Below are 121,896 nucleotides of genomic sequence, written 5' to 3'. Positions count from 1 at the left end.
AACAAATTCCTGACATATTTTGTCAACAATGTGAACTATGTTGTTTCAAGCTAGGAAACACCTCTGGTAGTGATTTTGCTTATTGTTGTGTTGCTGTGTTATTTTTGTTATTATAATAATAGTAATTTTTTAAAATGTTGGCCTTCCATTCATTAAATGGTGGTGCCATTGATGGGAAAATATGCTCCCAAATCAATAAGTCTGAAATACAAGTTAGATGTGATAAAACATTGTAAAGAACTTTAAATAATTACTTCTTTTTCACTATGAACTTAGGAGCCAGAACTCTAGAACCTTTAGCAATAATAATGATAAATAAAAGCGATATTAAAGTAAAAATTTGCCACAAAAGTTATAGACTTATGAACTCTGAGAACACATACTCTGTTCCATTTATTCCCATGGAAAAATTAGTCTTGAACTATGCAGGTTTTAAATCATGCAGTCTTTAGGAGTGCATTCTTTACAAAATCACAGCACTCATGCGTATGTCTACTTCCCAGGGAAGTTTTCATGGTTGGCGTCATCTTCCTCCTCTATCTTCCCCATTCTCAGTGGACTCATTTCCTCTTTGAATCGTCATGCTTTGAACTAATGTCTCCCACACACCAATACTAGTATCACCTATAAGGACTCAAACTCTTTTCTCACCCTCCAGACACCCTGTGTTCAGACTGATCAGGCTTACCTCTTACGTTCTACAGGATCATGTCCCAAATCTAGTCTTTTCAGGTGTGAGAAACAAGCTTCTAGAACTATGGCTCTGTCATAAAATAAAAGAATCTTGGAGATGGGAGAAATCTTCAGAGTAGTGTGGATTAATTTATTTATCCCAGTGGCTCAAAGAATGAGATGCTGTCCCATTTTTAAAATACTTTTCTTGAATGGCTTGGCACATTATGGTATGTTAACTAGAAAATGTTGTATTGTTATTTGACATGAAAATATATCTGAAATTATCTAAAAGTCAAAACAAAATAGAATCCTTTAGAAGTTTATATATATATATAAATTGGGCAACGTGTTAGGCTCTAGAGACACGGCAGGTAAAAAATATAGCTTTCCTGGAGCTTAAATCCAGTAGGAGTTAGACATTCAGTAATCACATATATGGATTTTTAGAAGTGCAAAAGAGTGCTTAGTAACTGTTAATGTTCATTGTGATCTTTGTTCCTGCAAAGTTGCTGCAACTCATAAAACCATTAAAAGGCCTCCCTCAGCCTCGCTCTCTCAATATTTAACCAACCCGCCATGCACATAGCTAATCTCCTTCCAGCTTGTATTTACACAGCTCATTATAAAATAAACTGACAAGCGAAACCTCAAGGGAAGAATTTCTGTGACAGGTTGAAGCAAGTAAGAAATCCAGGTGGTTTTTCCAAATAGAAAAATGTTATTAAGTCCAAATACTTAATTTTTTATTTTGGAAATTTCAAAACATACACATAAGAGATAGTGTGATGAATTCCCATCCACTCACGGTCCAGCTCCAAAATGGACATATCTCATCAACATGCCCTATCTTGGTTCATCTACTACTCACCTACTGTCTCCCCACCCCGGCCCACTTTGAAGCAAATCTCAGACTTCATTTAATCTATAAAACTTCAAAACTGGTTGTTAGACTGTAAGGTTAATAAGACCCAGGTTCAGTTTTTTTGGCCAGAAGACTTCATAGGTGGTATGTATTTCCAATCGCAAGTCAACAGGAGAAACTGAAGGTCTGGTTGTTTTTCTATTAGCAATAATCACTCCTTGGATAAACCTCACTGGCGATGACACTGCAACTACGCAACACTGGTTGTTTTTCTTTGTATGATATCAAGACTGGTCAGTGGTTTCCGCTGTTCTCAGCTGATCCATTCATCTGTTACAAAGTTCCCATCAGTTTTTGATCAAATGGTTTTAGCAGCTGCTATTCATGTTCACTGCCTAGAGCCATTATTTCACTAAAAATTGAAAAGTGGTGATACATCAATTTCAACATTCTTCCTGCATTTATGAGTTAGAGTTCTTCTATAAGGAAATATTGTTTCCTATTTGGTGACCCCAAGGTGAAGTTTATGCCAGAAAGGCAGGCCAAAAGCTTGATTCCTTCCCTTTACTTAAGAGTTTTCTTAATAATAAGCTGCTTTCCTAGCCTCCACAAAAGGTAACCAATGAGTTGGTTTTTTTAAATGTCATTATGAATTCATGAATATTAATATATTTGATGTGTTTCTTTTTTTCCTGATACTTAAATTATCCCATCTATAACCAAACGGGACCCCTTTGAGCTGGCATCTGTCTTCTTTTGACACAACATAGTAACCTTAGTTAGTTTCCTTGCTTCCTGGTATGACAAAATATCCCAAGATATCATTTTCATTTCCTGCCAAACTTGGACTTAGCAGTTTCTCCAAGGAAAGTTTTAGTGGGAAATGGTATAGAGAGACTACAATTTTGGAAAGGAGTGTTCATGGCAACTGGGTTGGTTTCTAGACTTCCTCAATGGATAGAGCTAGGAAAAAAGTTTTTTGATTTTTGTTTTTAATATCTGAGTTTATACTGATTTCACTCAATTTAGGATTACAATGTTTTCATTTAGCTTTTTTATTTTATATTTATACCTCATTTTTCTTATGAAAATCTTAGTTTCTAACAAAATTACTTATTTGCTTTATCCTGTCATATATAGTAGTTTCAGGATAAAAAGATAAATATTATCATAACAATATGATTACATAACCAAACTAAGGTTTATTTGCCATCTTTTTCTCTCCTGAGGCTATATCTCATAAGATATATATAATCAAATTTTTGTGTTTTAAAGTAATTTGACAATACTACCCAAAGTGATCTATAGATTCACTGCAATCATTATCAAAATCCCAACAGCATTTTTTCAGAAATGGAAAAAAAGAATCCAAAAAGTTATATGAAATCTTAAGGGAACCTGAAAAACCAAAACAGCCTTGAACATAAAAGAACATAAAAGTTGGAGGCCTCACGCTTCCCAATTTCAAAACATATTACAAAGTTAGTAAGCAAAACAGGGTAGTACGGGCATAAAGACAGACACACAGGCCAACAGAACAGAATAGAGAACCTTGAAATGAACCTTCGTGTATATGGTCAAATGATCTTCAACAAGGGTGCCAAGACCACTCAACGGGGGAAACACAGTCTCTTCAACGAATGACACTGGGAAAATTGGATGTCCACATGCAAAAGAATGAATTTGGATCCTTACCATACCATATACAAAAATTAACTCAAAATGGATTGAAGAAATAAACAAAAACCTAAAACTATAAAATTCCTGGAAGAAAATAGGCAGAAAACCTCATGACATTGGATTTTGGCCATGATTTCTTAAATATGACACCAAAAGCATCGATAATAAATTTGAAAATAGACAAATAGGACTACATCAAACCTAAAAATTCTGTGCATAAAGGACACAACCAACAGAGTGAAAAGGCAACTTGTGGAATGTGAGAAAATATTTGTAAATTATATACCTGATAAGGGGTTAATATCCAGAATATATAAAGAACCCCTACAACTCAACGGCAAAAAGACAAATAACCCAATTCAAAAATGTGCATAGGACTTTAATAGACATTTCTCCAAAGATGATATACAAATGACCAACAAGCATAAGAAAAGGTGCTCAACATCACTAGTAATTAGAGAAATGCAAACCAAAACCACGAGATACACCTCACACTCATTAGGATGGCTGTTATCAAAAAATAATAATAAGTGTTGGCAAGGATGTGGAAAATCATAATTCTTTTGCACTGTTGGGAATACAAAGTTGTGCACCCACTATGAAAACCAGTATGAAGGTTCCTCAAAAACTTAAAAATAGGGCTTCCCTGGTGGCGCAGTGGTTGAGAGTCCGCCTGCCGATGCAGGGGACACGGGTTCGTGCCCCAGTCCGGGAAGATCCCACATGCCGTGGAGCGGCTAGGCCTGTGGGCCATGGCCGCCGAGCCTGCGCGTCCAGAGCCTGTGCTCCGCAGTGGGAGAGGCCACAACAGTGAGAGGCCCGCGTACCGCAAAAACAAAAACTTAAAAATAGAATTACCCTATGATCCAGCAATCTCACCTCTGGGTATATGTCCAGAAGAACTAAAAGCAGGATCTCAAAGAGATATTTTCATACCCATGTTCATAGCAGCATTATCCACAATAGCCAAGAGGTGGAAGCAACCCAAATGCCCATTGACAGATGAAGGTTAAACCAAATGTCATATATTCAACCTTAAAAAAGGGAGGAAATTCTGTCACATGCTACAACACGGATGAATCTTGAGGATATTATGCTAAGTGAAATAACCCAGTCACGAAAAGACAAATACTGTGTGATTCTACTCATATGAGGCATCTAAAGTAATCAAATTCACAGAAACAGACAGTAGAATGGTAGTTGCCACTGGCTGGGGGAAAGAGGAAATGGGAAGTTGTTTAATGGGTAGAGAGTTTCAGTTTTGAAAGTTCTGGAGATCTGGTGCACAATAGTATGAATGTACTTAATACTACTGAACCTTACACTTAAAGATGGTTCAGATGGTAAATTTTATGTTATGTGTTAAACACAATTTTTTTAAAAAAGTAATTTGAAATAATGTATCTCTGTGAGGAAGCCACCATCTCAATACACCATTAGACTCATTGGTTTCATCTTGCTTTCTGCTCCTGGGCCTTGCTTTTCATTTATTTCATTTTGGTTTATAATTTTGTGAAATATAGTACATGGTTTCAAAGCCAAATTTACAGACAAGATACATTCAAGGAAATCTAACTTCCACCCCTGTCCTCTCCATGCTGTTCCCTCCCTCTTTCTACAGGTAACATAGCTCGATGGTTACCTCTATCTCTATTCATTTTCGCCCCTTAGACAAGAGGTGGCACTCCATGAATAGTTTTGCATTTGGCTTTTACTTCACATATAGCTTGAAGATCTCTCTGCACTAGTATACTACAGAGACATTCCTCATTTCTTTTCATAGAAATGAAAATGACTCCATGGTGTCAACATACCATAGTTTACTTAACCTGTGGACATTTGAATTGTTTATCTATCATAAGTAATGCTTCAGCACATAACTTTGTGTACATGTCCTTGTATATTTGCCACACTGCCTCTGTGGGATTCCTAGAAGTGGCATTTTTATGTCAAAGGTTAAATGCTATGTAATTTTGCTAGATATGACTCCAAGCACTTTTTGAGAATTCATTCAAATTCTCTGTCCCTACTCTACTATAGAAGAAGATCCAGGCTACTCTGATGGGAAAGGGGTATTGGAGGTGAGGCCTGAGAAGCTGTACTGAGAAACCTCTCACCGGAGATGAGAGAGGAACAGAAAAACCAAAGGAGTAAACAGGACCAGGAAACACATGGCAAGTCAAAGTCAAGAAGCCAGGAAGGAAATCTAGGGGAATTCAAATAGGGACCACGAGGAGATATGGAAGCTTCAATGCAGGAACAGAAGTGTGGGAATAATGAATGCCCAAAGGTTGGGAGCAAATTGGGAAGTAGTCAAGGTAATTACCCAGAAGAGCAGCTGCTTTTCTCCATTCTTTTCTTGGCTGGCTGGAGCATAATGCAAAGTCACAGAGTCATTGCATATGTTCATAAAATGCACAAGGGCAATTAGCTGAAGGAAGACATGGTAGCTGAAACCCAGTTTCTACTTTACTCACCAAACCGATAAAGTGCTCCATCTTCAGGTGCAAAGGAATAGTGGTAGGGTGTAGACCACCTTTTTCTAACTTGTACAAAGGTGTCACATGGTCCAGCCACGGCCTTGCTCAAGTTAGCTGGGCTTACGGGCCATGCAGAAAGGGCAACAATCACTCAAAATCTCCTCCCACCTTAGTAGTTATATTCATTTTTCTTCTATAATTTAGCTATAATATTGCACTTTTAAAGTGCAAGGAACTTTAGGAAAGTGAGGGTAAATTTTATAATCTTTTGTACTTGAGCCATAAGTAGAGTTGTTTATTTTAATAAAATGGTTTGTTTTAATAACAATGGTTTCCAGGTTAAACAGCCAACTGGTTAAACCTTAGGGTTGTGTGAGGTGAGGCCTGTTAGTACTTTTGTTTATTTGGAGATGGGAGAAGCAGGAAAAACAGCAAACCATGAGATACCTGGAGATGATATAGATCTTTATGTGTAAGATCTTGAGCTTTGGCGTTGAGAGCGACAAGGAACTTAATCCTAGCTCGACGATACACTAGTTCAGGTAAGTGCTCTTTAAACACTTCTGCTCACATAACCTCTAATGGAATTTTGAAAAACTATGTAACCTTCCCTTTAACATTGTTCTGGAAGTCCTTGCTTACACAATGAGGAAAGAAAGGGAAATAAAAGGTATACGGCGGGGCTTCCCTGGTGGCGCAGTGGTTGGGAGTCCGCCTGCCGATGCAGGGGACAGGGGTTCGCGCCCTGGTCCGGGAAGATCCCACATGCCGCAGAGCGGCTGGGCCCGTGAGCCATGGCTGCTGAGCCTGCGCGTCCGAAGCCTGTGCTCCGCAACGGGAGAGGCCACAACGGTGAGAGGCCCGCGTACCACACACACACACACACACAAAAGGTATACAGGTTTGGAAGGAAGACATAAAACTGTCTTTGTTCACAGATGACATGATCATCTATGTGGAAAATTTGAAAGAACTGGCAAAAAAATTTCCTGAAACTAATAAGTGATTATTTCAAGGCTGCAGATATAAGATTAATGTACAAAAGTTATTGCTTTCTAATATACTAACAATGAACACGTGGAATTTGAAATTAAAACCACAATATCATTTATATTAGCACTCCCGAAAATGAAATACTTAGGTATAAATCTAACAAAATATATATGAGGAAAACTACAAAACTCTGGTGAATGAAATCAAAGAACTAAATAAATGGAGAGAATAGAGAGCCCAGAAATAGAGCCATATAAATACAGTCAACTGGTCTTTGACAAAAGAGCAAAGGGAATAAAGTGGAGTAAAGATAGTGTTTTCAGCAAGTGGTGCTGGAACAATTGGACATCCACATGTAAAAAAATGAATCTAAATACAAACCTTATGCCCTTCACAAAAAATAGCTCAAAATGGATCTTAGACCTAAATGTTAAATGCAAAACTTTTATAAAACTCCTAGAAGATAATACTGGAGAAAACCTAGATGACCTTGGGTATGGTGATGCCTTTTTAGATACACCAAAGACACGATTCATGAAATAAATAATTGATAATCTGGACTTCAATAAAATTAAGGACTTCTTCTTGCAAAAGACAGTGTCAAGAGAATGAGAGGATAAGCCCTAGACTGGGAGAAAAAATTGTTGGCAAAGGATACCTCTGATAAAAGACTATTATCCAAAATATTAATATATAAAGAACTTTTAAAGCTTAACAACAAAAAACTACCCAATTTAAAAATGGATCAAAGACCTCAATAGACACCAAAATATACAAGGAACTATTAAAACTCAACAATAAGAAAATGAACAACCTGATTTTGAAACAGGCAAAAGACTTGAGCAAATACCTCACAGAAGAGGACATGCAGATGGCAAATAAGCGTACGAAAAGATGCACTACATCATGTGTCATCAGGACAAAGCAAATTAAAACAACAATGAAATAACACTACATACCTATTAGAACGGCCAAAATCTGGAACACTAACACCACCAAATGCTGGTGAGGGTGTGGAGCAACAGGAACGCTCATATATTGCTGGTGGGAATGCAAAATGGTAGAGCCTCTTTGGAAGACAGCCGGGAAGTTTCTTACAAAACTAAAGTCTTACCATATGATCCAGCAATTGCACTTCCTGGTATTTGCTCAAAGAGGCTGAAAACTTATGTCTACACAAAAAGCTGCACATAAATGTTTATACAGCAGTATAATATAACTGTACTTATAACTGCCAAAGCTTGGAAGCAAACAAGATGTCCCTCAGTAGGTGAGTGGTTAAATAAACTGTGTTACAACCAGATAATCAGTGCTAGAAAGAAATGAGCTACCAGGGAATTCCCTGGCAATCCAGTGGTTAGGACTCTGCGCTTTCACTGTGGAAGGCGCGGGTTCGATCCCTCGTTGGGGCCTAAGATCCTGCAAGCCACGTGGCATGGCCAAAAAACCCCCCAAAAAACAGAAATGAGCTACCAAGCCATGTTCCCACTGACCTCTTCCTCACCCTCCTCCTTTAGACCTAAAGATGCCTACATCTGTTAGCTCCTCACTGGTTTCCTTTAACTCTTGTAATTAGTTCCTTTATTAAATTCCCTTGATGGAACTTACCATTTGTTTCTCCAAAAAGAAACTGACTGAAACAACTAGAAATTCTATATTCTAGGTATAAAAGACAACCTTCAGCTTCCTAACAGGACAGCTGCCTGTCTTCTTGTCTGTCTTCATTCCTGGACTTGTTGGCCCCTTGAGGCTGGGGACTGCCAAGAGCTGTCATTACATTCTCAGAAGTGAGCTGAGGGCCTGACCACAGTAAACGCTCAGTAAATGTCTGTTGACCGAACTAATGTGATTTCTTCTATTAGTGTCTTTTTTATTTTTTTGGCCACACCACACACGGGGTCTCAGTTCCCCCACCAGGGATCGAACCCGCACCCCCTGCAGTGGAAGCTTGGAGTCTTAACCACTGGACCGCCAGGGAATTCCTCTATTAATGTCTTTTTAACATTAAAACTAGAAACAAATCATCTAAAAGAGGTAAAATCTGTCCGAATCGGTCACTCCAGAAAAATAACCCTTTTTTTGATCTGGCTTGTTTCAGAGACATACATGTAGAGGAAGAACCAATTTTTGCCATTTATTTCTCTTCATTTACCTGGTCCGGTTGGTTCTCCCATGTTGTTATTTACTGAGTCCACAGCAAACATATGATGATTTTCTGTAACTCGGCCCAATCCAACAGCTACTGCCCTGATCACTTTGGCCTCTTCGGTGTTTTGGTCTGTGCTGTCCCGGGAGAGGGCGGCAGGGCAAAGAGGTTAGATGGATGGTGGTATTTGGAGCAGGGTCCCTAGCTCCACAGACTGTCTGAGGAGCGGGATCTTCAGCTCCCCAGAGGACAGCAGGGGTCCAGAGCGCTCTCATCATCATAGCTGTCACCAAGGAGACGGAAGGCGCATTGTTTTAGCTGTCACCAAGGAGACGGAAGGCGCATTGTTTGGTTGGACTCACTGAGAAGTCCTCACGGGCTTCAAGACCAGCCTCTTCCTCACTTAGCCCTCCACCTTCACCCCACTCCCCTCAGCCACAGACGCCTGGCTCTGAGCTGGGAGCTGCTCTTTCTGCCTTACTCTCCCCTGTGGGAGCAGCTTTGGTTTTTTTTTTTTTTAACGTTTTTATTGGAGTATAATTGCTTTACAATGGTGTGTTAGTTTCTGCTTTATAACAAAGTGAATCAGCTATACATACATATATATACCCCCATATCTCTTCCCTCTTGCGTCTCCCTCCCTTGCTTTGGTTATTTTTTATGTGTTTTTTTGTGGGTTTTTTTTTTCCCCAATTGGGATACAATTCACATAACATAAAATTCACCCCGTTAAGCATTTTAAGGTGTACAATTCAGGTGCTTTTTAGTATATTCACAACGTTGTGCAAGATTCACTACCATCTAACCCTGGAACATTTTTGCTTTGATCTTTGAAGCCCAGAAAATGAATGAAACAGGTTGAACCTCATTAAAATAAAAGCTCCCCATGTCCGAGAAGCATTCATGGTTTGGTATGTAAACGCCCTCATTTTGTATTTATATTTATAAGCATTTTTCCTCCTCAAGGACCACGATATTGTAAAAAAAAAAAAGTTCTTGCTTTTTTAGAGTATTAATTCATTAGTTCCATTTCATTATTTCAGCATATTTCCAATTGCTTCTGGATCAGAGGGTGCTGATGAGACAGAGTGAACAGCGAACAATACCCTTGTCCTCTGGGGTGTGCAGTCGGGCAGGGGTGAGATCAGTAATCAAGTTATTACTGTTGGGATGAGTGCTACGGGGTGAATAATAGGAAGGCAACCAAGTCTGGAAGTCAGGTGCCCTTTCCCTGAGAAAGTGGTGTTGACGTGAGACCTCGGGGCTGAGGTGGCTGAGCTAGGGAAGGCTGGTGTGTCCAGGTCTGAGTGTGGCCAGGGTGTGGACGGGGCAGATGAGACAGCTCGCAGTGAAGTCTTGGGTGGGAAGGGGACCTCACGGTTCAGCGTGGCTGAAGCATCAGGAGCTGTGGGCGAGTGGAGCACGACGACATGCCACACAGGCAAGTCACAGGCCACGAGGCCACGCTGCCAATTTGGGACTTAATGTTCAATGGGAACCCATCAAAGGCGTTAATGTGGGGATGACAGGATCCGTCCACCATATGGAGGCCACTTGGGAGACCGTCATCGGGTGAGAAAGGGTGGCTGCTTGGGTGAGGACGGTCATGACGATGGAAGGGAGGGAAGAGATTTAAGAGATATTTGGGAGGTGGAAGAGAGAGGGATGGAGAGGGGGATTTGATGATGACTTAGAAACAAGGTGGATGGTACGACAGGGAACTCCGGTGAGGAACAAGTTCGGACGGAAGAGTCATGGGTTCCCTTTAGGACGGGTTGGGTTTGAGGTACCTGGGAAACATCCGCATGCGTGGAGATGTGAAGCTCGTAGTTGTGGGTGTCTGGCAGCTCAGAGGACAAGCCTGGACCAGAGAGATAAAGTTAGGAGGGGCGGAAAGTAACCATGAAACCGCCCTTCACATATAGATATCACGGCATCTGAAGCACTTCGTCAGACTGCTTATTTACTTGTCTTTCTTTCTACGTCAGTGATTCTCACTTTGTTCTGCCCATTCCTGGATGGGTGTGGCATTTTCTCCAGGAACATCTCTCATCGTGTACGGTGACTCTCCCTCGTCTAAGGTTCCTGGAGGGTAGGAAGGTGTTGTTTATCTTTGCATCCCCAGGACGCATTTTAGAAAGTCACTAGGTTTCCGACTGATGACTGACCAAGAGAACACATGAATCAACAACTGTGTTAGAATCTGCATAAAAGCACCAATTAGAGACATGGTTGACATCAATTTAATTTTGTAGCACCCATTACTACAGTTTCAAATAATTTCTATTTATAAAGAAAACATAAAATCATGCAGGACATCAAAATGAAGGCAGCTTAAAAAGTACAGCACGAAGATATAGAAAGGATCACAAAAATTCAGTCGTTCAAAAGCATAGCTGAAGAAGTGTCCCCCATGGAGCTTCCAAGGGTCTGCCTCAAAGGAAAATGGTCACTGGCGGTCACATCAAACAGGAGAGCATGGCTCAGCTCAGGAAGCCCTGAGAAGCTACCCTCTACGTTTCCAAAAGGGTGGATAAACTCAATCGTTTCATTTCGAGTTGCACCGTTGACTACTTTGATCTCTTCGATTCAGCTGTGGAGTGATTTCCAGGAGGCATCCTCGGCCGAACATCGCCACGGGGAGAGAGAGAACAGCCTCTCCTCCTCTGCTGTGGGGCTTCCTCTGGGTGATCTGGACCCCCAGGTGTGGCCCCCCACTCGCCCGGCACTTGGATCAGCGTCACGGCCGTGACCCTCTAAACATGAGGGAAGCAAGACATACCCTCTCATCCATTTATACCCAAGTGCACATGGTTCAGTAGGTGGAGTCGGAATTCCCAGGAAGGAAATCATAGAACAAAGAGGGAAACTGGTTCTCAGTCAGTTCCTTGGGTGCACGCAGCTCCGTATGTTTCAGTTACAAGGGCAGAAAACGGTTTCAACGTTCTTAGGGCCAAAGTGTCACTAAATATGATAGACAATCCAACAAATTGTTTCTGCATGTCTAAGTGAAAAAAGGAAGCCGATGTCAGCCCGTAGCTGGGAGAGAGAAGGCCACAGGCATACAGAAGAAATCTGATTCAAGGAGTGAGGAAATGGCCCTAAAACAAGCAACAGAGCAGAAACATGGACCTGAAGGAGAGGAAAATTCTAGAACAGAGAGGGCAGATGTGGAAAAATGTTATAAGGAGGATAGTCATGGCTCAAAACTAAATGAAACATATTCATTCATCTGAAAAAGGGAAAGAAAATTTGCTAGACCAGTTATTAGGACTGTATTTAAAATAATGTGTTTTTCTATCATGTATCACAGAGGAAGAGGAAAGTCTAGTACTTCTGGTTGAAGTTCGCTGTAACTGAGGGAGATCGATCCCTTTGTCTTTTTGCATAGAAGCCACTGTTCTCATGATGTTAAAGACGGAGCATCATTAAATTGAAAGCCAAAGAGACTAACTATCCCCAGACAGCTAATCTTAAATCTCCACAGAAGAAAAGTCCTTCTGAGTGTTTAGGAAGAATCCCCAGAGTGAGGAACTGTTATGATGGGGACCTTCAGGGGAATAGAACCCTCATCTCAATCATGCAGGCCCCATTCCACTTCTAATATTTGTCAATTTGTAAAATAACTGCACTGTTCCTATCTTTTAGTGGGGCTACTTCTAAGGGTTCTAACGTAAAACCAATAATCAATGGAAGGTTGGTTCTAGGCTGGTCTTAAACAAGCCTGAAAGGATGTGAACAGATTTCATCCTCCAGCAGAGGGCAGCACCACATTAAAACTACTATTCAGAAAAAAACAGAGGTGCAACATCTTTTGTCTATTACCATGTATTTCCTATACTATTTTTTTTTTTTTCATTTTTGCCTCACCAGGTGGCTTGCAGGATCTTAGTTCCCCAACCAGGGATTGAACCCAGGGCCCCTGAAGTGGAAGCACGGAGTCCTGACAACTGGACCACCAGGGAATTCCTCTATATTATTGACTAATTATTTAGTGTCACAAAAATGGAAGACTTGTTCATACAAGTTATCTGAAATATTGATGGGCAATCCTGGCATACAATTGAAGCCCTAACAATTTTAAATCTTATAATTTTAAATAACCCTGTGCTTTATTTATGTATTTATTTTTGCAGTATGTGGGCCTCTCACTGTTGTGGCCTCTCCCGTTGTGGAGCACAGGCTCCAGAGGCGCAGGCTCAGCGGCCATGGCTCACGGGCCCAGCCGCTCCGCGGCATGTGGGATCTTCCCGGACCGAGGCACGAACCCGTGTCCCCTGCGTCGGCAGGTGGATTCTCAACCACTGCCCCACCAGGGAAGCCCTGTGCTTTATTTTTGTCTACATCTACTTGAGTCTTCCTCTGTGCGTATATGTCCTGGGGGTGTGTGGTGTCTAAAACAGCTTTGCTTTCCATTCCCTTGCAAGTAGAAATTTTCTATTGCAACCAAATAAAATGCTTATTACACAGAGCCTCATCACATAACATCATAACATTGCAGATGGGAGTTTTGTTTAAAAGAGTGTATCTCGGAACTTAGCTAAAGAGATTTCATCCTTCTAATAGCAAAAGGACCTCATCAGAAGCAGTTTAGTTTATAATGTGGTCAATTCAACATGGATCCCTACAGAGAGTATAATAAGCAAAGCTCTTAAGTATTTTTTTAAATATAAATTTATTTATTTAATTTATTTGTTTTTCGCCGCACTGGGTCTTCGTTGCTGTGCGCGGGCTTTCTAGTTGTGGCAAGTGGGGGCTACTCTTTGTTGCAGTATGCAGGCTTCTCATTGCAGTGGCTTCTCTTGTGGAGCACGGGCTCTAGACGTGCAGGCTTCAGTAGTTGTGGCATGTGAGCTCAGTAGTTGTGGCTCGCAGGCTCTAGAGCGCAGGCTCAGTAGTTATAGCGCACGGACTTAGTTGCTCTGCAGCATGTGGGATCTTCCCGGACCAGGGCTCAAACCTGTGTCCCCTGCATTGGCAGGCAGATTCTTAACCACTGCGCCACCAGGGAAGCCCAAAGCTCTTAAGTATTAATGAACTTAAATAATTTCCTTTCTTTCCACTTTTGCCTTTGTAAAGTATTGGGTTGGCCAAAAGGTTCGTTCGGTTTTTTCCGTAAGATGGCTCTAGTAGCACTTAGCTGTCTTTAACTTCATTCGAAACAATTTTGTTAAGATTGTATGTGACAGCTGTCATAGCAGCGTGCATTTAAAAAAGAATTATCAAAATTGGTGAATTTTTGTGTAGCCATTTTAATATTGAAGATGGAAGGAAAAAAGCAACGTTTTCAGCATATACTTTACTATTTCAAGAAAAGTAAAAATGCATGGAAATGCACAAAAAAATTTGTGCAGTGTAGGGAAAAGGTGCTGTGACTGATCGAACATGTCAAAAGTGGTTTGAGAAGTTTCGTGCTGGAGATTTCTCGCTGGACGATGCTCCACAGTCAGGTAGACCAATTGAAGTTGATTGCAATCAAATCGAGACATTAATTGAGAACAATCAACATTATACCACGCGGGAGATAGCCGACATACTCAAAATAAACCAAATCAAGCGCTGAAAATCATTTGCACCAGCTCGGTTATGTCAATCGCTTTGATGTTTGGGTTCCACATAAGTGAAAAAAACCTTCTTGACTGTATTTCCGCATGAGATTCTCTACTTAAAGTAATGAGAACATTCCGTTTTTAAAACAAATTGTGACGGGCAATGAAAAGTGGATACTGTACAACAATGTGGAATGGAAGAGATCGTGGGGCAAGCAAAATGACCACCACCAACCACACCAAAGGCCGGTCTTCATCCAAAGAAGGTGATGTTGTGTATATGGTGGGATTGGAAGGGAGTCCTCTATTATGAGCTCCTTCCGGAAAGCCAAATGATTAATTCCAACAAGTACTGCTCCCAATTAGACCAAATGAAAGCAGCACTCGACGAAAAGCGTCCAGAATTAGTCAACAGAAAATGCATACTCTTCCATCAGGATAACGCAAGACCACGTTTCTTTGATGACCAGGAAAAAACTGTTACAGCTTGGCTGGGAAGTTCTGATTCATCCACTGTATTCACCAGACATTGCACCTTCAGATTTCCATTTATTTAGGTCTTTTTTTTTTTAATTCATATAGTTATTTATTTATTTTTGGCTGCGTTGGGTCTTCATTGCTGCATGTGGGCTTTCTTTAGTTGCGGTGAGCAGGGGCTACTCTTTGTTGTGGTGCATGGGCTTCTCATTGCGGTGCCTTCTCTTGCTGTGGAGCATGGGCCCTAGAACATGTGGGCTTCAGTAGTTGCAGCATGTGGGCTCAGTAGTTGTGGCTCGCGGGCTCTAGAGTGCAGGCTCAGTAGTTGTGGCGCACAGGCTTAGTTGCTCCGCGGCATGTGGGATCTTCCCGGACCAAGGATCAAACCGGTGTCCCCTGCAATGGCAGGCGGATTCTTAACCACTGCGCCACCAGGTAAGCCCCATTTATTTAGGTCTTTACAAAATTCTCTTAATGGAAAAAACTTCAATCCCCTGGAAGACTGTAAAAGGCACCTGGAACAGTTCTTTGCTCAAAAAGATAAAAAGTTTGGGGAAGATGGAATTATGAAGTTGCCTAAAAAGTGGCAGAAGGTAGTAAAACAAAAGGGTGAATACGTTGTTCAATAAAGTTTTTGGTGAAAATGAAAAATGTGTCCTTTATTTTTACTTAAAAACTAAAGGCACTTTTTGGCCAACCCAATATCAGCATATTTATGCTTTTATAATATTTATTTGTTAAAAATTAACTTTAAACAAAGTTATTTTGGGTTATTTCACAATTGAATTATAGTACTACTTTAGTTGAGATTTACTTTTGGTATTTCTGTATGTAACACAAATAAAAGTCATCCTCCATTTGGTCAAGGTCTAGAATCCGAATGAACTTTAATTAAAAACAATGTTTGGTTAAATCTCTCTCTGCTAATATCATACTCTTAATAATTAAAACTTTTCATAAGGTAAATGCCAACAGATACAGATGTCAATATGAGCAAATAATGGTAGAGTGAAATTAAAACAACATATTTTTATCAAATCCCATATTAAAAAAAAATCCCTTCTACCCTGGCACGTCCCCTATGCAATTACAATAGAAATTTAAGCTTTCATAGCCAGTGATGGAAATTATTAGCCATCAGGGCTTTCAAACTAATGCCGCCAAATGGAGAGACGAGTGGGTGGTGTTCTGTGGTCTCAGTTTTCCTGTAATTCCTGATATAAAGGACAGGACTTCCCTGGTGGCGCAGTGGTTAAGAATCCGCCTGCCATTGCAGGCGACATGGGTTCAATCCTTGGTCCGGGAAGATCCCACATGCTGCGGAGCAACTAAGCCCATGCGCCACAACTACTAAGCCTGCACTCTAGAGCCCGCAAGCCACAACTACTGAGCCCACACGCTGCAACTGCTGAAGCCCACATGCCCTAGGGCCCGTGCTCTGCAGCAAGAGAAGCCACCGCAATGAGAAGACCGCGCACCGCAACGAAGACCCAATGTAGCCAAAAAAAAAAAAAAAAGATAAGGAGCATGCTTAGCTCTCCCCATAGCTAATCCACCTGAATTCTGTGTCTTAACGTTTTTGATCCAACTCAAAGATAAGTTCAGCTGACACTTATGAACAAGAGCCATGTTCAAGAAATCTATGAGGATAAATTCTGCCTAAAGTCAGTTTTGAAACTGAAACCTGAAGTTTGGAATTTTGGAAACATGTCCCACAGAAGCAGTGCCAGTAGGGACTAGTGTCCCCGAGTCAGCCCACAAAAAGCTGTTAATCCAGGAATTTGTGAAGCACAGAACTGTCCATTCTACAGAGTCTGATCACCAACAGTGTTTCCATGAGAAAATTTTCATCATTTTCTGGATTTCAAGTCGGGGATGTTAGGAACTGGTTCTTTTTTTTTTTTTTTTTTTTTTGCAGTACGCGGGCCTCTCACCGTTGTGGCCTCTCCCGTTGTGGAGCACAGGCTCCAGACGCGCAGGCTCAGCGGCCATGGCTCACGGGACCAGCCGCTCCGCGGCATGTGGGAGCCTCCCGGACCGCGGCATGAACCTGTGTCCCCTGCATCGGCAGGCGGACTCTCAACCACTGCGCCACCAGGCGAGCCCTTGAGTACATCTTTTGATAAACCTGACATTTATCTGCTAAATCTGACGAGACGAGCTAGGTGTGACTAGCACTGACTGAATCAGAAGTGATGAGTAAGTCTCTATAGTAATTTTGCAAGTTTAGCGTTTACATTTGACGGTCAGGCTGACTATATACCAGCAACCTCATAAAAACTGCTGTAACTGCTAGCGGGGGAAAAAATGTCAGTGGTTTAGGAAACAACTTTCTTTTGAGTTAATCCTAATCTCCCTTGTACTCCAATGTCATTCATCATTTTTGCTTATTTTAGTCAGGGATTTAAACAGAATCCTCCCAAATTGGACAAAGTGCCTTAATTTTCTAAACCTATAGCCAAAACCAAATAGCACTTCTATGAAATCGCCAAGTAAACCAAGGCTTCTCTCTCCCTCCCCCCGCCCACCCCCCAAACCTAGAAAATTCTCTCTAATAGCAAACGCTCCCATCCACACCACCTTCCACAGTAAACCATCAAACGAGAACAGGGGATAGTCTTTGGACCCAATTTTTCACTTGGTTTAAAATCCTTTGAAATTTAGGTTTTAATGCATAGCTTCCTTCCCAGTATCACCAGTAAAGATATCTCTTTCTTCACTAAAGTACTGTGTAGTATTATTGGGCCCTGTTTTAAGGTGGGATAGTAGGTGCTAGACGGGGTTGCATTTCACCCACAGGCCAGGTAGTTTTTATTTCTTAACTGAGCTTTCTCTCAGGGGTGAAACACTCAGCCTGATATACAAGACATAAAAGTAAATATTAAATTAATTTTTAAAAAGCCAAGGGTACCGAAAGGGCCTTTTTTTTTTTTTTTTTTTTTTTGCGGTATGCAGGCCTCTCACTGTTGTGGCCTCTCCCATTGCAGAGCACAGGCTCCAGATGCACAGGCTCAGCGGCCATGGCTCACGGGCCTAGCCGCTCCGCAGCATGTAGGATCCTCCCGGACCGGGGCACGAACCCATGTCCCCTGCATCGGCAGGCGGGCTCTCAACCACTGCGCCACCAGGGAAGCCCCGGGCCTACTCTTTGTCAACACCTTTCCCATGGTCCTTATTACCCTGCTAACTCCTGACTCTGTCCTCCCAATCACCATCGGTTTTTGCATTTCTTTCAAAAACACTCAAGCAAAGTCCTCTTTGATAGTGCCCAGATTATACAAGTATTTGAATAAGAAAGCTGGCATGTGTCCTGAAGAGTATCACCACGCAATGCCAGCAGCCTGTGAATTCACCTAAGTACTTTACAACAAAAAGAGTAACAGACTAAAGGGAAACTTCTCTCTGTGGTTTCCTTCTAAGCTGTGGGAGTGTCATTAATCATAAAGGATCTTGTGGATGATGACTTTTAGTTCTGAGTTCAGTCTTCAGTTTTTAAGGGAGAGGATACTTTTATTTTCATCATGGCATGAATCCACTCTGACTGTAGCTTTGGCCCTGGTCCCTATAGGAGCCTACAACATATTTTTCCCAATTCCAGATTCAAATATTAAATAAAAACAGATGTGCAAAACTAAAGGAAAATCCGCCACCAAAAACATACCCTACCCTCCACAAAACCACCAGCTTTGGGGAAAACTAAGGTCCGCTGTCCCACGTCCTTCGCCTAAACTTAAAAAAGAACAGATTCACATTGCCCCTTAACCTGTGCTCGGCTCAGGGTCCGAAGAGGCCGATGAGAAGGAGCTGAGGACTAGAAGTTCCTGGGGTGCTCTCCACGCCCCCTCCTGGGCCATTCTTCGTCCACCCACCTGCGCAGGACCTTCTCCACATCGGCCCTGTGGTAGAGCCGGCAGAGCTCCATCAGCTGGCCCACCGTCCTCTGACTGTTCCGGAGTAAGAACTCCAGGGTGGGGCTCTGGGGCCGCTGCTCCAGGAAACACAGTTCATCGTAGGGCATGCCCCACTTGCTTGCGAAATTCCTCCAGTTTTTGACTGTTGGGTGACAGGGATCCAGCTTTATCCTGATCACGTCTAGTAAGTCCTGGTCATTGAGCAAGTCGCTGATGGTGGGGGCCAGGAGCAAGCAGGACGAACAGGTACAGTTTTCCGCGCAGGACGTGTCCTCGCTTATATCTGCGGGGACAAACGATACGGTCCACGTGTCAGCAAGAGGCCCAAGAGGCGCGCTCATCTCTTCCGTGCTCTACTTTCCCGCTGAAAGGTTCATAGCGTCAGTGTAAGTATAACAGCGCATCTTACAGAGATATTTCAGGACACTCATTTCTACATACTCACCAATAACGTGTTCTTCTTTATGGCCAAGGATGGCTGCTTTGCGGAAGCGGTGGCAAGATTTTATAAAGCCAGTTTTCCTTTCTTTCTGAGACTCTCTGTCGCCCAGGCTGTGCATCTGTGAGACTGCTGGCCAGACGAGGGCCCCGAGGAGCAGGGCTTTCTCCGTGGGCAAACTGCCAGTCCAGGGCTGTCGGACTCTCCACCCTCCCCCCTTCCAAGTTACAAGTCAGCCCCGACAGCTTCTTAATGCCAAGCACAGCATGTGAGGGTGTAAAGGATTGCACAATTCTTTAAAAGGTCTTTTTTTAAAGAAAAAAAAAATACACACACACCCCAAACTGGAATATCCACTCCATATGCGTATTTGAAAATTGAGTGATAATTGATAATGCCAGAAAACGTACTTTTTAGATTTATGGCCACCTTATCATGTCTTTGCCTTTATCTCTGGTTTTCTTCACCCATGGGGCTGCCTTTAAAGTGGAGCCAACACCCTGAGGTGCGCAGCAGGTGGGACGAGTGGGTGGCTTTGAGCTCAGCCTCAGCAAGAGCAGCCCCAGCACGGAGGAAGGACAACCTTCCCCATCGGTCATCTTTGGCCTCATGCAGTACCCGGCAGCGTGTTAGCAGGAGGGTGAAGTTAGTAGGTAAGTCGTGAGTAGGTCAGAGGTCAGAGGTTAGTAGGTAAGAGGCAAACTAGTTATAGTAAAATTGTAAGCAGGGTCTGTACAGCATGGCAACCCAAGCGACTTAAGACATGCAACAGCACTGGGTCTCCTGACCCCTCTGACCGGGGACATGAACAGCCAAAGGTGACACTAGAGATCACTGGCTTGGAAAATTCTGGGAGGTTATGATGACCTTTTCTACACTGAGCCGTGTGGACTTCCCAATTTAGGAAAGTAAAGAATTCAGAAAAAGGGCTCACTTTGGTGACTGTAAAATTGAGAACCAGCCATTCTGAGGCAAGCACACAGTAAAAGATGACAAGGGCCGTGAAAATTATGTTCGTTCTCTTTGGCCTACGAATGTAACTGCTGAGAATCCAGCCTAGGAGATCATCTAGAATGTGTATATACACGAACATTTTAATTAGTTTATTCATATTATCCACTTTTTTCAAAAACAGTTTAAAAAGTTAGGGGACTAGTGGAATAAATTATTGTGCTACTTGATGGGATATTATTTAAGTGATTATGAAGACTACGTAGCAACCTAGAAAATGTCTGTGCTCTCACGTTAAGTGGAAAACGCAAGATGTGAGGAATTTATGTACTCATTACAACTATGGAAAAAGTCTCTGTTAATATTACTATGGAAGGAAATGTACAAAAATAATAATAGCTGTTGTGGTTAATGTGGTAGGATTCTGTTTCTATTTTCCAAACTTTCTCTAGTGGTGGTGTTATTTCTATGATAACTAAAACAATGTATTACATTAATAAATATATTGTTTAGCACAGAGAAGGCTTAGCAGTGGAGTGACCCTCCTCTTTGCCAAGCTGCACTTACGCCTTTGAGCCCACCCTGACTTTCCCCATGATTTGTTTCATCAAACATCTCCTTTCCTTCCCGTCATCTCCAGCCACCCAACTCTACTGATTCTCTTTCCTTCATCTACAAATATGCACAGGGCTCCTCTATCATAAAAAATAAGAACCTCAAACTGCCCTCCTCTGGCTTCATAACTCACTGAAGTGACTTTCTCTTAACTCTAATTTACTGTTTTTATAAAATGTGTCTATTTATTATTATTCTTTTGGCCACACCACCAGGGCACGTGGGATCTTAGTTCCCTGAGCAGGGATCGAACCCGTGACCCCTGCAGTGGAAGCATGGAGTCTTAACCACCCGCCAGGGAAGCCCCAATTTACTATTAAACTTCTAGAAGGAGAATTCAAAACCTGTTGCTTCCAATGCCTCATCATGTTCTTAATCTTCACCTTCTTTGGCTTTGAGCAGCATCTGACCCAGCCTAGTTCTTGCCAAACCCTGTAGAGACCGGACCCAGTTCCCTACACCGCAACCGTGGGCCAGAATCCAGCTCTGATGGGGTAGAAAAGTCCAGAGAAGCAGATCCCCACCTGCCTTTGAGGATCACCCAGACCTCCTGCTGCTGCTGACGCCCCCATCATACCAGCTCCCCTTGGATTTGGCTGCCTCTGGAACTGGACCCAAGACTCTTTTGCCCCTTTGGACACTGTCTATTGCCCTGCAGGCTGTGTTTGCCCTGAAGGTTCCTTCTGAAAGCCAAGCCCCACATCCCCAGGCATATACCCTACCATGTCCTGGACACATCCCTTCTCTTGTCAGCCTGATATGCTAAGATCCCGGCCTGTCTCACTGCTGAGTCCTTGGGAGTTCCAAAGAAGCGCTCTAGCCCTGTTCTCAGCCCGAAGTTTTCCCCTTCCACATTCTCTCCCTTTGGTCACCTTCTCCACTCCCAACAACCTCTACAAAACTCTCCCACTAGAATAGAAGACCCTTTCTTTTTGCATCTGCAGGACCCAGGATAGCCCTCGGCATATAGTAAATGCTTAACCAACGTGGACTGAATGAGTGAATGAATAAATGAATGGTCAGCCCTGCCCACTCACTTGGGCTCCAGAACTGACTACTGGAAAGCTCCTCTTGATGTTCAGAAGACATCTCCAACTCAAAGGACCCGAACCAGTACTTAGATTTCTCCCGCTATGCACCCAAAGCACCTCAAGTCCCCTATTTACACTCGCAGTTCCCCAGCATCCTTACAGACTTCTCTCTATCCAACCAGTTAACAGGGTCCCAGCCTTTCCTGGAAGCTCTCCACACCTCTCTTACTATTCCCCGTGAATTCCTTGAATATACAATCTGGGCTCCAGAGAAGGGGGACTACTCAGTTCCCTGAACAGACAACCTGTATTCTTCTTTTTTTCAAAGTTTAATTAAATGAAAAGAAAACAACTCATATAAGCTCAAAGTAGAACATTTAAAAATTATATACAATTGTGAATTTTGTATACACTTGAACATTTAGGGTTTTCCCATATTTTCATGACTATGAGGAACAATTTGATGCAGATCCTTCCATATAAAAATTTGGGGGCACATCTTTAACCATCTCACCAGTAATGGGATTATTGGGCCAAAAGTTACGAGCATTTTTAGGCTATCAATGCATATACGCTAAATTGCTTTCCAGAAATAAATGCTGCACCAATTTATACTCCAAACAGAGTATAGTGATGGTGCTTATCTCACTTCACTTTTATCAGCACCAAATATTACTTTAAAAAATCTTTGTCAGTTGCATAGGTGGAAATTAACAAAGATTTCCTCCATGCCTTTTCTGGTATTTTCTCTCTGATCAGTTATCGATCTCTCTTCTTTCTCTCTCCCTTTCACTGGACTTCCTCTAACTGGACTTCCCTTCAGCTACTGAACGTCATCCATTCTATAAAACCCACCTCAGGGCTTCCCTGGTGGCGCAGTTGTTAAAAATCCGCCTGCCAATGCAGGGGACACGGGTTTGAGCCCTGGTCCTGGAAAATCCCACATGCCGCGGAGCAACTAAGCCTGTGAGCCACAACTACTGAGCCTGCTGTCTAGAGTCCACAAGCCACAACTACTGAGCCCGCGAGCCACAACTACTGAAGCCCACGCACCTAGAGCCTGTGCTCCGCAACAAGAGAAGCCACTGTGATGAGAAGCCCGCGTTCCACAACAAAGAGTAGCCCCCGCTCACCGCAACTAGAGAAAGCCCACACGCAGCAACGAAGACCCAATGCAGCCAAAAATAAATAAATAAAACAAATTTATATATATTAAAAAAAACCCACCTCAGATACACCCTTCATGAAATCCCCCAGCTCCTGCCTAGAATGCTGTCTCACCCAGAATCCCATCATTTTGTTTGCCTCTCCTGACTCTGCCTTGCAGTGAGATATTCTGTATGGTTTTTGTTGTTGTTTTTATTCCTCATTTACCTTAAATGCCCTGAGAACAGATCCATATCCTTCTGCAGTATGTCCCACATCTTACAGTTCTAAAATGTTGAATTACATTTACATGTAATATAGTGAGAGTAATTCTTCAGCTTCATTAATAACGGTATACAAAGAAATGAGACTTTAGCTGCATGGTGGGACAGAAGTTTACTTATTTAAAAAAAAAAGAACTATCTAATGGTGAAGGTGGTTTTGCAGTAAAAGGGGGAAACTGTGCAATTTTCTTTGCCCTTATTTAAAGGTAGGGTCAAAATAATATTCTGTCAAGTGGAAAAGAAAGCAGCTTACCAAAAGGTATGTATAATTCAGTTTTTGTAAAAATAAAATAATACAGTCATTTATATCCACATAAAGTATATGTTATGCACACATTCACGGGCATAGAAAAAATCTGGAAGTACATATAACAACAATGTTAACAATGGATATTTCCTAATTTTCTATAGTTACTATGTTTATTTGGCTACTTAAAAATATTTTTTTAAATGTCACAGAAAAATAAAGTAGGATTTACACCTCTAAGTCCAGAATTAAATGTATTAGTGTCTGAAAGTCTGCTCTGTATTACCTCCATAAGACTCAGGGTTGGCAATGTTTTCTCCTTTAGTGTCAAGAAGAAGAATGAAAACACCATTAAGGGTTCTGTGAAGCTCCTCTAAGCCTTCTAGTGCGTAAGAAGCTTCTATTTCTTTGAACAACTACACAGACTACAAAATCATCAGTTTGTTTTAAAATACATGATGTGTCAAAAAGTCTATTGATGTTTTCCTTTTGTATTTTCAATGACACAAACGCTAAGCCATTTAGTGAACTGGAATCTACCGAAACTGCCAACAGTTGTGAATTTCAAGTTGCCTTTTAGAATCATAAACTATAATTAGCTCTCTGAGGACTTCAACAGAGAAACGTGTTTCTTTTCCCATGAAATACATTTTGTCCTGCCCTGCTATAAACACCTATCACGTAACAGTGCACATGAAAGGAAAGATTGGGTAATGCCTTGGGGAAGAAACAACTGTGGAGAGAGACAGACTCAGGACCAACGAAGCTTTCATCAGAAATGGGGAAAAATGGGATTATTATTTGATGCTTCTCAATAGCAAGCACAGGGTGGTTGTATGGCAGAAACTCAAAAACTGTTTAGTAAACGAATGAATGAGAACTGTGCTTTCTCCTCAGGAGACAAAGTAGGTTTCTTACGACTGTCTGATGAATTTTAGGACCTGAAAAGAGACTTACTAGTAAAGGGAACAGAACGTTGCTGATGTCGGCCGGCAGTTAACAGATATGGTGGAAAACAGAACAGAATTGGTCTTCAAATACAAAAAGACGGATTGATTCTAGATTTGGGGGAAGGAAAGGAGAGTGTTACTGAGAAAAGAGAAGTTAATTATGTATAAAAATTCACTTAGATTCTCTAACAAGTAGAGTCCTCACTTGTCATATTTTGACACGGGTATTTTCCACCGATGCAAAACAAGAATGTATTACACCATTAATTTATGATGACTTCTTATTGTAGCGGCCAAAACCCTGGAAGGACTTGCCCTCTGTAAGTTCAGTTTGAGTACTGGCTTAAACTAAGGAAGAATTTATCAGCGGAGAAAGGGCCAAATTTCTCAGCGATTTTCATCACCACAGTAACTGTCATTTATCAAATGCCTAACATATAACTAGCCCTGCACCGAGTCCTTTACACACATAATCCTGAAGCATCCGATTCTGCATGTGTATCAGATGGGGCCCATCAAACGCCGGTGCTCCAGCTTCCCAGAGCTTGACTGCTCATGGCACTTAACATCCATGGACTTTAGATTCCTCATCTATCAAATGGAGATGATAATAATCCCTATAGCTCATGAATTAAATGAGATAAACGGGGCTTCCCTGGTGGCGCAGTGGTTGGGAGTCCGCCTGCCGATGCAGGGGACATGGGTTCGTGCCCCGGTCCGGGAAGATCCCACATGCCACGGAGCGGCTGGGCCCGTGAGCCATGGCCGCTGAGCCTGCGCGTCCGGAGCCTGTGCTCCGCAACAGGAGAGGCCACAGCAGTGAGAGGCCCGCGTACCGCAAAAAAATAAATAAATAAAAATAAACAAATAAAATGAGATAAACGATGTGAAAGCATTTTTGTCAAGTCTTATGTAAATGTTATTTAATGATGTTAGGTTTTACATTTATTTTTTTTTAAGTAGACTGGAAAAAAAAGAATCCCCATGTCATCTGGCCTCCGTTGACACCTCCTAGCTCACCACCTTTTCTACTGCTCCTCACTGCCCACGCTTGTCCCTAGAATACTAAGCTCAATGCTGCCTCAGGACCTTTGCACCAGCTAGTTCTGTCCCCGGGAGTCCTCCTTCCTCAGATCTCCACATGGCTAGCTTCTTTGCATTATTTAGACCTTGGTGCACCTTCTTAGCTAAAGCAGTATCCTTTCCCTGCAGGCAAAACCCATTGTATTCATTTATTTTCCTCAAGGCATCTACCACCATATGAAATTACTTATTTGGGTTTATTGTCTGTCACTCCCAACTAGTATATAAGCTCCAAGAGGAAAGGGATGTAGATGTCTGATGTCACCACTTCATTACAGGCACAGAGTAGGCACTCAATAATGTCTGCTGAGTAAATCAAATGAATGAAGAATGGGACACAGAGAAACAGTCAAATTAGAAACCTCTGGGCAGCCTATGAAGAGCTATCTAGAGATTTTCAGAGGAACTGAAAGTTTTTTAGTGCTGAGTATATACAAGGCAGAAGAAAGATGACTGGTTGCTATGGAGACAGAGTACACTGAGTACCACAGAGGTTATCCCCATGAGCTTTAGAGACGTGCCGACCGTCAATACAATCGACACTGTGCAGGTGTGCAGCTTGGACAGGTTACTGAGCTTGCTAACGCCATGGCCTCCCTCTCCGAACAAGGAGAGCGATACCTATTTCATAAGGTTGTTGAGAGGATTAAATGATATCATCCCTTAAAGCCTCATCCTAGTGCGTGATAAGTACACAACAAAGAATTAGTAGCTGCGGGTAAGGAACCATAACCAACAGCCTTTTTTAAAGCAGTGGTTCTCAACCTTGGCCAAAAAATGGAACTCTCTGATCCCCCTTACCCTGCCCCTCCTGCAGAGATTTACAAAATCCTGATGTCTGGTGCCACCCACGAGATCCTTATTTATTTGGTCTAGGGTGCAGGCAGGACATGGGAATTTTTTTTAAGCTCTCCTGACAATTCTGATGTGTAGTCAGGGTTGAAAACCGTTGCCTTAAAGACATCTACAGAGTAAGTTCTTCGTCAGAAGGGCCTGCCAAGGGTAGATTTTGGAATGACAGCTACTTCTCTTTGAAAGATACCGTGTCTGCTTGGTGATTAGGCGTCTGTGGGTAGATAATACTTCCCTACGCTCACAAGCAGAAGAATGGATTTTCCTATGGGGCTTTTTTTGCCCCTCTCCCCTTATTCTTCATCCTCTCTCTCACACACACTTTACATCAAACCTTAAAGAAGAGTTCAGAAATCAAGCATGTTCATCAACAAGGTATGTCTATGTCATTTAAAGCAAAGTAAGAAACAGTTCGTGTCCAATGATGCAGTGTCTAACTCTCAAGTTTGAGGCTGGCAGGTTATAAAATGCTGGTCAATTAACTGTTAATTGGAACAAGATGCAGAATTCACAAGGGTCATGACTGGCTGAACCTAGAAAATGGCTTCAGTCAGGATGTCAGCAGTGGATCACAGATTGATTTAATGTACCTCCCTGCAGGGGAGGTGCCGTTTTATCTTGTATGTCCTGGCTTTTCAAGAGCTATTACCACACGGGTGTTTTCCTCCAAAGCGCTCAGTGCCACTGCTGGCTCTCAGATCGTTTATAATAATGCTCCTCATGATAACTAGGTCTTGAGTTAGCTCAAACAATTAAACAGTAAACATTTTATATTGGCAGCTTTGCAAACAGCAAGACCTCGTGGTTCTAAAATAAAATAACTCTCTCTTAGGTGTCTATTAATTATGAGATTTGGAAAATACCAACAAGTGTCAAACTACAGTCAAATAATTCTCCAGTTATGTTTGTTAAGGGTGTCAAGGGTGTTAAGGGTGTCATGCTTTTTTCTGTGTGTGGTGTCCGATGTGGTTGGAAATAAATATATTTAAAATGCCAGTTTACGGCTTTGAGAAATCACGGGGGTGCCCACATACCACACGACTCATCAGAGGTAGTTATTTGATATGAGCTGGAAAATGATGGAGAATTATTTTTATCTACTAAGAAACTGACCCAAGGGCTTTTGGTGGGTGTTTGATCTCTTAACCAAAGGGAAAACCAATATGGTTGCATTCTCCCTCTCTGAAATACCATTTTAAGAAGACATCAAGTTGCTAACATCCCTGGGGAGGCTAACTGACAAACTGGATGGAGCCCGGCTAGTAAACCACGCAGGACATTCTGTCATCAAACAAAACTGGAGTGTAGAAGGCACGTTTCAAAAAAAAGAAACACACATAAGAAAGGACCCAGGTTAAAATTCAACATAGAATTTTACATAAATTCCGAAATTATGTGACACAAGCATATTTACTAAGTGTCACTTTATGGACCTAATTTGAAAAAAATGAAAATCCTATTGCACATTCACTTCTATGGGGAAATTGGGTTTAGATTAGGCAAGTGCTGAATTATACAAGGGCGTCAGAAAAGTCAGTCTTGAAAAACAGGTAACTGTGGAGAATAGATGGGGAGGCGGGTCATGGTCCGGGTGATAAATACCGCCACCAAAAGGGAGAACAAGAAGAGGTTTTTAACTTTACTATTTGGGAGTTTTGTGGGGGTTTTTTGTTTGTTTTTATAACTGAGGCTTATTCCTTTCATGCCCAAATGTTTTCATTTTGAAAAATTGCCTGAAAACATTGTAAAACTTTAATGTCTCCTGGGGGCTTGCTTCTGTATTCAACGGTTCCACCCAGGGGGCTTTGCTTTTCTAGTAGTAGCTGATTCTGAATTGTACTCTTATTCTTTCCTTGATTACAAACTGTCATTTCTCACTCTGGTCAATTCCCTCCTTCTATCCTAGAGCCCTCCGTTCTGCCCATATTCCTTATTTTAACCAGATATAAACTGGATTGCAGGTAACTAAGGTTTTCAAATTGCAAGCATTAAATAAAAGCCAGGCTCTGAGTTAAGGCTTGACCAAGGGCCTGATGCAGCAGCAAGCTTCTGGGAAAGGTGTTTCAGCGGCTCAGAGGCTGACTCTGTGGGAGCTGGGGTGGACCTTTGTTCCAGATGGAGACTCTGAGCTGGAAGCCTGACCTTCACCCCCATGTGTGACACTCAGGTATTCAACACGTGTGCTACACAGGCGATGCGTCTGACCAATAGAGAGGCAGCCTGGTCTGGTGGGGACGCGAGTGTTGGGTCTGGCCTGGGGCTTGACTCCCACTTAGGACCTATGTGATGGGCACCAGCCACGGAACCCAGGGCTACTTCTGTTGCATCCACCTGGTGAAGAAAATAACTGGACCCACAGAGTTGTCATGAACGCTTTTTTTTCTGAGTATATCTCTAAAAGTGCTTGAAGGGGGCCTGGTACATGGCAAATGCTATATTAGTGTAAGTAAAACAATAAGATAAATCTTACTTAGGTGGCTACTCTCATTCAAAGAGGAAATATAGGGATCAGCTTTTGCCCTTTCTTCCAAGAGCAAAGCCAGTAAGTCAATGTCTCTCATTTGCTTGTTTATGGGAAAAAAAACCCAAACCCAACCAAACACCTGTACACTCCTCTGGGCAAAGCACCGTGCTGGGTGGTACAGCTGTTGATTTCAGCAGTACAATTTCTGCTCTCAGTAATACTTGCTATCACTGTGAAAAGTTTATTCTCTTTGAAAATCTTCCATGTCATTTTTTTTTTTTTTGCAGGCCTCTCGCTGCTGTGGCCTCTCCCACCGCGGATCACAGGCCCTGGACACGCAGGCCCAGCGGCCATGGCCCACGGGCCCAGCTGCTCCGCGGCACGTGGGATCCTCCTGGACCAGGGCACGAACCCGTGTTCCCTGCATCGGCAGGCGGACTCCCAACCACTGCGCCACCAGGGAAGCCCCTTCCATGTCATTTTGACACAGGTAAAAACTTTTAGAGACAACCCGAAATTTGAGTACTCTATCAATGACCTTAACACATAAGAGTCTTTGAACGGTTTATAGATATTCCTAAGCAACTTACTTGATTCATTCTCATTTTAGCTGACGTTTCACATTAGAGTGCAGGGTGTTAGTCTTTAAAAAGTTTAAATGTAGATTTTTTTTTAATTAGAAAAGAAATATGTGCTTGTCACGGAAAATCTAAACACTCAGGTGAACATATGGGAAAAAAATTTCATGTTCTCATCACCCAGGCCCATCACAGTTAGGCTTTTAGAGATTTCCTTGGTTATTTTACCACGTACTGTACGTATCTGCCTACACTGGATCATTTGTTGTATATACATTTGTATATACAGATTAAAGTTCTGGGGGTAGATTTTTCTGACACCCACTCATGTTAGAAATTTTTAAAATATAGGATAGTGAAAAGATTATTAAAATTGCCTCTGCCTGGATGCAAAGATGCTTTCCCCTCCTCTACCTCACTCAGCTAGGTGCTTCTAATTTGAGCCTGTGTCTGCTGCAGTATTTGTGAAAGAGGGAAAATTAGCCCGTGGTCTTAGCCTCTAGTAGGGGCGGATTCTGGTCCAAAGAAGGTGAGTTCCACTGGGTGCCTGGATGGGACCCCCGACACTGGGCCTGTCCCATGAAACCTGGTGGGTAAGCGCCACCGGAAGTTCTCCTGGCCCAATTTCTCCTGGATTTCTCTAATCACAGAAGGACAGTAGCTGAACTGGAACCAGAATCCCAAATACTGTCTTCCAGAACTATACCTTTGTCATTTGGCCTCCTTAGAGAGCCTGGCACACAGGGGGTTCTTTAAGAAATAAAAATCTGTTGCATGACAAAAAACCACCCGGAATCTCACCAACCAGAGATAAAACTGCTGCTAACATCATGTTTCTAAGGAAAAGAAATTGATTATGCACCACAAGTTCTGATTTTCAGCATTGTTACCTGGGCACAGCCTGGGATTGATGACAGATTATCCTAAGGCTTTTATGAGCCACCAACCTTTCCATAAAAAAGAAACAAACCAACCCCTGATGAATCAGGCCGTTCAATATGTGTTTTGAAAGATATTTTAAAATGTTGGTGAGGGTTTTTTTTTCCTAATTATTATTTTGGTAGCTTATTTTAATACTCACTCCACATTTTCCCCATGATTAATTAATGAGGAATCTAAACATTGCCAAAGTTTCTGTCTTACAATAAAGAATAAAAAAGGCAGCGGGGGATGAGGCAGGGAAGACGAACTTTAAATGTTTCTTGGTTAAACACACTAGAAGCAGAAAACGGTGGGCACCAGCACATGGTCTAACGTCAGGAGGGGTCCCTTTGGCTCCCTAAGTGCCAGAGGAGGGAAGCGGGCAGCAGGCGGCTGAGCAGCCCTTCCCACGCTGACTCGGTGTGCCTACATCCCATTGTTCGCTTCCACCTGGCAAAGTTCTCCGCCAACACTGTGGCTCCCAGAACTCAGAGGGAGGGAGGGTCAGTTCGACCCTCACCTGATCCTAAACCCGTCCACTTGAGAAGCCTGCTGTACCCCACCCAAGCAAAGAAGGGTTAACACTGAGAAAATACTCTCTGAAGGCTTTTGTGAAATTCCGTAAGATTTCTTTGCACTTCACTGCGGTGTGTGGTTAGAAAGTTTCTCTAGTGTGTAATACAGATTTTGAAAGTTAATGATAAACATCTCAAATGATCTTGAATTTAGCCACACTAGCTATCACTGAAGCCCAGATACCTTTAGAGTCAATCATTTACCTGAAAGGGGATCTCCAGTACTGTCTGGAAAGCCATTTTCTTCTCCCTTAAAAAACAAAAAGCAATCTTCGTTAAAACCATACCCATACATGATTGGAGATGCTATCAATTTTCCAATTTAGTTAAATTTCCACCAAAAACTGTGGGTGGGGGAAGGAGAATGGATCTTAAAAATGGTATTTTAATGGGTAGTAAGGCAGACAGAGAAAGACAAATATCATATGGTATCACTTATACGTGGAATCTAAAAAAATGGTACAAATGAAGTTATTTACAAAACAGAAATAGAGTCACAGATGTAGAAAACAAACTTATGTTTACTGGGGGGAAAGCAGTGGGAGGGATAAATTAGGAGATTAGGATTGACATATACACACTACTATATGTAAAATAGATAACTAATAAGTACCTACTGTATAGCACAGGGAACTCTACTCAATACTCTGTAATTACCTGTATGGGAAAAGAATCTTAAAAAGAGTGGATATATGTATAACAGATTCACTTTGCTGTACACTTGAAACTAATACAACATTGTAAATCAACCATACTCCAATAAAAACATTTTTAAAATGAGTAGTGAACGATGTGTCTCTCCCTAGAATATAAGCTCCTGGAGGGCAGGGGCCCTTGCCTATTTGCTCTCCATGCTGGATCCTCAGTGGCCAGAACAATGCCCGGCACACAGGAGACACTCAACACATTTGTTAAATGAATGACTGTCCTTATTTTAAAAAAAAGTATAAGTGCACGTAACAACATGCTACTGTTTTGTTTCTTTTTTAAATTTCACATTATGGACTATTCCCCTTATTTTATTTCCTATTTACTTTTTGTTGGGCTTGTTGTTTGTCAGTCCAGGTTATAATTCTTTCCTGTATCTATTACACTTTTTAAGTACATATTACAAAGCAGCAAAGAGAAACTGTTAAAAAGCAGCGACAATTCCCTTGAGAGGTAATTGCGTTTCTGCCTGCCTGAGGTTCCATGTTTACAACCAAGGCCATGTTACAGGATATACTACCTGGAGGGACTTACCTGATCTTCTTGTAGAGAGAGAGAGAGAGAGAGAGAGAGAGAGAGAAAGAGAGAGAGAGAGAGAGAGAGAGGGAGAGAGGGAGAGAGAGAGGGAGAGAGAGAGTGTGTGTGTGTGTGTGTGTGTGTGTGTGTGTGTGTGTAAGGGTTTTCATATACTGACCCTAGTATATGTCTATGTTAACTCCATCTTTATAAAACTAAAATCTCTCAGCAGCTAACAGTACCCCCTCCATCCCTAGTATTGCAGAAGTAGCACTAAGAGTTGGGTCAAAGCCCTGGGTGTAAGTCCACCTGCACTCATAACCTCAGGCACATCACTCACCAGCACTGGCTTCTGATCCCCTATTTGTATATTGAGGTGGCTGATGGATTCCCTTATCACTAAGATGCTCCACATTCCCAGGTCTCTGAAAGTTTCACCCTTAATGATGTGTTAACTCCCTGGTGTATCAAACATTTTAAACAGTCTCTTCCTCTTAACCTCCTAAGAAGCCCTTCTCCTTGCTCCGAGCTCATAAATGCCCACGTCTCGGCAGTGCATAGACACTGGTCTAATTACAATCCTATTTTTTTTCACACAAGAAGTATTCCTATGTCTTACCAGCTAGATTTTGTCCCCTAACTCATCTCAATACTGTTTTCGTTTGAGTCCTGTTCCTTCCCACTATCCTCACTAGTACAAAAAGCAAACTGCTCACCATATGTATATACAGTTTGTAAGAGTTTGAGCAGTTTCTAAAAGAACAAAAATTCCTCTCTGCAATTTTTTACTTCTGCAAGGCGAAACCCAGAAGCTCCGAGATGTTAAGGCCACTATTCATTATTCACCCGGTCGTGTGGAGACCTGCCTTTTAGCATCTGTGCAGCTCCAGCAGGACCAGGCAGGCTTGCCCTCCCATCAACACAGTCACGGTTCTGCTCACTGAATTGGAAACTTGCGCGGAAGAAGCAAAAACAGGACCTTCAGTGTCGAGACACACAGTGTTAACACTTGACAGATTTTTGTGGTACTAACGAGGTCCTGCTAAAACATTAACTGTCCTTTAAGTAAAGACCACATTACATGGCATATCTGACTTGATTTCTCATCATCTGGAGAAAATGTTACCAAAATCAGTGTCTGGCCAGACTCATCACCCTGATGTAGACGAGGGACATGACTCAGAATTACTTGTGAAGGTTGATGGGGACAGAATTTAGATCTGTGATCTCTATTCTTGCTCTGATTATTATGTTATGCTACTTTTTAGGTTAGTTTTGTAAGAGTGAAATCAGAAAAGACTGATTTTTGTGTTTTTTAGGGTCCTACTGAAACCTCATTCATCACCTCTTTTCTGAGTAGCTAATAGGTACAAGCTCCTTCGGGGGAATCCACCTACAAAGATAAAAGGACCTGAACCCTTGACCTCAAGGCCTGCCCTCAGATATGCTGGGGAAACAGAGTCACACACGAGTAACTAAAATACAAGGCAAAAGATGGTGCATTTCAATAGGGAGGAATAGATCAAGTCAGAGGGCAGAGGTTGCTTCCAACAAAAACACCCAGAGGAGCTTTCTTCGAATCAGAGGCATCTGAGACGAGCCTTGATGAGGGTCTGGAGAGTGGGGACGGGGAGGAAAGGGCATTTAGCCAGAGGTCCATGTGAGCCCAAAAAGAAATGGAAACAGACGGGGCCCCTGTAGGGTGTTTTGTCTGAAGCAAAGGCAGTGAGGGGGTGACAGAGGGAGATGAGGTGAGAAAAATGGGCTGAGGCCTGAAAGCCAGTCTCAGGCGATGGAAGTCACTGAAGGGCTCTCACCAGAAGCAGGGCATCCTCGCAGCTGTAGAGGATCAGAGCGGGAACACGCGCCCAGGGAGAGTGGGGCGGCCAGGCGATTTGATGGAGGGGGGGAAGCATGACTGACTCAAAGGCAAGAATTATGAGGCCCCCAAACCACTCCTTTGGGAGAGGAAGGGATAAAGCTAGAGCCACGGCGGGGATACAGCCAGGACGTGGGCAAGTGAGCGGAGGTGAGACGAAGAGCGAGTTTGGAAGATGAGACGGATGAGACAAGATCACGGCGGGAGCTGAGGATGTCTCTGGTCCTTGGGAGAGGCCGGGGCAGGGGACAGAGACATGGATGCTGACATGGTCACGGGAGGAGAGAGAGGCCGTGGAGGGCATGCAGTGAGGTCACAACCTCGAGGAGCACCCAACGGCCTACATTCCGGTGGTGAGGGAGGGAATGAGAAAGGAAAGCAGAGGAGGGAGGTCAGAGAGGAGGAGAGAAAAGGTCAGGGCTCCAAGGGCCATGTGAAGATACGGTTTGGTGAGGAGAAGAGTGGTTTGTGAAAGCAGCTCTAGCAGAGTGGTGGAAGCCAATGCACAGCTTCTAGCTGCCTCATTTTCTCCTGTCTTTGAAGCCTCGGCTTAGACATCACCAGCTCTAGGAAGCTTCTCCAAAGTCTCTGTCTGGGTGACGGGCCCTGGGTGCTCCCACAGCATCCTGGACCTGCCACTCCCCAGGGCGCTCGTTACACTGGGTGGGGAGGTTTGCAGTATCTCTTCTGCACTAGACCCTACATTATGAGGCCAAGGGTCTTGTCCATGCTGTCCCGTAGTGATTAACACGCGTCTGAGACAGATAACACAGAAGATCTGCGGGAAGGGAAATGAGTGGGAGGGAGGGAGGAAAGAAGGCTTAAATACAGCCCAGGCTCTGAGTTCTCCAGCCCAGAGGATGCTGCTCTTCAAGCTGCCGTCCTTACCCCTCCCCCATTCCCTTCCACCCTGCTCTCTGGCCTCATCTCCTTGGTCACCAGTTGCGCACCTCCACCCCCAATCCATCCTTCTCACCTGGTTCCTGTCACTTAGTCACTGTCAACCATGTCAGTGATATGTTTAAAAACACCCTAGATGTGTCCGTCAGCTGTGGGCCTTGCCAGTCCTTAGCTCTGCATGAGTCTACTCCACCAGTCTTGCTCTAAATGCTGAGTATTGCTGGGGAAAAAGAAATGAAAAGCCTCACACATTCATGAGCTCACAAATCTGATCTCAGCTGGGTCCCAGCTGCTTTTTGGTCATTCTTAGTTTCCTTTCAAATCGTCCTCGTCAAGGTCCTGTTCCAAAGCTTTTCTGTTCAGAGATTTCTGTTCAGAGGACTCGTTTTAATTCTGAGTGAAGTTCAAGGGCAATCTGTTGGGTTTTTGGAAACAACCTAAATGTCCATCAATAGATGAATGGATTAACAAAATGTGGAATACAATTCACCCTTAAAAAGGAAGGAAATTCTGACACATGCTACAATAAGAATGAACCTTTAGGACATTATGCTAAGTGAAATAAACCAGTCACAGACATACAAATACTATCTGATTCCATTCATATGAGTGACCTAGAGGAGTCAAATTCAGAGACAGAACGTAAAATAATGATTACCAGGGAGTGGGGCAAGGGAGAATGGGGAGTTAGAGTTTAATGGGGATAGAATTTCAGTTTGGGAAGATGAAAAAGTTCTGGAGATGGATGGTGGTGAAGGCTGCACAACAATGTGAATGTACCTAATGGCTCTGAACTCTATACCTAAAAATGGTCAAGATGGTAAACACTGCATGTGTATCTTACCACAGGGGTCCCCAACCCCCAGGCCGCGGACCAGTACTGGTCTGCGGACTGTTAGGAACCGGTCCCTGGTGCCAAAAAGGTTGGTGACCACTGTTTTACCACATACAAATTTTTAAAAATCTCCTTAGAAAATATGAAGGTAACCACAAAGTTGAACGCCAATGGTTTATATATCCAAGTAGGCTAAAGAAAACCCCCATTTTGTAAAACCTTTCCATTGTGAATACGAGGGAATTACCTTATATCTGGGCAAATTTGTTAACCTTTGCTGAGAATTCTTTGAGTAGAAAGGTGGCTAGGTGACACTAATTTTGCACTCTGGTGAGTTTATAACCTGGTCGTCGGGTCCCATTTCTGCTTAGGGAGCTGCAAGAACCAGGTGCTGAACAAGAGTCCCCCGTGGAGACTTACACGTGGTGATTTCACACCAGGTTCCGAGCAGTAGCAATACCAGGGCCAAGAAGACACTCGGGGAAAAGCTCTCAACTCAGAGATGAACGTACTCCGTGTGCCGTCCACACGGGGGGATGGACTGATGGGCCGAACATGCTGACAGACTGATGGGGAGGGTACTAACCAGCACCAGATTGATGGGGCCAGGTACTGGGTTTCTGGGAAACATGCTCTTCTGGACTGTTCGGTTCTTCTTTAAATGTCTATGCTTAGGGACTTCCCTGGCAGTGCAGCAGCTAAGAATCCGCCTGCCAATGCAGCGGACACAGGTTTGATCCCTGGTCCGGAAAGATCCCACATGCCGCGGAGCAACTAAGCCCGTGCACCACAACTACTGAGCCTGTGCTCTAGAGCCCGTGAGCCACAACTACTGAGCCAGTGCGCCACAACTACTGAAGCCCATGCGCCTAGAGCCTGTGCTCTGCAACAAGGGAAGCCACCACAATGAGAAGCCCGCGCACCGCAACAAAGAGTAGCCCCCGCTCGCCACATACTAGAGAAAGACCACGCACAGCAACGAAGACCCAACACAGCCAAAAATAAAATAAATAAATTTATTTTAAAACTGTCTATGCTTAGCTAACTAATAAAGAGCCCCATCTTTATAATTTTGCAAACTATAGGGAGGATAACTGAGTGGGAAAGCACTCAACAGGTTGGTTAATCTGACTGTAGCCTAAATCTGGTTGGAAACCACCATGAAGACCAAAGTTATCACTGCCCACCTGGTGGCAGCAACCTACACGACAAACAAAGAGCCTGAGAAGAAAGGCCTCCCTTGCAAATGACATAACACCGAATTACTTAACTAGCTGCTTTGGGAGAACAACCAATGCTAAAGCTTAACGTCTCTGCTTTATGAAAATATTTTAGTAAATGGTTTTCAAAATAAGATTTTAAATGCCTGAGTGTGCCAGAGTAACAGAGCTTATGTAGCATGGATTTAGACTGTTCTAAGTCTTCTCCCATCACTCAGCCAGTGCAACTCAAGCACCTTTCAATGCTATGAATTCCCAAGACAGACCCAACATCCGTGTAACTCTTCTGAATGTGTTTACTGATTATCCACTTCTAAACATCAGGACTAGACTATGTCTCCTGTTGAGTTTTTCTAAGCAATTTATACTCAATATTTTTTTTGTTTTTTGGCTGCTTCATTGCTGCACGTGGGCTTTCTTTTAGTTGCAGCGAGCATGGGCTACTCTTCGTTGCAGTGCGCAGGCTTCTCATTGTGGTGGCTGTTCTTGTTGCGGAGCACAGGCTCTAGGTACGTGGGCTTCAGTAGTTGTGGCTCGCGGGCTCTAGAGTGCAGGCTCAGTAGTTGTGACGCATGGGCTCAGCTGCTCCGCGGCATGTGGGATCTTCCCAGACGAGGGCTCGAACCCATGTCCCCTGCATTGGCAGATGGATTCTTAACCACCGTGCCACCAGGGAAGCCCTATACTCAATTCTTTTCCTGAAAATTAATTACTATTGCAGTAACTGTTTACTTTCATTTTTATTTTTTACTGAAGTATAATATACATATAGAAAACTGGACATATCTATTTATTTGAAAGTATACAGGCATAGCCTGGAGATACTGCAGGTTTATTTCCAGACCACCACAATAAAGCGAATATCTCAATCAGGCAAGTCACACGAATTTTTTGGTTTCCCAGTGCATATAAAAGTTATGCTTACACCATCCTGTAGTATTAAGTGTACAACTGCATTCTGTCTAAAAAAGAATCTACATACCTTAATTTAAAGAAACTTTACTGCTAAAAAATGCTAACCATCATCTACTTCAGCGAGTCATAATCTTTTTGCAGTAGTAATGTCAAAGATCACTGCTCCCAGATCACCATCACACATGATAATAATGAAAAAGTCTGAAATATTGCAAGAATTACAAAATGTGACTCAGAGACACGAAGTGAGCAAATGTGGTTGGAATAATGACGCTAATAGACTTACTGGAGTCAGGGTTGCCCCAATTTGTAAAAGACACAATATCTGCGAAGCGCAATAAAGTCAAGAGCAATAAAACAAGGTCTGCCTGTATTCCAGCAACTGGCTTTTAAGATGTGTTTCAGTCAGGATACATTCATCAAGCACCTATTCAGTGTTGGCAACAATGCAGACCCCTGATACTGCAAGGTTACAATCCAGTAATGGGACAAAAACATGCACATAAACACTGTTACCACAAGGAATAAAGTGTGAAAAAGGCACAGACCGCGTGCCAAGGGAGCACAAAGGTGGGCAGGAACTCGAGTGAGACCTCAGGAACAGGGCAAGTTTCACTGAGGATGAAAGAACTAAATCTGGAAGAACAGGAATTTGAAATGAATGTTATGGTGCTTTGCTAGGATGAGAGCAAACCTGTGGGTTTGTGTACATTTAGTTCTTTCTTCTCTTCAGCAAGATTTCTATCCAATTAAAAGGGAGACCTGCTACTTCTGGAGTTGAAGTGAAGGTCAAAGACTGCAGTGGCTGTTCCTGTGACTTCAAGGCGGGGACGCTGAGGTGTAATTTCATACCTTCTTTCATGAAAGAAGGAGGGGGCTTCCCTGGTGGCGCAGTGGTTGAGAGTCCGCCTGCCAATGCAGGGCACACGGGTTCGTGCCCCGGTCCGGGAAGATCCTACATGCCGCGGAGCGGCTGGGCCCGTGAGCCATGGCCACTGAGCCTGCGCGTCCGGAGCCTGTGCTCCGCAATGGGAGAGGCCACAACAGTGAGAGGCCCACGTACCGCAAAAAAAAAAAAAAAAAGATGAAAGAAGGAGGGGTTTTCCCTTTGGGGGTGAAGTATAGCTGGTTATTGTTCAGAAATATCACAAAGTATTTTACAGGAGATTACGGCCTATGTTTCTGCCTATGTTTCTGTCATTCACAAATCCTGGGCCGGAGGATACAAGCGACGCTGGAGCACAGACCAACCGAAGGTTCGAGATGAGGAAGTGCATTCGTGAACTCTTCAGTCTCTGATTTTCCTGTGCTGCATAATTGTGTGCTAGCTGAAGAAAGCCCACCTGGCTTCAAAGGCCAAAATATGAAAAGTTTACTGAGCCAAAATACCACCTAAATGTCTGGATGATTTAGTCCATCACTTTTCTTTCTTTTTTTTTTTTCTTTTGCGGTACGCGGGCCTCTCACTGTTGTGGCTTCTCCCGTTGCGGAGCACAGGCTCCGGACGCGCAGGCTCAGCGGCCATGGCTCACGGGCCCAGCCACTCCGCGGCATGTGGGATCTTCCCGGACCGGGGCACGAACCCCTGTCCCCTGCATCGGCAGGTGGACTCTGAACCACTGCGCCACCAGGGAAGCCCCATCACTTTTCTTTGAAGAAAACACCAAACACACACACAAAATAACAAGTACTCAAAATCATACTGTTTTTCAAAAAAGCAGCAAGAGAAACAAAACTGTTTTTCTCCTAATCTCTTATCCCAGCTCCCTCCCCAGAGGTTACAACCTGGGGCACATGCTTCCTCTGTCCTTACTGACAGCCACACTCGCAACCTATAGAGAGATGTTGTTTAGCCCCAAACCATACTAGTCTACTGGTTTATTTGTTTAACAATATATTCTGAGTATCTTTTAAGGTCAGTGGTCTCTCCTCTTTTCAATGGCTTAATAGTATTACACGTGTCAAAGTACCAAAATTCATTCAACCACTTCCCACCTATGTGCATGTAAGATACCCACAACTCTCCTCTGTTTCAAACACCCTCTGCTGTGATGTCTGTGAGATCAAGTCCTTAAAGCAGGACCACTGGATCAATGGGTAACAGATGGCTGCCAAATAATTTCCTGAAAGTTGTTATCAATTTATACTCTCAAACGTGTATAAGGGCAGCTACACCCTGAAACCCACACCAACAGGAAATTTAAGTGAAATTCTAGCCCACCTGTGAAATTCAAAGGCATTACAGCCCACAGGGCACTGAACAATAATGAGAACAGAAGCCGTTAGGTCAATTAGAGCAGATAAAGTAAAGGACCCGTGCAATTTAATGATTAATAAACAAACTTCTTTTTATGCTGCTCTCAGGGAAATAACTACTAAGTGCTAGGAAGCAGGCATTTTTGCCCTTTAGCTTGTACCTGTCTTACCACATTTTCTTTTGACTCAGTCCCAAAGTAGAAATAAGTCAAAGACACAGACATGAATAGACGCTATCAAATTAGAGTACTATGATTTTTCTTTTAAAATTTCATTTCAGGAAAGCAATCTACAGATTCAAAACAATCCCTATCAAACTACCAATGGCATTTTTCACAGAACTAGGACAAAAAATTTCACAATTTGTATGGAAACACCAAAGACCCCAAATAGCCAAAGCAATCTTGAGAAAGAAAAATGGGGCTGGAGGAATCAGGCTCCCTGACTTTAGACTATACTACAAAACTACAGTCATCAAGACAGTATGGTACTGGCACAAAAACAGAAATATAGATCGGTGGAACAGGATAGAAAGCCCAGAGATAAACCCATGCACATATGGTCACCTTATCTTTGATAAAGGAGGCAAGAATATACAATGGAGAAAAGACAGCCTCTTCAATAAGTGGTGCTGGGAAAACTGGACAGCTACATGTAAAAGAATGAAATTAGGACACTCCCTAACACCATACACAAAAATAAACTCAAAATGGATTAAAGACCTAAATGTAAGGCCAGACACTATCAAACTCTTAGAGGAAAACATAGGCAGAACACTCTATGACATAAATCACAGCAAGATCCTTTTTGACCCACCTCCTAGAGAAATGGAAATAAAAACAAAAATAAACAAATGGGACCTAATGAAACTTAAAAACTTTTGCACAGCAAAGGAAACCATAAACAAGATGAAAAGACAACCCTCAGAATGGGAGAAAATATTTGCAAATGAAGCAACTGACAAAGGATTAATCTCCAAAATATACAAGCGGCTCATGCAGCTCAATGTCAAAAAATCAAACAGGACTTCCCTGGTGGCACAGTGGTTAAGAATCCACCTGCCGGGCTTCCCAGGTGGCGCGGTGGTTCAGAGTCCGCCTGCCGATGCAGGGTAGTGGGGGTTCGTGCCCCGGTCTGGGAGGATCCCACGTGCCGCGGAGCAGCTGGGCCCGTGAGCCATGGCCGCTGAGCCTGCACGTCCGGAGCCTGTGCTCCGCAGCGGGAGTGGCCGCAGCGGTGGGAGGCCCGCGTACGGCAAAAAAAAAAAAAAAAAAAAAAAAGAATCCACCTGCCAATGCAGGACACACGGGTTCGGGCCCTGGTCCGGGAAGATCCCACATGCCGCAGAGCAACTAAGCCATGCGCCACAACTACTGAAGCCCGCACACCCCAGAGCCCTGCTCCACAACAAGAGAAGCCACAACATTGATAAGCCCATGCACCACAACGAAGAGTAACCCCTGCTCGCCGCAACTAGAGAAAGCCCTGTGCAGCAACGAAGACCCAACACAGACAAAACTAAATTAATTAACTGAAAAAAAACCAAACAAACAACCCAATCTGAAAATGGGCAGAAGACCTAAATAGACATTTCTCCAAAGAAGCTATACAGATTGCCAACAAACACATGAAAGAATGCTCAACATCATGAATCATTAGAGAAATGCAAATTAGAGCTACAGTGAGGTATCACCTCACACTGGTCAGAATGGCCATCATCAAAAAATCTAGAAACAGTAAATGCCGGTGAGAGTGTGGAGAAAAGGGAACCCTCTTGCACTGTTGGTGGGAATGTAAATTGATGCAGCCACTATGGAGAACAGTATGGAGGTTCCTTAAAAAACTAAAAATAGAACTACCATAGGACCCAGCAATCCCACTACTGGGCATATACCCTGAGAAAACCATAATTCAAAAAGACTCATGGGGCTTCCCTAGTGGCACAGTGGTTGAGAGTCCGCCTGCCGATGCAGGGGACACGGGTTCATGCCCTGGTCTGGGAAGATCCCACATGCCGCGGAGCGGCTGGGCCTGTGAGCCATGGCCGCTGAGCCTGCGCGTCCGGAGCCTGTGCTCGGCAGTGGGAGAGGCCACAACAGTGAGAGGCCCGCATACCGCAAAAAAACAAAACAAAACAAAACACAAACTCATGTACCACAATGTTCACTGCAGCACTATTTACAATTGCCAGAACACGGAAGCAACCTAAGTGTCCATCGACAGATGAATGGATAAAGAAGATGTGGCACATATACAATGGAATATTACTCAGCCATAAAAAGAAATAAACTGAGTTATTTGTAGTGAGGTGGATGGACCTAGAGTCTGTCATACAGAGTGAAGTAAGTCAAAGAGAAAAACAAATACCATATGCTAACACACATATGTGGAATCTAAAAAAAGAATTAAAAAAAGATTCTGAAGAACCTAGGGTCAGGACAGGAATAAAGACACAGACGTAGAGAATGGACTTGAGGACACGGGGAGGGGGATGGGTAAGCTGGAACAAAGTGAGACAGTAGTACTGACATATATACACTACCAAACGTAAAAGAGATAGCTAGTGGGAAGTAGTCGCATAGCACAGGGAAATCAGCTTAGTGCTTTGCGACCACCTAGACGGGTGGGATAGGGAGGGTGGGAGGGAGATGCAAGAGGGAGGGGATATGGAGATATACGTATACATATAGCTGATTCACTTTATTATACAGCAGCAACTAACACAACACGGTAAAGCAATTATACTCCAATAAAGATGTTAAAAAGAAAAAATAAATAAAATTTCATTTCTGGGAAGTTCATTATAGAAAAAAAGGACTCAAGGTCCTGAAATGATGACTGTGGTTGGGTGGCATGAATTTGTAGTGGGAAGAGCAGTTTGCGTTTCATCATTTTCTCCAGGAATCAAAAACAGAGAAAGGAGGAGGTCCTAGTCCACCTAACCTAGGGCTGGGCAAGACAGTGTCCACCCAGAATCAGCAAGAGCATCACCAAAATGCCTGATGAGTGGAGGCTGTTAGCAGCGAAACTTATGGGCAGAGGGAGTGAGGGGGAGGAAGAAAGAAAACAGACCCGGTTAGGTCTCCGATGTGGGAGGGACTGTCCCCAGGGATAAGATGTGATGGTTCCATGTATGGCAGAGCACAGTGAGAAGGCAGGCAGGTCACTGGAAGATACAGCCCAGAATAAATAAATGTAGGCTAGAAAAAGTAAGGTGACACAACTTGAGGTAGTTAAATACCAAATGGGAGATAGAATCAGATCATTATCTGTTTTAGGCAAACTTGTCTAAGGTATTAAGGCAGGAAGAAAAGATCCACAGCTCTTAAAGACCCTAGTCAAGCTCACCTGGTATTATTCACGTAATTTTCACTTTCTAATGGTCAGTGCATCTATTCATTGATTCTAACGTAGCACCTTCCATCACCGTGTTAGAGGAGAGATAGTCAACTCTGTAGGCTGATGGGAAGGTAGATAAATGAAGCACAAAGGGAGCAGGGAGACTAAGGAGCACAAGGCAAGAGAGATTAGAGACTGAAATTCATAGAATCGAACAGGTGATTCCCATTCTAGCAAAACCAACCCCTTGAAATTCCTTCTCCCTCCTCTAAATGCCCAGACAGCTCTGTCTCAAGAACCAACCTTCTGACAGCCTGTTTAAAGAAAGTGCAGCCTGTTTGGACTGGGAGATGGTGATTGCAAGGCTAAAGGGAGTCCCTCTCACCAGAGTTAAAAATACCAAGTGTAAGGAAATTCCCTGGCTGTCCTAATGCACTTCCATTGCAGGGGGCCCGGGTTCGATCCCTGGTCGGGGAGCTAAGACCCTGCAAGCTGCATGGCACAGCCAAAAAATAAATAAAATAAAATAAAGGAACTTAATAAAATCCAGATCAATAATGTAAAATTCACAATGTTTGCCATGCAATAAAAAATTAATAAACATACAAAGGAGGAAAATCTGATTAATAACTAGGAGAAAATACGTCAATAAAAAAAAAGAAACCCTTAAAAATACCAAGTGCAGGTTCTGGGCAAAGTTCTCTAGTTTTATCTGGTTCCTCATCTCTAAACTTCACATCAGGGGCGAAGTAAGGAATGACCAAGTATTTCCTAAAAGCAGAACAATCTGACTTTCCCTTAGAGAACAAACGAAAGGACTCGCCAATCTATCAAACAGATCTTGTTGGAGCTTGAAAGGATTGCTGCACATCCAGAAGGGCAGGTAGGGGCCTGCTGGGCTGACTCAGAAGATACCATCTACGGCAAGTGCTGGTGGGGTCCATTCCCTGTCATTAAAACACACGGACCTGCTTCGGGTTTGCAGATGGTCTCTGCCAAGGCAATGAGGCTGCTGGATGGGATTCTGCCACCCACCTCTCAGTCCACTTTAAAGACAGGAGGAACCCCTCCACTTACCAATTTTGTTCCAGGAGTGTTTACCCCAGCGCTAGTCTGCCAGACTGACAGCACTGAGAACTGTGGAAAAGCCTGTCTCCCTAGATTTAGGCCAGGCAAGAGGCTCAGCAGCCACTGGTAACACCAAGTGCTACCGATTCAGAAATGCTAGGCATGAGGGGGTGGATGGGGGTGGAGGGATGATGGACAAGGCCCCAGGTCCCAACTCAGCCTCTCAACCACTGGTTCAGGTCCCCTCTGTGAAACAACATGATTTCTATGGTCCCCTTCAGTTCTAAAGATGCCAAGCTGTCAATTTGAGCATCTGGACCCAAACCCACTTTCTAAATGGTCAGGATTAGCAATGCCAAGCCTCCCCGGTGATTTAGTACCAGGAGGCACCAAGCTCAGGAGATAAGGTAGAATATAGACAGGGCTCCGGCCTCTGTCAGAACAGAGGGTGTGCGGGAGAGCTGGGAGGAAGGTGAGAGCCCAGAGGGTATGTGAAGGGCAAAGGCTACAGGGGAGAGACCCGCCTGAGATACAAAATATGTGTCCTTGGAAATAAAAGACTTCTGTTTCTTTGGTGAATAAATAAGATACAAAATTAATCTCTTGGGCCGCTACTTTAGCATCAGTTGTTAAAGCCACTTTTCTGTCTTGGCTATCCTATTATACTTTGTATAATACTATCAACGGACCAGCATGCTTGGAGTTTCTGTGGTTTAAAACTGGATGTATGTCCCCTGCCCGCCATTTACTCTGGGTAATATAATGTGGAACTTTAAAAGGCTTGTTTAATTTCGAAGACATCAATTAGCTGTTGATAGGCTTTCGATAGATAAGACAACACGTTTTTTAAAATTTGGTCGTATTTATGACTAGGAATTGACTTTGAGTCCTTACAGCTTGCTTAGTGGAAGAACAAACGGTCAGTGTGGCCTATTAGGTCTAGCCTGGAAATGGAGATGTAGTCTAAGGAAATATATAGCCTTATACGGTGGGGACGGACACTTGGACATCCACCATAGCAGTACTGAGGACAGTAAAACAGTTGAAACAATCTCAAAGTCCCATAACTGGGAAACTCAAGTAACTCTATGACATAGAATATAACAGGATAGGGGATGGGATGTTTTCCCACTGTCTTAAGAGTTTTAACTGGGGCCCCAAGCTCAGGACAATGGTATGCATACACCCCACGGAGAGGTCCCAGGTAAACCCCAAAGGACCAGCTGAGAAGGGCCAAGAATAGTGGTATGAGCCCCACCCTCAGCTTATAGAAGAGGAAGAGATTTCTCTGAAGGACTCAGTGGAAGAAGTGAGAGCGGGGGCTGCTTTCCTTCCTCTGCCCATAAGGAGGAAGGGGCAGCTCTCAGCTCCACCCCCCAAGCCAAGTGAAGGGGGCCTCAAGGTCACCACTTGTTGGGGGTGCATGCCAGAAGGGGAGACGGCCTGTCACTCCTTAGCCTGATGCTTGTTGATGTGTAGATACCCACAGTGCCAAACCCTCTGCCACTGGGAGACACTACCCTGTGTGTATGAGGAGAGAGCAGCCAGCTGGAGCTCTCCTGACGGTCGGACAGTGGGGTGAGCTTGCCACTGCCGAGTGGACCAGAGCCATCGCCATCTTGAAAGGACCCTGTCCAAGGTAAGAGGTGCAGGAGGTAGGCCTGGGAGAGAAGGAGCTGGGGCTAGCTGTTGGGGGCAGCTGTGAACATTCAGCTGGGAATGCTTTGCCTGTATCAGGTAATTGCAGTGTTGAATTCCCACCTGCTGGGGAAGGGGAGGAGAACCAAGGTCACCTGCCCCTCTTTCGGGCCTCCACATTTCAGATCAGGCCTGAGTTGGAGGTGAAGAGAAAGGCTTTGAACTTGGATGAGAGATTTAACTACTGTATGGAGTTCATTTAAGAGCTTAAAAAAAGATGAACTCACTTTTTCCCCACTGCCCAGATAAGCTATTTTCTTATTTTTCGACAGTGGCCCCACTATGCACCTGGTCACCAGCTGGAACTCTCTGAAGCAGATCTCCAACCCTCCCTTCTCTTCGTTCCAAGTCCTGTCAGACACTGAATCCCTGACATCTCTCCCTCAAAATGTGTTATGTCTTGGTTCTTCTTTTTCTTTTTTTTCCAAGCATTTTTAGGGGTTGAATGGTGTCCCTCCAAAGACGCACACTGGAGTCCAAACCCCCAGTACCTCAGAGTGAGACTGTATTTGGAGAGAGGCTCTTTACAAAGGTGATCGAGTTAAATGAGGCCACGAGAGTGGGCGCTAAACCAATGTGACTGGTGTCCTTAGAAAAAGGGGAAATTTGCACAGAGACAGGCACACGCAGAGGGATGATGTGAAGAGACACAGGGAGCAGACGGCCATCTACACACCCAGGAGAGTAACATGGCACAGATCTTTTCCTCACGGCCCCCGGGAGGAACCAACCCTGCCCACACCTTGATTTCAGACTCACAGGCTCCACGCTGTGAAACAATGCATTTCTGTTGCTTACGGCACCCTCTGCGTGGTGCTTCGTTACAGCAGAGTGAACACTAACCCCTTGGAATTACAATCCCCGCTCTTCATTCTTTTTTTTTTTTTTAACATCTTTATTGGGGTATAATTGCTTTACAATGGTGTGTTAGTTTCTGCTTTATAACAAAGTGAATCAGTTATACATATACATATGTTCCCACATCTCTTCCCTCTTGCGTCTCCCTCCCTCCCACCCTCCCTATCCCACCCCTCCAGGCGGTCACAGAGCACCGAGCCGATATCCCCATTCTTCCTTCCACAGCTGCACTGGGGCCCCTGGGATGAGCTTCCTATAACAGGCACTTGGGGTCTCCCGGCCTCAGTCTTTCTTCCTACCCATCCCCTTGACGAGCCACTACAAGGATAACCTTTCTAAGACTCTCTTTTTATCCCATCATTTCCCAGGGCCTGGAAGATGAAGCCCGTGCTTCCAACGTGGCCCTCAAGACTCCTCTAGAGCAGCACCTCCCTCGGTGGCAGTTAGAGAAAACGCTGACTGTTGGGGGACAGCTATGCTGGGGTGGGAGAAACAAGCCTTTCTCTGATCAAAGAAGCTTGCTTACCTGTTGAATGACCTCAGTAAATGTCTTCTGTCTTTTCCCTCTGCTTCTGTGCTGAGACTCTCTGAGAACCTAAGGGACAGTCTCTTGGCTTAAACATTCCGACTCAGCTTTCCTGGCCGGAGATTTAAAAACGCCCAATTTCACTGAAAGCTCCAAGTGTGTATCACTGTCCCCCCAGCACCTAGGAGAGTAGTGGTGAGACATTCTTGGACTCAAATGCTGGATGGATGGATGGATGGATGGATGGATGGATGGATGGATGGGTCATCATCTATCCACCTGCAATCTATTTCCAATTTATCAAGCACTGTCATATCACCACCTAGTTCACGAAGGCCTATGGCCTCCCTGCTGTATGAACAGAACAAACTCTTTAGTCCCCTAATATCTTGGCTGGATTTCTTTTTATTTATTTAAAATTTTATTTTATATTGGAGTATAGTTGATGAACAGTTTTGTGTTAGTTTCAGGTGTACAGCAAAGTGATTCAGTTATACATATGTATGTACCTATTCTTTTTCAAACTCTTTTCCCATTTAGGTTATTACAGAATACTGAGCAGAGTTCCCTGCACTGTACAGCAGGTCCTTGTTGATTAGCTATTTTAAATATGGTAGTGTGTATAGTCAATCCCACTTCGATGGATTTCTTCCCTTCCTGCCCCATCCAAATGTCATCATTCAAGGCACAATTCAAATTTGACATCAACTAATTCAACTTCTTGCCTTTACATCTAAAAAAGAAGTTTCCATCTTTCCCCTTCTTCTAGTCTTGCCTCTGAAAAAGAGCTGAGGTTCTTACTTTTAAAATGCTAACTCATCTCTCTGTACCTTTGATAACTTTATTTATCTAACATAGGGGCACATATATCTCACCTTCCAGATTACAAATTCCTTGAGGGAAATCAATGTGCTGTGTCTTCTCCACAAGATATTGCTAAGGATGTTATCAATAAACAGTTGCTAAGAAAATTAATCCTCTCTACCTTCCACAGGGAAAACAAATCCCATTAATTATTCCACTTCTCTTTCTTCTCCCTCTTAATTTTTAATCTCTCCACTCCTGGTGATAACTTATCCTTTAAAATCTGTTGTTTCCCAACCTTAAAAAAAGAAGCTTTTCCTGTATCTTCCAACACCTTCAAATAAAAGTTTATTATTTTTTCCCTGCTACCTTAATGAATTTGACAGAACTACATAAACTTTCTTATCACCCACTCACTCCTTCAGCCTTTTGCAATTATGTTTTTGTCCCTATGATCGAGTTCCTTCCTGAAAGGTCCCAGTAACGTCTGAAAGGACAAATCCTCGCCCTTGACCACAGGATGATGCTGACGGCCTTTTCCTTGGCACGTGAAGCAATGCCCAATCCTGGCCTTTTTCTCTCTTTACTCAACATGTATTTATTGAGACTTTACTATGTGCTAGGGATGGAGGATACACTTACAAGCCAAAAAACACAGCAGTCCCTGCCCTCGTGGGGAGAGACAATGAAGCCATCAGCAAACATGTGACTGTAAACTGGGAAAGTGCTGCAAAGGAAAGTACAGATGCCTCGACACTGACAGTGTTCTTCTCTGGCCACTCCTCTGTCTGCCTCTGAGCTCCTTTTCTTCCTCTGGCCTCCAGATTGTTCTTCAAGGCTCCATCCTGGGCTCTCCTCTCTGCTTTTGCACAAGGACTCTCTCATCGACAGTCCCATCCTCCCCTTGGGCTTCAAGTGTAACCTCCTGATGCAGGAATCCTAAACCAACCCCCAATGCAGCCCTTCCTATCACACATCTCACATACCCCAAACTCTACAGACCATTATCTCCTTTTTCCACAGCCCACAAACAACTCTCAATCCTAAAAACACACAAATCTTATCGTCCTCCTGAATTCTCTATTGATATTGTTAGTAGCATCCCTCTCCCAATCACAGGCCTAAGACCTGGTCTCATCTTCTCTCCAGTCTCCCAGGGTCCCAGATACAGTCATAGGACCATCCCTTAAAACCACCAATACCTTCCATCTGCCTCTCTCTGGCATTCAAGGCTCTGGGACCCCAGATCCAACAGATCTTCCAGCCTCACTGCCTACAATCTCCCAATACTTCAGCTCCAGGCAAAGTATTTGTCCCTGACTCTTCTCAGAGCCTTTGCTTACAGCATTCCTTCTACCAGGAGTGCTCTCACCCTGCCCTCAGACACACATCCTTGAATCTATTTTTGTTATCAATAAATATCAGAGGTGACAGTATCATGCAGCCATTCAGACGGATGGTAAGGCCATGCAGCAAACTGGATGAAATGTTTGTGAGATAGTATTATATAACAAAAGCAAGATATAAAATTGTCTGCAGTTTTATAATTATCCTTATGAAAAAACTGTATAAGTGAATACATCAAAATGACAAAAATAGAGTATTAGAGTGGTGCGATTTTGGATGAATATTTTTTGTTTTTCTAGATTCTAAATTCCATTTAGTGTGGTTTTTAAAATACATATATACTTCAAAATAGTTTTAGATTTACAGAAAATTTGAGAAGATAGTATAGAGCATTCCTGTACACCCTACACCAGTTTCCCTTATTACCAACACCATAAATTAGTATCACACTAATAATACCATATCATACCAATAACTTAATGTGGTTTTTAAACCTTAAAAAAAAAAATTACAGTTTGGTAAAACCAAAAAAACAGTATAAATAGAAGAAAATGTCATTTTTTTCATAACTTCTAACTCCAACTTAGCATCCTAATATTTACTGTTTTTCTTACTACCTCAGTTTCCTCTTGGCATGGATCCTTGGCTACAAACTGGAACAAATTTTGCTTTACTATAATTTGCCATACATGTGTGCCTGTAGTTAAAGTAGTTAAAATTTTATTGTTTGACAAAGGTTCTGGGAAACATTTTCTATAACATAAAGAACCGTGAGGGTGAAAGAGCCTCTTCGCTCCCAATGCAGGGGGCCCGGTTCAATCCCTGGTTAGGGAGCTGGATCCCGCATGCATGCTGCAACTAGGAATTCGCATGCCACAACTAAGGAGCCCATCTGCCACAACTAAGGAGCCCATCTGCCACAACTAAGACCCAGCACAACCAAATACATACATAAATAAATATTTTTTACAAAAAGAACCATGAAAAACTTTTAAACAGCTGAACCATATCCACATTTAGAATCTAATGCTGTGTACACTGCTTCTCCAGGTCTGGAAGCTCTGCCTGGGGTCTGCCTCCCCCCACTCCCCCTGGTATATTTCATGTCCAAGAATACCCGGTCTCAGAACATAGGCTCGACAAGTACCAGCTGTAACAAACTGTAGAAGTAGGATAGCTCTAACAGATGGGGTATTGATTTTAAATTACTAAAAGTAAAGGGTCCTTTATGAAACTATATGACATGTCAGATTTCCATTTTGATGCCAGGACACCACAATGTTTTTCCGTGGCATCATTCAAAAAAGGTGGCTAAAATTAAGTCTTCAGTGAAGTGGATTTTAGTTTTTAAATTATAAAAATCAATGAAACGGCAAATGGTAATATACTAAAGAATGTATTTTCAACTTGCTTTTAATGTCTGAGCTATAGAAAATGAAGCGTGGGGATGTTTTTGTTTTTGTTTTTTTTTAAACGTTTCTCCCCTAGTGAGTTTTCTTTGTTCTAACTGCCAAGTTGGTTTCAAAGACTCTTTCTGGATATCTAGCAGTTAGAACAAATCCTATAGATTATGCAAAGAAATAACCAACTGCAGTAGGTAGGTACAGTGCTACTTTTTATAAGAATGTAAGACACCCTGTTTTAAAACAGAACTTAAATAAAAATCTCAAATAGGTTTTTCCCGCTTTCTTTAGCTGATAAATCTTTTCCCATCTTTAAAGACAGTCTACTTGATAAAGCCAGAACTATAACACTGAAATCAGAAAAAATACTGAACAGTGTCCTAATGCATATTCTGTACCTAATCTTAAATGATTTTGGAAAATCACTAAAACTAAACAAACAACGTAACATTTTTGTATCTTCAAAGGAGTCTGTATTTTGTTGCAAAAAATGTGGGGAGCAAAACTTCATTAAACAAATTAAGGATTTCAAGAAAGGAAAAATTTATACTTTAGGTTCACTAAAATAGCTCAAATTCAGTCAATATCAAAGTCAATCATTAGATTGTAATTCCAAGAAAAATGCTGAGTATCAGGATTAATAAATAAGAAAATAATATTCTCAGTGGGCGACTGAAGACCCCCAAATCAAAGTTAAAAGTAGCACCACCGGCTTCCCTGGTGGCGCAGTGGTTGAGAGTCCGCCTGCCAATGCAGGGGACACGGGTTCGGGCCCCGGTCCAGGAAGATCCCACACACCGCAGAGCAGCTGGGCCCGTGAGCCATGGCCGCTGAGCCTGCGCGTCCGGAGCCTGTGCTCCGCAATGGGAGAGGCCACAACAGTGAGAGGCCCGCGTACCACCAAAAAAAAAAAAAAAAAAAAAAAAAAAGTAGCACCACTGACGATTTTCAAGAGAATCGTGTTTATGATTAAAATTGCTTGTTTTATCAACTATTGTATAACTCTGCTTTACTAAAAAAGTGATTTGATTATCCAAGAATATCACTATTAATGATTACTGACTGATGTTTTAAAAGGAAGACTAAACAAAGCTTCAAATTTGTCTTGCTAAAAATTAACTTGGTATCAATATTATAAAGAGAGCAGGACCCAACCAGTCTATCTTCAGGCAAGACATCCTTTTTGAGACATTTAGTGTTCTAACTATAGTTTAACAGATGTGAGGTATTGTGCAGTTTTGCTAATGAGCTTTGCGTGAGTAAACAGAGATAGGCTGGAAAGTACAAGTAGTAACTGAAGCACACGGTGACCCCAGGAAGCTTCTGGAAGGATGTACCTCAAAAGGTGAACAATGGAATGTGACAAGCGATTCTCAACCTTTTGGTACATTTTTGTTGTATCTGAAGTTAAAAATAACAGTCTTTTATAATCAGAAAACAATAGATGTATTTTGGAAAAGGACAATTAAAATAATATGTTAAAATTTGACATCTGATATCTGAACAAAGTAAAAGTTTTATAAAACATTACAAAAATGTTTTTAAACTACCCAGTTTTGTTGAGGCTTCTTTAAAAAGTTCCTATCCACAGCATACCAACTACACACGAAAGAAAGCAACTCTCTAACTCAGTAACACTGATGGTTTTTGGCATCTGGATAAGTATTTATTTCCAAAAAATGGATTAAAGCTACCTCAGTTACTCAAAGTAACAGAAGTTGTATAGATGTGCTACATTACTGGGATGCTTAAAGATCATTTCCAAACTTATTATCTAAAAATCCTGTTCTTTCTTTATTTTTAAAGCTCTAGAAAACAATTCCTAAATAAATTCTAGTTAGATTAGCATGTACCTAAGGGTAAAAATATAACTGAAATTATTCTTACCTGGTGTTGCACATCAGAATTTGTTGGGCAGTTCAAACTAATTGGATCACACTCCTCTGCTAGGGATTAAAAAAAAAAAAGATGCAAGCTTGATAAAGAAAGCACATACTCCGTGGTTGTAAGGCCTAAAATTAAGACTCAATATTATGTGCTGTTTACATCTGGTAAAACCAGGAGGACGCTGAATGGCCCAGCTGCAAGTTCCCCTCCCCGCTCTGCTCCTGTGGATAAGACCGCCAGCTAAACAACGCTCCTTTTCAAGGGGACCAGGCACAGTCCCTGCTTATCCCTGAGCAGTGGGTTTCAGTTCCCTGCCAGACCACTGAATTATTCAGACAAGTCATCATATCCTTCCCTGGGAACCAGGGGTCACACACCCTCTTGACAGGACAGTGCTTGTCACCCACAGCCCCTGGTTGTTCACTCTGTTCCCAAGTGCAACCCCCATGAGACCCTGCATGGGGTGCAGCGTTCTCCCTCCCCAGGCGGTGAATATCCGTGACTCACAAGCTACTGTCAATCTCATCTGCCCAGTGTCAGGTGTCCTGTGTGTGGCCATCCCCATAACCCCAGGGCAGGATCCCTCCCTCACCAACAGGGTGAACAGGAGGTAGTCCAAACACGTTCCCCTCTGATAACCTTACATCAGATTCCATGGTGTTCACTGTTTGACAGTTTACTAAATCTCTCAGAGAGCAGAGTGGGATTATACTTGTCTTGATAGCTCACCCTCCTAAAAGTCAAACCGAAACCATTTCAGTTCTATGGTTAAAGTGGGGATTGCCAGTGAAAGTCAAAGGAACATGATAGGCATGTGAAATGTCTAACACCTTTCGGAATTAACTGGTAGGAAGGAAATTCCATCCTTAGGTTGTCTTACATATGTGTTAACTTCACAGTTCCCCAACTTGTGGTGAAGACTGTACAAATGCATTAAAAACTGATTTTGTTCCATCAGATTTTAATCTTTAACCACAGAATTCAACATCCCACTCTAACCTTGAAAATCGCCAGTAATATATTATGTTATGAAAGAAATGTTTAGTGGCATGTAAAATTTTAGAGTTAATAAAGCCCTTAATAGAGAATCATTTAATTCAAGGTTCAAAAGTTAGGACTGAGTGACAGATTAATTCATCTATTTATTTTTACATTCCTTAACATTCATTGACCTATATAGGCTGGGCTGATAGATTTATTCATATAAGGGGCTATATTTATTGCTGCCTACACAATTCTGACTAAAGGCCATTTTTTCCTGAACATTATTATCTGCAAAATTTAAACTAAAAGCACGGTCTCTTATTAAGATTCCATATGGTATCTTTTTAAGCTGGAGCAGTAGAGAGCTTACCTAGCCTTCTGTTTCTCAAGATAGTCCCAGCTCTCTTGCACCAGAATCACCTGGGCTGCCTGTTAACAATGCAGATTGCTGGGCTCCACTCCAGACCTTCTGAATTGGAATCTCAGGGACCCCAGAAATCTGACACCTAACAAGCACCCCACAGAATTCGGATGCACACTGATTTTTCACAGCAAAAAGTCACAGACATGTGACTTCAGTCATACTAATTCTCACAATGGCCAGTGTCATAATTGTTAACCCAGCATTATTGGACAAGTGGGACTTTTTATTTCCCAACGCAATGTTAGCCTGAAATTAAAAAGCAACTTTTCTTACATGGTCCCCCAAGCACTCCTGTGGTTGCACCCCTCTCCCTCCCCGCTACCCTCCATAAAAGAAAACACCTTCGGGGCTTCCCTGGTGGCACAGTGGTTGAGAATCCGCCTGCTGATGCAGGGGACACGGGTTCGTGCCCCGGTCCGGGAAGATCCCACATGCTGTGGAGCGGCTGGGCCCGTGAGCCATGGCCGCTGAGCCTGCGCGTCCAGAGCCTGTGCTCCGCAACGGGAGAGGCCACAACAGTGAGAGGCCCGCATACCGCAAAAAAAAAAAAAAGAATGGCCATCTTTGTATGTGTGTCATAACTGGGGGAGGGGTTGGTTTGCTAAAACAGGAGACTGTCAGGACTCTCCGTCATGGCTGGGTGGAAGGCAGTGAACTTGTGGAATGAGCGGGACCAGGTCACGGTAAATCGTGCGGGTAGGAGGGGCTTTTAGTTTCATGTTACAACAAGGAAATCTATCAGCAAGATACTGTCGGTCAACTGGCAAGATGAGAAACCGTCTAAAATACAACACATTGGCCTGCTAGTTTTCGGGCAGACATTTTTACTTAGGAATTATTTTGGTGATCTCCTGAGTACTTGTTTATTTTCTCCTTTTTCAAACGGAACTACTACTTCTACATTTAGTTAACGAATTATTCCACATATCATCCATGCTTAAGTTCAAATTTCTCAAAATAATTAACAATAAAATCAGTCTACCTCTCTTTAACTTTACATCCGCTATTTAAATTTTTTGAACAATGGAAGGGCAGTAATGCCAGAGAAGATGAAGATGGTAAAATCTTGATGGCTTTATGATGTAGTTATGTGCAATTTCCCCTCACTAGGAATAGTGCCTCAAAAATCAGAATTCTTTTTCCAAAGACATTTTTCTCTCAAAATATGAAGAGTCATATTCCCTTCAGAACCCTCAAGCCGGCAGTTTCTACGAGATACAGGAATTCTGTGATATAAGACAAACCCCAATCTTAAATTAGCCCTGAGTTTGGTGCCTACAGATCCTCACAGAGCACCTGTCATAACAGAAGCTGACAGAATGAACCTCCCGAATCTCTAAACTCAGGGGAGGCAGAAGCTACACATTTGTTCCCGACAAGAAAACAGGTATAATAACACGTTTCACCTCGAAAACGTGCTGATCGTTGAAATCACACTGGAGTCCCACAGTTGATTTATGGGTAAAAGCACATTATCGAGAGCCACTCTAGTGTGGACCGTGTTAAGGGACTATGGTGTACTGTCCAGGGGAAAAGCAGGAGTATACTAGAATTATAATGAAGACTTTGTGAAACATGCTCATTTTCTTAAGAAAATACATTTTGAGGACTTTTAAAATCATATGGAAATGGTTCAAGCTAATTACAAATGACTCCTCTATTAAATACAGTAGCCCCCCTAGAATTCACGTAAGTGTCAGAGTCTGAATTGTTCTTAATATAATTAGATTACATTTACTTTTTTAAAAAATAAATTTATTTATCTATTTTTATTTTGGGCTGCGATGGGTCTTCGTTGCTGCGTGCGGGCTTTCTCTAGTTGCGGCGAGCGGGGGCTACTCTCCGTTGCAGTGCACGGGCTTCTCATTGCGGTGGCTTCTCTTGTTGCGGAGCATGGGCTCTAGAGCGCAGGCTCAGTAGTTGTGGTTCGCGGGCTCTAGAGTGCAGGCTCAGTAGTTGTGGCGCACGGGCTTAGTTGCTCCGCAGCATATGGGATCTTCCTGGACTAGGGCTCCAACCCGTGTCCCCTGCACTGGCAGGTGGATTCTTAACCACTGTGCCACCAGGGAAGCCTACATTTACTTTTAAGCTGTAAATTAGTCTCTTCACTAATTATATATGGGCTTTGTTTCCCTAAAAACAACTTCAGTGAGAAAATTACCATAAGCATTTAACGATAATACTGGCTCCATTATGGTATGTTTGAAAAAATTACTGCAGACATTAAATTCTTATTAAATGCAAATGTTGGATATTACATAGAAGACGATGTATTTCTTGGAGATAAGAAATTATGTGCTTAATAACACTTCCCCTCCCCCCCACCATTTTAATTAATTTTAATTAAGGTTTTGTAAAACTCAAATTCTAGGAGAAACCCAACGGTACAGTTACTGTATTATCAGGCTGCTAAGCAACAATCTTCTTCTCTTAAAACAGAAAATCATGTTCAAGAGTGATAGAAAAGGTCTTCAAATAGTTGCTGCGGCCCAGTCTACCTAAAACGGTGGTTCCACTCTTACCTCTCCACTACAAAAGCTTTCAACAGTCCTCTACCCTGATGGCTCACGATTCTTTTGCCAGATTTCCCTCCACACCTGTCAGATGCTTGTTGGGAGTCAGGTGCTGTTCCAGTCTCGTTTCGTTGAATTCTCACAAGCACCCTGGGAGGTCGGTGTAATACTGTCCTCTCTGCACTGCAGACTGGACACTGGGACCCTGAGCCATGAGGTCAACTGCTGAGTCCTCTCAGAGCTGGCGGTCTGGCTGCAGCTCGGTGTCTCTTACATGTCTCCTACATGTGGCACACCACATCCTTTTTTTTATATAAATTTATTTATTTATTTATTTTTTTGGCTTTGTTGGGTCTTATTCTTATCTAGTTGCGGCGAGCGGGAGCCACTCTTCACTGCGGTGCGCGGGCCTCTCACTGTCGCAACCTCTCTTGTTGTGGAGCACAGGCTCCAGACGCGCAGGCTCAGTAGCTGTGGCTCACGGGCCCAGCTGCTCCGCGTCATGTGGGATCTTCCCAGACCAGGGCTCGAACCCGTGTCCCCTGCGTTGGCAGGCAGATTCTCAACCACTGCGCCACCAGGGAAGCCCCCACGCCACATTCTTGAAGCTTCTTAGGAAGGCTCTCAAAGGGAGGTCTGTGTCCCACCCCCTCAGGTTTGCATTAAAAACACAGGTTTCTGGGCCTGACCCCAGATCCACCACATCATGATTTTGGAGTAGCAAAGCCCAGAATCTGCATTTTAAACTAGCTCCCCAGGTAATTCTTCACTGCACCCTAAAAATCCAAGGAACACGGCCCAAGACTGCCTCCGATTCGTCCTGGTGGCCTGGCTTGCACCTTCCACTTTCTTGCTGAACTAGGCAATCACAGCTTGGGGAATTCAGGACACTGAGAAGTCATTCATGGAGAGGGGAAAGGGCAAAGTGTGCTTGGGAGAAGCCTCCCCTAGTACAGCCAGGATCTGGGCTCAAACCTGGCCTTCAGCCTCTTTTCCCTACACCACTGCCATTCCTGGGACGTGCACAGGGGGCAAAAGGAATGAAACTCTAATGATGCCATTTCAGAGAGCAGGAAGAAGAGTGTGGTGAGTAGAGAATGAGGGAGGGGGACTTGGCAGAACTACAGACTTAACCACAGGTGGGCCCTGCCAGGGAGCTCCCAACCCTGCAACCCAGTGACCCTGTGATACCCATCACCACAAGGGCTGCTGGGGAACCCCACAGCAGGCTGTGCTGGGAAGTCCTTCCTCTCCAGGAAGCCGGGGTGTCCCTGCCATCTCTGAAGCTGCTCAGATCTGATGCTCCCCACCCCTCCTCTCTGGCTGGTCAGCAGAGCACAAGGTAAACGCTCTAGTGCGATAAGCGGCAGCTCAGCCTCCCTACTGGATACAGCCTTGGAGGCTGCCCCAGGGGAAATTAGGAAAGGCTCAGGCCTTTATGGTCTGCACCACGCCTGAGACATTCGCCTGTGGATCATAAAAGCAAGCTCTTTTTGCTTTGGGGTCTGACAGCATCCCTTGCCCCTTGTCTGCTAACAGAACCCTCTTTCCTGTGGTTTGAGTACAACTGACTTCGTGCCCTCCGCCCCCCACCCTCCAACCTCAAGGCTCAGACCTGGTCACCCCTCCATCCTCCGACGACAGCAGCTGATACAGGGATGGCCACATGACCAAACTGCTCCTTTCACGATTTGCCCCTAAAATTGTGCCACGTGTGCTGGGGGAAAGGCTCCCTCTTGCCCCGGCATCTTTAGCTGCACCAAGTAAAGCCGGAGGTGTCAGAGACTATCTTTCCCACCAAGTGGGGAAAGCCTGCTCGAGTATGGAGCCAACACAGAAGACAGAGCCATTGTGGGGGGAGTGGGGGGCTGAGCCTGAGACATCGTTTAAATGCTTGGATTTAGCAGCACCCAAAGACTCTAAGCCACCAGGTCCCGCCCCCCATTTTAAACTAATTTGAGCTACATTTCTGACACTTGCAACCCACAGTCTTGGCTTTCTTCATTTTATGCATGTTAAAAAACACCATAGGAATTTGATGTCTAATTTGCTATAAAATAATTTCTACATTTTAATAAGAAAATTCATACCAGAGAAGGTCAAATCATGCCCTAAATTATCAGTAGGTTTCTGTTTTACAATTTTAAAAAATGAAAAATTACTGTGACTAGTGCTTTGTTCAAGATATGAAAGTAATCACAAGTTTAAATTGCTACTTTAACTGTACATACCTTTAGGGAGTCCCGTGTCTTGAATGGGATATTTGTCTGACTGTAGAGACCAACAAAAGAGGAGTGTTATTTTTAAACATCGTAGTCAATTATAAGATCAAAGTAAAGAGAAAGCTTTGTCTTGGGAAAGTCATGATTTTAATTTAAATCCTTGCAAGTTTTTAGCCTTGGATTTATCAATATGCCTGACCCATTGCTTGCTTTCATTCTCAATTTTATACAAATGAAACCAAGGTGGATGAGAAGTTAATGTTGGAACATGAAACAGAAGAAGCCTTCAGCTCTGACCACTAAACCACACTTCCTCTCTTTTCTGCAGTGCTCTTCTATTTCCTGCAGCTCAAAATTGAGGGACATTTCTGTTAGTGAATTATGGGGACAGATCCATCTCTTCTCACCATTTCTGTGACATTCATTTGGGCCAATAAGCATGTGTTCTGGGCAGTACTCACAATTGGAGAGCTCTGTCACGGGCTGACTAGGACAGGAGTCAAAAGGTAACTATCCCATTAATTGCACGAAGATCTACAAATTAGTTACCCATTATGCACAATTATGCACAATTCCCCAATGGTTTAGTTGAGGGCAGTACTGTTACAGGGAATTCAAAATAGCAAATGCTCTTATAATCACATATTTCTTTGTTGGTACCGACAAATATGCAGGTATCTAAGCTTCTGGAAGCTTCTACTGCAGATTATACAATGTAGTCATTTTCTAAAGACTTCCATGAGAGGAGTGGGGATGCACCCAATCTCCCTAGCCTGTCCTCTGACCCCGGCTCAGTTCCCACCATCATCTGCATCTGGGCCTTTGGGTCTATAGTCCTCCAGCCTAAAAAAAAAAAAGCTGTACCTCCCAACTCTCCTGTAAGTCTCATCACTATCTTCCTTGGACAGAGGAGGAAAAGAAACAAATGTGGAACCAGGGATTCTGTTTTAAACGCCTTTCCTTGGAGTTTTTGGAGCTAGGCAGTAAAGTTTCAGAACCTTCTAGAAGCCTCCAACCCCTTTCCACAAAAGAAATCAATCAATCATCTTTACGGTATCAGTTCAACCTGTGAAGGGGCTGGAGTCTAAGGTCAGACACACTGGTGGTCAAGCGTGTCTACATGACTGAGCCCCAATAACACTCTGGACCCCAAGCGTGGGGTGAGCTTCCCTGGTTGTCAATACTCTGTGTGTATCATCACACATCGTTCCTGAGACAAGTAAACACTGTCCACACAACGTCACTGACAGAGGGTAGCTGAAAGCTCCACGTGTGCAACTTTCCTGGGCCCTGTCCTATGCCCCTCTTCCTTTGGCTGACTTTAATCTGAATACTTTTGCTGTAATAAACCACAATCCTGAGTGAAAAAAGAAATCAATCAATCAATCAATCACAGGGAACTTAAAAATCAAATACTTTTCCCCCAGACTAAATCCTTATCCATACTCTGCTCCCCAGAGCATGGAAAACACATCTGTACCATAGTGCTTCTCGGGCTCTTTTCAAAGTATTTGTCTATTTCCTCAGACAGACTGTGAGTGTTTCAAGAGAAGGGACCATGATCTGTGCATCCCCAGATTTTGACTCTGTTCAGACTACATGAACGAACAAGTGCAGGTTTCCTGGAGAGACTGACAGTTGACATGGGCCTAGAGAATGCCCAGGACTCAGAGGACCGCGAGAAAGGAGCATGGTGATTGCAGATGGTGGGCACGGAGGAGCAAGGCCAGGTGGTTGGAAGACGGGCCAGCCTGTAGGACGGATGCATGCTGGAGGTGGAAAAGGAAGACAGGGTTGGACACGAAATAATGGAGCCAGTTTCCATGGAAGACCCTGCAAAGGAGGCAAAGGGATTTAGGAAGGCTGCCATTCTAGGATCTCGGGAAGCTTGGCTCATTTAACACTGCTGCCTGCTTCATGCCCCACTCTGCATATGGGAAGACGGTCAGCACAGCCTCGCAGGAAGTCAGGCAAGCAAATAATTCCCACACAATGCGATAAAAAGTAGGGACCATGGGGCTTCCCTGGTGGTGCAGTGGTTGAGAGTCCGCCTGCCGATGCAGGGGACGTGGGTTCGTGCCCCGATCCGGGAAGATCCCACATGCCGCGGAGCGACTGGGCCCGTGAGCCATGGCTGCTGAGTCTGCGCGTCCGGAGCCTGTGCTCCGCAACGGGAGAGGCCACAGCAGTGAGAGGCCCCGCGTACCGCAAAAAAAAAGAAAGAAAAAAGTAGGGACTATGGATAAGGCAGCACCCGAAGGCCCCAAGGCTGAGAAGCCTTCCCAGATAAGGAACACCTGGGCTGAGTGGCGGGTTGCATAGGAGTTCATTATGTGAGGAAGCAGGGAGGGGCCAGCACTATGGGTATCCCAGGACGGGGGGAGGGCGTGGGGCATTTGTGGAGCAGCAAATAGCTACACACAACTGGCTCATCAGGGGGATGTTGAGACATGGTCATGGAGGACCTCATCTGCCATGTCAAGGACCATGTATTTAATCCTGGAAGGAATGTTATAGTTGAAATGTGTCCCCTCCAAAAATACCTCGAAGTCCTAACCCCTAGTACCTCAGACTGTGACCTCATTGGAAATAGGGTCATTGTAGATAGAATTACTTAAGATGAGGTTATACTGGTGTAGGGTAGGCCCTTAATCCAGTAGGACAGACGTCCTTGTAAGAGGAGAAGAGATAACAAGACACAGACACACGGGGAGAAGACGGCCACGTGCCACCAAAGGAAGAGAATGGAGCGAAGCAGCTACAAGCCAGGGGACACCAACAACGACCATCAGAAGCCAGAAGAGGGACTTCCCTGGCGGCGCAGTGGTTAAGAATCCGCCTGCCAATGCAAGAGACACGGGTTCTAGCCCTGGTCCGGGAAGATCCCACGTGCCGCGAAGAAACTAAGCCCGTGCGCCACAACTACTGAGCCTGCGCTCTAGGGCCCGCGAGCCACAACTACTGAAGCCTGCATGCCTAGAGCCCGTGCTCCGCAACAAGAGAAGCCACCACAGTGAGAAGTCTGTGCGCCGCAACAAAGAGTAGACCCTGCTTACCGCAACTAGAGAAAGCCCACGTGAAACAACAAAGACCCAACACAGCCAAAAATAAATTTTAAAAATTAAAAGAAAAAAAAAGTGGTAACAGAGGTAAATCAACAGTGTATGCCCATCTGACACATGAGCAGGCCGCCTTTAACTTGAAGGTTGTCCTATTTTTTCTTTCGATCTCAAGTTAGATATTTTGATTTCTGAAGAATTGGTAATTAAAAATAGTATTAAAAGTAGACAAGCAGATAAAGACCTCACGTAACCTAAGAAGACCACTTCTGATATGTGCAAAATGAAAACAGAGTCTAACACCATTTTTAACCTGGAGAAACCCCAAGTTTATTATGTCACAGAGAAATATCATGAAAAAGAAATTTATCTTGGAAAACCTTATTTTAGGGTTTCAAATTTCATGTAAGTACTAAGTAATAAAAAATATAAAGAAATAACAAAAGGGGAAAAAGGAAAAACAGGAGTCATCACCATTAATGTAAAAGTTGTAACCTACCATATTAAGGGATATAGTGCTAGGGTCTGTGTCTTCCACTGGCTCCTTTGTCAAATGATCTGTAAAGAGAACAAATAGAGAGCATTTTCTTTAACTTAGAAGCACAGTGTGTCCTTTGATAACTGTCTTCATATAGACACAAGCTACCCCAATCAGTTTGGAGAAAAGCTTACTTTCAGTCATTAGTGGAGACAAAATAAGAAAGAATGAGTTCAGGCTGCATCAAGAAAGTGATGATGACCAATAAACTACATTAAACAAATATTTTGGAACAGTTTACTTATAAATATCTACAAATACTCAGAGGTACAAACAACTACAAATTAGGTGAACGTGATATTAATGACTCTTTTGCAGATTGGATTTTGAGACAGGCTGGGACCTGGGACCCTTTACTGGAGCGCTTGCACCTGGACAAACATCTCCTCAAGCAACAGAGTACAAAGAAACTATAAAAGACTAAAAATAACTGCATGCAAGTGCCGTTGGGCAAATCATGAACAACATACAGAAAAGAATACAAAAAGGGCACAAACCAACTGCCATTTCTGAGGTGCCGGGAGCACAAGCAGGGTACTGCACGTGATCCCTGCACACAGCACCACCAAGGGGGTGGGCAGGCCACCTAAGCCACACCTCAGGCCTGACCCACCAATCCGCTCCCACCCTCACCCCAGCTCACCGCGCCCCCCCTAGGACAGCAAGCAAGGGCACCTGTTTCTTGTTTTTACCTCTCATGCTGCAGCACGAGTCCCAATAAAGCATTGCCTGAGTTTCTCGTCTGGTCTCTTATCAATTTCTATTGATTAAAGAGTCCAAGGACCCAGGTCGGCAACGATCTGATTATAACTTTGAGCAAGAAAATTAGAAAAAAAAGCTCCCCCTTTCCAAGACACTTTACGAAACATCTGCCAGAAAACTATCTTGCTCGACAACCACATCTGTCTGAATGGGATCCTCGGTATTTTGTGCAGTCACCACACGACCTGCAAAGCCTTAAGTGGCCAGCCTTGGGCCAATCAAGATTCAGCTTTCATTTTTCTCCCAAATCTTCATTAAGTACATAGTGTGGCCCAGGCACTAGGTCCTGGGAATGCCTTGGGGGATCCAAACCAACAAAACAGGTCCACTTATGGAGATCATTTGTTTGTTCTCCCCAGATGTTTCCCATCCGAGAATGTGTCCAGACTTCTCACATTTCTCTCCCCGCAGGTGTTGACAATGCCCAAAGGAGAAGCAGTGTGAAGGGAACATCTCTTTGTTTTATGACAGGCTACAAGTCACTGGAGAGATTAAAGGAGGTGGCCTAGAGGAGCGGGGGCAAAAGGAGAGAGTTTTTGCCAGTGTCCCCCCATGGAGCAGGGGACAGACACTGCAGCTCCACGAGTGGGGACTGTGCCGTGGTCCTTAGCAGAGCCCAGAGGTGGCAAGACCACATCAGGGAATGCACAGAGGGTGCTAACCCCTGGGTCCCAGTGTTCCCAGCCCCACAGAGAAACAAACCCGCAATTTGGGTCTGCAAGAGAAACAGAGGGCTCCTGGACCTCAAGAGTCTTCTCAGACTTGGACAACAAGGACATCAAGCCCACCCGGATGCACTAAAAATTCAAGGCCCCTCTTTTTCCAAGCACCACATCATCCTCTTAGGTTCCTATATGACCCTAAGGAAGGGGCCAGGCCCCAGTTTGGACTGAAATGGAATTTCCTGCCAGCCCAGTAGATGACAGACTCAGACCTGGATTTAAGTCAATGTAAAGAAAATAAGAACAAGTTGTGTTGCTAACTCCACCCTGAGTTTACAGAACTCCTGCTGCCCAAGGAAAGGAGAAGGCAATTATCATACAGAGCATTTGGTGTTAAGACAGTAGAAATGCAGAATGATATGGAAACACAGGAAGAACACAAGCCTAGCCTGGGGTGTCTGGCGGGGAGTGAAGAGAGGGTAGAGAGGAGTCTATAGAGGAGATGACACGAGTCCAGAAAAATGAGTTGAAGCTAGCCAGGAGAAGTCAGGGAGGGAAAAGCATTCTAGGCAGAGGGAACAGCATAGGCGAAGGCCTAGAGATGAAAAAGAACGGGACACATGAGCATACTTCAAATAGATCCAGCTGGACACCTGCATTCGGTTTTCCAGTTTTTCCTTAATAGGAATCCTGTGCAGCTATTGCCCACCAAGTCTATGACAAGTTAGGCCTGTTTCGTACAGAGACATTAGTACGCGAGGAAGGAAAAAGATGAAGAGGAAGAAAATGGAGGAGATAGCTGGGAAAGGCAGAATTACCCCCAAAAGCAGCAGTGAGAATGCAAACAGGACAGTTAAAGGGAAGGCACACAGGGCCTGGGAGGAGAAGGCTTGGGCGCTGAGACCTAGTGGCCTGACCTTGAATGAGTCTAGCGGTATGACCTTGGATGACTCATGTTAAGTGTTCCCGGCCTCTGGCTCTTCCTCTGTAACAGGAGGGGGTCCACGTGGCTGGTTCCCACACCCAGCTGATCATCATTATTCTGGTCAGGTCAGGTTTGGGAACGACTCCCCCTGAGAATCTGTGCCTCAGAGGGTGATGGGGTGAACAGGACCACAAGTGTTTGGAGGCCCAAAGTCTCTTGCTTTGGTCTGAAACCTCTGAGAATAGATGGAATTTAAGATGGGAAGGGCACAGAGAATTTAGAGGGTTTTTTTTGTTGTTTTCTGAAGCACAACAGCAAAGTGAGAGGGCAATGAGGAAAGGCTTAGGCGATCAGGAGAGGTTTAGGACCAGTCTTAGAGGCACGTTCAGGTCTTTTATTATTTTCATTCACATGGTTGTGACTGTATCAGCCTCTGACGTAGCCCAGGCTGGGGATGAAGTTCTTCCTCACGTGTTACTGCCAAATCCGCTCACAGACCCAGGCCCACGCTGTCTCTCCACCTGTTCTACCTGATCCCGGGCCTTCCCCCGGCCCTCGCTGTAGTTCACGCAGAAACACCTTTGTTCTCCCAGGCCCGTGTTGTGTAGGTTATTTGGAGGAGGGCTGATCCTGGTTATTGGAGACTAGTCTAGAAGCAGTCGTCCTAAAGTACTTCTGAGAGCTCTTGGAGCCACGTGTTTACAACATTATTAGTATGAAATCAAATAGTTTACTCAGAAGCTTTAAAATGTTTATTTTTACAGGCCCCAGGTAACAGCAGGCTGGGCCTCTAGGCAAGGCTCTGATATCAGATGGGGCACGAAGAAGCCGAAACAGAAAGGGGGATCGTGCGAGCTCAGAGGTGGCAAGGCCGGCAGCTCAGCCAGGGGTGGGTGGGGACCTTCCTCCTGATGCTGGCTGTTGCTCTACTGTCCCAAAGCTGCCTCCATTCTCCTGGATTGGTGACTCTAAAGAAGGCAGAGGTCACCCCAAATTAGCTGGTAATTGATCAAAGGGGGTCTCACGATGGCAATGAGAATGATGTTTAATTCACATGAGCATCTTCTGGGGAGGTCCTCAAAAGGCCTGAGTGAAACCCATGGTGAGCTAATGCCACTCAGCTGCTGGAAGGACACCCGGCCTGGCTCCCGGAGGCCCCAGGGGACAGCAAGCAAGGCCAGCTGCAGTTACTTGTTTCTCTGGGCCTCAGGTGCCTCATCTGTAATATTCAGGGGGAGGGGGGACAGAGAGCCTCCACGTGCCCTTCCAGCTTTAAAAGTCCATGAGTGGTGAGAAGTAGGGGCCCCAAAGGTGAAAAGAGCATCTTCAGGTGAAGGTCACTCCAACACAGGAAGCCCAGTTACAATTAGAGCTCCCACTTACCCAGTACCCCTCCCCGCCCACCCACCCCATCGCCCCACGCTGCCTGGTTTACACACAGCCCCGTTTCATCCTCACGGTAACCCTGAGAGAGGGCCAAGTGTCTCCTTTATCCATACTGAGTGCCCAAGGTCACAGGGCAAAGGAAGCAGCAGAATTTGGATCTGGGACTTTCTGACTTCAAAATCTACCCGTTTTCCACTGCCTTCGGGTTGCTTGAAGTGGTTCATGCGTTGACCACCTGATAACAGACTGTCCTGGGGGGATCTCTGTGTCCAAATTTTCCCTTCCTATGAGGGTACCAGTCACATTGGATGAGAGCTCCCTCTGATGACCTCCTTTTAACTTGACTGCTTCTGTAAAGACTTTATTCCCAAATCAGGTCACGTTCTGAGGTACTGAGGGTTAGGATGCCCACAAAATTTTTTGCGGGTGGGGAGCACAGTTCAACCCATAACAGTCCACTCTCTGGCCCCCAAATTCATGTCCTTCCCATGTGCAAAAGACATTCACCCGACATCCCCTAAAGCTTTCATCATTCCGGCATCAACTCTAAATGCAAAATCTCACCTACCCATCACCCACTCAAAGACCCAGCTCTCGTCAGCTCCTGAATCAGAATCCCCAGGAGCCCTGGAGACTGTGGGCTGCACCCGGCAGCCTCTCCACCAGGAACGATCTCAGATTGTCCAACACAGATGTGGGTACGCTGCCCAAGAGCAGCACGGTCACGTCCGGACCTCTCCCTTTATGAATCACATTAGATAAGGGCCAATAGTTCCTCAAGACAGTTCCTCAAAGGAAGTTCAAAGATCTCCTCTAAAGATGTCCTTTCAGAGAGACAAAGAGGGAAGCGTGTCAGAGCTTCCTGGCTTTCCCGATCATCAGGAAACAAAAGAGTGGGGCTTTTTGTGCATCTTAGTGAAAAAGTAAAGGCAATTCTTTGAACTCGGTGATTTCAGAGTTCATTTATTTTTCCTGTTATTATTTTTTGTACCCGAGCTTTTCTTTTGACCTACAGCTGTTTTCACTACTGATTCTAAGGAAGCCCTAGAGTCCTAACCGTATTCAGGATTACAGAAGCTCTCAGGGCAGCAGCGCTAACAGGCTGCTAAGTTTACCTTCTTCTCTGTCTGGCAGCAGCCCTGCTCTGTCATCCCTGCACCTCAGAGCAGGGGCTGAACAAGCTGAGAAAGGTCCAAGGATCAAGAAGGTGCACCTCTAGAGCGACTTCTCTGGATGATGGCCAAGCTGAGGGAGGGGGAGGGGAGGGAAGAGATGAACCAAGGGATGAAAGAGGAATGCAGACAAGGGGGAAATACTTGGGTGGAGAGGAGAAAACTTAGAGGCATTGTAAGGAACGGAAAGAAATGAAGTGGGCATTGGAAAAACCCACGGGACGGGGAAGGAGAAAGGGAGAAAGGAAAACCGCAGCCTGTCAGCACTCTCTGGTGGATGTGGTGAATGAACTGGCTGGTCCAGCCTTTCAAATAAGGGTGCTGCTCGAAGTAGTTCCTCCTTCAGTCCTGGTTTCTGCTCCCGGTGCTACTGGAGTTTGCAAGAAGGACAGGATGCCACATCAGACCCGTCCAAGCGCGGAGGAGGGTTGCATGAGGGGTGAGATGCCACCTAAGGGGCTGTCCTGGGCCGGTCTCTAGGGCCAGGTCTCCCAGGGAGCAGCCCTGTGTGCAGTGCAAACAATACCCCGAGGATGAACAAAGGCAGAACATACGCTGATGTGCTCCCTGGCCAAGGGCACTTACTTAGCTCACTGCGACAAAGCAATGAACGGTACCATCTCCCCAACTCTCCCGACTTTCAAAGCCTCTTTCTTTGTTTCTGTCCTTAATATATGTATGAACATGAATCAGATTTTATTCACTTTCAACAGGCAATTCTGACTCATTCCACGACGGATGGTTTATTAGTGGTAGAGATGGAATGAGATGGTCACACTGTAACCAGCATGACTATTTTCCTGCCAGTGTAAATTTTCTCAGGGCAAGTTTTTTTAATTAAGTTCATACGGTATAATAATAGATACCCACCTTTGTTATATGCATGTGGATATACAAACATCTTTTTTTTTTTTAACTTTACAAGGTAAACCCAGTTAACATATCTAACTGAATCAGTTCCTAAGATGCCAACATGGGAAGAGCTTTTTCAGCCCACAGTTTGATGAATAGGTGGTTACATTTTATATCTTTCATTCATTTACTGAGATGATAAGTATTTAACCAGGGTTTACTAAGTGCTGGGTACTGGGCCAGGCGTTGGAGAAAAACGGTCAAGCAAAACAGACATGCCCTCTGTCCAAGAACTTATAGCCTAACGGGGGAGAGAGACAATGGTGAAATCTTCACAGCTAGAAAGGGTGACAGGTGCTGGAAGGGTGCACCAAGACTGTGTAACATGGAGCTGAATCTACATCAGTTTTGATCTGAAATCTGAAGGGTGGGCAGGAGGTAAATGGACTGGCGGGGGTTGGGGGGAGGCGAAGGGAGCCTTCCAGGCAGCAGAAACAACTTGTGCAAAGGCCAGGAGGCAGGTGGTCCAGGGCTCTCAAGGAAACAGAGGAGGCAGGGTGGCTGCAGTGCAGACGAAGAGAAAGAGCAGGCTTGCCGACTGAAGGGAGAGCTACAGGCCCACGTACAGAGTATGGACACCACTGAAAGACTGAGGATTTACTGGAAAGTCAGCGCAGGTTTCTGAGTAGAGGAATGGCGAGATCTAATCTTGTTTTTAAAAGGTCACTCTGGCCGCTTTTCGGTGTACAGGTTGGTGGAAGGTGACAGTGTGTGTGGAAATACCAGCTGGGAGGTGAGTGCAGGAAAGCTGGTGAGCCAGCATGGTAACTGGGTCTGGGGCAGAGACGTGAAAATGCCACGTAACGAGTTTCACACATTATCACCACTTGTGGCTTCATTACAGAAATGGAAGGGATGTGTCCTGGAGGTTATAGAAATGATATGAGATGTTAGAAAGAGGAAGTCATTTTTTTGGTCATATTTCTGTCCAACCCTTTGTTTCTATATGCAAGTGTGGAGATATTATATAAGTTTTTTTAAACTGGAAGAACCCTCATCTAATTGATAGAATTCCAGAGTGGGAATGGACGTGAGAGTTATCTTTCAGATGCCTGGAGGTGTTCTTCAACATCGCTGCAAGTGAGAGGGAGATCTCTACTCAGGAGGTCTCTCCCCTCTTTGTAGGAAGCCAACAAAAGTCCACCTACAAGTTTGGGTTCTACCTCTCAAAGTCAAGGAGACCGGTTCTTTCCAAATGACGCCCTCCTATCATCATATCCTCAGGTCTCTCATGCCGCCACATGTGCTGGGATTTCCTAGTCCCTTTGTTCCAGGTTGTGAGCTTCCATTCTGGCTGGGCCAAGCAGGCTAAGTAGCATCACCGGACTTCTAGATCCTGCAGTACTATTACTGTCATCTAAGATCCTATTAGCTGCCCTGGTGGCCTTATCACACTCTTGACTCACTGAGGCTTTTTGTACGTGAAGCTGTGTTTCCCAGCACCCACCTCCTCTGGTGCCATTGATTTTGGGGGTCCCAAGCAGACCTTATATGTATCCCCATTCAGTGGGTCCCGATCAAGATCTTTTTGAATCTCCTTCACCATGATCATCTAATGAGATGCGAAACCACTGTTAGTAAAATCTAGCTTAACACCTCTTGGCATCTTGCCAATTACATTTTCAGACGAGGAAGTGGATGCAGAGGTGAGAGCTGGGGGGCAGGGGTAGGATTTCTCCCTTAATTTCCCCTTCTGTTTTTCCAAACAATGAATGTGGGGGAGGAGAAGGATATCCAAACCATTTACTTATCTTCCATCTCCCATGGATAAAATGTTTACCATTCCTCACTTAAAGAAGAACCACTTGAAGGAGAATTTAGATCTTTCTTAAAATCTCCAGGAAACTCTCCCAGACCCAGCACATCACAAGGCCAAGTCAGCAATCTTCTGACCCACCTCCAGATACTATCTCATTCTCCTAACTGCTCAAGCCCCAAATGCACAATAAAACATTCAAGCTCCGGCCCTGCCCAAGCCCAAAAAATAAAATAGGGAACACGTGTCTCTAAGCAGGTATCTGTGGTTCTGTATATCTGGCTCTCTCCCTAGCCTTTCCAGCCTCAACAAAACTAGAAAAAGCCCCAGTGTGCTCTGGGGGATACATCATTCATTCATTCACATGTTTGACAAACATTCACTTTGGATCAGCCTAGGGTATGGGAGAGCAAGGACAGCAAATTCCTTAAAGGTTAAGTCTGAGGAAAATTTTCAAGTGAAATTAAAGAAAAATCGAGAGCCTGGTCTCAAGAACTGACACAGTATTCTACGGTTTTTCAATTCAAGTGAGATTAAAGAAAAATCTAGATTCTGGCTTCAGGTGCAAACACAATATTTAACGATAAGGACAGAACTAGAGGCCATTCTAACCAAAGGCCTCTACAGGTGGAATCAGCCGCCTGGTTTTGTGGATACTAGTTTATGAAATAGCTCCGAGGGCCAATATTTAGAACAAAACCATTTAATAAAAGTGAAACGAGAAGAGAAGAAGAGAAATGAGAAGGCACGTGAGTAGGGAGAAAGGGAGAGCTCGGGAGGAAAGAAAGAAATCCACCCCTTGCGCTCTTTTCTGCCGGAGAGGTTTGAGGGGCTTGTTTCAACCTGGCATCCCCGGTGCAGAACAAAGACGCTGGGGCGAGAGAGCAAGAGGAGAGAAGAGGCGTCTCAGGCACGCTTGGGGGTGACTGGGGCCAGGGGCCCGCGGGGGGCGCGCGCCACCAGCAGCCGCTCGGGGGGCGAGCCTCGCACCTCGCCCTCCGGGACCGGGCGCCGCCGCCGTCCCCCGTCCGGCCCCGCGCGGACCCGGGTCGGGCGCCAGGGTCCAGGGTGGTCCCAGGTCGCCCTTCGGGGCTCGTGGGGAGCTCGGCCCCGACAGCCCCGCCGCAGACGCGGACGCCTCGCGATCTAGCGACCCGCGGTCCGCGCTTCGGGTGAGGGTGCGGCGCGGTGTCAACTTACCCGCGCGCACAGGGTCGTCCGGAGAAGCCATGGGGACGGAGTGGGGCCGACGGGCGCCAGAGCAGTGCCGGGCGGCTGGCGGGACAGGGGAGGAAAGCTGGGTTGCAGGGCTCGGTTGCCCTGCCTTTCGGACGCGTGGGGAGCGAACCTCGGCAGCTCCGCGCGCCCCTCCTCCGCCCGCTCCTCCCCTCTCTCCGCCGCTCTTCCCGGCGCTCACTTCCTGCTTGGCAATTAGCAAAGCCCCTGCCGTGCGCGTCCGGTTCCACCCCCCGCCCCCAGACGCGTAAGCTGGAGCCCGGGTGCAGCGGACCAGGGCGCGGGGAGAGTCCCCGGGTGCCCTGGAGTCGCCAGCACCCGCCGCGAGCGCCCTTCCAGTCCTGCGCCCAGGTCTCCCAGGGCAGGTCCCGCCGCGGACCTCACGGGAGTGCTGCCCGGGACCTGCTGCGAAGCGATTATTAGCCTTAAAAGCCGGCTGCAGTCGCGGGTCGCTCTCCTGGCTCCCTCCTTTCGGCCTGAGCCCGGCCGCAACTCTCCTCCGCGCACAGGCCTGTGCTGAGATGCCTGGCGGCGGTCTGATGTTTAGACCGTTTCCTGCTCTTTAGGCAGAGTACGCCGCTGCATGATGGCACACGCTAATAATTTCTGTTTTGATTTTTCTTTGGCATTGGTTATTACATGACCTCCAGGGTACTGACAACACAAAGGGAGTGAAAAGAGGAAGCCTGACACACACTCGCACAGCCTCGCTAGAAAAATAGCTTAGGGCTCCCTCGGAAATGCCAAGGTCTAATTTTTTTAATTTTAATTTTATACCAATTACGTGCGCACAGATTGGAATCTTCCACTAAGAATATTTTTAAGAATGTTATATTTTAACTAAACCTATCATCCATCATAAATCTATTACTATACGAGGGTTACAGGCAATTTAAATTTAATAGTAATCTCTTAAGGGTTTAAAATAACCTTTGTCTTCACACATAAGAATTGAAAGAGAGGAACTGATTTGAAAGAGATAACATAGCTTTTAGTCAGTTTATCGTGAAGGAGCAGCCTCTGGCTAAAAACTCAGCTCCGAAAAATGCAGGAAAGCAGCAAGTGTGTACATACCCTCTTGGCCACCAGGGGCGTGCTTTGTGCCTCTCCCCCTCTGTTGAGTAGTCCTGAGGCCCATGGCACTCTCCACATCGGCACTTAAAATGCCATGAAAGAAACGGGAGGCTCAGAGAAGAGGGTCCGGCTGGCTGTCGACCTTCTGGTGGAAAGCTCTCTGGGGAATCTGTGGGCGGGAGGATGAACTTCCTTTTGGTCTGCCTTCTGATAGGAAGGGAAAGTTTTTTAAACGGTGTTTTCTCTTAGCATCCATTTTGAGGTTTGGTTTGTGGTTCTTTCTGTACTTCTCATGATGATGGAATTATTTCTGAGGTTGGTTGTCAGGAACCACATAGCAAGTCGGCAACACAAGCTCAAGCATTGCTCTGAAGCTGGTTGGCTTTTCAAAACCCTGAATTAATTGTCTTATCACTCCCACTTTTATTATATCAGATAGAAGAGGGGTGGCAGAAACACACTTCACCATTAATTTTTTAAAAGAAAATTGACTATATATATTATTCCCTTTCATTCCATTTCCTTGTACCTACTTTTTGTGAATTGCAACCATAAGCCCTCATTACCTTATTTTTCCCATGTGCTTTGTGAACTCTAAAGTGTAATGCAAGTGGAACTTTTTTTTTAATTTACAAAAAGCTAATTTAAAAACAATTATCTTTATTGGAGTATAATTGCTATACAATGGTGTGTTAGTTTCTGCTTTATAACAAAGTGAATCAGTTATACATATACATATATCCCCATATCTCTTCCTTCTTGCATCTCACTCCCTCCCACCCTCCCTATCCCAACCCTCTAGATGGTCACAAAGCACGGAGCTGATCTTCCTGTGCTATGCGGCTGCTTCCCACTAGCTATTTTACATTTGGCAGTGTATATATGTCCATGCCACTGTCTCACTTTGTCCCAGCTTACCCTTCCCCCTCTCCATGTCCTCAAGTCCACTCTCTAGTAGGTCAGCGCCTTTATTCCCATCTTGCCGCTAGGTTCTTCATGACCATTTTTGTTTGTTTGTTTTTTAGATTCCATATATATGTGTTAGCATACAGTATTTGTTTTTCTCTTTCTGACTTACTTCACTCTGTATGACAGACTCTAGGTCCATCCACCTCACTACAAATAACTCAATTTCGTTTCTTTTTATGGCTGAGTAATATTCCATTGTACATATTTCTACATCTTCTTTATCCATTCATCTGTTGATGGACACTTAAAAACAATTATCATCCACTGGAGTTGCCAAAGGGCTACCATACAATCCATTTGCTGTCATACTGTGTCCTTCTGCTTTTCCTTCTATTGCTACCCAGAGAGGGTTTTAAAACACTCTTTAAAATGGACATTTTTGACTTTTCTTAATAGCACCTAAATTAACTCATGAATCTCGGAATCACAATAAATGGGAATTGGTAACCAAAGAGTCAGATGTGCTGGATTTGACTCATAGGCCCGTCACCATGAGTTTGTGTTACTTTAGCACAAAAAGTTACTAGTGTGCTTTGTGTGCACACTTAAGCACACAAAGTTTTGTTACTCAAAACTCTTGAGTCTGTAAGAATTTGTAGGATTGTGAAAGTTAAATGAAATATTGCATATATAAAATTACCTAAAAGTGCCTGGCTTATAGTAGGTACAAATAAACCAACTACTTTCCTGCCTTCATTCTTTCCTTGGAATTTAGTCTATTATGAGAAGCTCCTATTGCCTTTGTTATAAGAAATGAACCAGTATTTATTATAGGGTTCGTGTACAGCACAGATCAATGGATTGATTGATAGCCCCCTCATGCCCCAAACAAAATGCCAAGCCCTGGGAAACCAAAGTGAGAAGTCCCTGACTTTTAGGAGTGTGTGGTCAAGAGAGATCTGCAGATACTCTTTCACTGTAGAACCAAGATAATGAAAGTTTAAAACAGGAAGGGGCATGTGTGGAAGAAAGGGATTAAAGACCTATGGAAGCCAAGCGGCTTGGTGGTGACCACCCTCAGACTGACAGTTTGCCATGGAAGTTTTCATGCAAATTTTGAGACGTTTGTTTATGATACTATGGTTAAAGCCTTAAGTGGGGGGAAAACTGTTGGTCTTGTGTCTTTTCACAGACAATGACGGTGATAAGGAATGTTATCTTCAAATGGGGAAAACAGCACCTCAAAACATAAGTTTATTTGATTCATCATTGAAATATGTTGTTTTTGTTCATTTTACATCATTTTGGGTGTTACTTAAATTTATGCAACCTGAGATAAAAAGTTATATTGTTGAACCACATACTTCCTTATTTCAAAGGGTTGTTGTACATTGTGTGTAAATGAACCCAGCAAACTGGTTAGACCTGCAATGATAGCATATGGATTTAGGATAATAGGAGACTCCTTATGTTCCAGAATGGGACAGTCTCTCGGTTGAATTGGCTTGATATACCCTTGGGGAATTGTGTGTTGTGGAAGAGGCGCAAATGAGAGTTAGTAAGTTCATTTGTCTCCTTTTTGGAACAGATATTTGCGAACGTTTATCTAGAGTATGTTAAGGCAGTGGTAGTGGGTCTCTGCTGTTTTGCCACATAACTTCTCATAGTAATGCCCCCAGTGTACTCCCGGAGAACCATCGTTCCGCTCTCAATCCATGTGATAAGGCTGTGGCACCATCACCCCTGCCTCCTGACTCTGGGGGTTGGCAAGTGACCCAGGAGTAGCCTTTCCAGACACCGCTGAATGAGCCAACAAGCCTAGGAGATGCCTCGTGCCTTTGCTGGGATGGCTGGGAGATGGGCCTGTGCATGGTGAAAGAAATGAGCAGGACTGAAATGTTTGGGAGGGTCCATATCCTGGAGAGCCTTGAATGCCATACAAAAGCACGTGAAACTATTTTTCAGCAACAGGAAGCCAGGAAGCTAGTTTTTGAAAAGTGGCATATGAAAACTGGTGTTTTTGGAGGACTGGTATGGCAGCTGTGTGTAGGATAGGATGCGGCGAGGAGAGAATGCAGGCCAAGAGACCATTTCATCTTTACAATACGCTGTAATTTACTACAGGGTTGAATTTACATCCTTGTCCAAATATGAGGGAAACTCAAATCGGAAATTTTAAAATGTCTTTTTGTGGCCTTTTTAAGCATTCACCGTCTCACACAAATTGATTGCCTTGTAGATTTGCATATATGCACAAAAAATGATGTATTCAAAAACGTTAACAGAGAGACTGAAAAACTTAAGGAAAATATTATCATTTTTGCTGCTTTGAATACTGTTTGACAGGAGCACAACATTCTGGTGCATTTGTTTAAGCAGAAATAGTTCTTTTTTTAATTGAAGTATAGTTGATTTACAATGTGTTAATTTCTGCTGTACAGCAAAGTGACTCAGTTATACACACATATACTTTTTTTTTTTTTTTTTGGCCACGCCATGTGGCATGTGGGATGCGGGATCTATCTTCGTTCCCCAGCCAGGGATCGTACCTGCACCCCCTGCATTGGTAGTATGGAGTCTTAACCACTGGACTGCCAAGGAAGTCCCTATATATTCTTTTTTTTTTTTTTAATTTAATTTATTTTTGGCTGCATTGGGTCTTCGTTGCTGCGTGTGGGCTTTCTCTAGTTGCAGCAAGTGGGGGCTACTCTTCGTTGCGGTGCACATGCTTCTCATTGCAGTGGCTTCTCTTGTTGCAGATCTTGGACTCTAGGCGTGCAGGCTTCAGTAGTTGTGGTGCACAGGCTTATACATTTTTTTTAATATTCTTTTCCATTATGGTTTATCTCAGGATATTGAATATTGTTAACTGTGCTATACAGTAGGACCTTGCTGTTTATCCATTCTATATGTAATCGTTTGCATCTACCAACCCCAAACTCCCAGTCCATCCTCCCCAACCCCCTTCCCCCTTGACAACCACAAGTCTGTTCTCTGTCTGTGTGTTTCTGTTTCATAGATAAGTTCATTTGTATCATATTTTAGATTCCACTTATAAGTGATATCATATGGTATTTATCTTTCTCTTTCTGACTTACTTCACTTAGTGTAATAATCTCTAGTTGCATCCGTATTGCTGCAAATGGCATTATTTCATTCTTTTTTATGGCTGAATAGTATTCCATGGTATATATGTACCACATCTTCTTTATCCATTCATCTGTCGATGGACATTTAGGTTGTTTCCATGTCTTGGCTATTATGAATAGTGCTGCTATGAATGTAGGGGTGCATGTATCTTTTTGAATTATAGCTTTGCCTGAATATATGCCCAGGAGTGGGATTGCTGGATCATATGGTAACTCCATTTTGAGGTTTTTAAGCAACCTCCATGCTGTTCTCCATAGTGGCTGCACCAACTTACAGTGCAGGAGGGTTCCCTTTTCTCCACACCCTCTCCAGCATTTGCTATTTGTAGACTTTTTAATGATGGCCATTCTGACCAGTGTGAGGTGGTACCTCATTGTAGTTCTGATTTAAGCATAAATCGTTTTTCAAGGTCTTCTACCTCTCACTTATGCAATGCCTGCCCTTCTATCTACAGGAGGTTAAATCTCTCTTGTCTTCGCCTATCAGCTTACTTTGAATTATCTATCCATCAAGATACATGAGCTAGAAAACCACAGTTTTTGTGCTGTGTTTGGTTTCCCCAAAAGGGAATGACACAGTGTGGGTGATTCTCAGTATGGTATTTGGCTAAAACGCTTAGAATGCTGTGGGTGGAGCATGGGGGATGGGAAGAGGAAAAGAGAGAGGAAAAGGTGAGGCTGGGCAGCAAGCACTTTTGTTCTAGAAATCCTCCGCCAGCCTCAGGATCCTCACTCACCCCTCACACGTGTGTCCTGGTGCCTTGACTTAGGCCCTATCATACTCAGTATGATTTCCAGCTGCTTTCTTATATATCTTTATATATAACAATTGACGTCTTGCTCCAGATTTTGAGAGAAAATCTGTTCAAAGAGATGAACTTTATATGTTAAAAGCTGAAACCCAACTAATAAGAGTCAGCCAGAGGAGATTTTGTTTTGTTTTGGTTGTGAGGAGAAAAGGGCAAATGAATATTATCAGTGATCAACTAAAAATTGCACAGTCAGCACCCGAGAGCATAGTTTCCTGTGCTTTGTACCCCCAGAATGTAGAACACAGGTTCAAATTGGTGACTTAGGAACCTACAAAATCACCAATCATTTAAAAAGGTAGTTTAACAACTTGTCATTTAGAATTTATTCTAAGCTAAGACACAAAGGTGGATCCAAGTGAGTCAACTGAGAACTTTTAGAACTAATAGGTGACTTTCGCTTGAAAGAGAGAGAAAGTTCAACAGATTGAACACCAGCAGCTTTCTTGTATACCAACGATAACCAACTGGGCAAAAATGATCCCATTTACAGCAGCAAAGAAAGCTATCAAGTAACTAGGAATAAATTCAATAAAACTGAGTAAAAAACATAGCAAAAACTACAAAGATTTACTGAAAAAAACGTGAAAATAAATCTCACAACATAAAGAGCTATACCATGTTAATAGATTAGAGGTCTCAGTACTAAAGATAGTTATGATTCCCTAATGAATCTAAAGATTCACTACAAACTCAATCACATTAACAAGATTTTTGGGGGAACAGGAACCTGATTGCAAACTCTCATGGAAGGGTAAATTCAAGATAAAATTGAAAAAGAGTAACAAAGAGAGGGGATTTGCCTTCCAAAACAGCAAGATCTTACAAACCAATAGTAACAGTGGATTAACTGAACAGAAAAGAAATTTAAGACACAGACTCGTGTATCCTTTTGGAATTTGCTATATGATAGAGACAGTTAAATGGTGAAAAGATGGACAGTTCAAAAAATTGTATTGGGATATTTTGATATTTATAGAAACAATACAATTTGTATCCCTGCCTCACTGTATACACAAAAGTAAGCTTTAAATAGATTAAATATCTAACTGTCAAACATTTTAACTTTAAAATTATTAAGAAATAATGTAAGAGAATCTCTTAATAACTTTGGTAACAGGAAAGGCTTTCTTAAGTCGAAAAATCAAAAGACGTAAAATTCTGATAAACCTGACCAGATAAAATTCAAATTCTGTGCCATAAGAAAATAGAAAATTATAAAAGAGGGTATAAACTTAGAGAAATTAATTATATATGTAATGTTCTATTTTATAATTATGAAATATAAAATAAAATATAATTATAAAATACTTGTATTTATAATTATATTCAATAAAATAGACTATTATATATAATTTATATATATAAAATAAAAGATTAGTCTCTAAAATTTTAAGCATTTATTCAAACAAATTAAAGTACAATAAACATAATTCAATATAAGGTTAGGCAAAGACAAAACAGAATTCCTAGAAGAAACAAAAATGGCAAATAAAAATGTGAACAGGGACTCAACCTTCTAAAAATAAGAGAAATACAGATTAAAACAATAATGAACTGGCAGGTTGGCAGAAACTTAAAAGGTTGCCAATATAATGTATTGGTGAGACTGTGGAGGAACAAGTCTTCGTACATTGTAGGAATGTAAACTCCTATGGTCACATTGGAGAGCAATTTGACTTCTGTACTTTCCCTAAAGGAACTCTTACACATGATGCAAGGAGACATGCATGAGATTGCTGGCTGCAGCATTGTCTGTAATAGCAAAGATCAGAAACAACCTAAATGTCCATCAATAGGAGAATGGATAAATATGATACAATCATGCAATGGAATATTTTACAAAGGTAACCAGAAATAAGCTTAAAATTTTTTTAAATGAAAAAGCAAGTTGCAGAATGATGAGGGATAGACACAAACCAATCTACGCCTTTTCTATAACATGTAAATATTTTTAAATGGATACATGCCAACTTTACCTTGCAGCCAAGACAGAGTAACAGGAAGCAGATTTACCCTCATGTCTGAAGCAATAACAACAGCAACAAAACAGACAAAATATTCAATATATGAAACAACAGTTTTTAAGGCACTGCACACCAGGCAAAGAAGGAGAGTGATCCCCAAGAGCTGGCATATAAACAGGGTGATTCCTATGACTGCCCAGCTTACTGCCTTGAGAGAATTTCCAGGTTGCAGTGCAGAGAAAGGCAACCCAGGCAGAGCCCAGTGGACTCCCTGATTTGAAGAGATGTAGCTAGAAGATCAAGACAGCTGGAAGTCACAGGACAGAGTCCTATAGAGACATCACAGAAAGGGTCCCTGGAGATCATGGAATTTCCCCCTTGACTACTCAGCATAACACTTACTGATAGGTACATTCATGTTGGACATAACTCAAGACTGGGGAAAGGACAACTAGAGGAAATACGTGAGAGGATTAGAGGGAGCAGTACCTGGTGCTCACTCAGGGCCAGTAACAGTGCTTGTTCCTATCAGGGAGACTGGGAAAAAACCTTACATTTCATGGGCATTCAGTAGAGTGTACAGAAGAGTTTTGCCTCAGTAGTGTGAAATAATTATCCCTAGACTAAGCAAGCACTGTCTCAGGTCCATCTAACAGATCTTAAAAGCAAGACCCAAAAGAATAAAACTCTTTTCAAGTAACTTAGCTGCATCCCAAGAAGCTCAAGAAATACAAATATAAGCTATAGAAATATAAAAATATCCAGTACCCATCAAGGTACATGCCCAATGTCTGGAATACAAAGATGGCCAGGCTTCCAAGAAGGAGGAAAATGTAGGCTCATAATCAAGAGAAAAATTAGTCAATTGAAACTGACCCAGAACTGACACAGATGTTAGAATTCACAGAGAAGGACATTGAAACTTTTATCATAACTGTATTCCACAGGTTCAACAAGCTAATCAGAGACATAGGAGATATTAAAAACCCAAAATAGAACTTTCGGAGATTAAAACTGTAATACCTAAAATGAAGTATACACTGGCTGGGATTAACAGCCAATAAGACATTGCAGAAGAAAAGATTAATGACTTGAAGACATAGCAACTGAAAGTGTTGAAAATGAAACTCAGAGAGAAAAAATAATTTTTTTAAAAAGTGAAAATTAACTGTGGGATAACTTCAAGTCACCTAGTAAATATGTAACTGAAATCCCTGAAATGGAAAGAAGGAGGGGGACCAAAAAATGTCTAAAGAAACTGAAAGTTTTCCAGATTTGATGAAAACCTTAAACTAACAGATCCAAAAATCCCAGGGAATACCAAGCACCAGAAATATGAACACAATTTCACCAAGGCACAGCATAATCAACTTGCTCAAAGCCATGGACAAAGACAAAATCTTAAAGCAGTCACAGGAAAAAAGACACATTACAGAGGGACAAAAATAAGGATGACAACAGATTTCTCATCCATGCAACCCAGGAGACGGTGGAGCATCTTTAAAGAACTGAAAGAAAAAACTGTCAACTAGAATTGTGTACCTGGTAGAAATGTCTCTCAAAAACAGACAAAATAGGCTTTTTCAGACATACAAAAGTTGAGAGAGTTCATCTCTGGCAGACCTACATTACAGGAATTGTTAAAGGAAATCCTTCAGGCAGAAAGAATATGACACTAGATGGAAATTTGGATCTATGCAAAGGAATGAAGAGCACCAGAAGTGATGAATATATGGTTAAACAGAAAAGGATATTTTTCCTCTTATTAAGAGTACATAAAAGCTCATAGATTTTTTAAAGCAAAATAGTAACAATGTATGTGGGGTTTACACTATATGTAGGGGTAAAATTAGTGTCAACAAGGGCTCTAAAGCCTAGAGGGGAAAAATGGATGTGTACTCTTCTAAGGTTGTAATGCAGGATTGTTATAATGTCATTTAAAGATATACTGTGATATGTTAAAGATTTATACAATAAATTCTAAAGCAACCACCAAAATAACACAAATAAGAGTTATGGTTCATAAAGCCAATAAAGGAAATAAAATGAAGTCAGAAATAATACAGCTTGGCAGTTTCCTAAAAAATTAAATGTACACCTACTATATGATCCAGTTATTCCACATTTAGTTACTCACCTAAGGGCAATTAAAGCATATTTAAAAGACATGTACATAAATGTAAAACCTAAAACTATAAAACTTCTGGAAGAAAAGAGAAGAAATTTTTGTGACTTTGGGTTAAGCAAAGATTTCTTAAGTATAACACCAAAAATACAATATCAATTTAAAAACTGAAATATTGGAGTTCATCAAATTTCAATACTTTTGCTTTTCTAGAGAAACTTAGAATAATGGAAAGGCCAGCCACTTCTGGGAGAAAATATTTGCAAGCATATATCTGACACAGGACTTTTATCCAAAATGTAAGAAGAACCCTCAACACATAGGAAACAAACAACCCCCCCCCAAAATGGACAAAACATACAAAGAAACACTTCACCAAAGACGATGCAAACAAGCACATGAATCACGTCACTAGTCTTCTGAGAAATTCTAATTAAAACTATAATGAGCTACTACTTAACACCTGTTAGAAAGGCTAAAATTTAAGACTGACCATATCACGTGTTGGCAAGGATGTGGAAGAACTGGAATTCTCATACCCTGGTGGTTGACATGCTAAGAGGTACAATCTCTTTGGAAAACCATTTGGCAGTGTCTTAAAATTTTACATATACACCTACCACATGATCTTGCTATTCCATGTATTTACCCAAGTTTTTAATAAGCATGTGTCCAGACAAAGACTTGAACACTAATGTTTACGACAGCCTTATTTGTAATAGCTGTAAACTGGAAACAACTCAAATATTCAACAGGTGAATAGGTAAAAATATTGGGGTATACCTTTATAATGAAATACTATTCAGCAATAAAGGGAATGGACTCTTGATACACATAACAATATGGATGAATCTCAAAATAGTTATGCTGAGTGAGAAAGGCCAGAAAAAAAAGAGTACATACTGTATGAGTCCACTGATATAAACCTATTGAAGTTCAAACTATCTGTAGTGACAGAAAGCTGATCAATGGGTTCCTGGGCCTGAGGATGGGAAGGAAGAAGACGTTACAAAGGGAAATGAGTCACCTCTCGGTGTGATGAATATGGAGCGTGTGGTGACGCTTTCATAGGTGTATGCCTATGTCAAAACTTGTACACTTTAAATATGTGCAGTTGATTGTATGACAATTCTTCCTCAATAAAGCTGGTTTTTATTTAAAGAATGGATACATGCCAAACTCTTAACAATGGCTGATAATGGCTATCTCTGGGCAATGGGAAAACAACCAGGATTGGGAGAAAGTAATACCTACAGGAGACTTTAGCCTTGTCTGTAATGTTCTAATTTTATAATATAAATATTAATTTATGTATACCTTATTTAATTAAAAAATGATTAGAAATGATTTTCATAAATGTGCCTGCATAACAAAATCAGTCTTGCCCCTCCACAAACATTGTTTCACAGATTGATGTTTGCAAAGCTTCAGTCACCTGAAAAAATTATCTTCACTTTTCTCATTTTCCAGACTATAGAATGTTCAAATAAATATGAAAGTTAATAGTTGATTGTTTGGCCCTTTTTATAGAATAAGTGGTGATTAGCATATTTGACTTGAGACTATTCCTATATGCAATTGCACAATTAGTGTTTCATTCCTTTGTGTCACATTATTTTGATCCCTTTTATTTATTTATTTTTTTAACACCTTTATTGGCATATAATTGCTTTACAATGTTGTGTTAGTTCCTGCTGTATAACAAAGTGAATCAGCTACACATATACATATGTCCCCATATCCCCTCCCTCTTGCGTCTCCATCCCACCCTCCCTATCCTACCCCTCTAGGTGGACACAAAGCACCAAGCTGATATTTTGATCCCTTTTAAAAGGCAAACAGTTTTATGCTATTATCAATTAGCTTTATCCAATCAGGTTTTCTCTGGGGAACATGGGAACATTGTGAAAGGAGGAAATAATGAAGAGGAGCCAGGAGATGGAAATGCACTGAAAGGGACGGTAGGGGGCACCAAAGGCAAACAAGAGTGCAGAAGACCTATGCATGAATTACCTCAAACCAGCACCTATTAATGTAGCTGTTTCAGTGGACGGAACTAGTACTTCTTCATCAGTAATTTACACTGGGCACCATCAGCATGGAGAGAAGTTTAAGTCAGTTGAAACAGAATGGGAAGATTAGGTTGCGCATTATAGAACAGAATTTCTCATAGGTTAATAGTTAATGGACCTTTCTTTTGTGGTCATTAAGAACTTGCATTTCAGAAATGCCCATCAACAGTAATTCAATAAAAGCTCTCTCAGTTTCAGAACTCCTCAATCCTTTTGTAGAGAAACGGGATTGTGCTGTTAGTTGTTTCAACAGGCAACTTTCTGTGGTGCTCAGAGATTTTCCATTTCAATCAGGGCAGCTGTGGAAAGAGGCCAGTCCCCATTTCTCTCCTCCTCGCCCCCTGCCACAAACAATCTGATCAATTATGAGTAATACAGTCTTTTTTTTTTTTTTTTTTGCGGTACGCGGGCCTCTCACTGTTGCGGCCTCTCCCGCTGCGGAGCACAGGCTCCGGACGCGCAGGCTCAGCGGCCATGGCTCACGGGCCCAGCCGCTCCGCGGCACGTAGGATCCTCCCGGACCGGGGCACGAACCCGCGTCCCCTGCATCGGCAGGCGGACTCTCAACCACTGCGCCACCAGGGAAGCCCGATCCATACAATTTTAAGCCCTGAAATAGAGTGTGACCTCTGACTTTTGAAAAATTGTGTTGGAGGGAGAAGAGAGGTAAGAGGAAGATCCAAAACTTGTATAAGAGATAGAAGTAAAGCAGCTGGACAGTGGTGAAACTTGGCCTTGTACAGTAATGAGATATTTTGTTTGAAACTTAATAGAACAGTAAGGAACCATCGTCAGGCATTTCGCCCCAGCATGACCTTGTTATTGTTTTCGCCCATCACAGGCAGTGAATCTTCCTGAGGAATGAGGAGCCATGACATAGATTTTGGTATGACTTGAGCAGCTGGAAGAGTCATCAGCTCACACCCAGCAAGCGCCAGCTTTCTGCACACACATTCAAGGGCTTCTCCATTGACTCCCTGGCTTCTAGCTGCTCTCTGGGATGTTGCTTTTCCCCACGGGCCCTCAGTCCTGTCTGACCGCCTGGAGCACTCCACTGTGGTTTCCCAAATGTAACTCAGCTTATTTCCCATCGACAAAATCTACCAGTGCAGCTTCTTGCTATCAGAACCTTAATTAATGATGAAAGGCCATATGTTATGGTGTCAATGGTTATAATATGTGGCCCTTCTCTGAGAATATAGTATTTTAAATTAGAGCCTTTATGCCTAAAATAATTAATCAGCAAATCTTTTTGTCTATAAAGTAAATGATAGGTAATTTTATAATTTAGTTATCATTTCATTAAAAAGGCATATCTCTTACCTCAAAAAACTTACATATTCTTGGGAAGACATGTACAGATAGTTAAATGAAAATACATATAGCTGGATAATGGATTGTCAAATGCTTGATACAGACAGTAAGCGCTATAGAAAGTTTAGAGGAAATAGAAATACGAAAGAGATCCTTTTGAGTTGTAAAGTTCACAAAAATAGCAAGGGCAAAAAGTATTGTTAAGCCTCTGAATGATTGAATGGGGAGCTGGGGTGAGGAGGGGGGGGGACAAATATTATGCAGACGACACGGTGTGGACTGTTGCATAGTGAGAAATCAAACAATAGTGAGGGAACATGTGATTAAAGTAAAGATTCTTATGGGAGATAAGGTTGGAAAGAGGTGGAAGAGCCCAAGTGAGAAAGACATTAAATGTCAGCCAGAGACTTGTTTGTCCTTTTGAAGGTGGTAAATATTATGGGTTATATGATAAAATTTTACAGTTATAGAAATTAATTTTATTTGGATTATAAATGTTTTATAACAGGTACTGGGATTGGGAGTTAAAGACTACAAAAATCAACATTTCATCTTGTTCCTTCTAGAGAGCACATCTACTTTTCAGCATTATTTCTTCAATCATAATATAATCTGGTTTTACACAATAAACTTCTTTCTTTTTTGCAGAATATATGCTTTAATACAAAAGTAACCTAAACCTGTAGTGAAAGATTATTGATGGGAAGGACAGGATTCTAAAAAGAACATCTTGGTATAGTATTTAATTTTAAAACTAAATGGACCATCAATATTTACAGTAGGGGTCTTAACACTATGTTTTTTTCTATTTAATTTCTATCAAATGTATATCTACAGTAGTGTCTGAACAGTCCTCTTCTTATAAATTAATAAGCCAAAAAAAGCCCTGAATCACTGGTTTTAAAGACCCTCCACATCAAGGAAAGAAGAACAATGATCAAAACATAAAGGGACAGGGCTTCCCTGGTGGCGCAGTGGTTGAGAGTCCGCCTGCCGATGCAGGGGACACAGGTTCATGCCCCAGTCCGGGAAGATCCCACGTGCCGCAGAGCGGCTGGGCCCGTGAGCCATGGCTGCTGAGCCTGCGCGTCCGGAGCCTGTGCTCCGCAGCGGGAGAGGCCACAACAGTGGGAGGCCCGCGTACCGCAAATAAACAGAAAAAAACAAAGGAACAAAAAACAAAGAAGGTGAGCCCTATGATTAGCCCCACTTACTACCTTGAGAAAAATTTTAGGCCGTGGTGCTGAGTGGAGAAACTGAGGTAGAATCTGTCAAACTTCCTGTATTGAAGAAATGGAGTTAAGAGTTTAGGGAAACCAAGGCAGCTACTGTCCATAGATCAGAGTACCAGAGAGGAGAGGGCTACACAGAGAGACAAACCTGGGGATCCTCAGAGGGTCCCCCTCAGTACTCACTTGAGTACTAACCAGCACATGTGTGTGAGGAATCCACACAAGGCCATAGAAAGAACCATCAGAAAGGACTAGAGTGAACACTGACTGGTGTCCACAGAGGGCCAAGCACAGTGCCTGTTCCCACAGCCAGACTGGAAAAGCTCATAATTCACAGGGCATTAGGTTCAGGAAGGTCTTATCTCAGTAGTGAGGAAGAATTAGCCCCTGTCAGAGCACTACTTCCGGCGTGCCTAACAAATTTTAAAAACAAGAACTGAAAGATCCAACTGTTTCCAAGAACAACACACAAGAAGATTTATAGGAATACAAAAATATCCAGCACCCAAGAACGTAAAGTCACAGTATCTGGTAACCAATCAAAAATTGCCAAGCAAGCAAAGAGGGAGGAATGTATGACCCATAATGAGAGAGAAATAAATCATAACTACTATAGAACTAACACAAATGTTAGAATTATATCCATTACATTTAGAATTACATTTTTATGCCATTAAATTTATTCCACATGTTCAAAATTTAGAATAACCTTAGTGTTAGAATAGAAACAGGGGACATATTTTAAAAATACCTAAATCAAAATTCTAGAGAGAAGAAAATAACAATGTCTAAGTAGAAGAGTACACTTAGATGGGATGAAAGGCAGAGTATACATTGCAAAAGAAAACATTAGTGACTTTGAAAGCAATAAACACTAAACAAAGCAACACACTGTGAGAAAAATAATAGTAACAGAGAATGAAGACAGCATCAGTGAGTTGTGACATAACAGCAAGCAGACTAATACATGGATAAATTGAGTCCCCCCAAGGAAGGGACAGATAGAAAAAAATCTGAAGAATATACACACTACTATATATAAAATAGACTAATAAGTACCTACTGTATAGCACAAGGAACTCTACTCAACACTCTGTAATGACCTCTATAGGGACAGAAGCTAAAAAAATGAGTTGATATATGTATATGAATAACTGATTCACTTTGCTGTAGAGCAGAAACTAACATAACATTGTAAATCAACTACACTCCAATAAAAAATTTTTTTAAAAAAGAAAGAATGGGGCTTCCCTGGTGGCGCAGTGGTTGAGAGTCCACCTGCCGATGCAGGGGACACAGGTTCGTGCCCCAGTCCGCAAAGATCCCACATGCCACGGAGCGGCTGGGCCTATGAGCCATGGCCGCTGAGCCTGCGTGTGCGGAGCCTGTGCTCCGCAACGGGAGAGGCCACAACAGTGAGAGGCCCGCATACCGCAAAAAAAAAAAAAAAAGTAGGCAGAATATCAGCAACAATATAGCGGACTGGAACAACACTATTAATTATTTTGACCTAATTGACTTTTATAGAACACTCCGTTCCTTAATTGCAGAATACATATTCTTCTCAAATCCACACAGCACAACAGAATCCAATGGATCATACTAAGTACCATAAAACAAGTCTCAATAAAGTTAAAAGGATTCAAGTCATACGAAGCAGGTTCTCTGACAACAATGAGATTAAATTACAAATCAATAACAAAAACATCACTGGAGGGGCTTCCCTGGTGGCGCAGTGGTTGAGAATCTGCCTGCTAATGCAGGGGACACGGGTTCAAGCCCTGGTCTGGGAGGATCCCACATGCCGCAGAGCAACTAGGCCCGTGAGCCACAACTACTCAGCCTGCGCGTCTGGAGCCTGTGCTCCGCAACAAGAGAGGCCGCGATAGTGAGAGGCCTGCACACCGCGATGAAAAGTGGCCCCGCTTGCCATAACTAGAGAAAGCTCTCGCACAGAAACGAAGACCCAACACAGCAAAAATAAATTAATAAATTCCTACCTCCAACATCTTGTTTTTTAAAAAAAAAATCACTGGAAAATCACCAAATATTTAGACACTAAATAACATACTCCTAAATAACCTAAGGTACAAAGGAGATATCAAAGGAGGAAAATTATAAAGCGTTTTGAACTAAGTTAAATTGAAAACACAACATATTAAAATTTGCGGGATTGGGGCTTCCCTGGTGGCACAGTGGTTGTGAGTCCGCCTGCCGATGCAGGGGACACGGGTTCGTGCCCCGGTCCGGGAAGGTCCCACATGCCGCGGAGCGGCTGGGCCCGTAAGCCATGGCCTCTGAGCCTGCACGTCTGGAGCCTATGCTCCGCAACGGGAGAGGCCATAACAGTGAGAGGCCTGCGTACCGCAAAAAAATAAATAAATAAATAAAATAAAATAAAATTTGCGGGATGCCATTAAACCGGTTTTAGGGAGAAATTTATAGTACTAACACCTATATCAGAAAGAAGAATGTCTCAAATCGAAGACCTTATTTTCCTTAAGAACCAGAAAACAAAGGAGCAAATAAAATGCAAAGTAAGCATAAAAAAGGAAATAATAAAGATTGGAATGGAAATTAATAAAATATAAAATAAAAACAAAAGAGAAAATCAATGAAACTAAAAGCTGGTTCTTTGAAAGATCAATAAAATTGATAAACCTGTAGCCAGAATAACTAGGAAAAATTATTTTCTCTCTGAAGATATAAATTGCCAATATCAGGAATGATAGAGGTGACACCACTACAGATTCTACATATATTAAAAGGAAAATGTGAACAATTTTATGTCAATAAATTTAACAATTTAAACAAAATGGACAAATTCCTTAAAAGATACAAATTACCAAAGCTCACTCCAGAAGAAACAGATAATGGGAAAAGCCCTATATCTGTTAAGGACATTGAATTTGTACTTAAATACCTTTCCACACAGAAAACTCCATGTCCAGATGGCTTCACTGGTGAATTCTACCATAAAGTAAGAAATAATCCAAATCTACACATACTCTTCCAAAAACATGAAAATGGAGGGAATGCTTTCTGACTCATTCCATGAGTCCAGCATTAGCTTAATGCTAAAACCAGAAAAGAGATTACAAAAAGTAAAATTATACAATATATTACTTAAACATAGATGTAAATGTTCTAAACAAAACATTAGCAAACTGAATCCAATAATACATTAAAAGGATAATACATCATGACCAAGTGGAGTTTAGCCCAGGATATGAAGTTGGTTCAGCGTTCAAAAATCAAGGAATGTAATACACTATATTAACAAAGTAAAAAAGAAAAGCCATATGGTCACGTCAATAGATGCAGAAGAACATTTGACAAAATTCAACATCCGTTCCTGATGAAAACTCTCAGTAAACTTGGACTAGAAGGCAATTTCCTCAAACTGATAAAGAAAATCTTCAAGAAAGCTATATCTAACACCATATTCAGTGATGAAAACATGAACGCTTTCTTCCTACAATCAGGAACAATACAAGGATGCCTGCTTTCACCACTTCTATTCAACATTCTACTGAAGGCTTCCACTAGTGCAATCAATCAAGAAAAAGAAATGAAGGTATTCAGATTGGAAAGGAAGTAAAACTATTGTTATTCTTAAATGACATGATCATCTATGTAGAAAGTGTGATAGATTCCTCAAAAGAGCTACTAGAACTATTAAGCGAGTTTAGCAAATTTGCAATACAAAATCAGTATGCTAAAATGAATTATATTTCTGATTACCAGCAACAATCATAAATAAAACTAAAAACTATCATTTATAATAGAATTTAAAAATTTGAAATGCCTAGGGATAAATCTAAGGATATAAAAGGCCTGTATGCTGAAAACTAAAAAACATTGCTGAAAGATGTTAAAGAAGTTATGAAGAAATGGTTACCTTTTTCATGGGTTAGAAGACTCAATTTTATTAAAATGTCAGTTTTCCCCAAGTTGATCTTTATATTCAAAGCAACTCCAGTCAAAATCCCAACTAGTTTTTCTGTGGAAATTGAGAAGCTAATTCTAAAAGTCATACGGCAATGCAAACTTTATTATAAAGTAGTCAAATTGCCAAAGGACAGAGTTGGAGGGCTAATACTACCTGATATCAAGAATCTGCATCCGCTACAGTAATCGAAACAGCATGATATCCACTTATATGTGGAATCTAAACTATGACACAAATGAACTTATCTACAGAACGGAAACAGACTCACAGACAGAGAGAACAGACCTGTGGTTGCCAAGGGGGAGGGGAGTTGGGGGAGGGATGGATTGGGAGTTTGGGACTAGCAGATGCAAACTATTATATATAGAGAGAATGGATAAACAAGGTCCTACTGTAGAGCACAGGGAACTATATTCAATATCTTGTGATAAACCATAATGGAAAAGAATATGAAAAAGATTGTATATATATGTATAACTGAATCACTTTGCTGTACAGCAGAAATTAACACAACACTCTAAATCAACTGTACTTCAATAAAATAAAATTTTTTAAAAAGCATGATATTGGCATTAAGATAGACACATAGATCAATGGAACAGAGTCCAGAAAGAGACTCACACATATATGGATAACTGATGTTTGATAAAGTTACTAAGACAAGGAATGGAGGTAGGATGGACATTTCAACGAATGTTGCTGTAACAACTGGATATTCATCGCTTAGAGAAAAAAAAGAATTTGGATCCATACTTTACACCACGTACAAAAATTAACAAAAAATTGGTCATAGATCTAATAAAGCCTAAAACCATAAAACTTCTAGAGGAAACAAAGGAGAAAGCCTTTGTGAACTTGGGTTAGGCAATTTTTAGGTACAACATCAAAAGTGCAATCCATAAAATAATAATAAGATGATAACTTGGACTTAATTAAAATTAAAAACTTCTGCTCTTAAAAAAAAAAAAACACTTCCGCTCTTCAAAAGCCACTGTTAGAAGAATGAAAGGACAAACCACAGACAGAGGGAAAATTTGCCAAGCAACTATCTGAAAAGGGACTTGTATCCAGGGTATATAAAAATTTCTCAAAACCTGACAATAAAAAAACAACCCAATTAAAACTGAGCAAAAGATTTAAGCAGACATATCACCAAAAAGATATACAGGTGGCAAATAAGCACATAAACAGATGATCAACATCATGAGTTATTACGGAGATGCAAATTAAAACCACAATTATATACCACTACGTAACTTTTAGATGGCTAAGGTTTGAAAAGATGACAATACCAATTATTGGTAAGTACTGGAGCAACAGGGACTTTCATATACTGCTTGTGAGAATATAAAATGACACAACCACTTTGGAAATTCATTGGCAATTTCTTTAAAAAGTTAAACCTATAACTATCATATGATCCAGCCATTCCACCCCTAGGTATTTTCCTAAGAGGAAAGAAAGCATTATCCATACAAAAACCTGTACATAAATGTTCACGGAAGCTTTATTTATAATAGCCTCAAACTGAAAACAACCCACATGTCCATCAATAGGTGAAAGGATAAACAAATTGGGGTACAACTATACAAAAGAACATTACTGAAAAATAAAAAGTAACCACTGATACACAAAACAACATGGATGAATCTGAAAGTAATTATCCTGAGTGAAAGAAGCCAGACAAGAAACAGTACATATGGTATGAATTAATGCATTTGTATAAAACTGCAGAAAACGCAAAGTAATCTATAGTGACATAAAGGAGATCAATGTTGCTTGGGGACAGGTGGTGATGGTGAGAATGGGGAAGCGGGGGAGGGAGGCATTACAGAGGGTTATGAGGAAACTTTCGGAGGTGATAGATATGTTGGTTATCTTGATTGTGGTGATGTTTTCGTGGGTGTATACGTGTCAAAACTTATCAAATTTTACACTTTAAAAATGTGCAGTTTATTGTGTCAATTATATCTCAATAAAGCTGTTCTTTAAAAAAACTTAAAATTTGAGAATGTACTGTGTGTCACTACAGGACCTGCTTCCAGGCTCTGGTAACTGGTAACGCTGCCTCTCTCCTTGTCTCACTAGCATCCACTTCCTTCCTTCTTTCTTCACCTCACTGTCCGGTTTGTCTTCTCAGCTCCTCCATCGTCAGTGTAAAAAAAATCCCTGAATGAAATTTCCTCTGTCCTTAACATGAAGTTGCTTCTGTTTGCCTGGCAGTACTGTCTGATATATTTGATCATCAAGCAATAAGTATATTTAATATATATATAAAGATAAATATGTACCTATGCTGGTGCATATATACCTAAGCTAGTAGATGTAGGTCTGTGTGACCTTACAAGAATGTCAAAAGACCTCATTTTCTCTCTTTCCAGGCTCCTGGGTGTCTGAAATCCCCACTATTAGTGTCACTCCTTGTTGGCCTTCTAGAGAGATGTGCATTTATCCTGGTGGTTTTTTAGTGGTTAAAAAGGAGAGTGTGGGACTTCCCCGACGGTCTAGTGGTTAAGACTCTGCACTTCCACTGCAGGGGGCATGGGTTTGATCCCCGACTGGGGATCTAAGATCACACATGTCTCGCTGTGTGGCAAAAAAGAAACAAAAATAAAACATAGTGTGAAGCCAGTCAGCCAGTAGAGGACTAAGAAGCCAGAGGGGTGAAGGTGTGATGATGTCAGAAAAAAGATGGTAGTAGGATAGAAAGGTTCCAAAGGAGTGGTGGAGAATTTGATGATCAAGTGTACCTTCTTCACAACCGTGCTCAGAGCCATTTATTAATTCATTAAAAAATGAAAAATATATTCCTTGTGTGTTAATACAAATAATATATTTTTTATGAAAACAACTACTTTTTCCAAAACAAAAGAAGTAGTAAGAAGTGTAGCAAAGTTTTATATGTTTGCAAATCTCCTTGTGCCTGGGTTAAGAGAAGACAGTGGGATTCTCATATTTGCCTCTGAATTCAATCTCTCGTGATACGTCGTTTTGATCGAAATATATCAGGAAAATCCAGCCTCACATAGATATATGGTAGGAAAATGAAGGGTTATTTTATTTTATTTCTTTTAAAGTCTTTATTCAATTTGTCACAATATTGCTTCTGTTTTATGTTTTAGCCTTTTGGCCCTGAGGCAGGTGGAGTCCCACCTCCCTGACCAGGAATCAAACCCACACCCTCTGCACTGGAAGGTGAAGTCTTAACTACTGCACCACCAGGGAAGTCCCCCCAATGAAGGGTTATTTTAATAGCATTTTTAAACAGTTTTGAATATTCTTCTTTGATACCAGATCAGAACTTGCAAAAAGAAGCCTACATTCAGGAATAAATGTTCCAGTACTAGTACCTTATTTTAATTGGGAATGACCTAGATATTTAATAAACTTCTACCATTTAGCTTAATTTAGTAAAACTCTTCAAGTTATGAAAATCTGGAGAGATGATTTTTTTTTCTTTGGCCACACTGCATGGCTTGCGGGATCTTAGTTCCCAGACCAGGGATCGAACCCAGGACCCCGGCAATGAGAGCGCTGAGTCTTAACCACTGGACCACCAGGGAATTCCCTGGAAAGACTATCTTTAAGTAGATACTCCTAAAACATAATTATTTGTAAAGAGTTTACCTAAAAGCTTTTATCTCATTTACATTAATTTATTTATAAAAATTTCATGATACCAAGTTATTTTTCTTACTGACAAATTTTGCAACAGATATAAGATCTTATTTGACTTCTAGTAAACCTAGGTACAATAAAAGTATTATACTTAATGTTGATGACTCTAAAGACATGCCTGCATTAATTAAAGCAACAAACTAACTTAAATATCAATTATTAATTTAATGTCGAATATTTCCCAGTCAATATTGAACCTGAAATTTATTTGGATTAGTTTCTTTTATATTTCTGAGAATTTATATATTCCTTTAAGTAAATTAATAGTGCTCGTTTATGAATTAATTTTTGTAATACCATCTATAGGTAAAGATATATCATATCTATAATATATACACAGACACAGAGATCTCATAGCTTCATTTTTAAAACTTAGTCATGAATCAGGTATTACAATATAAAACTCACTAGTTTATAAATAACTTTTAGAATAAGTTAAGTTTATTCACTTGAGTTCCAAAAGGACTCTTTTTCCTTTTTTTCCCTCAGTCTCAGGAATTGGAGATGATAAGATAAGAATTCCTGAGAGCACTGGTAGAACATTTATGTCTCAAGGCACAGGGAGAGAAATGCAAGCTCCTCTAGAAGGATTTGTTCTCTTAGGGTCAGTGTTCTGAAAAAAAATGTTTCATAAAGCTGGCTTTCTCTAATTCTAACTGCATATGCAATAAACTGGTGTTGGAATGTCAAAAGAGCCCCATGTTGGCCATTTTCAGGGTGAGATTTTCTTTAATTCCTAAGTAAGTAAGTACTTGTAAGTATAAGTTTCATTTGTACATAAACCTGGCTGGGGTGTTAGTTGGAGGTTGGTTTTCTGATGTCCCTTGTTTATGAAAGACATTAGGCCAGACACCCACCTAATCACCCACTCCACACCTCTCAGTGTCTTTCAATTGAGCAAATCCAAATCTTTCAACCAGGCTCCCCCAGTATTTTTTAACTGGGGGCCACTTTTCCCCAGTGTTTTTCAACTGGGTGCCCCCAGTATCTTTCAACTGGGGGGCCAGGTACTTGTAATACACCACCAAATAAAACTCAAGATCATGAACCAATAATTGGGAGACCAGAGAACCAGGAGAGACTCACCCAAATTCATGTGGACTCGCCAAAGAGGCAGACGGACACAAGGGTCCCTGCTGGTACCAAGGCTCCAGATCCCTGTAGAGTTCAGGCAAAGAGAGAAGTCTGCTCCAGGTCCCTTCATGGTTGCCAAAACTGTCAACTGAAATAAAAATGCACAACATGAGAGCTGTGAGTTTCAGTTTTATTTGGGGACTTACTGAGGACTATAGGCCAGGAGACAGCCTCTCAGACAGCTCTGAGGAACTGCTCCAAAGAGGTAAGGGGGTAGGTCAGTATATGTGTGATTCTGGAAAAGGGGTATGTGCAATTAAACACACATCTTGGTAGAAGGTTACTTCTAGTCATTAAGCACAAATATCTTAATCATTTTAGTACTTTCTAAGTATAGGAAGATGCAAGAAATTGGGTTTGTAACATTTTCTCTTGAAAATATCTAACTAACTGAAGCTCTTTACTGCCAGTTTTCCCAGAGCACAGTGCCTCATTCCTTATCTCCCTGAAGTTCTTTCAAGGTGTGTTAAAGGTCAGTGACTGCACTGGCTAACGACCTAATCCCTGTAAAGCTGAATTGTGAGAGACATTCTCTAATTGGCAATATTTTATACTAAACATATATCATAGTGTTTTTCACTTGGTCCTTAAAAAAATTCTATGATTTATTATTATAATTTTATGGATGAAGGAACTAAGCCTTAGAGGGGTTAATTAATTTGTCCAAGGTCACACAGACCAACAAGTGAAGATGCTGGGTTCTGACCCTAAGTATGGCCTCCAACATTCTAGCCTTTTCTCTTACTCTGACATTTTCACCCAAAAATCCCTGGGTTTCTCATGGCACTTTAATGTGTGTAAGTCACCTGTGCACAATCCAGGATTTGTTTCCTGGGTAGGCGCTGCAAAACCTACTTGGCATTTGAGGTCAGTACATTAGAGGAATAAACTGTGCTGTATCTAGGCTTTTAAGTATCTAAATGATTAAGAGTTCATCTTCAAAGGAGAAAAATAACAGCCTTGTACAACGGGATTACCAACGCAGTGCTTAGTATCTTAGAATCTTTAAGCCTCAGAACACAGAGCAGAAGAGAAAAAAAATACATTTCTAGCTACAAGAGAACTAATGAGCTCCAAAGGAAAGAGCCTGTCTTTTTGCTAAGCAACACCAAAAGCTGAATATCTGGTGCCTGCTCTCTGGGCAAAAGGCAGAAAAATCAAGGGATGAAAAGATACCATCTCGTTTAACAGACACTTACAGCATTATTACACGTTTCCGCAACTTCACCAAAAAGAGTCTCCATTTTAAACACTAACCTTAGTCTAACATCTCGTTGTGTCAGCAAGTGTCTTGTGCGTGGTGGGTGCTCAGCAGCCCCACAGTCTCAGAGTGAAAGTAATTTTTCCCACCACCTAACATAGCTGTGTGCAGATACACATGAGGAAGGCAGGCCAAGAGATGAACAGCTGGCCCAAGGTCACACGGTTCTTTTCGGCAGAGCTCAAACAGAGCCCAGGTCTGTGGTAGGTGGAAGGTAACCACCCTGGCCTCTGCTGCCTCAATTGAGGGCTCAACTCTAACTTTCAGTGATAGAGTTACCCGGGCCAGAGAAATTGATCATGCCCAACTCACAGAGTTATAGTGAAGGGTCCTGTGATACTCTAAAGGAAAGACCGGCCTTGTGGTACATGAGCGCTCTGTAAATTCACTACCCTTAGTGCCATTATTACTGACCAGCTTCTCTGAGCACCTTCTACCACACAGCCTGCCAGCTCTTTCAATAATGTCTTGAAGGTGACCGGACTAGCCACTCCAAAGTATGACTATTTGGCCCACGGATTATTTTGAGCTACAGGGAATTGAGAGCCAACAGATGCAGGAAAAGTTCTTTACTTCCCCTTAACTGACTAGAATAGAGTACAAATTTCCTCTTTTGCAAAGGAAATGTACATTTATAAAGGAAATTTCTGGGACTTCCCTGGCAGTCCAGTGGTTAAGACTCCACACTTCCAATGCAGGGGGTGTGGGTTCCATCCCTGGTCAGGGAACTAAGATTCCACATGCCATGCGGCGTGGCCAAAAAATAAAAAAACAAAAACAAAAAAAAGGAAATTTCCATTTGTAAAGTTGCCTCAGTGTCAGGAAGATGGCTACACCCAGAGACAACTCTTACAATCTGAGACTATTAGCTGCACAAGACAACCTTTCCATATTTCCTCCTCTCAACTTCTTCTAACCTGCCTCAACTCTCCCAGAAGTCCCAGACTTCTTTTCCTTTGTTTAGCCTAAGATGATATTTAAGCCTCAATCACTTGGCCACCATCTTGAGTATATTTTCCTTGTGAAAGTCCCACACGTCTTTTAGCAGTTTAATTTCCAAGGCCCTCAGCTGGAGAACCTAGTTGGGTAGAAGGAAAACGTTTTTTCCTCCCATACACTCTGATTAAAATAAATTATTTATTGGGCTGACACAGGAGAAAGTTCTGGTCTCTTTTTAAATACACCAGCCAAACTTGTAACCAAGCAGGACCCTACGGGGTCTTCCTGGAAGAAGACCCCTGCCCCCCATGTCCTCTGCCTGCCTCTTGTCTGTAGAGAAACTTTAGCCTCTGAGGCCTTCCCCAAGTTCCAAAGAGTACATTTAACCAGAGAAGTGAGAAAATGCAGAAAGAAAGGAAAACAGTCAAACAAGGCAAAATAATAATAGTTCAGCCATTAAACAAAATCAAGGACCTTTCCTTCCTTCTCAAGGGATACAGATAATATTCTGAGCCACGTCCTTTGAGGTCTTTGGCAGATACTGAAACTCTCACCAGGTGGAAGAAGTTAACTGTGTGCTGCTGACAAGCACCTAGACCCCAGACCTGTTAGAATCAGAAGGTTGATGATGCTGACTTCCAATAACCTCACCACCAACCAATCAGAAGAATGTCCACGAGCTGATCACACACCTCACAAGCCCTCTCCTTCCCCCTGTCTTTAAAAACCTTCCCCTGAAAGCCTCAGGGAGTTCAGGCCTTTTAAACACGAGCCTGCCTCGACTCCTTGCTTGGCGCCTGCAATAAACGCTGCACTTCCCGTCACCACCACCAGGTGTCAGTAGACTGGCTTTACTGCCTTAGCGCCAGCTAGGGACCCCAAGTTTGGTTCAGTTAACAAAATCTGTAGAAAGTTGTCAGCATTCAGCACTTGGGATTGGAATACTTTACCACAACCTAAACTTGAACTGGGTTCATTCAGGGATTTTTATCAAGAGAAGGACCGGAGAAAAGGCAGGCACCTTCTGTACAGGAGGTTCACGTGTTGCAGCTTCACCTTGCAGTTCTGTGAGCAACGGAACTTCTAAGGTCTTGGTCCTTGTTTGCAAATGTGGGCCGTGCAGGTGCCGGGTTTCTGAAAGCAGCCTCTTTTTACAGTGAGACGAAGCAGAGGAGGACAGCCCTATCTTCGGAAACTTCAGGCCAAATTCTGGGCCCTCAGGGCCGTGCAAATTCAGGGCAGAAGAAGTGCAGTCTTTAGATGCACTAACGAAGGATGTGGGAGCGCGACCAAGGCGAGAGGGATGGAAAGGCGCACCGCTCCGTGCGCCCGCACCTCCTTGTTTTGGAGGCCCGCGCGGTGCCGCCTCATTCGCTGAGGTGGCCCAGGAGGCCGGGGAGGCGGAGCGGCCCCCTCAGCTGTACATAGCTCCCAGGTTTGCTCCGCCATCGCTCCCGCCTTCTGGCTCGAGGCGGTCTCGCGGCTGCGCGGAACCACAACTCCCACAAGACCCCGCGATCGGGGGCGCGGCCACGGTGAATGGGCGGGGCCTGAAACGGCTGGGCGAGCTGTGATTCAAAGGGGGTCTTGGTGCTCAGCTTCTCTGCTTCCCCGCCGGGCTTCCTAGGGCTCGGGAGCTTTCTCATCCATGGATTGAGATCTGATCCTCTGACGCCTGGAGTCACTCACCGTCCGGGAGCGTCGCTTCGGACTGGCACTTGACTGGCAGCGTGTGCCTAAGTGTAGGTTGGGGAGGCGCAGGGTGGGACTGGGTTGCACTGAAGCTGCTGGTGGTCCTGGACTTCCTGGGGGAGCCTGTCTGAAGCCCAGGAAGTTACACGTGCTGGTAGGGGAATCCCGGGGGAAAAACCGGGGCCCAAACCAGCACTACGGGCCGGAAGCCAGCAATAACTCTGGGGAAAAGCCCAACCTCTAAGATGCTTGAATTTTGGCTATGAAGAAGAGCAGGAAAGATGACAGCCAAATCAATGGGATATCTGTGGACCTGTGCTGAAAATTTTAGATCTGTCTTCCAGATTTTTCTACCTGTCATTCATAGCTTTTATCTTTTTATCCCTTGTGTTGCGTTCTGAAACAATTCTTTGCCTTGGTATTCCAGCTCTCTGGTTTGGTTTTCAGCAGTGACTATTCTGCTATTCAGCCCATCTCTTGAAAGGTTTTATTTCAGTAGCTGTTTGTATTTCCAAGATATCTGGTTAACTCTTTTCGTAACTGCCTGCTCTCATTTCATGATGTGATATTCTTGTTTATCCCTATGATTATTTTAATTATGCTGGCTTTAATGGCCTGATAACTTTAAAAGAAGTTTCCTCAGGTGCAAATTCTCTCTTAAAAAAAAAAAAGTAGAAAGCATATGTTAAAGCTGTTCTTCTTTTATGTTTTGATTTTCCTGAAATGTTTGTGATTGTTGGTCACTCATTTTTTTTTGTACCTGAGATTCCCTGATTTTTACCCTCTTTGCAGAGGGAAGAGAGATAAGAAGAGGGCACTGTAGGGTTTAATTTTTTATTTTTATTTTTTTTAATGGAAGTGGGAAGAGGCAAGGTTTGTAGCCTAGTGGCTATCTGGGGGACCCCACCCTTCCAGAACCTGGTAATTATCGGGATTTTGCGTGTTTCTCTTGCTGAAGCTCCCATACTCTCTGCTCCCAGCTGGAAGCAGAGATCCCATCTTCTGCTCCCTGAAAGCTTATATTTTGGTGAAACTTCTTGTTCTCGCATCTCAGCCAGTTACCTTTCCATTTCCCTTGGCTCCCTCTCTCCAGGTTTTCAACCCCCTTTCCTTATGTACCAATAGGGATGGTAGGAAAGAGTGACCCAAGGAGCCCTCCCCAAATTTTTTTAGTCTCTTTTTTTCAGTACTTAGAAGGGAACCAAGCATCCTCAGTAGGACTCTCAAAGATGAATGAAAAACAATGCCAGTAATAATTCTGCTAAAGAAATGACGACATCAATTCTTTGTATTGCATATAAATGTTTTTTAAATTAATGTTATGTTAAGCATAAGAATTTCCTGGAGGTAATCATTTGAAAATTGATGTCTGTACGCTTATATCTTATTAGAGCAAGATGCTCTACTAAGCATCAGAGTCATGCTGATCATCCATATTCTATATAAGAACTCTTGGGGACTTCCCTGGTGGCTCAGTGGATGAGACTGCGTTCCCAGTGCAAGGGGCCTGGGTTCGATCCCTGGCCAGGGAACTAGATCCCACATGCATGCCGCAACTGAGAGTTAGCATGCCACAATTAAGGAGCCGGCGAGCTGCAACTAAGGAGTCTGCCTGCCGCAACTAAGACCTGGCGCAACCAAATAATAAATAAATGAATAAATAAATATTAAAAAAAAAGAACTCTTGGAGTTCTGTTAAGATAACACCATCCATTTAAAAAAAAAAAAAAAGGTAAAACTAGAACACTGATCAAATGTTAACTCCTATCTGTGCCCTGAAGCTCAGTTGTTAGTGGGCATAATTTAAAATTTGATTATTTACCCTTTAAATTAAGAAATTTGAGTGTCTGTTGTTTTCAGCACATAAGCACTTCATTGATAGAGGTGTGATTTTCAGCATTCTTTAAGCGGATAGCAGAAGACACACAAAAAAATACAGATATTGTTTAATCTTGGTTAAAAAAAAAATTAAATGACTGTGGCATGTAAAACCTTTAGAGTACCTGGGATGGCATAGTACATCCCCTTTTTTTTTTTTTTTTTTGCACGATACACGGGCCTCTCACTGTTGTGGCCTCTCCCGTTGCGGAGCACAGGCTCCGGATGCGCAGGCCCAGCGGCCGTGGCTCACGGGGCCCAGCCGCTCCACGGCATGTGGGATCTTCCCAGACCGGAGCACGAACCCGTGTCCCCTACATCGGCAGGCGGACTCTCAACCACTGCACCACCAGGGAAGCCCGCATCCCCATTTTGAATTATGGCAAATTCAGGTTGAACAAATGTTTTCGCTTCCATAAATAACATCTTCATCATCCTCACTCTGGACGCCTCTGCATCTGCTGTCACAACAATAGGCAGGTACCTAAGTTACCAAGCTCCACTAGACTCTGCCCAATAGAGTATAGAATCAGACTTTATGCATTTCAAAATTTAATCCTTTTGTGCTTTACATTTTCCCCTTCTCTTTCAACAGGTAAAAAAAACCTTGCTCAGCAAAACTTTTATTTTTGACCAGTTCATGAGACAGACAATAAAAATACTGAAACCAATTAATTAGCTATTATTAGTTATTAATTAATAATTATAATTAGCTAATACTAATAGCTAGTTGTACATAATTTCAAATGTTGGTGGAGACATTGACCATGAAACTTTTTTTTTCACAGCCTGGTAGTAGAGTGAGAGTACAAACAGCTCAGCTATGACAAATTCACACACACACACACACACACACACACACACTACAAATGAGATTAACGGCTGAATTATGTTGGTGGTTTCTTCATACCCAACCCCACCCTTGCTTGGGTACAAGAACTTCAAGCACCTCCATAAATATCAAGTAATTTTAAACCCTGTGTCCCTTAGGGCCCCTCTCATCTTGTAACCTATGATGTTAGACTTTTCCGAATACTGTTTTAGGAAAGCCTGAGTTTAGGGTTTCATCCTAGCAATTTGTTAGCACACTTCCTAGATTGGGGAAGAAAGAAAGCACAAATGGTGACAAGAATGCCTCGTCCACGGACAGATCGCATTCTGCTGTACAGAGGCTGGTAATATAACCCACCACGCACTCCCCCACCCCCAAGCTTCCTCGTCTCTCTAGCTCACAGATTTCAAGCAGAAACCCTGATTTTAAATTTTGTTGCATTTTTATTTTCCAGATAATATATCCACATTAACATAAGTCTCAAAAAAGGTAAGATTCCCCTAACATTTGTGCAAACAAATCAAACTCTTGTTTGGTGTAATTGGTGTTTCCTTTCTATATTCCACATGCATATTATATGATTTATGTAGTTTTAATTATGGTTGAATTTGAAAACTGCCCACTAACTTATGCTCTCTTTATTTTTTCAAAAGCTTTGTTGTCAATCTAAGAGTACAGAATCAAAGTACATTGCTTTGCATGTGAATGTTCTCTTGAAATTATATTACTATTTAATTACAAGGAATTTGTTCATTAATAGAAAATTAATGAACAATGGGAGAAGAGAAAATGCCTTCAAATTTCCCATGCAGATGGAATTTCTTTGAGGTTAGATTATTCTCATGTGAAAGAAAGTAGGACATGAAATAAATTCACTGGAGAGAGGGGAGAGAATAAATGACCAACTTAGGATAAGTTCAAACTTAAATTGGAAAATCAAAAGCCCTTTCTAAATGCCTCTCTTATAAATAATTCTATTAAAATAACAAAGCCAACAGAGTACAAAATTATTTGTTTCCAAATATATACCCTTGAACTTTTGTTATCATGTAGAAAATTACCCATTTGCCTCTATTGGTTGGTTGGAATTTTGAGAGGAAGCTAGTGTATAGAATAGGAGGGTTTTTAGCATTGAGTGAAGGCAAGGAAATGGGTCCCTTAACACTGCCTGCACAGTGTAGCAGCAACTTTGTGAGGTCACAGTCTGATTTTGGATGGCCATCCTTTGCCTCAGGGAGGGAGTGACTGTTTAGCATGAATGTGTATCTTTGAAGGGAGGGCCGTCCAAGCCTCTGGGGGTGCGCCTGTCTCATTCACTGGTCTGGTGACTTACTGCTTCAGAGAGTTGCATGATAAACTCTAGTCAAAATCCACCTCCAGCTACTTACAAATTATTACAGGTACTGGACCTTCAGAGGCCTAGGCAACCAGGCACCCTGTTAAAAACACAGAACAGGGTGCTATGTAGCGTACACGGTGTGAAAAATTGACATCAGTATCCACTCAGTGGTTTCAGTCCGTTGTTTTCCACTGGATTGTAGAGGTGAGAAACATCTGGAAGGTTCCCAGGAAGTGGTAGATTTTGGGGGGAAAGAAGATGAGGGTGGGATTACCAGATTTAGGAGGTAACAAATAAAGCATGAGAGGTAGGCCTGGAATCATGAACTTTTGCTGTTGTCTCTGCAGGAGTTGAGGTGTTGGGCTGGCCCCAAAGTTTTTTCAGGTTTCCCGTGACATCTTATACCGAGGCTGCGTTGAAGTGGGTCAGCCACAGGGAGGTGGTGGTGATTCCACAGGGGAGTCATCATTTGGGTTTGGGTATCAAGAAACAACCAAAGTAATTTAGCCAGAGAATCCCCCTTGTAGTGTGCGTCTGTGTGTTAACTCTTCATAGCTGAGGACATTGAGATGGATGGTTACTGACATCCTATCCAATTCCAACATTCCTCATGTCTGGACGTCTTTGTTCTGCTTCTAACCAGATGTGAGACCTCGGGCAATTCCTCAACCTCTAATTCTACCCCCATGTGGTGGCGTCATGTGTACCAAGCCCCAGAGTTTGTTTTCTACGTAACCAGACACAGGTCCTTCAGTTCCCAATCTCTTAACTGGGCTGACCATTACAGTGTAGAAGGTACATGACAACCCTGGATGAGAAGTGATGGTTACTTCCCCTTGAGAAGAGTGGGAAAGCGCTGAGAGGGCGGATCACAAGGGGAAATCCTGCTAGCGCCTGGGGGCACGGGGAAGAGGGGGAGAGTGTGCTGACATCAGACTTCTGGAGGGGGATAGAAGGTGCTATCACTGGTTGCACTGCAGTCACAGAATGGGGTTGGGGGCAGAGCAAGGAGGAGTGTGGTAATGGAGCAGCGGCAGGCGCAAAGAATGACCTGGCTGAGTAATTAGAAGGGAAAGGTCTTGTTATGGGTTTTGATTTTGTGAATGTGTGTGTGTGTGTGTGTGTGTGTGTGTATGTGTGTGTGTGAGAGAGAGAGAGAGAGAGAAAGAGAGAGAGAATGCCTTACATTTTAAACGAGGGAGATAAGTGATGTTTACTTTTGTTTCTAGTGATATCTTTTCTGTGATAATAAGAAATTCATATGATTGTAAATGGAGTACTGGTGCTGGACTCCAGGCGCAGGTTCAGAGAGTCGAAGAGGGAGATCTGGGGAGCCATCCTCTTCTTTTTTTTTTTTTTTTTAATTTAATATTTTTTTAATTGAAGTATAGTTGATTTACAGTGTTGTGTTAGTTTCAGGTGTACAGCAAAGTGATTCAGTTACACATATGTGTGTGTGTGTGTATATATATATACACACACACATACATATGTGTTCTTTTTCAGATTCTTTTCCCTTATAGGTTTTACAAAATATTGAGTAGAGTTTCCTTTGCTATACAGTAGGTCCTTGTTATTTACCTGTTTTATGTACAGTAGTGTGTATGTGGGGAGCCATCCTCTTAATAAGAGAAGTAAACACTAGTCACCTTCAGAGGTCCTACAATACAGCATGGCTGATGTCATCTGGACCCTGTTAAACGTGTTTAACCTAAGAGTATGATTCTTCATTGTGTTAAGTACAACAGGCCTTGCGCAGAGCAGTGAGGGAGCTGGGGGCAGCTGTGCCATTGGGGCCTTTGTGGAAAGTACCTGGTAGTACGAATAGCAGTAGTTATCAGATTTGGAGAGCTTACTCTCCTCTGCTCCAGGCACTGTGCTATCATGTAGGTTTACAGGGGTGAGATAAAAGTAGAAATAAAAATAGATGTGGGCTCTGTTCCCATGAAGCTGAAGCGCATCTGTTCCCTTTTACTGTGCGTTCCCTTCCTGTCTTCTCTGGGCTCCATGCAGCCCTACCAAGGACCTGCAGGGTTGAAGTGCCTGATTCTGCAAAAGGACCGCAGTGTCCTGAGCGCGCTCACCACGCTGGCTCTGCCTTGAACGGTGGAGGAAGACACAGGGCATTTCTTCCTTCTGTTTGCCAGTGATTTTATCATCTGGTGGTGGTTTCTGGTTCCTGAAAGTTGGTGACATTATCTGGCGTGACCACGTAGTTAAGTATGAGATAAGAGTGGAGGAAGATAGACTGATATTGTGGAAGAAGAGCTGTCCCTGAGGGGTCCCTCCCACTCGGGGGGACAAGCAGGTTCCAAGAACATGATCAGTGACCTGAGGACGGCAGGCGTGCAGCTGTGGAGTGGATGGGAGATGAAAGGCAATGTCAACAGCCCAGTTCTGTGAACTGATTTTCTGAATGCTGTTATGCCTTGTACAGAAGATAGTTTGTGCAACAGAGGGGCAGCCTTATAGAGCAAGTTTTACCAGTCATGGAATGTATTGCATTTTTCCATCCTGGACACAACGCTCATTAGTCCAGTCAATCTGTTGGTTATAAAAATTAGCTTTCCTCTAACGGACATTTCTCACTTTGTAACCTCTTTGAGCGATACGCATCCTTCTAACTTTATCCCCAAATGCCTAATCCTGTCTTATAAAGAAAACTTGAGAGTTTTATAGCTCCATAAACATTTAAGAAAAACAATGGACTCATTCTAGTTACTTTTTAATCCTGTTGACATGCCAAGAAAGGAATCAGTAAATATCGGCAATCTTATCACCAAGCACAAATTGCGGTTTATACCTCAGTCATCAGTAAATAAATCTTCTGCCTCCTCCAAAGCCTTTTACCCACCTTCTAATATCTCTATTAGGTCGTAAAAATAAAAAACAGTTACCAGTGTCCAACTGTCATTAATCACAATTCAGCTTACTCCAGAAGTACAAATAAACTGTTCATTACATTTTTATCCCATTACTTTGACCCTGATACAGAATTGCTCATTAGCCTTATTCCTAAATCAGGAACTACAAAATTTTAATAGAACAACAGTTTCCTTGATGGTATCATGGAAATGTAAGTGCCCAGTGCAATTTTCTTAACTTGTACAATTACTCACACATTACAGTAAATGGGTCAAGGCCATTGTCAAGCCTCCATCAAGGAGAGTCATTAACTAGAGGAATTTCCCCTTGTTCTTCAGCCTCTGAGCTGAAGGCCATTAGTTGGCCACACACATTTGACACCCTTGTAGACTTTTTATAGCTGAACAGCATATCTGTGTTTAAGGCATTATGATGCTTTTTCTTAATGTAAGAATGCCAGTTTTTTCACCTTTCACACTACTGCCCTCGCTAGGAAAGCTCCTGCCATAGAAGGTTTAACCAGTCCTCCAAGGGGATCACCTGAAATACCTCCAAGATAAAAGTGAAATTCTAAACAACACCCATAATAACTTTATATTAATACTGATAAGGAAAGGATTTTCCCCTTGATACCGTAATACATATATATGTACATATATGGAAAGATAACTAAAAAGAAAGAGCAGTCTGATAAATGGAAGAAAGAATAAACATAAAAATTCAGAGGAGTGAGACCACTGATATATGGGCTCCATGAGAGCAAGATGTTTGCCTGTTTTGTTTACTGCCGTGTCACGGGCACCCAGAGCAGCACCTGGCACTGTATCCACTCAAACTTAGGTTGTTTTGAATAAATCACTTTGGTCTTTGATAGTGAGGTAGTTAGTTTACAGTCCTCAGGCAAGGGGTGGGATCTGTGTTGGGATTTCAAGAATGAGAGCAGCCAAATAACAAAATAGAGATGCTAAGCTGTGCAAGGATACACTTTGCTGGATTGGGGTAGGTCAAAATGCATTTCAAGCACGATTCATGTATGACTGTGGTCTGTACACATGTTGATCATTTTCCTTTGAAAATGTGAAGCACGCAGGTGTCGTCCGCAATGAATTGTTTTGTCCATATACAGAATCACAAAACAAGTTATCCTGGGCTTCCCTGGTGGCGCAGTGGTTGAGAGTCCGCCTGCCAATGCAGGGGACGCGGGTTCGTGCCCCGGTCCGGGGGGGATCCCACGTGCCGCGGAGCGGCTGGGCCCGTGAGCCATGGCCGCTGAGCCTGCGCGTCCGGAGCCTGTGCTCCGCAGCGGGAGAAGCCACAACAGCGAGAGGCCCGCGTACCGCAAAAAAAAAAAAAAAAAGTTATCCTGACTGGCCTCTGCCCACACACTCCAGGAGTATAAGTATACTTCTCCCCATGGTCTTTCTGACGTCAAGACTAACCAGTTGACCCTCCTCTATTCAGTGCTGCTCCCATCGGTTGTACATTACTCCCAGTGTCTGCAGTCTCGGAGTTGCCGTACCGTCTGACTTTTGGTCATACAACGTCTTTGAAAACCAGTGTGTGTGTTACATTTACAGCATGTCTCAGTGTAAACTAGCCACACTGCAAGGGGTCAGTGCCACGTGTGGCTGCTGGCTGTAGTACTTGTACAGTGCAGGTCTAGAAAGACCACATAGTCTTCTACTCAAGAAAATGTCATGAGTTACTACACTACATCTTATTTCAATAATTAAGTCAAGTGATGGTAGCGACTCAATCATGGAATCAAATCTGATGAGGTAAATCCTTGCACGGCCCCTGTGCTTACATTTGCTGTTCTTCTTATTGTTGTGGTGGTTGTTGTTGTTTTAATGCTTCTCACTCGCTGTGTGTTTGATCAAAGAATTAGGGAAATGGGTGACTGCAACAAATAGGATGGGCCATGACAAAGCCTGTCTGCTTGACCAAAGTGGAGTCACGCTCCTTCGAGTCCTCTTTCTGACGAGACCCTGATCTCGGGCTCTGTTCTTTAGTCCAGTGGCTCTGCCCATTCGGTCCAGTTTTAGCAAGAATCCTGTTGAGTCGATTTGTCAGAAAATCCCCTACCCTTGATATCTGATCAAATTCCTTATCTCCCACCCTTGATGTTTTATTCCCCTGGCCCGCCTTCAGCAATAATCCTGTCCATTTGATTTAGCCAGAATGCCCCCACCCTTCCCCTGATGTTTCAGCCCGCTCTTTGGCTCTAAATCTCCACTTGTCCTTGTTGTATTTGGAGTTGAGTCAGATCTCTCTCCTGTACTACAAAAGCCCATTGTAGCAGCGCCCCTGCCGCCAAGAATGAAGTCTTCTTTACCATCTTTACCAAGTGTCATGAGTGATTTTCCCTTAACAGTCAAGAAGGTGCTAATAGGGAACCGTGACAAAAAAATGTAACCTCCTCTAATGGACATGTGTTGGGTTTGCCTGATCAATATCCTTCCCTCTTCCCCTGAGATACTACCCTCCTCAATTCCAGATGGTCTTAGCAGAACTGCCAGCTGAGTTTTTCTTCCTCAGGGGTGGGCAAGTGAGCCACACTAAGCCAAGATGAAAATTCTGTTGGGAAACTGAACCTTGAGGATTCAAACCAAGGATGAAAACGAATTGATGCTGCGTTATTCTGATGGCCCATTCATTCTTGCTTTCCTGGTTTTGGGGTCTACCATAGTTCCGCCTTTCTGAAGATAAGGTCCGCTTGGGGGAGAACACTGTTCGCAGAGTCCCTCTGCAATGGCCCACGTGGGCCAAGGTTGGGGAGCATAATAGATCTCTGGAAGTTTTTAAAAGATGCCTTTTTCCCTTTTGCATGTGGCCGTTCAAGACAAAAGGTCTGGGTAGAGTAGAGGATGATTAGAAAAGGTGAAGTTACAGCTACTCACTGATTTTGTGGTTGATGGAGAAATGGAAATACCCAGGTACAGGGCTGGGGGCCAGGGGTGGGGGTGAGGGGTGGGGAAGGGAGAGACATTAATAATCTTTGTCTTTCAGAACAGCCCCTGAGACCTTCCTCACAAATGAAAATGCCCCAGTGAATTCTGGCAAGTCCCTTAAATTGAACTGACTGCTGAGTCTGCCATCCCCATGGCCAGGTAGCTCTGACCATGATCTGATTGCCGTCCTCTTAGCCTGACAGAGGAGGCCACCGGAAACAGCAGGGAATGCCCCCAACTCCTGCATCTCCCACACAAATCAGCTGTCAACACCTATGAACACCTTCCCCACCCCCATTCCTGTAGACATTGCTCAGTCATTCCACGAGGGGCGCAAATGCTGCTAGTTGGTGGCATGGACAAAATGAGCAAACTGGGCTTGCAGCAAAGCAAGGACTAGACTCATAATCCAAGCTGAACTAAGAACTCTAGGGCTTACCAGCCTCTGGGGAGGCACTCAACCTGTGCCCTTCCACGGATTTGGGTCACCCTAGGGGGTTTCCAACAATTGTCAACAACATTTTCTTTCTGTTGGATCCATGTGACCTTCTGGGGCCACACTTCTTGTGTAGAAGCCAAGCATTAATTTACCTCCTTTCCAAAACCACATGGACTTGTACCTTAGAGGGGTGGGCCTAAGAGACCCTCAAGAGTTTAAGGAAACACCACCGGGAGGTCCTGTAGCCCTAAGATGACTGCAGAGATCTCCTCCAAATGAGGCTATTCTTGGCTACTCAGGGGAACCTTCCAGAGGGATAACTGCCTCATTATTTATACTCACGTTGCAGACAGTCTTCCCTACAATGGGAGTCATCCAGTTAGAAAAGGTGCTACAAAATTTGTCCTGACCTTAAAGAAACTGATCAGCAGTTTGATCCGAGGAGGTAGTCAGGTCAGCCTCAACTCGTGGGCCAGTTCTAATGGGTGTCAGAATTGTGGGCCAAGGCAGAGACTGTGCAATCATCATTACATACTGCTGCACCCAAGGGAATGCCTTGCACCACGTGGAAAGGTCAGTAGAGACCCTTAATGACAACGACGGTTTCTGAGATTTGTTCAGCTGGTTGAGTCCAGGACGCTGGGGGGCGCGGTCGAGGTCAGTATTATGGGTTGGTCTCATCCCGCTGCTTGGGTTCTGTCGATCGTAGCTGTAACTGCTGTATGAGACAAAATGAATGGATTTGGTCCCAGCCGCTACTGGTCAGAGTCATCAAAGTGTCTCACTTACGAAAAGATCCCCCAGAAGCCAAGAGAGTATAGAAGTAAGGAGTGGATATTATTGGGAGACAATTTTCTGTGGATCTCTTCATTTCTGCACATCATGTGAGCAGAGGCACTGAAAGCCCTTGTTCCAGACTGGCTGTTCAAAGATATTTATGTAGTGAACATCCTTGAAATATAGGAGTGCCTCTTTCCAAAGCAGAGGGGAGGTTTGCTTACTGTCCAGTATAATAAAGATAATGTCTCCATTTAGGGAAAGGTCAGCCAGGCTTATCGTCCATTATAAAAGAGTTGGGGTCCCTATGCTCAGGGCTCCTCAAATGTGATGCAAACCTATTGTGTGCCCAGCATCCACCTGGGCTGCCCCATGTAACCCCCGTGGCACCTGAGGAATGAGGGGAACCGACAGACGTGAACATGAATCTCATGCCACTTGCTGTGCCATGAGTAATAAAGTCCTTTGTTGTTTTGACCTAAATATGCTGTGTTTTCTGACAACAACCATGAAACTGGCAGGCTAGCTTCTTAGTTTTCAGGTAGGGTAAAATTTCAGACCCTTACAGTCCTTGATAAAAAGTCAAGTAGGCAGTTGAATGTACAAGCATGGAGTTCACCAGGGAAGCCCCTAAAGGGTTATTCTAGTTCTGAATGTTTCAATCCTTGTCAGACGTTTACCACAGTGTTTAGCGCACACACACAGAAAATGCTTGGCCCTCAAAAAACCCGTTTTCTAATATCAAGACTACTTATCAGTGCACTTTTTACCCACTACCAACTGGCTGTTTTGCCAAGAACTGATTAAAGCAGAATTGTCACGTGAGAGACTTCTAAGCCAAACAGTGAACGCTGTGAGAACGCAGCACCTGGGAGGTTTGGTCTTGGCTGTGCACCCATGATTAGAAGGTGGCAGAACAGGCTTCAGAGACGCAGTTCACCCTTTCAGGAGCCAGTCAGTCAGGAACTTTCTCAGAGTGTTAAGGCCTCAAATTCCAAAGACCACCAGGAACAAGCCTGTTGTCTGTTAAAATCAGATTTATTGACTCAATACCGTGAGAGAAGATATTTCGCAGGAACCAAAGGCTGCTGACCAAGAGGGTGGAGGAAAGCATCTTTCGGAAGCTCCCTCTGAAGGAGTCTGAGGCAGGTCTAAGAGAAGCAGTTCTGGACTGGTTGCTGTTTCTGAGGTGAAATTAGTAGAAGCAGGGATTAATCAGGATTTGGGTGCTGTCTTAGTTCAGGCTACCATAACAAATAACCTCAGACTGGGTGTCTCAAGAGCAAACATTTATTACTCACGGTTCCAGAGGCTGGGAAGTTCAAGATCAAGGTGCTGGCAGATCTGATGTCTGGTGAAGACCCGAATCCTGGTTTGCAGACAACCGTCTTCTGGTTCTATCCAGAGAGAACAAGCTTGCATGTCTTTTCTTATAAGGACACTAATCCCATTCATCATGACCTAATCACCCCGAAGGCCATGCCTCCTAATGCCATCACACTGGGGGTTAGGATTTTAACATATGAGTTCAGGCAGAACACAAACCTTCAGTCCCTAACAGGTGTGGCCATGAGGACAGGGTGGCTTAGCAGTTGGGTATCCCCAGGGATTTGTTAATTTTGTTGATCCTTTCAAAAAACCAACTCTTGGTTTTGTTAATTTTCTTTATTGTTTTTCTGTTCTCTGTTTACCTGGGCTGTAATCTTTATTGTTTCCTTCCTTCTGCTAGCTTTGGGTTAGTTTGTTCCTTTTCTAGTTGCTTAAGGTGTAAAATTAGGTTGTTGATTTGAGATCTCTCTTCTTTTTTAATATAAGCATCTACAGCTCTAAGTTTTCCTCTTAGCACTGCTTTCAGTGCATCACATAAGTTCTGTCGTTAATGTGTTTAATTTTTATTTGTCTCAAGATGTTTTCCGGTTTTCTTTGTGATTTCTTCTTTGATCCATTGGTTAAGAATGTGTTGTTTAATTTGCACATATTTGTGAATTTTCCTGTTTTCTTCTGCTGTCGATTTCTAGTTTCATTCCATTTAGTCAGAAAATGTACTTTGTATGATTTCAATCATTTTTTTTAAGACTTGTAGCCTAATATATGGTTTATCCTGGAAATATTCCACGCCACTTGAGAAGAATGTGTATTCTGCCCTTGTTGGATAGCGTGTTCTATATATGTCCGTTTAAGTGTTCTATTTTCTTATGGACCTTCTGTCTAGTTGTTCTATTCATTATCGAAAGTATTGAAGTCTCTGACTATTACTGTAGAACTGTCTATTTCTCCTTTCAACTCTGTCAGTGTTTGCTTCATATATTGAGGAGCTCTGCTGTTTGGTACATAGATTTTATCATTGTTATATCCTTTTGGTGAATTGACCCTCTTATCATTATATAATGCCCTTCTTTGTCTCTTGTGACAGTTTTTGATCTAAATTCTATCTTTTATATTGGTATAGCCACCTCTGTTCTTGTCTGGTTACTATTTGAATAGAACTATTCATCAACTCTTTCCTCATTCATTAAAATGACAAGTCATCCGAAAGGCAGTCATGGTAGAATGGCAATACATTTGCTAGTGTCATGGAACTGCAAATACTAAGTGCAACGTAATTCACACAATCACTTAACACTACAGTAACCTAACAAGAAGCTCTGAAGCCTCTGTTGTTAAAAAAACATCCTGGGCTTCCCTGGAGGCACAGTGGTTGAGTCCGCCTGCCGATGCAGGGGACACGGGTTCGTGCCCCGGTCCGGGAAGATCCCACATGCCGCGGAGCAGCTGGGCCCGTGAGCCATGCCCGCTGAGCCTGCGCGTCCGGAGCCTGTGCTCCGCAACGGGAGAGGCCACAGCAGTGAGAGGCCCGCGTACCGCAAAAAAAAAAAAACATCCTTAGCCAGTTGATACTGACATACAAGAGTCACATTTTACTGTTAAAGTTCATAAAATGTATTTTTCTGAAACGGGCCTGAAAAAGAATGTTAAGACAAACTGTCTTAGTGCTTTCTACCTAAAAAGTAAATTTATGCTAAATATATACTGGTGAAGTTATAGAACAAAGGTATAAGGTCATAGTTGGAAAACTAATCATCACAATGATGATGTATACATTAAAGTTTGGGTGAGTAAATTAAATTTCTACAACAAATGAATTTAAAAATTATATTTCCCAATAATAAACACATAATAAATATAGTATCTTACAAAAACTTGTAACCCTTCACTCAAGGCTTAAATTCCATAAGAGAGGGCAAAAATTTTACACTGAAAAATAGATTATTACAGGACAATGTTTTGCCTTTCACAGAAAAAAATTAGCCAGAAACAACTTCATAATGCTAAAACTTAAAAATTCAGATTACGTTCAGCACTTTACCCCACTTGGCTAATAATCTTTTCTCTTTGTGTCTTTATGGTGACTGATAAGTAAATATTTTTCAGGCTTCTCATTTTTCTCTGTCCAAGGATAGTGACAAGTTCAGTGTTGCTTTCTCAACAGTGCTTGCATCATTGATCTTATCCTCTCAAGGAAATTTTATACTGATTTTTTTTTTTTTTTTGCCTATGGCATCCAATTTAGTAAGAGCTAAATCAAAATATTTAGGGTTTATAATTTTCTCTTTCTACAAGAGGCACCAATTCTAGGTTGGTCATTTGGGATATCCTTTGAGATCAAAAGGAAATTCAAACAACATCAATGATTCAATCAACAAATGCTTATTGGCAACTGTATATAGGTACTGTGGTAAATAATCAGAGAACTATTACATGAGTAAGGAATTCTCTTTTCAAGGATGTTACAGTCTGGATAGGCTATTTTTAAAAAATATTTATTTATTTATTTGGCTGTGCTGGGTTTTAGTTGCGGGATCTTTAGTTGAGGCACATGGGATCTTTTTAGTTGCGGCATGCGGGATCTAATTCCCTGACCAGGGATCAAGCCCGGGCCCCCTGCATTGGGAGCTCAGAGTCTTAGCCACTGGACCACCGTGGAAGTCCCTGGGTAGGCTATGTTACAAACACACACACAAAAGACCGGTCATACAGAGGAGCTAATGATGAGTGTGAAATAAATGCTATGGACCACAGTTGACATTGGGTCAAAGAGAGAGATTTCTTTGGCCTGTGGTAGTAAGGTTGGCTACCTAGAGGATGTAAAGAATCAGTGTAGGATGGAGAGAAGGGAACAGCGAATGTTGAAGGAGGAGAAGGGGAGATATCTCCAGAATAAACCAAAATGATCTGCCATGAATTGAAGTATACTTTGGTAGGTTAGAAATTAGATTTGAATATATTTCAAATAGACTGATCTGTGCATATTTTCAAACTATCCCTTTGGAAAGGTGAAGCATGTATGGTTGACTCTCTTGGCCCCATCCAGTGCCACAGGGTACTGCCATGGCCAACGAAATCACCCTGCTGCAGGCCTTTCCCTCACCCTTAATCTCTTTCGTGTCTTAGACCCTCTTCCATATCCAGTACTTTGCTTCACTGTGGATTAGGATTTATAATCTTACCATCATCAAGTCCTAAAGATAATTCCCAGCCTTCGTCTATGTAACAATCTTTTAGATGGCAGCACTGCTCAGAATTTTGTCTTCTAACAGTCCCTGGATCAATGATCATTTTAACTTCAAAAAATTTCATTAACAGCTGCTAATTAAAGATTTGCAGTTTCAGACTTAACCCATGATTTTTATTAGTCAGGATCAGAATAAAGAGAAGATAGGGCTCTGGTTATCTGTTTTAAATATAGCAGTGTCTACGTGCCAATCCCAAACTTCAATCTATCCCTCCCCTGTCCCCTCCACCCCCCGCCCCATAACCATAAGTTCGTTCTCTAAGTCTGTGAGTCTGTTTCTGTTTCGTAAATAGGTTCATTTGTATCATTTTATTTTAGATTCCGCATAGAAGCGATATCATATGATATTTGTCTTTAAAATAGATAACCAACAAGGACCTATTGTATAGCACAGGGAACTCTGCTCAATATTCTGTAATAACCTAAATGGGAAAAGAATTTGAAAAAGAATAGATACATGTATATGTATAACTGAATCACTTTGCTGTACACCTGAAACTAACACAGCATTGTTAATCAACTATAGTCCAATATAAAATAAAAAAAAATTTTAAAGTCATTAAAAAATAAAACAAACAAACAAAAAAGCATATACAGGTCTCCAGAAATAAAATAATCAAATTAAAGAATTCAGGAAAAAATTACACGAATGTCTGCCTGTACACAGACACTCCTCCCTGCTCATCCATGTGGAGGGCTCAAGAGAAAGACAACATCTACCCTCTCACCCCACCCCACTGTGTTAGCCAAAGAGTTGCCTTCCTTACTAGAAAAAGCAAATGATCCCTCACTGACTGCATTGCCACTAATTTCTGATGGATTGGGGGCAACTTGCTAAACTTCTTTGTATCTCAGTCCTAACCCCGTGGGGCTGTTGGGAGAATTAGACAGTAACCTGTAAAGTGAAAAGAACACTAGTGAGTGGCAGCCCCCAGCAACTGGAGTAGTAATAGCTGCTTGCCGTATAATCCAGTTTCAACCTCAATATAGCCTTGGTATGATGAGGATAGGAATGGTGCAGAATAGGAAGAAGGAAGAAAGAAACCGTAAGAATTCACTTCTTTATTTCTTAAAAATTGGTGGAATGTTTGTGGAGTTTGAATGTTGAAGGTATTTGATGAAGAGGGTCATAATTTCAAATCCAGATAAATGTATTGCTATCAGTATAGTCACTACCGTCTGCCTTCAGTATGTTCACCCTATTAGCTGGTTACATTTCGACAGTTTTCTGGGTTTGCTACTGCAAGCTTGGACCTAATGGTGCCCGTGTTAAATTCTATAAATAGATAAGAAATCCTTTGGCATGATGAAGCAGTGGTTCTTAGACAATTTGACAGTTGTCTACAGACATGTTTGATTGTCACAACGAGGAGGGTCCTCCAGGCTTCTAGTGGGTAGAGGCCAGAGATGCTGCTAACCATCGTACAGTGAGCAGGACAGCCCCTCACAACAAAGAATCATCTGGCCCAAAATGACTACCGTGCCAAGGGTGAGAAACCCTGATGTAGGTGAAGCAATACCAAGACGTGGAATGACGGGAATACTGGCTTTGAGCCGTAGGAATGTTACTCTCATTCATGCCCTCACTACGTCACCGAAAGGCCAAGAAAATTACTTATATCCCATTGCAGAGGAAGTGTTTAATTAAGGAGACAAGGCAACCTGTTTTCCTTGCCAGCCCAGTATAATCATGAATACATCATCTCAGTGGCAGGACTTCAAGTTATGTGAAAGTTCAGTAATATGGACTTTCAACCACCAAAGCTGCCACTGTGCAGTGCCTCCTCTGTTTAATTTGCGGGCCACCATAATTCACAATAAACTCCCAATCTGGCAGCCTGATCTGAGATGGCCAGCTAGCTACCTAGTGGTAGGCCAGCAACTTTGGACTCTTTCTTCTCAGAAAGGACAGTACCTTTTCCTTCACTGAGACAGATGCATGCTGAATTTGGACTTGCTTTTCTATCTGTCCTGCCTCTCCCAGCATCATTATCTGTGGATTCTCTTTTGCAACAGGAAGTGATCAAGAATGAAGTAACGGGACAAAAAAATCATTCTGGACTGTAAAATGCAGTAGAACACATGAGAAAGAATAACCAAAATATTTTTAAAAGATCCTAAATCTGATAAAAAAATTGTTTCATGATGACTGAAATTTGATTACTCATGGGAAAAGAAATAATATTAAAGCAGGTGTTCGATTAGTATTGAAATGTTAAGTAACAAAAAAGTTTCTAACTTTCTTTTCAGTAATTTGGAAAAACGGAATTCTGCTTTGAGCAGTGTGCTTTTAAAATAAATTAGAAATGAGTTGCATGAACATAGGAATACGAATCTAATAAACTTTATTAAATATTTAAGCAACATTGCAGAGAAGATTGCACACTACCTTCCCTCACAATCACAAGAAAGCTGCCAGTAGCTCTTAAGACAGGACACTTCTTCACTTACCCCATCCCAGTTGTAGAATAAAAGCTCTTCCCATAAGTCTGACTGGACCAGCTTTGGTCACTTCCCTATCCCTGAACCAATAATAATTGCCTGATGTTGTCATGTGTTGATTGCTTCTAACTTAGGTTTCTGATTCTATTATTGTGAGGCCAGTGGAATCACCATATTTGTATAGACTAAACAGGACGCCTCTCTGTGGCTGGGAATGGGATTATTACCTCTGAAATCACATGAGTCATAAGGGGAATAAATGGAGGATGGATGGAAATTGGGGTTCTGATGCAAAGGAGGAAAGGAGAAATAGATGCTAGGGAAAGAGTGTCCAGGAGGAGTGAAACTCTCTTTCCCTTGTAGAGAGAGTCAAGGTCACATCCCCTCCAACACTTACACCTCCCTTCTCGTCTGTTTTCCAGGTTGTGCAAAAAGCCAAACACAGCCAAATGACAGTGTCAACTTCTGTTTCAGCAACAAACTTACTATGTCTTGGAGATGGGGTGGGAGGAAGGGAGAACATGTCAGTAAAACCTTCAGATCTACAGAACCAAGAGTCTGGGGAAAGAAAGCAAGTGGTTCATGAGCTGTAATGTTGTGAAGAATCCTCTTATCCATCACTCAGCTCTACTCTTGGGTTCCTGTATCTCTGCATTCTGCTGTGGGAAATACAATATATGCCACTAATTCAAAGCATATATTGCATCTGAAAGGCAGCAGCCAATCCGCATTGCGTTGCTTTTGTTAGCACAGATAAAACTGACCCATGGAGGAGGGCAGAGCCCAGAGAAATGTGAGAAATTAAGCAGGACCTTTGATCAAAATGTGCCTGCAACCTAATCTATCTTCTGACTTCATGTTCCTGAGAAAATAAAGTTCATTGGTTTTGATTCAGTTTTTTTAATTTTATTTTTTATTGAAGTATAGTTGATTTACAATGTTGTGTTAATTTCTGCTGTACAGCAAAGTGATTCAGTTATATACATATATATATACATTCTTTTTTAAAATATTCCTTTCCATTATGGTTTATCATATGATATTGAATATAGTTCCCTGTGCTACACAGTAGGACCTTGTTGTTTATCCATTCTGTATATAAAACCTTACATCTGCTGATCCCAGCCTCCCACTCCATCCCTCCCCCAGCCCCTCCCCCTTGGCCACCAGTCTGTTCTCTATGTCCCTGATTCTGGTTCTGTTTCCTAGATAGGTTCATTTGTGTCATATTTTAGATTCCATATATAAGTGATACCATATGGTATTTGTCTTTCTCTTTCTGACTTACTTCACTTAGTAGGATAATCTCTAGGTCCATCCATGTTGCTGCAAATGGCATTATTTCATTCTTTTATATGGCTGACTAATATTCCATTGTACATATGTACCACATCTTTATCCATTCATCTGTCGATGGACATTTAGGTTGTTTCCATGTCTCGGCTATTGTGAATAGTGCTGCTATGAATATAGGGGTGCATGTGTCTTTTTGAATTATAGTTTTGTCTGGATATATGCCCAGAAGTGGGATTGCTGGATCATATGGTAACTCTATTTTTAGTTTTCTGAGGAACATCCATGCTGTTTTCCACAGTGGCTGCACCAACTTACATTTCCACCAACAGTATAGGAGGGTTCCCTTTTCTCCACACTCTGTCCAGCATTTTTTATTTGTAGATTTTTTTTTTTTTTTTTTTGTGGTACGCGGGTCTCTCACTGTTGTGGCCTCTCCCGTTGTGGAGCACAGGCTCCGGACATGCAGGCTCAGCAGCCATGGCTCACGGGCCCAGCCGCTCCGCGGCATGTGGGATTCTCCCGGACCGGGGCACGAACCCGCGTCCCCTGAATCGGCAGGCGGACTCTCAACCACTGTGCCACCAGGGAAGCCCTGATTCAATTTTAAATGGAGTTTCTGTTATTTATTTTCCCCCCAAAGCATCCAAATAGATATACTCTGATACAGTGGAGGCCATGAGGAGAGTGATGAGAATCTGAGGTTCACTCTGGGCTCTTCCTTAATTACTATTTCTAATGGCAAAGGTGCATGAAGACCACTCTCCCCCTACACTGGCAGAAGGACCGTGGAATATGGTGGTGCTGGAAGAGAAGTGTATTTTTTCTGCCCAGCACCCATCATTTGGAGATCTGTCTTCACCTACTCTACATGGTACTTGACATTTTAATCCAGTTTCTTCAAGATTAGATGGCAAGATGGAGTTAAATGTGCAAGAAATTTATTGGGGAAGTGCTTATCAGAGAAAATGAGGAGGGGGGCTGGAGAGACTGGGAGCGTGGTCAGACTTGGATGCAGGTCTGATTAAAGAAGAGGGAAGATGGGAAGGAGATGGAGGCGTATGGGGTCTGTGCTAACCTACTGATGGCCTTCAGAGCACAGTATCAGGGACCTGCAGTTGGAGATCTGAGAGGTGCCTTCCCCTTGGCTGCACAACCAGTAGTAGAAGGGAACATGCTGGACGACGCATGCCCACTGCAAGGGCAGTGAGACTAGGTTGGGTCAATGACATACCCTTTCAGGAACTTTAATATGAGGGAGAAAACCGACAAAGGACTTAAGGTGTCAGAAGCAGAGTCACACAATGGCAGGGCCCCCAGGGCAGTTTCTTCTGCTGACGACTTCAGTGCTGCCTTGATTGCATTTCAAGGTTTTATGGTTCAGCATTTTCTTTGACTGCATGGATTGTTCAGTATAATTGCAATACATCCTTTTGTTTTGAATTTAGAGTCGTTTTCTATTGCTTGTAGACATCAAAGAACCCTAGCTGAGGTGGGAGGAAGGGGTTAGTTTATTTTGCGGGTGGGGGGTTAGTTTTTAAAATAAGTAAATGTGGGGACTTCCCTGGTGGTGCAGTGGTTAAGAAACCACCTGCCAACGAAGGGGACACGGGTTCAAGCCCTGGTCCTGGAGGATCCCACGTGCCGCGAAGCAACTAAGCCCGTGCGTCACAACTACTGAGCCTGTGCTCTAGAGCCCACAAGCCACAACTACTGAGCCCATGTGCCATAACTACTGAAGCCCGCGCACCTAGAGCCCGTGCTCCACAACAAAAGAAGCCACCACCATGAGAAGCCCGTGCACCGCAATGAAGAGTAGCCCCCGCTCGCCACAGCTAGAGAAAGCCCGCGCGCAGCAACAAGGACCCAACACAGCCAAAAATAAATAAATAAATAAATGTAAAATAAGTAAATGCTTTTAGAGAAATAAAAGTAGGTATTAGTATTGTTTAAAATTTTTTGAAGTACATACACAATTTTATATTGAATATGTTCTGGAAAGTTGCTTTTTTGTTTAAAATTATGTCTAAAACTTCATCCATGGCTACAGTTCAGTATGGAACATTCCATTAAATGGATTTGGTTATTCCATTGAAAGATTACAGTATTTTGCAGTTACATAGGTGAATGATGCATATGCGTCTTTTGTGCACCTCTGAAAGCATTTCTACAGAATACGTACCTAAGAGTATAATTGCTGTGTCCTGAGGTAACCACTTCTTTAACTATGATCGTATTGCCAATTGCTCTTCATAGTGGTGGTAACAATTTACTCCCCTGTCAGGAATACCGAAGATTTCTCATTGCTTCACATCACCGAAATACTTGGTATCTTTAGATTCTTTTTTTTTTTAAAGCAAGAAGTAGATTTATTAATATAGGATGCTCGCTCGTGAAGCTTACAAGCGGGAAGGCAAGAGGGCTCTGCCCTCTAGATTCTTAAGTGTGGTATAGCCATAAAATATTACTTGGCAGTAAGAAATAGTGAAGTACTGGTACATACCACAACATGGATGAACCTTGAAAATATGCTAAGGGAAAGATTCCATTTATATAAAATGTCCAGGAGAGGCAAAGCTACAGAGACAGAAAGCAGATGAGTGATTGCCAGGGGCTGAGTGGGCTGGACGGAAATGCAGGATGAATACCAATAAGTATACAGTTTCTTTGGGGGGAAATGGAAATATTCTAAAATTTATTGTGGTGATGGTTTCACAGTTTTGCAAATATGCTAAAGCCATTGAATTGTACACTTTAAACGGGTGAAGTAGATGATATGTGAGTTATATCTCAATAAAGCTATTGCAAAAAAAACTGGAGACCACTGGTCTAAACAGAGTAGAACATATTAGCAGTAGTTAACAGAGTGGATGGTGGAGTAATACGAAGTAAAGAAGCCACAATTTTTGATTGCTTGTTGGAGATGGCGTAAAATTAGAGGTGACAGATTGCAACCCAGGTAGACTTGCAGACATGTTGTATTATGAATTGAGATGATACCAACATAGAGAGGGTGTAGACAGCACCATGTGTTTCCAACGGCTGTGATTTCAGAGACTGTCAGAGCCTAGTGATGTTGCAGAGAGCTTTGGGGCTCCTATAACATAGAAGTGCATGGCTGCCTTCTATCTTTCTGATGTACTGCGATTAAAGTATTATGTGAAAATTCAAGGTAAACAAAGACCATGAGTTGCTATATAAATATTTTAAAAGACAGAAAGTAATTTTTTTTTTTTTTTTTTTTTTTTTTTTTGCGGTACGCGGGCCTCTCACTGTTGCGGCCTCTCCTATTGCGGAGCACAGGCTCCAGACGCGCAGGCTCAGTGGCCATGGCTCACGAGCTCAGCCGCTCCGTGGCATGTGGGATCTTCCCGGACTGGGGCACGAAGCCGTGTCCCCTGCATCGGCAGGTGGACTCTCAACCACTGCGCCACCAGGGAAGCCCAACAGAAAGTAATTTTAATTGTGTCAATGTGGTACAGCAAGGACTAGGATTGCACATATAAGACTTCAAACTACCATGTATACTTATTGTTCTTTTGGATAGCACACCTGCTTGTCAGCAATGCTTTCTCATTCCC

General features: G+C 42.7%; 1 protein-coding gene across 3 annotated transcripts; it reads right to left on the bottom strand.

Annotated features, from left to right (window-relative positions):
- Nucleotides 1-8,848: 8,848 nt before the first annotated feature.
- On the bottom strand, nt 8,849-71,717 carry EDARADD (EDAR associated via death domain). Of its 3 annotated transcripts, XR_014297868.1 has the most exons (8): nt 71,584-71,717; nt 62,770-62,828; nt 59,221-59,260; nt 53,069-53,127; nt 31,114-31,159; nt 18,732-19,056; nt 10,627-10,697; nt 8,849-8,973 (listed from the first exon to the last, which is right to left on the bottom strand). XR_014297868.1 is itself a non-coding variant. In XM_082673482.1 (6 exons), the coding sequence occupies exons 1-6, from the start codon at nt 71,612-71,614 to the stop codon at nt 18,674-18,676; spliced, it is 618 nt and encodes a 205-aa protein (XP_082529608.1). In that variant the 5' UTR covers nt 71,615-71,717; the 3' UTR covers nt 18,625-18,673. The 3 variants fall into 3 exon arrangements, 2 of the variants coding, with proteins under 2 accessions (XP_082529608.1, XP_082529609.1); XM_082673482.1 differs by lacking the exons at nt 8,849-8,973; nt 10,627-10,697 and having other exon boundaries at nt 18,625-19,056; XM_082673483.1 differs by lacking the exons at nt 8,849-8,973; nt 10,627-10,697 and having other exon boundaries at nt 18,625-19,056; nt 53,069-53,124.
- Between the last annotated feature and the right edge of the window lie 50,179 nt (nt 71,718-121,896).

The sequence above is a fragment of the Grampus griseus genome (genome assembly GCF_964374135.1).
Source record: "Grampus griseus genome assembly, chromosome: 16".
Classification (NCBI taxonomy): domain Eukaryota; kingdom Metazoa; phylum Chordata; class Mammalia; order Artiodactyla; family Delphinidae; genus Grampus; species Grampus griseus.
The sequence above is the reverse complement of the archived record's forward strand: the minus strand, read 5'-3'. Positions and strand labels throughout refer to the sequence as shown.

Bases quoted from the DNA above. Each gene is read 5' to 3' on its own strand.
- EDARADD (XM_082673482.1), bottom strand. From the start codon at position 71,614: ATGGCTTCTCCGGACGACCCTGTGCGCGCGG. The intron at 53,128-59,220 runs GTATGTACAGTT...TTTAATCCCTAG, and splicing joins AGACACGGGACTCCCTAAAG to CAGAGGAGTGTGATCCAATT. The intron at 31,160-53,068 runs GTAAGAATAATT...TTGTTTTTTAAG, and splicing joins ATTCTGATGTGCAACACCAG to GGAGAAGAAAATGGCTTTCC.